The sequence below is a fragment of the Protopterus annectens genome, chromosome 4.part0 (assembly GCF_019279795.1).
Source record: "Protopterus annectens isolate FY-2018-M chromosome 4.part0, PAN1.0, whole genome shotgun sequence".
NCBI classification, from domain to species: domain Eukaryota; kingdom Metazoa; phylum Chordata; order Ceratodontiformes; family Protopteridae; genus Protopterus; species Protopterus annectens.
Genome location: NC_056733.1, coordinates 1,124,444,013 through 1,124,588,191, shown reverse-complemented (window position 1 = coordinate 1,124,588,191; position 144,179 = coordinate 1,124,444,013). Strand labels below are relative to the sequence as shown.

Here is a 144,179-nt window from a genome sequence, read left to right as displayed (position 1 = left end):
TCCCATCTTATTTTGACATGCTTCTGTTTTGTGCATGGGACTTTCTTGGGAAAAAATTACTGGAGTGGTTGGCCATTACCTTCTCCAGTCGACCATGTTTTGTCTGATTTCCCTGCTGTGACCTGTCTGCGGGTCTATATTAGAGCACCAAATATTCAAAATGTTGAGTGTTCTAATATCGAACCCTATCAATCGAAAATTAAAAACATCGAACATTCAGAACAGTGAATTTTTTCCCTGCGAAAAAATTTGCTGTTCCAAAACACATACACACAACACAAGCAAACCAAGAAAACAGCAATCCACACACATACACCTAAACTCTTACACCTAACTCTACACTAAACTATACATACACCACTAACTATCCTCTTACCTTAATCCAAACCCTAACCCTAAGTTCTGTCACTATCGCACAGTCACCTCACCTGCACCCTAACCCTAATTCACCTACCCCGCCCTAACCCTCATGTCCACACAATCGCACACTTACCTGACCCATGCCTTAACCCTAACTCACCTAACCCGCCCTAACCCTCACATCCACATAATCACACACTTACCTGAACCCAACCCATAACTTTCCACCACAGCACTGAAAATACCGAAGCAACAGAAACGGACAACCAAACTCTTTCCCTAGGAAAAAATTCAGTTTTCTGTTTTTTCGATATTTTCAGCGTTTGCTGAAAATGGGTCGATATTAGAACACTCGACATTTTGAATGTTCGGTGTTCTAATATAGACCCCCTGTCTGCTTGGGTGGCTGTAGATGTTATACTTCATGCCTTCACTGAGATACACTAGCTTGTTCACCATGACAAGGCAATAGTCCAGAAAAGTGAGCATATGTGCACACATATATCTATATACACAGAGGGAGACATATATACGCATACTAAATAAAACACTGATCAAGCCTATTTCACTTTGATGATTTTGAAAGAAAGTGAAATAGAGAGAATAACATGTTCTTACCACTACTAGAGAAATGGCTTGTTTAATATAACATATTTCATCATTATTTATTTCCTATGCCCATATTATGGATAACTTTTTGTAATGGATTGCGTTAGAAGCTCAAAACTGACATATAATCAGAATGAATATGTATTAAGTTAAGCTGAAAAATTAATTTTGTGAATCAGTCTTTGGAGTACATTTTATAGCTATAAACATATACCTCCCAGATCCCGGAACTGTTCTCTTGTGGTACTTTCATTTGGAACCGGTATCAAATACTTTTGTCTGGCTTTTGCATTCAAAGACAATATGTCATGAGTTTGTCTGAATGGAAAACAAAGTTAATTCTATCTCCAGTTGTGACCCAGGGACTTGGGGACACACGTAGACAGTAATCTAGACTTTGACTATCGTGTGTCTACAGTAGTGAGGAAATCATCTATGTTGTGCAAGTTATAAACAAAGGTACAGCATCTAGGTCCAGGGAAATCATTGTTCCATTGTATTCAGCATTCATCAAGGCTATCATTGAGTGCAATGCCTCCTTTGGTATATACCTAACCAGGCATATCCAACAAATGGAAAATCCACACTAAAAGAATACAAGAAGTAAGTAACATGTTATATGCAGACTATCTCAAGGCCCTATCCCCATATTATGTCTCCTACATGCACTTGAGGGGAGATCTATGGCTGGCATACAGGACATTTTCAGACCCCACTTCGATGGACCTCCTGCATATCCACAAAAAAGCAGCACCATAATTACCCATTCTAAAGACTTAAACCATGCCTGTGATATAAACAGGACCTTCTGGAGAGACAGGTATGTATCACAGAGACTACCCTTCTTTGGAACAGGCTCCCACTCATCCATGTGAAGCAGAGTTCCTCTCTAACCCAGTTCAAGTGTAACTTGGTCAACTGGATGGGGAACAAGAAATTCATCCCTAGTTTGGCACCTATGTCTCTAATGGGCACAGGCAGCCTGGAAATGGTTCATCTCCCAAGCCCCTGCTTGTTTCACCTCCCAAGCCTCTGCTCACATTTATGAAGGGTACCAGTACTTGCCAGAGATTTGGCATGCATGGCTAGGCTTAAAAAGGGCCTTGTGGTCATTAGCCTAGTAAACATATGTGAGCCTGTGTGTGTGTGTGTGTTTGTGGGGGGTTGTATATCACTGGGTGTGCTGGGTCATACTTCCACACATACTTAGACTAACGTGCAGAGTATGTAACATTTGGTGGGGGAAACTCTATAGGTGTGCCTGAGCAGCACTTAAGCAATACAGGAGATTGGCAGAGTGGGGAAAACCACTAGCTACCATAAATAACTCTATGCTCATGCCTGAGTGGCACTTAAAAGGTATGGGGATCTGGGCGAGGGGAAACACTGGCCACCAGGGATAAATCAGTATTCATGCCTGAGCAGCATTTAAATAGTATGGGGATCAGGGGAAGAGGGAACCACTAGCCACCAGGGATAACTCCTTAAACGAGTGCCTGAGTGGCACATAAACAGAACAGGCATTTGAAAATTGGGGGAAACACTAGACACAAGGGATACTTAATAACAGTGGCTTGAGCAACTGCTGGAATGGCAAGGAGGAACTGGTGTGCCCATCCAGGATAGGAGGGAGTTCAATGATGCTGTGTTACAGGGAGGCATGTCCTCAGACATGATCGACAAATATAAAGGGAAGGCAGGGAGTGGGTAGGGCATATAATGAAAAAAGTCCTCCAGAACGTAAGAAGAGATGGTTGAGTCCCCAGGATGACCTTAGGATCCACAACCAGCCCCAACAATGCTGGAGTAAGTCTGAGGGTATGGAAATGAGCTGGGAGATCTGGCATGGACGGGGGACACTGAGAGATGGATGACTTGCATGACGCCCCAAACAGAACCAAAAAAATTTTAAGAATATGGCATGGCTATAGGATGCATATTTAAAACATATGTGGGGCACCACTAGTTGTCATGGATAAGTAGCATACAGGTAAAATGCACTAAAGAGACCTCAGACCCATACTGTCCCACTAAGGACATGAATCCTCTGTGCTGCCACTAGGTGTCAGTGATTAATTTTACAAAGAAATAAATAAAAAAGTACAGAGGGAGAAATGGGATTTGAACCATGCACCCTTGACACAACACACCCCTGCATTAGCCCACTGCAATAACTGGTAAAGTAGAGTAGCAGTATTTGTTTCAATATATGCTGAGGATCTTGGAAATTATTTAATCCCCGTAACATGTTGTGACATATGAGCGAGGGGCTGTATATGTATGTATATATGTATATATATATATATATATATATATATATATATATATATATATATATATATATATATAAAAATAAAATCTAAGAAATAAATAAAACAGAGGCTACGACACTCGAAGAACAACACTGTAGAAAATGAATATATATTCAAAAAACACCAGTGCAGTCACAACAGCTGTCAGCATAAAACAAATTTATTGTACAGATAAAAACAAAGCTGAGCAAAAAATAATAAAAATTATCGCTTTTAGCTAGCTTCCATTCTTCTTCAGATTCTTAAAGAAGGGTAGAAGCCACCCGAAAGCAATCATTTTTATTCTTTTTTACTCAGCTTTGTTTTTATCTGTACAATAAATTTGTTTTATGCTGACAGCTGTGGTAACCGCACTGGTTGCTTTTGGCCCCCTCAGATCTCATTGTTACTCATCTGTGCATCTGTTCGGAGTTTGTTTGTTTTTTACCTACTCTCTTCTCTTTCCCACCCACCATGCTCATTGTTTTTACATCTGTGGGCAACTCCTCTTTGCAGCATGACCCATTAGACAGAGTATCAATAAGCATCCCCCCCTCCTGGTATAGGCACATCCATTCACTTCCCTGCCAGAGCCACTAATCAAACCCAGGTCGTCTAGGCCATATGCAGGGTTTTATCTGTCTATGCAACCCAGAGTGGCAGGGACAAGAAATGTTAGGCAAACTTCTCAACTTCTTAGGATAATAACCGTTGCCCTAGCATGCATTTACTGAAAGAAATTAAATGTGAAACTCAAATGTCTGGCTATAAAGACAGCATGCCTGTGCTGACACAATGCTGCCACCATTGTGAACTTCCACAGGAAGTGCTGATCTGCATCATAGACATGCAAGCTAGTCATTAATTAAGTCTTTGCTCAACACTGATAATGTGTCTCTGAATTGCCAAATTCTGGAAATAAGGCCTTTTTGCAGTGACCTGTATGGCTCACTGTGGGGTTCTTTATGAATCTTTGGGAAGAAAATCAGTTAAATGTGTTTTGTGAACAATTGCTCACTATGGAGCAAAATTCCTTTAGTACAAGATGTTTATTATATTAATGTATTATTTAATTATATTATTTAGTTACATTTGTTTACCAGGAGTGTCCAGCTGGGCCAAAAAGGCCCATTTACAGTGGAGGCCCAGGGATAAAATGTATTTATTTAACATTTGTTTACCAGGAAAGTCCAACTTGGAACAAAGCCATTTTTCAGTGGAAGCCCCGAGGAGAAACAGTCCGGACACTTGTAACATGGGAGGAAACCCACATGAATGCAGGGAGGACATGCAGACTCTGCACAGAAGGCACCCCAGCTGAGAATTGAACCACAGAATCTATTGCTGTGAGGTGACAATGGTACCGCTGCACGACTCCGCCAAGAAGCTCCAAATAACGGAAGTACAAGTATACAAAAGTTTGCAAGAATATAACAAGAGAGAGACAATGTTAACAATAGTGTGATACAGATTGAGCAAATCTGAAATTTGACAAGAGAGATAATGTTAACAATAGTGTGCAACATTTGACCCAATTTTAAGATAACAAAAATAAGAATATTACATATAAGGGTTTGTGATGTTTGGTATATGTTTAAGAGTGCATGTAATGATTGTAGACAAACTAGTCAAATCCCCAGTTTAACTCATTGGCAGTGATGGTCAACCATTTGGCCTCAGTGTGTGAAAAACTTGGAAAATGCCTATCGTGTCTCTACTGGCGTGTCACCCCCCCCCCCCTGAACAAAAGACAAACAATTCTTTACATATTCATTTATTTAGAAAATACAGTCCAATCGTGTGCTGCTATGTATTATAACAGTAAAAGAAAAATATGACTTACAATAGGGAAAACCATATGCACACTGATAATTGGGCTTAAAATAGTGCACCAAAAAATTACCCTACTTTTAATAGTAATTTTGAATTGAACTAGGAAAAATATGGAACACATTGCATTTGATTTGATTACCATCAATTAATGGCTTTTTTGTTGCTGAGTTTTAATAGATAAGTGCAGGGTCATATATTTCTTGTATTTTTGTTCATTCAGTTTCTTTGGTAACTTGGGTGTTGGTGAACGCTGGTGTGTCACCCAAAACATCATGGCGTGTCACCCTTAACACGTGTCATAGGTTCACATCACTGCTCTATGGGTTTTGTTTGCATATTGTTTATCTGAGTGTGCATTTATGAGTTTATTGTACCATTTTTCTTTGCAACAAGCATTGTTGTAGACACTAAGTATTTTTTTATTTTGTCATAGTTTTATTATGTAGTATATATTTATGCTTTCTGTCTCTAAACATGCTGCAACCTGTAACTGCAAGTTTCAGAGAATAATTGTTAGGATATATTGCTGTAGAAAATACCCACAATTAATGGTAAAACTGTGAATGCTTTTGTATAATCGCAAAGCTGGTGAAGCATGAAATTCGACCGACAGATGACATTTAGGGCTGGATTCATATTTCAGCACACTAATGAAACACAAAGCTAGCACTGCATAGGCAGGCAAGACAACAGCGCAAAATAGCAACAAATACAAAAAATAGGTAGAAACAGTATGAGTCGGCAGATAGCTGTACTTTAAGGAGGTAGGCATGGAGAGAATGAACTTTCATAAATGAAGCAGAACAACATAGCCAAACGCATGTGAAGAAATTCCAATCTATGATTTCACTAAACTCATGAGAACACTATAGAGAGAGAGAGAGAGAGACAGCAGGAAGCATGAGCCATTGCTTGTACTGGGAAGGAGCTGGCATGCGTAGTGAAGGGGTTGCATAAATGGGGGAGGTCAGAAGCAGTGAAAGGCTGCTTAACAACTCAAACACCTTACTGGTTCATTAAAGGGGTTGAAAGCAGATTACAGGACAGTAAGAAAAATGGTATAGCAAACAGAGAAACACACAGCAAGAATAGCGTAAGATGTACATTTGCTCTTTACATTTTGTCATTTATCCCTTCATTATTTCACTCTCACCTCCTTCTTCGTCTTCCCTCCTTTCTCTAACCATCCCTTCCACTTTATTATTATTATTATTATTATTATTATTAATTCATTGCTATCTTCACACAACATTTTTGTATTCATAATACTTCATGTTAACTTGTCTGTCTCCTGTCATTTATATTTGTCGTGGCTGAGACTGAAATAGGTCCATTTGGATCAGCACTCTATCCTGATTACCAAACTGAATAAATAAATAAATAAATAATAAAGCAGATGTGGGAAGGTAAAGCATTTTTTGTGGGTAAAGGACTCTTTTTCATATATCTTTTTCATATATATGTAAATCTGTCTATCTAGATATAGATATATGGATCCCTAACAGATGATCAGTTTCAAAACTTGGTTGGGACCATATGATCGAAGTTTTGAAACTTCAAATGTTTTGAATGGCGATCGCGGAAGAGCATGGATTGGGAAATGTACCCTTTTCCTCACTGTAGTGTGATCTTGGAGTTGGTATAGTTAATTTGCATGAGATGTGGGTGGGGTGCAGGGCAGGCAAAAACATAAAAAAAGAAACTTTTTGTTTTTATTTTTTTTTAAATGTTCAAATTTCTGAAAATTCGATCATATGGTCAAATTTTCAGAACTTCAATCATCTGATAGGGATACAGATATAGATGTAGATAAAGATATAGAAAATATGACTGCGCTGAAACACTGATGTTTTTTGTTGCTGGTAGAGTTTGTCAAATTATGTAACAGTCGAAGTTCATTATATTGACTGTTACATAATTCAGGGGGTGTTGCCTTTTTCAAGTTTGTGTGATCCTGGAGTTAGTATATTTAATTTCCAGGGGTGTGAGGGTAGAGCCCTCAAGTCAAGAGGTGCTGGCAAAGCCTCCCACATAAAAAGTTGCCTTTTGTTTTACTTTCATAATTGCAAATGTAACCTATTTGTTTACATTTGTGATTACTTTTGAGTGATGCTTATACTGGTGATTAATGGTAATACCAGTGAGTGTTCGATATTTTGTGTTTTGATCAAGCTCGCCATTGATTATTCATTATGAACTCGTATAAATAAATATATAAGAAGGGAAGGGAAAGGGGAAGGGCTAATAGGAACAATAAGGGGGGAACTGAGGCAAAGGCAGGTAGTTGGGGAAACAGACACACATGCAAGCCATACAAACAAAATGGAGCAGATGTGGGCTCACAAAGAGGACTCATAGGATGCACCCAATAATTGCAAACAAATGGTAGACACATGACTAGGGATGTCATGGGGTACAGGCAGCCTGCCAACCACTAACCACCCCAAGAGGCTGTTACTAAGACTCAGTTGGTGATACTCCTGGATCCAAGTGTAAGGTGCCAGTGGCCATGCCCTACCTTGATGCACTGATCGCATTAGTCAGACAGTCCAGTGAATTGCAGGAGGAGATTCTTCATGGCATCCCAGCAGGTCATTTCCAGTCAACTGCAGCCTTGAGTTCCAACTCCACAGCAGCAAAGGCCAGAGACTGTGGTGGGCTGTCTGCCAGGGGGAATAGAACCCTCACCAGGCAGGCACACCCACCCCCCTCACAATCTCAGACACAGCCTTGTCTGTGACAGCAGATAGTAGCTGATGCACCTGCAGCTCTTTAGACCATGGAGATGTGTAGAACAGAGACAAAAAAGGAAAACCTAACATTAGTGACAAGAACCAGAGGTGATCTAGCAGGTAAAATGTAGGACAGTAGCAGAGATGTGACTGACTCACTCTACCCATAACCTGTGGACAGTAGCAGAGCTGTGACTGACCCTCTGTACTCATAGGCTGTGAACAGTAGCAGAGATGTGACTGACCCATTGTACCCATAGCATGTGGACAGTAGCAGAGCTGTGATTGACCCATTGTACCCACAGCCTGTGGACAGTAGCAGAGATGTGACTGACCCACTGTACCCATAGTCTGCGCTCCTCCTACAGAAGCTGGCAGTACTTTCTGTACACTCTGTCTGAGCTGAAAGACACAATGGACAGGCAGGACATCATGTGATACATATTACTGTGGGGAAATGCAAATTACAGTAAAAATACAGCCTGACGCACACATGCGCAAAGCAAGAAGAAGCAAAGAGCATTGCATAAGCAGGACCACGATGTACAATGGCACAGCTCTTAGCAAATGAGCAAAAGCTGCTACAAACCAGTTAGCTACAGGAAAGTAGCCACAGCTACACAAACACACCTATGTGCAATGCAGCAGTAGCATTAAAGGTGGCCACTCCAGTCTACATTCACATCCCTATTCCTAGTACTAAATACATTTATTTATTTTATTTCATTTTATTTTGTTACTCTGGCAAGTGAACTGGTCTGAAGTCCCTTTACAGCAAAGACCTGGCCCATTTAGGCAAATGCAATGAATAAAAGTGACCCCAGACTATAGATATAACTACAAGTATTGGAATGCAACTGACATCAGACTATAAGCATCAAAACAGACACCACATTGTGAATATTGTTACAAATATAAATAAAACAGCAAATAGCAAAATGTAAATATGGCTAATGCACAGTAACAATAATACAGCAATTCTCTATAGTCTGTATGTACAGTATATTAACATCATCTGCAAGGAGGTGACCTGATGGGGGACATTTACATCCATAAAGTCTAATGTGGAAAAGGGTACAGCAATGGCAATTCTCATAGCTTGTAGTAAGGTACACTGCACATAGTCAAGAAGTCCATAACTAAGAGGCACAATGGAACAGCTGCCACTAACAGCATACTTAAAGATCATGTTTAAAGTGAAGAAACAAACTTTATTTTTACATAAAAAGTATTTGCATGCAACCATGTGCATCCGAACACTACTTTATGCAACTAGCTTTTTAAACACTTAAGTTTTAAAAATGCTTCTAAACATGGAAGTGTAAGCTCTTCATACTGTATTTATGGCATTAATATTAATTTGCTGACAGGTGGTGTGTACATCACTATACAGCCCAGGTCTGCTATAACAGATTAGCAAGATTAAGTGTCTATGAAAAAGTATTTATTTTTCCAACCTGTTAAATTAACAGTTTCACAAAAAATATTACTTTAAATTTGTATGCCAAACTGTTAATTTTACAGGTTGGCAAATAAATAAATGTTTCACAGACATTTAGTCTTGTTAATCAATTGAAATAGGCCTGACCCCAATAGTGACCTACACACTGCCTATCTTAATACTAATACTGATGCCGTAATTACGGCATGAAGACCGTACACTTCCTTTGTTTGGAAGCTTTTTTAAAAGTTAAATTTCTGAAAAACTAGATTGAAATGGACTTTTATATTAGTGTTCACATGCACAAGGATGCGTGCAAATACTTTTTAGGTAAAATATAAGTACATTTCATCAGTTTAAACATGATCTTTAAAAGGCAATCAGCCAGAGAACCAGTCTGAACAATCCCGGGATCTGACAAATTAAATCAAAACAGAGATTCACCTGTTATAAATAGAAAAAAATGGATTCATAGCAGAACTTTACACAGATGACAGTACTTATTGCACATTTTGGAACATCCTTGCCTAACTCTGTTTCACATCTCCAGAGATCCCCATGGCAGTGTCAATACACGTCATGTATTTTGCCCTGGACACCAAAGATCCTAGGTCATGCCAGCCGTCAACCTCCTTAATAGAGCTGGGTGAGGCTCTAACAGCTGTTCGCTGAACAGAGCTGTCTGGGGTTCTAACAGCTGTTCCTTGAACAAGACTGTGTGGGGATCTAACAGCTGTTACCTGAAAAGACCTGTGTAGAGCTCTAACAACTGTTCCCTGAACAGAATTGTGTGGGTTCTAACTGCTGTTCCTTGAACAGAGCAGTGTAGGGCTCTAATAGCTGTCCCGGAACAGAACTCGGGGAGGAGGGGTATTAACAGCTGTTCCATGAACTGAGCTGTGCAGGAATCTAACAGCTTTTCCCTGAAAAGAGCAATGTAGGCTGTAATAGCTATTCTCTGAACAGAGCACTGTAGGACTGTAACACCTGTTCCTTGAACAGGGCTGTATAGGGTGCTAACAGCTGTTCCATGAACAGAGTTGTGTGGGGCTCTAACACATGTTCTCTTAATAACCATGTGTGGGGCTCTGCCAGCTGTGCCCCGAATATTACAGTCTAGGACTGCAACAGCTGTTCCCTGAGCAGAGCTGTATGGGGCTCTAGCAACTGTTCCCTGAATAGAACTATGTGGGGCTCTCACAGTTGCTAATTAAACAGAGCTGTGTGGGGCTCTAATAGTTGTCCCTTGAAAAGAGCTGTGTAAGGTTCTAACCACTTTTCCTTCAACAGATTTGTAGGGCTCTAACAGATTTTCCCTGAATGGAGCTGTGTGGGGGTCTAACTGCTGTTCCTTGAAGAGAACTGTGTGGGGCTCTAACAGGTGTTCCCTTAACAGGGCTGTGTAGGGCTCTAACAGCTGTTCCATGAACAGAGATATGCGGTGCTCTAACAGCTGTTCATGGACAGAGTTGTGTGGGGCTCTAACAGCTATCACCTGAATAGAGTAGTATAGAGCTCTAACAAGTATTCCCTGAACACAGCCATAAATGGCATGTCTGTCTGCAGGCTGCAGTGCAATCCTGAGTGTTCTAAGTCCATGAGAGAGCCTGTCTGTTGGTCAAGCACTCAGTGTGTGCCAATGCCACAAATCAAATTTGTTAAAAGCCATTTTCAACACCAGTGGAATTTCCTATTACCTCACTCTTGTGTGACTGTAGAACAGGTATATATACAGTAAGTATGGGGTGATGGTGCCCCCATGTGAAAGTAGCTTTCAGTAAGTACTTTTCATGGTTTTGACACTTGCTGTGAGTTTCTTTAGTAGAGCAACCTGATTTCTAAAAGATTTTAGATAATGCTGTTGTAGACAGCAAAGAAAAGTGCCATACTGAAGCCACAGATGTGGAGAATCCACATTAGGAAAAAACAAAATGGCATTTTCCTGATCTACAGCTTGCATTGCGTCCTGAGATATCATGCCACATTTTATGCTAAGTTGCATCAGAACGTTATACTTTTTGTTGATCATTTGCTTCCAAGCATATCCTGCATGAAAGGGATGAGTAAGAAAAAATGGAAGCAATGATACACTGGCAATGTCACATGACATAGGATGGTCATGTGACAGATATTCATTCTCAACCGCTTAGAGGTACATTCCATGAAAATTGCATTCTTCATCCATTCTAAAAATTCTTCATACATTAAAGGGTATAATATAAAATATCTTGTCTTAATCAAATGGCTTCAGTCACAGTGGGCATGATAACTTTGTACATAGAACAGGCAGAATTAAAATAAACTATAAGTAATTTGGACACAGGAATGACTGGTACCCTACATTAGATGTCTCCATTGAGGTGGGGTGCAAATCAGTCCCTGCTCTGCTTTGGTCACCATAGCCTCTGTTTAAGTTAAAAAATTCCCATTGGTCAAATGTAAACCTAATCAATACATAATAAGCTAAAGTATCAAGAATTCAAGTCCTTTCCTACAAAGATTTAGTAAGGTGATACACATGAAAAAAAATTGGGGCATTTTCTGGCACATTATTTGCCATAGGATTTGAACTGTTCTACAGTTTTCATATGCTGCCCCATTTTCAGAAGTCATTTTCTCAGCTTTAGTTGTGTCTACTAAGATCAGTTCCATCTCTGTCATATTTATATCATAAGGAGTAAAGTAATTGTGCAAAGCAAGCCAGTGTATACAGTTTTTGAGGCACCAACTTTTTTGGCTTCCATATCTCCACAAATATCCTCTAATTCTAATAAATTTTGCCATGCTCCTTTTTGCAAGAAGACAGTGCAGTCTAGCTAACCAAAGAGAATTTCTGAACTATTACTTACACTGAGGTGAACTGTCTCCCAAAACATCGTGCAGGAGGCTTCCATTGTACCCCTTTTATTGTAACTAGCTCTCAACTTTCCAAACCTCGGAGAAAGATATAAAATAAATGTTTAAAAGGCTGCATTCATTCAGCTAGTCCAAATGAACTAATTTAAGTAAATGAAGTGTTGAAATTATAAGAAAAATCCATGCAGATTAACTGGGTCCCTATCAGATTATCAAAGTTTCATAACTTCAAAAGTTATATGATTGGGATCATATGATCGATTTTTTGAAACTTCAAATGTTTTGAATGGAGATCGTGGTGCAGCACAGAATGGGAAATGTACCCTTTTCCACAATGTAGTATGATCTCGGAGTGGGTATATTTAATTAGCAGGGGGTGTGGGGGTGGCAGCCACCCATGTGGATGCAGGGGTCTTTGCCCCCCTGCAAAAATATTAAAAATAGAATTTTTTTGTTTTTTATTTTTTTAAATGTTTAAAGTCATGAAATTTCAATCATATGGTCTCGACCATATGAATTTCAAATTTTTGGAATTTCTATAATTTGGCATACATCCCAGATTATTATATATGTTTAACTACTACAGGACAGTAATAGCACACTAGTTCTCTAAAGCACATTTGAACTCAGTTTTTATTCAATCGTTATTTTATCTAGAGGTATTTAAGAGGACTTGTATTACTGTATTTGGACTAACCCTACACAATACATTACTAAAACCCCTTTCCCAAACTGTACCACTACTCGAGACAACAGGACATACAACGCATACAACTCCAAACCTGAACAACACTAAATCTTAGCTCTTACCTATCCCTTAATCTAAGCCTAACCCATGAACATTTGCATATTCATTTTCCTACACATTCCAATTTACCCACACTATATAAGACTTCATTTCAACATTGTTAGATTCTCACAAATGTGCATTCTGTCATTTATACATTCTATATTTTGAGCACTAATAAACACCTTGGTATATTTTGAGCATTCTATATTATGAGTTATAACTATATATATTTACATATATAGTTACAGCTCAAAAATATTGAAAGTGCATTTCAGTGAAAAGTTTCTTTTTGGGAGGATGCTGAAAGCATAAAATATTGAAAGCACATTTAAGGGAATGCTTATTTTGATACTATTTGAATGTAGGAGTGTGCAGGAAAATAAAAGTTTGACTGAAAAGATTATAGTGGTTGGTGTGTATATTAGGGTAGGGTTAGAGTTAGGGGTCAGGGTTAGTACACACGATTAAGGTGGTGCAGGCAGGCAAAACCTCTATTATACTGTTAGTTTCACTTTCTAACTTGCAGGACCTCCTTTCCTATTTCCTATTGCACTAACCCCTAACTCTTCTATATAGCCTACCAGTGAATTCTGTCCTCTCGCACTTTGTCACAGTTCGAAACACAAGACCAGACTAAAATATAATTGAATATATCAGTATATAATTAAAACATCTATATGCATACATTCAGTGCACATTTCATACCCCTTACCAGTATGCAATAAGACATTTATTTATTTATTTATTTATTTATTTATTTATTTATTTATTTATTCATATTTGTATAAGTTCCTTAGGCCTAACCTACAACTATTTTCTTATCAATACAAACTAAAACATATACAAAATAGCAAAATGAATATTTTTCCCTCTGGTGGATTATATAGAACCAGAAATAATTATGAAATCCAACATTTATTTTATTTTTTATTTATTTTACATTTGTGTACCGGGAAAGTCCGACTGGACACATGCGCTTTTTCAGTGGAGGCCTGGGGAGAAAAGCTCCCCATTGAACATACAGAAATACAATATGTCAATAGTACACATAGGACAAAGACATTAGAAAACTAGCTAAGAATAATTTGGCCAATCAGCCATAGAAACGCTAATTAATGGATTACTAAGTGTAGATAATACACAATTACTTTATACCAAATCAGCAAGAAACAAAATATTAAACATAAGTAGACAGACATTACATCATACATTTCTGTGTAAATCATATAGCGGGACCAATATGATATCACAGTTTCTGAATATAGTTTACAAAGAAATTGAAATGTCTGATTTTTATTTTAAATGAAAATTGAAAGAAATGAACATGTGTGATGAGTAGCACACTGGAGCAGTCATTAATGTTGCTGCCTATAAGTGGTTGGTTAGCCAGTTTGGTTCCAAGAGACAGTGCCTTTTGGGTGATATTTGCATATCCTGATTATGTCCATGTCAGATTTCACCAGGTTTTCTCATTTTCTTCCACATTCCAAAGACATGAAAATTCATCCTAACAGAGTAGTGAAGCCCTGACTGCAGCCCAGATAACCTGGACTTGATTAGTGGCCTTGGTACTGGTGGAACTGGAAGGAAAGGGTGGGAGTGAATGGTTGATCCTTGCTCAGCCTTACTGGGAAGGCAACCTAACTTATGTCATGAATTACTACATATGAGACAGGAGACACAGCATACACAGGAACAACTAGTCACCTCTCCCACTAGGGGAGATAATATACTAGACCTGATCATCACAAACATGGGGACAAAATGCTCCACACCGGAAGTATACCCCTCACTAGTGAGATCTGACCACAAACTAATCACCCTGGATATACATATCCCACCTCCACCCCCAGCACAAAAGACCACAGTGAAAAACTTCTCAAAAGCAGACTTCACTCTTCTTAAGACTGAGATGGTATCCTTTAAGCCCACTGTGCCAGTGGATACCACATCCCACAATGCCGAATCCTTCACAAATGCTTTCTATGGACATCTCCAAGAATGCATGGATCATGCAATCCCAAACAAATCCAAGTCCCTCTCCACCAAATGTAAGCGTCCTGTCTGGTGGACCTCAGCCATAAACAAATTGTATAACAAAGAAGGAAGCTACTGCACGTCAGAGCGAAATCCCATGAAGGGAAGACATCTCTGATCAACATTAGCAGAAAACTACATTCTCTCATAAAACATCCAAGGCAAACTTTGAGAGAAAAATCGCTAAGGACACTAAAGATAACCACAAAGCCTTCTTCAGCTATGTTAGAAACCTGGGCGGAAACCCTCAGATATGCTCAGAGTTGGTTCACAACAACAAAAATACACTGAACCCACAGATATTGCTAACATTCTGGCTGACAGGTTCAGTGCAAATTTCTCCCCTCCTTCACCCCCAAAAGAAGAAATACTTATCCCAGCTGAATGTAATCTCCCTGTCATCTCAGATGTCCAAGTGAGAACCGCCCTAAACAAAGCAAAAAACACAGCATCAATGGGACCTGACGGTATCCCAGGGTGCGTGTTACGTGAACTCCAAGAGGAGCTAAACCCACACATAAAAATGCTATTTAACCTTAGCCTTACTTCGAGATATGTACCTGAACACTGGCGTACAGCAACAGTGGTCCCACTCCACAAGGGGGGTGCCTCTACAGACCTTGGAAACTACCGCCCATAAGCTTAACTAGCCTGGTCTGCAAAGCTATGGAAAGAATCATTATGGAACTTATAAACAGAGACATAGGGGACCTACAGACACTTGACCCCACCCAGTTCGGCTTTGTAAAGGGCAGATCCTGCCTTTTAAACCTGGTTGACTTTTTCAAAACAGTCACTAGAGCCATTGATGAGGGCAAAGCAGTCCATACAGCATACCTGGACTTGGCTAAAGCCTTCGACACAATACCCCACTCAGGCATCATAGATAAGCTAAACAGCTTAAAAGTAAACCCTTATGTCACCAGATGGGTTGCAAACTGGCTAAAGGACAGAACCCATAAAGTTAAAATCGCTGGAGCAATGTCAGACTCAAAGCCAGTCACAAGTGGTGTCCCACAGGGATCTGTCCTGGGACCCCTCTTGTTCGGCATTTATTTCTCAGATGTTAAAGCAAACATGGGAGGGCTGTGGCTGACAAAGTTCACAGATGACTGCAAACTAGGGACCATAGTCGATACACCAGCAGACACACACATCCTACAAAAAGGCCTCACTGAAACGGGCAACTGGTGCCGTAGTCATGGCCTTAAACTAAATGCCAAAAAATGTATAGTCATCCCTTTAGGAAAAAACAAAGTACCCACAAATTATCACATAGACAGCAGCCCACTGAGTATGGAAAAAGTAATCAGAGACCTAGGGACCCAAGTAGACAGCGACCTCTCATTTGACACCCACGTTGCCAAAGTGGTTAGAAAAACATTCTACCTTGCACACCTCATCATGAAGGGATTCACATCCAGATCCAAGGATGTCATTGTACCCCTATATTCCTCCCTCATTAGACCCATGATTGAGTACAATGCCCCATTTGGTATGTACCTAACCCGGCATTTGCAACAGCTGGAGAGACCACAAAAGTACCTCACCAAAAGGATCAAGGGTCTCATATGTCTTATTCTGCCAGACTAAAGAAACTTCAGCTCTATTGAGTAGCATACCGCCTGCTCAGAGGTGATCTCTGCCTGACGTACAAGGCCATGTCCAATCAGGATCTGATGGACATGCTCCACCTCAAAAAATCCAAATCCATCAGGACCACAAGAGCTAAAGACTTAAACCTCGGCACAAGTATGAATAGGACATGCTGGAGGGATAGATTCATAACCCAGAGGCTTCCCATGCTTTGGAACAGGATCCCAGTTCGTATTAGGCAGACCCCCTCACTGACTCTCTTCAAGAGAAATCTTGATGAGTGGATGGGAGATCGTAAGTTTACCCCAGGGGTCACATCTGTGTCACTGCTAGACAGGGGCACAGTAAACTAATTCTATTATACAAGGGGACCTTCATTGTGTCACTACTAGACAGAGGCACAGTATTCTAGATTTTTTTCTGTACATTTTTGTACCATTTCATGGGGTGGCAAAAGCCACATCACTATGGCTAGGCTTACAAGTGCCCCAGGGCAGATAGCCTAGTACTATACTATGAAACTATGAAACTATGAAACACCATGTGGGGCCAATGCCCTCTGCACCCAGCAAGCTTTGCATCACACATTAACCACGTTCTGGGCTGAACGCACATGGGAGCTTGCACCTAGCATCTGAGTGGTATTGTGGGAGTCACATGGTTATCAAGGTTGTCACACAGAGGGGTTCAGATAATAGAAAATTAATTTTCATCTTCTACACAGAATAGAAGTATGTACTTACATGCTTTGAAGCCATTCCGTAGTGCCTCAGCCTAGGGGCAATTATAATCCACTCTTTAAAGCAGGCAGCACTAGGCTGGGGAATTAAGGGGTAAATAAAGCCAGACCTTCAGGGCCATTGGGTTGAGGATAGACCCAGTGCAGTAAAGACTGAGAAAGAACAGGTATCAGGACTGAAGCATCATGAATAGGTAAATGCTCAGAGTTTCACTGATAGATGTATCATGAGTGGGTATATAGTCAGTGTCACTGATGAAAATATCAAGTAAGGGTATTTGTTTGGGGTATCAATCACAGAAGTATTATGAGTGGATAAACATTCAGATTACCACTGATGGAAGTATCATTAGTGGGTATATGTTCACAGTATCACCAACCTCAAGTGGTTATATGTTCAAAGTACTATTAATTGAAGTATCAGGAGAGGATATACATTTGGACTACATTGGATTATCATGAGTCAGATAGATTCATAGTATCCCTGACTGTAATATCATAAGTGGGTGTGTGTTCAGAGTAGAACCGACTGAAGGATCATGAGTAGGTATATCTTTAGGATATCACTGATGAAGGTACCATGAGTGGGTATTGTTCAAGGTATCACTGACTGCTGGATCACACCTGGGCATATGTTCTGAGTTTTCCTGAATAATGTATCATGAGTGGGTATGTGTTTAGAGTATCTCTGGCTGATGTAAGTCGAGCGGATAAATATTCAAAGTACTACTGACTGGATATCAAAGTATCATGAGTTGCATAGGTTCAGAGTATCATTAACTGTAGTATCATAAATGATTGTATGTTCAGAGTAAAACAAACTGAAGTATCATGAGTGGATATATGTTTAGAGTATAACTGACTGATGTTAGTTGAGTGGATATATATTCAAAGTATATTGACTGGAGTATCGCAAGCAGATTTACAATCATAGCACAAGTGAGTATCATTAGTTGAGAAAATTCTGAGTATCATTAACTGTAATATCATAAGTGGGTCTGTGTTCAGAGTAGAACCAACTGAAGGATCATGAGTGGGTATATATTCAGTGTATCATTAACGAAAGTCCCATGAGTGGGTATTGTTCAGGGTATCACTGACTGGTGGATCACACCTGGACATACATTCAGAGCTTTACTGAATGAAATGTCATGAGGGGTATATGCTTAGAGTATCACTGGCTGGTGTGTCACAAACAGGTATATGTTCCAAGCATAACTGAATAACGTGTCATAAGTGAGTATATGTTGTAAAGCAAACATGTTCTGTTTTATAAAGCAGTGTCTTACTCAGATCAGCTCTCCATTCTTTGGAATCCTGATTTATGGGTTTAGACAGATTATAATCTCATACTTCAAACTCATCTGTGTCTCCTAAGACAAACATCTTCCTCTCTGTCACATTTTTATATGCCTGAAATCCATCTAAAGCTGTGCTTTATTTTCTAGAGACATGATAAAATACACTAAGAAAGAGATCAAAATCTGTCTAATTTGTCTGGTCCTAGCTGCTGTTATCTTTTTGTCTGCCATTTTTGCCAGCTTTGCTCCATACAGATGCCTTAAGATCCCATCTAACTAGGAATGTCGAGGTTGGCCGTTAGCATCACATGTAGCTCCCAATTTTGTCATATCCTGGGCCACTAATACAGACTTGGATTCCTCTCTCAGAGCTGCATTTGATTTGTTTCCATGCTTTAAATATGGTTCTTTGAGCAGACACAAACCATCATCAAATACTCTTTAATTTGGCTTCCTTGGTTCTCCCCTGTGCAGCTTTACACATTATCTTTTATTTCAAGGATGGCTGTAGAAACTCCAAGCTTAATATTAAAGTGCTTGCACAAGAGTATCACACTGAAAACAAAAGACATCTAAAGAAAGGCACCATGCAGTCTGTGCTAAATGAAAAAACTCTAGGACATAAGGCAGTTTGGGAGGTTGTCACAATCATGTAAAAATTACACCATAAAGATTAGTTAGTAAAACAGAATGTCGGTAAAAGTTTGTGCATTTCATTCTAATTAAAGTAAAAAATAAATTGTCAGTATATCATCCTGATGAGGCAAAAAGTAAACTGAAAAATACACCAGAATGTTTTCCATATGCTTTATTAAAACAGAATCCGCACCAACTTGCCTTATTGCCTTCTGTAAGGACTTTGAACCTCTCAATCGTTAGGTTTTTAAATCATGACAAGTATCAGTTGGGTCATGTGGCCAAACGGGTTCCCTTTAAATCATCGAATGTTCAGAACATCAAAGTTCTGATCATCGAGACTAGAACATCAATGTTCAGAACATCGAAGGTTTAAAGTGGAAGTGCCAGGTAAGTTATTTTATGGAATGTTGGGTGTGTATGCAGGGCAGCAAGGTTCACTGCATGTTGCGTGTGTATGCCATCTCAGTGTTAGCATTGCAGGTAGGCTACAGGAAATCTCCCATTTAGCGCTACCACATATAGCAGTAAACAGGAGATTTCCCTTACCCCACTGTAGTGCGATCTCGGAGTTGGAATATTAAAGTAGGGGGGTGTGGGTGGTGCAGCGGGGCAAAGTCCCCCTGCATAACATAGTGTTTGCGATTTATTTATTTTTTTATGATTCATTTTGAACATCCGATGTTCTGAACATCGATGTTCTGGTCTCGATGATCAGAACGTCGACGTTCTGAACATTCGATGATTCAAAGTGAATCTGGCCAAACATGTTGTTGATGATATCAAGCTATTCTTTAACACAGTCCAAAGTATACAAATGCCTTCATGATGCCAGTCATGCAAATGCTTTATAATAAGTACATTTCATTAAAGTTTAAGTATATTTAAGAGGAAATAGTAAAATTAAGTGTTCTGCTTGGTTTGCTTTTTTTTTTAGACTGTGGACTAAGAGAAAGGACCCAGCCTAGTCACCTAACAAAGCACAGTTTGCTGACAGTGCTCACCGGACCTTCTCTGCAGAACTAACTCCATGAAATGTATCGGTCAGCAGCTTTCAAATGTGCAAAGGAGTGAGGTTTATTTTACTTTAAAACACAGCCATTGATTTTTTTTGACATCATTATGTGTTCATCCTGCCTTAAAAACCAAAGGAAGCAGACGTTATGCTGCTGTTTTATTACAGGATTCTCTGTACAAATTAAATAAATCTGCCTGGCAATAATAACCCTGCCCTAAATACTGATGAAAAACATATGATGTATTTTTGTGACTTTCTGTTATGCTGCTGCCTAGGAAGTAGAGCAAAGTGATATTATAATTGTACACTTCTTTGTTTTAAATTATATTTTTATAAATACACTATACATGTTTACATTATTTATGCATTAGTTTTATTGGCAGATAAAGAAAGAAATGGGGAACTTCCAGCTCAGTACACACAATGCATTTTCTTTTGTCCATTCAGAAATAAGCATCTAACTTACCTTCTCCTACTCTAGCTTTCTTTCAGGGTGAGGGGGCTTTCTGTAGCCCCTCAGTATAGAAATATATACTACTCTACGTTATTTCAAAATCTTTTTAAGAAGTCATTGTTTGAAGATGAAAAAGCATAGAATGTTTGCCGAATGCATAATTTTACTTTGCAAGGTTTCCTCGATAGAGGTATTTATGCCTTCTCATACCTTTTAGAGTCAAAGGACCTAAGATCATCGGTATATTTGTACCATACCTCTCAACTGTACAGATTTTTGCAGAATGTCCATATTTTTGCCACCTAGTTTTGGTCAGTTTTTAATAAAATTGTAGTTTTCTGGCAAATTAGTAGCAAATTATTGAAGACTGAAGTTAGAAAATAATGACAGACATTTGAGTTTCAGAGTAAATGCCCTTTAGAAAATCCATACTAATGCAAAACCTGTTATTATATCAACTTTCTAAGTTTGTAAGAGCAATATTTAAAAATTGCACCTATTTTTATGAACCTTTGTTCCACTTTCATTTATGGCTTTGTCCAGAATTTTTCCTCTAAGAAGTTGAAAGTTATGATCTTGTACTTCCTGTATTATCAGTTTTAGCCATTTTCACTGATCACATCCCTTCACTTTCTTTAACCACATGAACATTTTTGGACATAGTATAAGCTTTATTTTTACATTTGTTCCAGTTAGCTTTCTAAAGTTTTCCCAAAGTATAGTTATATTTCTGCGCAATAATATTATTTAGCCCCCATTCTGACTACATTGTCAATATTTTGATAGTTCATAAGTCTACAAGTAAATTATTTTGGTGGTCTTTAAAATCTATAGACTTTTTCTTGTACTTCAGATCTCTTTCCAAACTCTTTTAGTTCTTTCTTCTGCACCCCTCCTTTCTTCTTACATTTCTTTTACCTATTTTTTTCTGCTGATGCTGATATTAGAGCAAAATCATCCTTAAGAGCTTAATATATATGCTTTACTTTCCAGCCCTGCCTTATGCTTCTTCTACATAAAATTCAGAGAATATTCTTCAATTAAGATTTTTTTCCGCTATTATATATAGCAAGTAGATACGATGGAAACAAGCCTAACTACTTTCCTTCTGAAGATATGCCTTCACTGCATTTACCCTCTGCATGTGTCCCTAGTGTTCCCTTTTCATTACCGCACATTTATCCCAATGCTGCTGAAAAAGTAATATTGTACATTCATATATATCCATAATACTGTTTATTTATAAGACACTGTCCTGTCTTGAGCTGTGTCTTATCCTATTATGCAACAATATGTTTAGGAGATCTTGCTAGGTCTTTTTACTCCACAGTACGTTTAGGAGATTGTGCTTTGTCCTTTACTCCACAATATGTTTAGAAGATTGTGCTTGGTCCTATTACTCACAATATATTTAAGAGATCATGCTTGGTCCTATTACTCCACAATATGTTTACGAGATCATGCTTGGTCCTATTACTCCACAATATGTTTAGGAGATCCTGTTTGGTCCTATTACTCCACAATTAGTTTAGGAGATCGTGCATCGTCCTTTTATGTCACAATATGTTCAGGAGATTGTGCTTGGTCCAATTACTCCACAATATGTTTAGGAGATCATGCTTGGTCCTATTACTCCACAATGTGTTTAAGAGCTCATGCTTGGTCCTATTACTCCACAATATGTTTAGGAGATTGTGCTTGGTCCTATTAGTCCACAATATGTTTACGAGATCATGCTTGGTCCTATTATTCCACAATATGTTTAGGAGATCATGTTTGGCCCTATTATTCCACAATATGTTTAGGTGATCATGCTTGGTCTTATTACTCCACAATGTGTTTAGGATATTGTGCTTGGTCCTATAACTCACAATATGTTTAAGAGAGCATGCTTAGTCCTATTACTCCACAACATGTTTAGGAGATGTTGTTTGGTCCTATTACTCCACAATATGTTTAGGAGATCATGCTTGGCCCTATTATTCCACAATGTATTTAGGAGATAGTGCTTGGTCCTATTACTCCACAATATGCTTAGGAGATCGTGCTTGATCCTATTACTCCACAATATGTTTAGGAGATTGTGCTTGGTCCTATTACTCCACAATAAGTTTAGGAGATCATGCTTGGTCCTATTACTCCATAACATGTTTGGGAGATCATGTTTGGTCCTATTACTCCACAATATGTTTAGGAGATCATACTTGGCTCTATTATTCCACAATGTGTTTAGGAGATTGTGCTTGGTCCTATTACTCACAATATGTTTAAGAGATCATGCTTGGTCCTATTACTCCACAACATGTTTAGGAAATCATGCCTTGTCCTATTACTCACAATATGTTTAAGAGATCATGCTTGGTCCTAATACTCCACAACATGTTTAGGAGATCATGCTTGGTCCTTTTACTCCACAATAAGTTTAGAAGATTATGCTTGGTCCTATTACTCCATAGCATGTTTAGTTGATCAGTGTTGGTCGTATTACTGCACAATATATTTAGGAGATCATGCTTGCCCCTATTACTTCAAAATATGTTTAGGAGATCATGCTTAGTCCTATTACTCCACAATGTGTTTAGGAGATTGTGTTTGGTCCTATTATTCACAATATGTTTAAGAGATCATGCTTAGTGCTATTACTCCACAACATGTTTAGGAGATTGTGCCTGGTCCTATTACTCACAATATGTTTAAGAGATCATGCTTGGTCCTATTACTCCACAACATGCTTAGGAGATCGTGTTTGGTCCTATTACTCCACAATATGTTTAGGAGATCATGCTTGGTCCTATTACTGCACAACATGTTTAGGAGATCGTGTTTGGTCCTATTACTCCACAATATGTTTAGGAGATTTTGCCTGGTCCTATTACTCCACAGTATGTTTAGGAGATTGTGCTTGGTCCTATTACTCCAGAATGAGTTTAGGAGATTGTGCTTGGTCCTATTACTGCACAATGTTTTAGGAGATCGTGCTTGGTCCTATTACTCACAATGTGTTTAAGAGATCAGGCTTGGTCCTATTACTCCACAACATGTTTAGGAGATTGTACTTGATACTATTACTCCACAATATGTTTAGGAGATCATGCCTGGGCCTATTACTCCACAATATGTTTAGGAGATCATGCTTGGTCTTTACTCCACAATATGTTTAGGAAATCGTGCTTGGTCCTATTACTCCACAATATGTTTAGGAGATTGTGCTTTATCCTATAATGCACAATGTATTTAGGAGATCGTGCTTGGTCCTATTACAATATGTTTAGGAGATCGTGCTTGGTCCTATTACTCCACAATGAGTTTAGGAGATTGTGCTTGGTCCTATTACTGCACAATGTTTTAGGAGATCGTGCTTGGTCCTATTACTCACAATGTGTTTAAGAGATCATGCTTGGTCCTATTACTCCACAATATGTTTAGGAGATCATGCCTGGGCCTATTACTCCACAATATGTTTAGGAGATCATGCTTGGTCTTTACTCCACAATATGTTTAGGAGATTGTGCTTTGTCCTATAATGCACAATGTATTTAGGAGATCGTGCTTGGTCCTATTACAATATGTTTAGGAGATCGTGCTTGGTCCTATTACTCCACAATATGTTTAGGAGATTGTGCTTGGTACTATTATTCCACTTACCTTGGTCGGACTGGCAATCTTAAGCAATCATAATTAGGTGGACACTGCATAAAACAGCCTGGGCATTAAAGGCACTTCTACTAAAGACCAAGTTTTCTCGGCCTAATTGACCTAGAGCTTTTGGACTGCTATGCAGTTGACCAGGGTCCTCTGTAGCATATATGGAATATGTGTCACACAGACATGACTTCTACTGAACAATGAGGATTTATCTGTGTGACGCTTATGCACCATGTCACACAACATGGCTAAAACATAGATTGCCCATCCCACTCAGTATAACAGTGACAACATCAGCCATCATTCCAGCAGCCTACCTGTAATACTGGATGAATCTCCTGGTGACGTCTGTCCTGGATACAGTCCTCATCTGAAGCTGCAACACATAAGCAGGTACATATTGTTCAACGAAATCCTTAGAGAATTGGGACTACCATACAGACATTACAAAGAATAGTAGGTCTCTGATGATATCAGGTACTCTACACTGCACCCAAACCACCATTTAGACCTCAGTGGGTTTGCACAGGATGCCATATATAAGCAGAAAAGGGTGTCATTCCATAAACTGTGATCTCGTGTAACCTAGGTGGTATCAGCACACATATATCTGTGCTGGACATTGTAGCAACACACATAAACTGCCCAAATCTGACAAATTAGTAACTTATATCAGGTATTTACTTAAGGGACACATCACACAGTCATTCTATTTGTAAGTACATATACAGATAATAAAATATTGTTACCTGATGTAAGTGGACTAAGACAGAGGACCATGCAATAAAGATTCTAGAGATGTATATGTCAGATTAGAGGTTAGAAATCATACTATATTCATGATCATAACATAAATGTATTTCTGTAGCATGTACCTTACATGTCATTCATTACCTACTACAGCCATGAACAATGACTGCAATCTGCCAGCCCTAGATGTCTAGTGAGGAATGATACGACTTGACTCTAAGCCAAACATGGTTAGTGTTCAAGACAATGCAATTCTTCTGGAATGGTTGGTTCACATGCCTGGATACCTCTGGAGGAGTCCCAAAGTAAAGCCAAGATAAGGTTAGCAGGATACTCCTAGCTTAAACCATGCTGCATAATATAATGATATGTAGACACATGGCAGGAAGGTACCTCTAGATACTCACTGAAATAGGCAATGACATCATAGCCAGATTGAGACAAAAGACACAGTTAAGGATGCTCCTTTCATGGTATATTTCATCCAAAAGGATTTTGTATGTACAAGCTGTGGTATTTATACACTTGTTGGAAATAACATGTAACAGCAAATGTAAGTGACTGTTATGGGAGTTAATGTTTACCAGATGCACCCCCACAAATTGAGCAAGAGTAAAGAAATATAGTGGAATGCATTCCTCATGACATTAAAAGTTCATACGATGCACTAATCATTGTGTATATGAGGCATGCTGTACAGCAATTAAAGGCTCTTACCATATAATAATCAGTGTGTATACAGGCATGCTATGCAGCAATTACGAGGCTCATACCATATACTAATCAGTGTGTATATGAGGCATGCTGTGCAGCAATTAGAGGCTCATAAGTGTGTATACGAGGCATGCTGTGCAGCAATTAGAGGCTCATACTGTATACTAATCAGTGTGTATACCAGGCATGTTGTGCAGCAAACAGGCCGTCCACTCATACAATTGTCACATGATGTCATAATTTGTATAACGCAAATAAAAGAACAGATATGCACACACAGAACATGTCCACAACAGGGTCACTTTCATGTGCAGACCATGTGCACTTAAAACATGTCCCCCGGGCTTAGCATTTGCCATGAAATGTGTTCATGTACATGATGCCTGTCCCTAGGAAGTGTGGCACTACTGTGAGTAGCACACCCATGCACTATGTCACACATCATGATGTGTCTCCTGACATGCACTGTACAAGGTATCAGCAGGGCATCTTCCATGAAATGTATTCATGTGCATGCTGCCTGTCCCAAGGAAGTGTGGCATCACTGTGAGTAGCAAACCCACAGACTATGTCACACATCATGATGTGTCTCATGACATGCACCATACAAGGCATTGACAGGGCATCTTCCATGAAATGTATTCATATGCATGCTGCGTGTCCCAAGGAAGTGTGGCACCACTGTGATGCTCCATGTCACAATCAACATGGCTGAACTGTAGATAAACCACAATGAGTTTATAGTGTATGACTGCAAAACATTTTATAAGGCTATAAGCGAGAGAAGACCAGCAGATGTAGTTACATTTCATTCACAGCTGGTGCAGCAGCCTCCAAGAGAAGTGCCGTCTTTTGCTGTTTGTAGTGCTATGCATAGGACTATCACTATGCAATGCTTGGACCTCAGCCCTGAAAAGGCATTAAAACTACAAATGGTGTTCTGTCATGGTTCGCGGAATGGTATACTATCATGGTCTGCGGAATGGTATTCTGTCATGGTTCGCAGAATGGTATTCTGTCTCTGTCATGGTTCGTGGAATGGTATACTGTCATGGTCTGCAGAATGGTATTCTATCATGGTTCGCAGAATGGTATTCTGTCATGGTTCGTGGAATGGTATACTGTCATGGTCTGCGGAATGGTATTCAGTCATGGTTCGCAGACCACTTCATAAAGGAAACTCATCCTCTTCTGTGACTTCAATATTCCATGGAAAAATAGAGAAAGGCAGGACAGACCAAACATCTGCAAGGCACTAATTCATTCTCCTATAAGTCTTAATACTGTTACAGGTGCTTAGGATATACCTGACTGAGTATTATTTAAGAACACTAACAATATTAAATTTAATGAGCACATTAGAAAACTAACCATTTGTATATATATATATATATATATATATATATATATATATATATATATATATATATATATTGTCTGTAAAACCAGCCAAGCAGACTCTTCATGTATTTAAGCTACATGGTGATGATAATAGTATATAACTTAATCTCTTAAACAAGTGCACTCTTCATTTAATTTCTCTAAATACTTACGTTTGGTACATTCCTTGACGGCAACTGTCCCCACTCTTAAGTCAGGGTATAATCATAAAATTGATGGATTCAGTATTGCTTCAGTCTTTGATATTCACCAAGTGTGCTCTTGGCAGCAGCTGCCCCAGAAAGGCCTCCCTCTGCAGTTCATACAAGGTTGCATGTACTGATAGCACATTTAAGTATAATTGTAAATTTTCTTTTGTAATTAGCCCTGTTGCTTCTACTGCTACTGAAACTGTTTGGGTATTTTTGTTCCACGTTCTTCTCATTTCTGCTTGCAAATCCTGGCAGTTTAAGACTTTGTTTCTCTTTGTATAAAGATGTTACTATCATTCACATTGTTCTCATTTCTGCTTGCAACTCCTGGCAGTTTAAGACTTTGTTTCTCTTTGTATAAAGATGTTACTATCATTCACATTGTTCTCATTTCTGCTTGCAACTCCTGGCAGTTTAAGACTTTGTTTCTCTTTGTATATAAGATGTTACTATCATTCAAGTTGTTCTCATTTCTGCTTGCAACTCCTGGCAGTTTAAGACTTTGTTTCTCTTTGTATATAGGATGTTACTATCATTCACGTTGTTCTCATTTCTGCTTGCAACTCCTGGCAGTTTAAGACTTTGTTTCTCTTTGTATATAAGATGTTACTATTATTCACGTTGTTCTCATTTCTGCTTGCAACTCCTGGCAGTTTAAGACTTTGTTTCTCTTTGTATATAAGATGTTACTATCATTGCATGTATCAATTTCAGTGATCGTTGCTCTTTTTGTCCTTTTTTCTTGGACTACTATATCTGGTCTTCTTGCATTTATTTTTTTGAACTGTTGGTAATGGGTGATTCCAAGTAATATAAACTTCTTCACTGTTGATAATGCTTTGTGGTTGACATTTCCAATGTTTCTCAGCTACTAGTATATTCTAGTGTTTGCACAATTCCGAATGCAACAGTCCTGACACATTATTATGTCTTTCAGTGTACAGACCCTCAGTCATGACCATATCAAACCCAGCAACAAGATGTGTAACTGTTTCCAGTTTTGTTTTACAGAACTTGTATTTGTCTGTTTCTCCCACTTTTTCAATGGACTTTGTAAACCATGTGTATGCAGCCCACTATCTCAGGCCATCATTATTAGCCTTTCATCTTTTGGTTTCATTTCACTTCTCCTTAACAATTCCTGCATCAAATCTTGGTCAGCATGAAGCTGTTCCAGAAGTTTTCTGTACCTGCTGCTACAATTGTGGACTTCCCAGTTTTCTTACCTTCTCATTTTCTTTCAATCCTGTTATGGTGGTTAGATGCCTAGATAGCCGGATCTCTTAATGTTACCAGAAAGGCTCATCCAGACTCTGCTACACTTTGCTGTGAAGGAAAGGTTAGTTTGCTGTTATTTTTTGTATTTCTGTATTGCCTTTCTATATTTTGAATACTGTAGTTTGTTTTCTTTACCTTGTGTTTTGCTTGCATTCTGTTTTAACAGCATATTAAAACTTCAAAAGAGACCACAGCTCTCTCTGTTCTGAGTCAGGCAGAATTTTTCCTCTCCCTCCCACCCATTTAAGTTGTCTTGTTAAATACCACTGTCTTTCTAGTTGCCCGCCTCTTATGTTAATCTGACCATATATCTCATTTCTCTCTACTTTCACTGGCTTATGTGAGTAATCACAAAACCATCACTTTTGAAATCCCACCCTTCAATTATTTAAATTTATTGGCCATCCTACAGTATTTCATAGTACCAAAATACAAAAGTAACCACCCCTTTCAGTCCATCTTGCTGTTTTAAAAATAGTAACTCTCCACTAAACCTTAACTTTTAAACAGGTAAAACTCAAGTTACCTACTTTCATATCTAACTTTTCTAGTGCACACTGCAGAGTGCATTCTTTTCAATCTTACCTTTAAGCATCCCTGTTACTAGCACTTTCTCTAATACCTAAAAGATCATCTCTACTTGACTCCAAGTAGACTTTTCTCTATCTGTTAAACCTAGCACTTGCTCCTACAGTACTTATTACCTTGATACGGCACTCTTATAGATAGCACCCCAAAAAGGCAAACCCCATTTCTCGGTCACCCACGTCCCCGGAATCTTTTGACTAGTCCTTCTAGCATGTCGAGGATCAGTTGCTAGTGTCCTCTCCTGCTCAGCTGGTGAACCTGGGAATATTGAGGCAATGTTACAATTGCCTCATGTACACAGACAACCCTCTCCTCCTCCCACAAAACACAAATACATGCGAGAGATGCAACTATACGGCCAAACTGGAGGCTGAGCTCTCTCAACATAGGACTGGCAAGACCAGTCAGGAGGAGAAGGTTACCACACACACTATAGACCCAGTCTCACATAGTACCATCACAACCTCAAATCATACACATAAACACACAAAGACATACTCGGCTCTGATCAAAAATCTAACAAAACAGCAGAGGCCACCAAAGCAGACACCCAAACAACCACCACCTCAGAACACAACACCTGCAACACATAGACCTCACAGTCAGTGTCTCAAACAGTCACAGCCCTTAAGGCCAAACACAATGCCAGACACACTAGTCATTGGTGACTCCATAGTCAGACACACTGACGTCCCGCTCACCAGACTGAGTAAGGAGAAGGTCACAGTAAGCTGCCTGTCGGGGGCTAGAATCTGCCACATAACGCAAGCACTCAGGTCTCTCAACAGCAGGTACAAATACGACTCAGTCATTGTCCACGCTGGTGTAAACGACCTGAGACGTACCTCCTTGAACTACATGAAAAGAGACATTGAGGAGCTCTCTGATTATGTAGCCCAGGCAGGTATGACCCTGACCTTGAGCAGTATCCTACCTTCACCAAGAATGATGCCACAATACAGAGATAAGATGATCAGCTTTAACAATTGGCTTAAACTCTGGTGTCATTCAAAGGGGATCCAATGTCTGTCTGCCTGGGATGACATGCTGGACAAGCCACGCTGCTTCGAGGGACGGCTTGCACCTGTCACCCTGGGATTCCGGATATTGGCAAAGGCTCTTGCCACCCCCATAGTGCCTTTTTTAGACAAGGCTCAAATTCTAAACCTACCACCCTAGAACACAAAAAAGGAAAAAAACTAAGGGTAATGCTGCTCAATGCCAGAAGTCTAAATCTCAAAATGCACGCACTCGAGGCCCTTCTCAGAATGGAGAACATCGATGTCTGTGCAGTGACAGAAACCTGGTTCAAGGCTCCTGAGAGCACCCCAGCACTATCAGGTTTTACCTCTTATCATGCGTTCCGGCCCCAAAATCCGGACAATACCAAGAAAGGAGGGGGGGTATCCATATTCATCAAGGACACCCACACCTCAAGACTGGTGGCAACGCACGATGCATCAGAGACCATCCAGGTGCAATTAACCATAGGCAAGACTGCTCTGCAAATTGTAGCATGTTACAGGCCACCCTCACAAACTCAGGAACCTCACATGGCCTTCCTGAAAACACTAGAGGGATAAATGTATCACCAAACACCATCATACTAGGTGACTTCAATTACCCTAATATAAACTGGGAACACTACTCAAGCCCAAACACCCTAGCCCAAAAGTTCCTGGAATTCATAAACTCAAATGCCATGGAACAACTAGTCACCATCCCACAAGAGGAGAAAACATACTTGATCTCATCATCACGAACATGGGAGCACAATGTTCAACACCGAAGTATACCCCTCACTGGTGAGATCAGATCACAAACTAATCTCGCTGGAGGTCCTCATCCCACCCCACCTGAAATAAAAAGACCACAGTAAAGAACTTCTCGAAGCCGACTTCACACTTCTAAAGACTAGTGTGGTCTCCTTTAAGGCCCCGAGCGGCGGAAAACAGTACTCAAGCCGCTGAATCACTTACAAATGCCTTCTACCAGCACCTGCAGGACTGCATGGATAAGGCAATCCCAAGCAAAACGAAGACTCTTTGTACCAAAGGCAAGCGTCCAGTCTGGTGGACCCCAGCCATAAACAAACTCTACAACAAAAGGAGGAAGCTACTACAAGATAGAGCAAAATCCTTAAAAGGTAAGACACCCTTGATCACTATAAGTAAAAACTAAGAGCTCTCATAAAATCATCCAAAGCAAATTTTGAGAGAAAAATAGCTAAAGACTCAAAAGACAATCATAAGGCCTTCTTTAGCTATGTTAGAAACCTGGGAGGAAACTCCCAGATATGCTCAGAACTAGTTCAAAATGATGTGAAGATTACTGATCCTACAGACATTGCCAACATACTCGCTGACAGGTTCAGTGCAAACTTCTCTCCCTCCCCAAAAGGAGAGATATCTATACCAAGCGATTGCAGCCCCCAAACATCTCCAACGCCCAAGTGAGAACTGGTCTCTGCAAAGCAAAAAACACAGCATCCATGGGACCTGATGGTGTCCCCGGCTGTGTGCTCCACGAACTCAATGAGGAATTAAACCCACAGCTAGGACAGCTGTTTAATCATAGTCTTACCTCTGGATACGTACCCAGGAGTGGCACACTGCAACTGTGGTCCCACTTCACAAAGGCGGTGCCTCCACCGACCCTGGAAATTACCGCCCATTAGCTTGACAAGCCTTATCTGCAAAGCCATGGAGAGGATCATAATGGACCTCATAAATAAAGACATAGGGAATTTGCAGACTTTGGATCCATCCCAGTTTGGCTTTGTCAAAGGCAGATCATGCCTTCTAAACTTGGTTGACTTTTTCAAACAGTCACCAAAGCCATTGATGAGGAAAGGCAGTCCATACAGCCTACCTCGATCTGGCGAAGGCCTTCGATACAATACCCCACTCGGGTATCATTGAAAAACTCATCAGCTTAAATGTTAACCCATACATCACAAGATGGGTTGCAAACTGGCTGAGTGACAGAACCCACAGGGTCAGAGTTGCTGGCGCCATGTCAGACTCAAAGCCTGTCACAAGTGGTGTACCACAGGGCTCAGTCCTGGGCCCACTCTTGTTTGGCATCTACTTTTCCAAGTACAAGCAAACACAGGAGGGTTATGGCTGACAAAGTTTGCAGATGACTGCAAACTGGGCCATAGTAGAAAACACATCTGACACAGATATCCTTCAGAAGGGTCTCACAGAAATGGATAACTGGTGCCAGAGCCATGGCCTAAAGTTAAATGCCAAAAATGCATAGTCATACCCTTCGGGAAAAACAAGGTTACCCCTAGCTACCAAATAGGTGGCAATCCACTGAGCACAGAAGTAGTTATCAGGGACCTGGGGACCCAGGTTGATAGTAGTCTGTCATTCGACACCCATGTAGCTAAAGTAGTTAGGAAGACCTTCTACATTGCCCACCTTATCATGAATGGATTCTCATCTAGATCAAGGGAGGTCATAGTCTCCCTATACTCATCACTCATCAGACCAATGATTGAGTACAATGCCCCATTCGGAATGTATCTGACCCGACACTTGCAGCAGCTGGAGAGGCCACAAAGTTCCTCACCAAAAGGATAAAGGGTCTCAAACATCTGTCCTATGCTGCCCGACTGAAAGAACTCCAGCTCTATTCAGTCGCCACCGCTTGCTCAGAGGTGACCTTTGCCTAACATACAAGGCCATGTCAAACCCAGATTTGATGAATATGCTTCACCTCAAACTATCTAGATCTGTCAGAGCCACAAGGGCGGGAGACTTAAACCTCGACACGGCTATTAATAGAACGTGCTGGAGGGATAGATTCATCACCCAAAGACTCCCTATGCTGTGGAATAAAATCCCGGTATATGTGAGGCAGAGCACCTCGCTGGCCTTATTCAAGAGAAATCTTGACCAATGGATGGGAGATCGCAGATATACCCCAGGGATTACCTCAGTGTCACTGCTCGACAGAGGCACAGCAAAATAATGGGTATAGTTCCCCATACTAAAGGGGTGGCGTAAGCCACAAAACTATGGGCTAGGCTTGTAAATGCCCTCGGGCAGATAGCCTAGTATGAACCTATGAACCTATGAACCTATAATAAAATCTAGAGGCATTCATTAATGAAAGAGAAAGGGTGTGGAGAAAATACAGTTCCTCTTGGCAAGTAAAGCGTTAAGACTCTCAATCGATGCGATTGTCTATAATAAGCTAGAACAGTATAATCTAGCCTTAATAAGTTACATTTGTTTTACTTGGCTGCGTCCTGCTTCTTCACCTAGCCGTTTACTTCAGTTTTTTTATTGGCTGATTGTTATATTTATACATGCTACTTGCTCTAACAAATTAGGTGTTTAGATTCTCATTAACATTAGAAAATCCATTTCATCTGACTCCAAAACTTGTTTAATTTACTAAATATGCATTCTGTTTTAAACAATCGTGTTTATATTCATTGTTATAAACAACATTCAAACTATAATAAAACAGATACATGTAATCCAGTCCAACAACATATTTACTAATATCAGCTAAAGAATATGGACTTGGACTGTACACCCTACTTATGATTATTAATGCAATGTCTTGTAGTCTAAACTACATATAAAATTATCTTTACGTCATATGTTGCTTTTAGCCTTCATATTTCACTCACAACTAAAACACAATCATTCTATTTTTCAAGTGGATTAAACAAGGTATAATCATCCACTGTCAAAATATTATTAAATAAAAATGTTGAATATTAGTGCAACATATTTTGTATCATAGAAACACTTCAGGTGGGTTACCGCAAGGTGCACATGAAGTGTATACCTCATGATAGCCTTTTGCTATTCAGAGACAGCCCTAAAGCAGGTATTTTTCATGAAAATGTGCACCAGCATGTCGGTCTGTCTCCATGGCCAAGCTACATGCTAATGACAGATTCATAACCCAGAGGCTCCCTTCACTCTGGAATAAAATCCCAGTCCAGGTTAGGCAGAGTCCCTTATTGACTCTCTTCAAGAGGAATCTTGATGAGTGGATGGGAGATCGTAGGTTTACCCCGGGTATCACTTCTGTGTCACTGTTAGACAGAGGCACAGTATACTAACCTCGAAAAAGGGCATAGCAAAATAAATTTAAAATGGGTGGCGAAAGCCAAACACATTCTGGCTAGGCTTATAAATGCCCTAGGGCAGATAGCCTAGTATGAACCTATGAACCTATGAACCTATAATGAGGCAATCTGGGGGAGAGGCATTTGCTAATTAGCCATACACTTTCCCCTAGAACTGCCTCCCTGAAGTCATCTAAGCACCAGCTGGTTAGGTCAGCATAGTCACTCCTTACACATCACAGGTTTTTGCTGTGTTCATCTATTTTATTTTATTTTATTTATATTTGTTTACTGGGAATAGTGCACCAATCAATACTGACCGATTTCAGGCTCATATCAGCTAAAATACAAAACATTTTACCAACAAAAATACAGAAATGTAAGCAATAACAGAATGGTTCAGACTAATTCTATAGAAAAATAATTGTGTGTATACATTCTAGTGAACAAGCAGTGGAATGTACAGTCAATCAGAGTGCAATGTACAATATATGCATTAGTTTCTAAAGTGGGGCAATCTTCAGCAAACTTTGACAGAGAAGAAGAGACTCGGAAAGGAAATAGGTTAGGTGATACGTCCTGTGTTGAGGCAAGAGCATTTGGCTTGGATGAAGAAGTGCTTTTTGAGTTGCATTCTGAATTTGGAATAAGAGTTGATTTCCTTAATGTTGATGGGAAGAGCCTGCCAAAGAGTAGGTTCCTAAGGAGAAAAAACATGTGCAGTGCTGTGGAGTTTGGTTCTTGGGGTAATGAGAGTTGGTGTGACGGAGCATGTGCAGTGTTGTAGAGATTGGTTCTAGGGGTAATCAGAGTTGGTGTGACAGAGCATGTGCAGTGCTATGGAGTTTGGTTCTAGGGATAATGAGTGTTGGTGTGACAGATCATGTGCAGTGCTGTGGAGTTTGATTCTAGAGGTAATGGCAGTTGGTGTGATGGAGCATGTGCATTGTTATAGAGTTTGGTTCTAGGGGTAATCAGAGTTGGTGTGACAGAGCATGTGCAGTGCTATGGAGTTTAGTTCTAGGGGTAATGAGTTTTGGTGTGACAGATCACATGCAGTGCTGTGGAGTTTGATTCTAGGGGTAATGACAGTTGGTGTGACGGAGCATGTGCATTGCTATAGAGTTTGGTTCTAAGGGTAATCAGAGTTGGTGTGACAGAGCATGTGCAGTGCTATGGAGTTTGGTTCTAGGGATAATGAGTGTTGGTGTGACAGATCATGTGCAGTGCTGTGGAGTTTGATTCTAGGGGTAATGACAGTTGGTGTGACGGAGCATGTGCATTGTTATAGAGTTTGGTTCTAGGGGTAATCAGAGTTGGTGTGACAGAGCATGTGCAGTGCTATGGAGTTTGGTTCTAGGGATAATGAGTGTTGGTGTGACAGATCACGTGCAGTGCTGTGGAGTTTGATTCTAGGGGTAATGACAGTTGGTGTGACGGAGCATGTGCATTGTTATGGAGTTTGGTTCTAGGGGTAATCAGAGTTGGTGTGACAGAGCATGTGCAGTGCTATGGAGTTTAGTTCTAGGGGTAATGAGTTTTGGTGTGACAGATCACATGCAGTGCTGTGGAGTTTGATTCTAGGGGTAATGACAGTTGGTGTGACGGAGCATGTGCATTGTTATAGAGTTTGGTTCTAAGGGTAATCAGAGTTGGTGTGACAGAGCATGTGCAGTGCTATGGAGTTTAGTTCTAGGGGTAATGAGTTTTGGTGTGACAGATCACATGCAGTGCTGTGGAGTTTGATTCTAGGGGTAATGACAGTTGGTGTAACAGAGCATGTGCAGTGCTATGGAGTTTAGTTCTAGGGGTAATGAGTGTTGGTGTGACAGATCACGTGCAGTGCTGTGGAGTTTGATTCTAGGGTTAATGACAGTTGGTGTGATGGAGCATGTGCAGTGCTGTGGAGTTTGGTTCTAGGGGTAATTAGAGTTGGTCTGGCTTGTGAGTAGTGCCTCAGGTTCTATGAGGTGTTTTTTCTCATGAAGTCTAACTGAAGAGCAGTAAATGTGTAGAGTCGGAATAATATGTAGAGTTGGGATCCCAAAAGTAGGTTAGATCTTTGTTATATGGGTAGCGACTTGGCTTTTTTTAGGGTGATACAGTGATGCTCACAGACAGGTGAGTTTGTAATGAATTAGCAGATGCTGTTAGAGATAGTCTGGAGTGTGACAATGTTTTTCTTGGAAGGCAAAAGCAAACATTGGGGGATCATATTCAAGATGAGAAAGGAGAACTCATTTGCCAATGGCTGCTCTGACTGGTTGGGGCAGAAAGGTGGAGATCTTTTTGGCCCAGAAGAGGAGGGAGTTTATTTTGTCTCTCAGCTAGTCTATGTGGAAATGGAAGTTTAGTCATCGAACAAGCCATAGTCCATCATGGTAGAGGTAAGCACTGAGATGTTTAGTGGTAAGACAGGGTTTGGAGGTGTATGAATGAGTGTATACAATGTGCTGCATTTGTGAGTATATGTGTGAGTGTGTGCCTTCCTGAGAAGCATACCTCTCAACCTATAAGCACAAGAAATCTAGACAATGCCAAAAATAGTTGGGAGGGGGGACAAAGGCTCAAAAGCAGGGACAACATTGTTCTTATAAGCTTATAGAATTGCTAGAATAACAGGTTTTAATTTAGCATGAATTTTCTGAATATGAAGTATGTCATCATTTAGTAACTTCAGTCCTTAATGATTTGTCATAAAACCACATATTTTATAAGGTGAAGGATAAAAATATGAGGCTAAAATCTAGACATTCTGAGAAAATCTGGACAGTTGATTGGTATGCTGCAGGGTAACAGTGGGGGGTATTGAGGAATAACAATAGGCGTGTGTGTGTGTTTCATGTGTGTGTGTGTGTGTGTGTGTGTGTGTGTGTGTGTGTGTGTGTGTGTGTGTGTGTGTGTGTGTATGTGTGTGTGTGTGTGTGTGTGTGTGTGTGTGTGTGTGTGTGTGTGTGTGTGTGTGTGTGTGTGCATGTGTGTGCATGTGTGTGTGTGTGTTTCATGTGTGTGTGTGTGTGTGTGTGTGTGTGTGTGTGTGTGTGTGTGTGTGTGTGTGTGTGTGTGTGTGTGTGTGTGTGTGTATGCGCACGCACACAGGGTGTGTGTATGCATTTGAGAAATGTGTATATGTGCGTGTGTGTGTGTGTGTGTGTGTGTGTGTGTATGTGTGTGTGTGCGTGTGCGCGCATGTGTGTGTGTGTGTGTGTATGGCTGAATGGGTGACTGTGAGTGTGAATACCATCAGGTAGGGAGAAGGATGTTTTATGTGTGGGATGGGGTTGTTATGACTGTCATACTTCAACACACCCCTAGACTAATGTGTAGAGCCTACAACATTGGGTGGGGAGAAACCACTAGTCACCATGGATAACCCTTAAAAGCACTGCCTGAGAAGCACTTAGACAGAGCAGGGATCGGAGGTGGGGAGATCCACTAGACACCCAGGATAATTCTCTCATGCCTTAATAGCACTTTAACAGTACAAGAATTTAGGGGTTCCACTAGACAGCAGGAATAATTATTATATCTTATGCCTCAATGACACTTTAACAGTATGTGGATCAAAAGGAACCCCTAGACTTCAGAAAAGTTTTTTTTTTATCTTGTCTTAATGGCACTTTAACAGCACAGGCATTGGAGAAAACATTAAACACCAGGGAGCACTTAGCAGAAAATGATGTGAGAAACTCTAACGTCTGGCATTAATGTGTATCTGCAGTCTTCTGTGGTTTATAAGGGTAGAAAAAAGGAGGCATCAGGGATCTTATGTATGTTAGTGTGTGTGTGTGTGTGTGTGTGTGTGTGTGTGTGTGTGTGTGTGTGTGTGTGTGTGTGTGTGTGTGTGTGTGTGTGTGTGTGTGTGTGTTTGTGTCTGTCTGAATGTGTGTATTGTCACTGTGATTCAAAGACATGCAAATTAGCACATAATAAGGTCTTTCTTCATTGTGACTTTCTGAATCACAAAATACAGCATCAGGAATGCAAACCATCTTTACTGAGGAGCATGCAGCCTACAGTGGGGTTCATACTGAATTCTTGGGTTAATTTCTCAGTCTGCAGGCAATACCTATGCCTGGTTGTAATCTACTGATAATAACTCCAATGCTGGGTACTTCTCTTGCCATCTCAGTAACCCCAAATGAAAGGCTATTAAAATCCCTACCTCATTTTCTCTATAAACTGATGCTTTTACTCTAGCACTTATTAACTTTAGTAAATGAAACATCCCAGCCCAATCCAGTTAAAAAAGAAACCTCTCATAATCTAGTGGTACAAGTCTTTCTCTACTTCCCATGCATATTTATCATAAAATGCACATACAAAAGAAGATGCAGAGTTGATAATAAATGTCCGTAAAAGAAAAAGTAAAAATTACAAGTGAAAGGTAGGAATACTGTCAGTACATGCAGTGACATCATTAACATACTGCAAAATCCTCTCCCCAGAATCTACTTTTCATCTCAGAACTACAACTCCTGTCTAGTATTAAAATCTCCATTAAATCCTCTTGCAGTGTAAGTCTTTAGAAACATTAACTGTATGGATTTCTAGTTAATATCCCTATATTACTTATACCATCCAGACAATCTCATTACCATAATCCTATGTATTCCTCTTTATAGTTATCTACGCATTTGGGAGAAGTCAGAAAAGAGGAAAATTCCCCATATAGATCAACAATAGTAAATAGTCCCCATATAGATCAACAATAGTAAATAGTCCCCATATAGATCAGCAATAGTAAATAGTCCCCATATAGATCAACAATAGTAAATAGTCCCCATATAGATCAACAATAGTAAACTGTGGAAGGACATGTTTGCAAATTGGTTCCTTATTAATACATAATACAACTAGAAGGAAGACATATAAAAAAACAGAACAAGTCAAGCCACTTCCCTTTGATTGGATTTGCACTGTCTGTTAATTCCTATAAGCACTAAACAAAGTTGCTACCCACATTTTGACAAACTATCATTGAATAACAGCAAGTAGAGTGTGCTATAATTTATTACCATAGTCCATGAGAAGTCCATAAGTATACTAGGGTGACATTAAACCCACCATAATAATTCAAGAAATCATTAAACAAGTAACAACAGAGCTCATTTTTGTATGATTTCCAATGCCTTCTCTGCATAAATCTAGCAGAACCACGGCCAATATGGAGGCTTGCGACCATTCTGCTAACACCACACCTTATGTGTAGACTAATCATTAACAACTCCCTTCTCTCAGTGATTCTGCCAAACTGAAAACCAAATCATCACACATACTCTTACATGCTTAGAAATAATAATTCAAAAAGATGGCTTCTTTTCTTCCTTCCACTTCTCATCACAGTCAACCAACTTAAAAATTAACACGCGCTCTCATTTCTCTTGCATTCAAAATTAATTCATCTAAACTCTTTAACTTAATACTCACCTACCAAGCTGACATGGCTCAAAATATTTTTGACATCTAGTTCCATAATATGCAGCTCACATTGTTCTTTTCAAAATAATGATATTAAATGCAATCAAAATTATAATTCAGCACTGTCAAAATGCAACTCTGAACAGAACATTGCTAAATATAGCCAGTTATAAATGACATGCACAGTGGTGCAGCATTTAGTATTTTCAACTCAAAGCAAGAGGTTCACTGCTTCGATTCTCATAGGTTCATAGGTGTTTACTAGGCTAATGACCACATGAGCCTTTTTAAGCCTAGCCATGCATCCCAAATCTCTGACAAGTTCTGATACCCTTGATAAGTGTAAACATGGGCCTTGGAGATGAGCAGGGCTCCTTTCTCTGTGGAGTCTGTATGTCCTCCTTGTGTTCATGTGGGTTTTCTCTGGGTGCTCTGGTTTCCTCCCATATTTCAAAGACATGAAGCAGATGGATTGTACACTCTAAATTTTCTGTAGGTGGGAGTCTGTATGTGTATGTGTGGTACTGAACAGTGAGTGACAGGGTTAGCCACCCAGAGGTTTAACACTGGCTCTACATGACTGTCACTGTTAAAGTAACACTGACCCCCTGTGTAAAAATGGGAAAAGGGGGTTGTGGATGAATGGACTGATGACATGTAAGTCATCAAAAACATCTTTTAAGAACATATTGGTGACTATAACTGTTATTCTATAAAACAACAAAAAAACTGAATAATTAAAATATAGTGTTTACAAAATCAGCATTTAATATCACATTAAAGACCGAAATATAAAATAAGTGATACCATACATCTCCTAGCAATAATGACACTTCAAAATAAAATGATCGTGGCTATATAAAACAATAGTCTGGATCTGTTACATACAATATTTTCAAGGAAGTTACTGAAAAGTCCTGAAAGTCCAAGTCTAGATTCACGATCATAAGAATATGAGAACATTAAAATATTTCCTGGATTAGCACACACACTAGATGAATCCTACCATAATCATCATCATCAGCAGCAGGAGCAGCATCAGCCCCCTTTATCTCATTTTTTATACATGTAGTCAGGGTATGTTGACAACTCTCTCAAGTCAGTGCCCTACTCCTGCCTTCTTCAACACTCATGCCTGACTGTCGCAGATTTTCTTTCACACAATCCATCCACCTCTTTGCTGGACATCCTCTCTTCCTCTTACCATTTTCCTGTCTGTCCCAAATCTTCCTCATCACATTGTCTTCTGCTTTTCTGAACACATGTCCAAACTACTGTAATCTGTTCTCTTTGATCTTTCCTGCAAGTGAAGCTACTTTAGCGTCTGCTCTTATATCCTCATTTTTTCGTCTGTCCCACAGTGTGCATCATATCACCCTTCTCAGGTACTTCATTTCCATGACCTCTAGCTTCTTCAACTGTTCTGCCTTTATTGTCCAGGTTTCTGTACCATAGAGTAGTACGGGTCACACCACTGTCTTGTACACCTTATTTTCAGCTTCTTTGGCGTTCCTCTGTCATAGACTACACCTGACACTCTATGCCAGTTGGCTGCACCTCCTCTGATTCTAGCTTTGACCTCTTCATTCAGACTTCCCTTCTCCTCAACCACCCCTACAAGATCCTTGAAGCTGTTTACCTGTTCTACTATCTTCCCTTCTATCTCTATTCTCAGCTTCTTCTGATTTCCCCAATTTGCTGCCATTATCACCATTTTATCTGTGCTTAGTTTCATCCTATGTGCCTTCAGGTTTGCATTCCATCTCCCTATCCTTTGCTGAAGTTCTAGTTCAGAGTCTGCCTATAATGTCACATCATCTGCATACACTAACTTTGTTGATCTGTCCCCTCTGACCTGTTTGCTAATGTAGTCCATCACCAGTATGAACTGCTTTGAATTCAGAGCTGAACCCTGGTGTATACCCACTCCCACTGGGAACTCCTCTATGCCAACCACTGTTCATACTTGAGTCATTGGGTCCTTGTACATAGCCTGCACTAATTCTACCAATGTTTCTGGTACTTCAAACCACCACAGTACTGCCCAGATCAGCTTTCTTTCTCCAAGTCTAGGAATGCCCAGTTGGACTCTCTCATCTCTAGGTTCTTCTCAAGTATCTTTATCAGTGCAAACATCGGGTCAATTGTGCTACATCCTGATGTAAATCTGAACTGCTCATCTCCCATCTTACATTCTACTGCTCTGCATATCCATTTATCAATCACCCTCTCCAGAACTTTCATACAGTATGATAGGAGTTTGATGCCACTGTACTGCCCACAGTTGTGGATGTCCCCTTTGTTCTTGTACACTGGCATGAGTATGCTTATTCTTCAGTCAGGTAGGACACACCTTTCTCTCCAAACTGCTATGATTATCCTCAGGGGCCATTTCTCCCCTATCTCACTCAGCAGCTTTATCATATCTGCTGTGACCTCATCTGAGCCTGCTGCTTTACCTGACTTCATTTTCCTTAGTGCTGTTCTTACTTCTTTTAGGATGGGCTCTTCTTCTTTGCTCATCATAGGCTATTTCTCAGGTACTACAGCTTCTGTGGGGTTTTCTTCATTCAGAAACTGCTGGAAATATTCCTTCCATCTGCCTTCAATGTCCTCTGGGCTGGTGAGCAGGTTGTTGCTGGCATCCCTTATGAAGGGTGTCTGACTATCTTCTTTATCTTTCTGTCTTTGCCTTGCAACCTGCTATAGTTTCTTTGTGCCCCTTACTGAGTCACTTTCCAGAAGTTGGTAGAGTGCCTTCAATGCCCTATTCTTTGCTATTGCAACTTCTTTCTTAGCTTCTTTGTTAGCCAATCAGTAGTCCTTCCTAGTCTGGTCAGTCTTGTCTATCTCCCACTTATTCCTGCACTCCTTCTTTCTTTTGATGACTTCCTGGACTTCTGCATTCCACCACCAGCTTTCCTTATGTACATTATTTCCACACCTGGCTCAGCCACATATCTTTTCTGTAGTCCTAACGTGCGGTTTTTAGGCGCTGCCATTCTTGTTCAGCTCCACCTATTTCATCCTCTTCTTCGGGTGCTAGAGCCCTGAGAAATTCCTTGAACTGTTATACTTTCTCTCCAGTCAACTTCCGGGTCTTCAGCCTGGTCTCTGTTGAATCCCACTATAACTTCAAAGTAAGTAGTTTTATTCATTCCACATATATCTCTGTTTCCTCTACATATGCCCAAAATTAACATAAAATATATAGTGCTTATATCACCACTTCTCAAAGATTACAATAGGAGAATGTACTAAATGAGTTTTAATACTAGTTGAAATATTTTGGATATATTCAGCTCGCATCCCATCTGATAACCACAAACAGTGTCCACTGCCATCTGCGAGTTAATGAACATTTTCACCTGCTTGAGAAAAAAAAACATTAAAACGGGTTGGAAAAAAAATATATACTTATGTTTCTGCCAATGATACTCCTTAATAAACTCAGAAATGTGCAATCACTGTTTTGAAAAAAACATTTTTACTAGACTTACAAATTTGCTAAAGTACCCTGCTCATACAAAGTACACAAATTGGACCAATATAACCCAAGGCTTTCCTAGTACCCTTTTAGATGCCATTAGCAGTAGAAAAAATGCTTTCTTAACTTTCAATGACGTTATGGAAAAAGGCAATTGCAGATACCAGTTTATATTCCATAATGCTTAAACAGCTGGAGCCTTCTCCTTCAGGCACTACAATTACCCTTAGATTTTATCACTGTGCTTTATCTCCAAAATCATTAACTGTTGTTCAAAATGCCACAGCATTATTCACTAGTGGCTACAATCAGCTAAAAGCAGAGGTAAAAGAAGGCTTTAATGTCAACCAAGGCCAGGCCAAAGACCTGGAAGTTGACTGGAATGAAAGCAGAAGCATTCCATGAAATACTTAGGGCTGTATAATCTTGAGAAGAAGAAATATGTAGATTTCAAGAAGAGTAACAGCATCTCAAACCACAAACATAACCAGTGAAGGCAGAGCAGTTCAGGAAGATACAGGTGATGGAGACAGAGTACATGAGATTGGTGGGAGGATGCACTCAGTGGGACAGATAAAGAAATTATGACATCAGCGCCAAAAACAACTGGAGAGAAAGTCAAAGATCATGGTGGTTTATGTATATGCACAGGGAAACAGAAGACGGTTTGGTGAAGAATATTTGAGAGAGACAAGAAAAAGGTAAAGGAAAAGAGGCAGTCCAGCAAAGACATTTATGGATTGTGTAAGAAAAGACCTGTGACAGTGAAGCTTGACTCGAAGAAGGTAGGACAGTGACACTGAGTCAAGAGAGGGAGTGTCAGTTTACACGACAACCCATTCCCATGTAGAAAAGTGGGGAAAAGGGGGCTTAACGATGATGGTGATGATGTCGAAATACACCATTAGCTCAAAGGTTTCAACTAATTTCCCTTGTATTTTTTTACTCAGCTGTAACTTTCAACATTATCTTTCCCCAGGTATCTCTCATAATTTGACAACTTGCCTGAAAGCTGATGTAACTCATTGAAAATAACTTCAAAACATGTTTTGGTATCTAGCAATCAGTTTTTCATAACACTGCTTTTCTTCTCACCTTCCTGTTCAGGCAAACCAGCAACAAGCAGTCAACGTTGCTCTCAACCTCTTCCTCCAAAAATGCATCTGTTGTGATCATTATCCAAAGTTTTCATAAGAAATTCACATTGTATTGAATGACTGACATATATTAATAATAATAATAATTAATGTATTCATTTTAGTGTCTTACAAAGTAGAGAATAATAACAGAAAAATAGCCAAATAATAAACACAGCGACCAAAGATAACAACTTATTCATAGAAGCACAAAAATCTCACTGTACATATTCTTGTGTTAAGATATTTTTTTATTTTTATTTTTATTTTATTTTACATTTGTTTACCGGGACAGTCCGACTGGACACAGGTCCATTTTCAGCAGAGACCCAGGGAGAAAAGCTCCAAGTATCTTTTACAACACAGTTCATGCAAGAAAGTACAATACAGGGTCTTGGGCCTCCTGTGAAGGAAAGCTCCAAGTATTATTTACAAAATAGTTCAAGCAAAAAATACAGTACAGTGGCTTTGGTGCACCTTTACATCTCTGTAACAATCATTTCAAAATATCATGTGAGTCTAAAGTCATAACACAGAGGAATTGGAAAAGCAATGATTTTACATTCAGACAGTAATTAAAGTTGTCCATGTAAATAAGATAAGTTAGCATTGGGATTGTTGGTATATTAGAGAGGTTGTAGATGTTAATACTATAGTGAAGTTTATAGAGATTAGATGGTTTGTTCCTTTAGAGGGTGGTAGATGATAGTTTTGATGGAGAAGTTTGAATATTTTAGTCGAGGTAGTAGAAGTTATGTGGCCTGGAAGTGCATTCCAAGTTTGAGCAATTGAACAGGCAAACAGAGATTTGCCTGCTTCATTTTTGTGTCTAATAACTTTTATTAGGTTCTGGTTACTGGATCTTAGCTCTCTGGAGGTGGTGTATGGCTGAATAAGATGTTGGAGTGAATTGATTGAATAGTAAAGCATGTGGCAGTTCCAGCCACTTGAGTTGCTTTAGGGATAAACAGTGATGGGACCTATGTGTGGATTCTGTGGCAAACTTGGCAATCTTGTTATAACATGATTCCATTGTATTTAGATCTTTTTGGTTCAGGTTGGTTAATAGGGGTGAGGCATAGAGCAGATTAGACAGGAGTTGGGTTCTAGCGATAGTAGCTTTGGTTTGTTTAGTCATGAATTGTTTGTTTCTATAGAGAAGTTCAAGTTTTTTGTTGACTTTCTTGATAATCTGGGCTATATGGATGTTGAATTTTAGCTGGCTGTCAATTTCTACACCTAGTAGTTTTGTGTGTGATGCAGGTTTTATTTGGATATCACTTTTGGCTATTAAATTAAAGTTATCATTTAAAGGTTGGGGTCTTCCAGGTTTAAACAGGATCAGTTTTGTTTTGTTGGGATTGAGTATAAGTTTGATGTTGGTAAACCAGGTTTCGGCTTGAGAGAAGTTAGTGTGGGTAAGGGAGTGTAGTTCGCTTATCATGGAGGCGGCATATATAATGGTGGTATCATCAGCATACTGCATAACTGAGGCTGTGGGTAGGGTTGAGGAGATGTTGTTGGAGAAGAGAGAGAACAAAAGTGGGCCTAAGATGGATTCCTGGGGAACTCCTATAGAGACAGGCAGTAAGGGGGATAGTCTATCTTGCCATAGAACTGCTTGTTGCCTATCTAATAAGTAGTTGGTGAACCATTGTATAGTAGATGGGCATATGTTTAGGTTAAACATGGTTTGAAGAAGCATGCTGTGATTCACCATGTCAAAAGCCTTAGATAAATCTAACAAAATGGAGGATACAAATAGTCCTTTGTTCCTGTGTTGGTTGATTATGCTGGTATAAGAGAGAAGTGTGGTGGTGGTGCTGTGTGATGGTCTAGATCCATGTTGTGTATTGGAGAGGAGATTATATTGTAGAATGAACTGTATTAGCTGAGTATGCACAACCCTTTCCAGTATTTTTGATAAGGAGGATAGGATTGCAATTGGGCAATAGTTGGTCAGTTCTAGAGAGGTACCTCCTTTGTGAAATGGAATGATGTGTGCGATTTTACACAAGGTGGGTACTTTGTGTTCAGATAATCATCTACTGATGAGAATGGAGATAGGGTAGGATATAGTTTCTGCTGCCATTTGAAGGAAATCAGCAGGCAGCTTGTCTGCAGCTAAAGGGGGTTGGTTTTAGTTTCTTAAGCAATTTTAAAATTGTCTTGGCACGGACTGGCTGAAGGGAGAAGGCAGTAGGGGTGTTTTGGTCATTTTGCTGTGTTAGGGTAGTTAATTGTGTTGGTGAGTTTGTGCTGGTTTGGGCATTAGTGAGGTTTAGTACTGTTTCAGTGAAGAAATTGTTGAATTGGGTGGGGATATTGGTTTCGTTATTTGGTAGAACAGGGGTAGGGGTGAAGGCTTTTCCTGGGTACAGTATTCCTGATATGGTAGTCCAGAATTTTTGGGGGTTGTGGACAAATTTTTCTTGACGTTTCTTATAATAGTTGGTCTTGTCTGCTTTAATTTTTCTTTTGGCTTTGTTTCTAAGTTCTAAATAGTTTTGCCTTAGGTTCAGGGTTTTGTTTTTTTGATAAATTGCCAAGCTTTTATCCCTATCTTTCATGGCAGTTTTAGTATCCTTTGTGAGCTATGGGACATAGTTGTTTTTGATCCTGATGGTTCTGGGGGGGTGCGTGGAAATTCAAGATATCTATGAAGGTGGAATTAAAGTATTGCATGGCCTCATCTAGTGGTAGGTGTTTAAGGGGCGTCCAATTGCAAGATTTTAGTGATTTGTTAAAATCAGCTGCTATGAAGTTTCTTTTGTTACGTATAACCCTGAGGCTGGGTTGTTTGATTTGTTGGTTGGATCTGTTCCTGATTAGATAGGTTGGTTGGTGGTCACTTAGACTGTCTAGGAGAGACCCTGACTGTTGTACAAGAGTGGGGTTGGATAATAGAATCCAGTTTAGGATGGACTGGAGTTTGGTTGTTTTGTTGGTTCTGGTGGGGGTCTGTATTATTTGGGTGAACCCATGAAGGTTGATGTGGTTAGAGGGGTTGTGGTTAGCGCAATTGAGCCAGTCTTTGTTAAAGTCTCCTAGTAGTATAGTTTCATGAGGAAGGGAGTTAGAGATACAGTTTAAGTTTTCTGTTGAATTAATGTTATTACCTGGAGGTAGGTAGTCTGCTGCTATGATAATTTGTTTGTGGGAGTTTAGTTTGAATTTGGCTAGGATAATTTCTATGTCTTTTACATCCAGTGTTATCACAGTCAAACTGCTCTATGGTTAGATGGTCTTGGAATAATATTGCTACTCCTCCACCTTTTTTATTTAATCTATCTTTCCTAATAATATTGTATCCAGGGGCTATGATCTCATTGTTGTGATGATTTGGTTTAAGCAAGGTTTCAGTCAGTATGACTATCTCAGGTTTATGTAAGGCTAATAGGGCATGAAGATCCTGCACTTTGTTAAGTATGCCTCATATATTTATGTTTAGGCAGAGGAGAGATGAGGTGGGCAGGTTATTTAGAGGGATTGCTATGTTAGGGATAGTTCTAGTAGTTGGTGTAGGTCCTGGATTGGGGTGTATGTCACCACAACAAGTATGTGTTAGGAGTAGGTTATGATATAGTTTGGTTAACTTATGCAGTATTTTGTATTGCTTTTGATAGGAGAAAGGGTTGTTTTTTAGTTTTGGGTGGCAGTAGATGTGTGTGTGTGTGTGTGTGTGTGTGTGTGTGTGTGTGTGTGTGTGTGTGTGTGTGTGTGTGTGTGTGTGTGTGGTTGAGAGGAGGTAAGGTCACTGGGAATAATTATGGAGCTTTTTAGCTGACTGGGATTAGTTATGGGTTCAGTTTGCCATGGTGGTGGGTTACTGAAATGGAGTTTGGTGTGGTAGGAGGAGAGAAAGGAGAGTAGGAGTAAAGTAAGTGTAGTGGATGGATAGATTAATGTTTGCAGTAAAAGAGTTGTATGTGCTCTGAGCATCATATTTATTAAGTTGTAAGTTATCTTAAAGTGGAGGTTTATTTGGTTTCTGTTTGTTGGGTGGGGTAGGTGTGTGATTAGGGGTAAGGTGGGAGGAGGGGTTTGTGATTGATAGTTAAGAAGTGATAAGATAATTGGGGTGTGTGAGAATTGCTAGTGGGTGTGGTGTTTAGCTATAAATTACAGGAGCTCAGGGGTGTGTGGGAATGGGGGCAGGGTAAGGGAGCAAAGTGAGCCCAAACAGTAGCGAGGGTGAATGGAAAAGGTATGCACCATCCCGAGAGCAGCCCTGTTGTTCAAAAAACAATCAGAGAGAGCTAGCTAAGAAAGGAAAAACCTAACTGAATTGCTCTAGGGTTATGCTTTTGATTTAATTTATTTTAGCACAAACTTTTAAAGGTAATGTGGACAGTTACATAGACTGGAAGCAGGGTGAGGGATGAGTGTATGTTCAAGGCTGTGAGGATGAATCTACAGCCCTAACACTGGAAGCAGAGATAGGTATGGATGTAGCAGCACTTAGCAGAAAGTAAGGCAAGGGAGGTGAGAGGGGAGGTGGTGGATGGGGGGTAGTAGAGTGTCAGGATTTAGAGAGAGCAAGCCTAAATTGGTTGCAGTACTCAGTGTGGAGGTAAAAGGTATGTGGCGAGATAGGGATTAGGCCAGTGGGAGCAGGACAGGGGAAGATAGGGAGATAGTAAAGTAACATTTGTCTCTGCAATACCTCTCAACCTCTGAGAGCAAGAAATCTGACCAAAGCCATAAATTACAGGAGAACAAAGGCCCAAAAATATGGACATGTTTTAAATATTGTTTTTACAAACTTAGAAAGTTGATTGAATAACAGGCGTTGCATTAACATGCATTTTCTGAAGGCTATGAAGTCTGAAATTCAGATGTGTGCCATTCTTTTATGACTACATTTCTCAATGATTTCCCATTGGTTTTCTAAAAAAAACTACAATTTTGTGAGAAACAGACCAAAAGTATGAGTAAACAATCTGGACATTCTGGGAAAAACTGTATAGTGGAGAGGTATTTTGGCTTGGATTATGGTTAAAATGCATAATGTAAGAGCTCATTTGCATGGTTAACAACTAAAATAAGATCACAAATAAATAAGATGCGTTACAGAACTAGTGTTTTCCACATTTGTCCTTCAGGATCTGCTTCCGTGAAAAGAATGCTCCCTAAAATCAAAAGCCACAGCACTGCTTCTGTTAATGGATTACCACCAGCCTTTATCAGAATGTTAGATCTGTTCATAACTTACCCTGTCACTATAATCCTAAACACAAGTTTATAAGAAGTCATCATACAAGTCTGAAAACAGGAAAATCACTCCCAATACCTAAGGAAAGTAGTACATAACAAAGCAGACAGTTATAGGCCAGTCACTGTGCTCAGTCCAGGCTCATATTAAACATTATCTTGAAGGAAAACATTTTTTCACATATTCACTATGGATTTAGAAAAAGTCACAGAACTAATAATGTCATAGTCAAGCTGGTTGATATATGTTTACCTCCCCACCCTTCTGCATTAGATTTCTCCCTCCAAAGGCTTTCAGAGTGCAGATTTTTTGTTAAAGCAGGATTCAATGGCACTTGCTTAAATGAAACTAATAACCCACTAAAAGCTGTCTTCTCAAAAGACAACTTTCAAAAAGCAATAGAAAATATTTTCTGTAGAAGGAGGCTTGCTCACACCCCCTCCTAAACTATATCTGCAATTTCACAGTGAAAAGAACAATACACAGATGCACACACAACCACACAAGCACAGACAGATTCACAGGCAAAAACACACACACAAATACAGTCATACACAAGTAACCTGTTTTCCATCATGTTGTATAGTTCAAAACACTGCATTGTACTCCAAAATGAAAGTCTACATCTGACAAAGCAAATGTCATTAAATCCATTCTGTCAAAATCAGGTTTAGTCGTGTAACTCAGTTTGACAAGCTGACCAACTAACAACCTTTCCTGATTAAATGCAAATTTAAGAATTTAATTTGTGGTATTTTAAGCCTGACTTGCTTAAAAAGTCTGCCAGGATTGCCTGTATTTTTACAAGTCTTTTTTCTGTGTCCACATTATGTACACCCAAGTCTTCAATCCTCAACTTTCAACTTTTTCTTTTGCTGCAGTAATTATCAATAGTTGCTAATAATGGCCTGAATGTCAAAGTAAACAAAAGAGGCGAAAGATAACCATAAAGCCTTTTTATGTTAGAAATCTCAGGTACAACACCCAGCACTGTGCAGAGATAATAGTAAATGACATTGCCTACTCAGACTAACAGGACACAGCCAATCTGCTAGCCAATCAATTGAGATCAAACTTGCCTCCCCTCTTCCCTCTACTATTCTCATATCAAATACTCACATGTACCTTCTTAGATCTCCTTAGAACAAATATAACATACCAGGCTGCCTAAAACTGGAATTGTTATATCCCCTCAGAAGCTATTCAATAGGTTTTGTGCTGGAGGAAATGGAGGACAACAACAGTCATGCTTTTCACCAAAGGTGAGGCTACAGCAGATCCAGATAATCACAGACCTACAAGCAAGACAAGCTTCCTCTGTAAGGCTATGGAAAGGACTCTTATGGACCTAATAAATATGGATATAAATGACATAAAGACTCAGTCCGACCTAGTCTGTCCTATCTACTTACTATCTTCCATAAGATATATATATATATATATATATATATATATATATATATATATATATATATATGTGTGTATAGGTTTACTACTGGCATTCCAAATCCACTTCGGTTGACTGTTTAGAATGTCGACCCGAAATGCTAAATCCAGAATGCCGAAAAGTAAACCAAGGCGAAAATGAATACATTGACAACCATAGTTCGATGTATTCAACATAACAGGAGGTGATATCAGTCACCCACGCTATGCACATTAACGTGCCATTACACTCTATAGTCAGTGGTATGTTAATGCTACTATTTTGTGGCTACGCCCCCCACACCCCCTTCACATTAAATATATCAACTCCAAGATCACGCTACAGTGAAGAAATTGGATAATTTCCTGTTCCTCCCTAAACTGTGATTTCCCAGCATGTCAAATCAGGAATTTTCGAGTGTAACATGTCACTCGATCATTCAAAAGCGACCACTTTTGGTTTGATTCATTGCAGTTTTGAAAACAGTGATTTGACTATGTGTTACTCGATACCCTGCACTTCATAAATGTCATTGTAAGCCATATATATATATATATATATATATATATATATATATATATATAGTGTGTGCGTGCATAATATATGTGCATGTGTGTGAAAAAACTACTGTGCAAAACTGGCAATGGGCAGTTAAACACACACACACACACACACACACACACACACACACACACACACACACACACACACACACACACTCAAAACACACCATACAAAATTAACTGCAGAACTTTCAAATGCATTTCATTAAGTCCTGCATATTTTTTTAGTAACATTTCCCCTGCCGGTAACATAATCTTGATTAAGAAATTATTGTCCTTGGTAAATCTTTAGAAGAACATTCATGTTCAGAGTTACTAGCAGTAGGGTTTTCTCTTCACTTACTCTTTACTTGCCTGATGTACTTATGTTGTCATCTTGCCTCTGTGTATGTAGAAACTTCACGGCCACATCATACATAAATTGCTTGAGCACAATTATAAGTAAAGTAAACTATAGAAGTAAAAACATAAACCGCTGAATCTTTCAAAGGACAAGCTGAACACCTACCACAAGTGTAAGTACCTATGCACCACCGAGTGACCTGTTAAAGATTTCTTCTGATTTCACAACTCTGATGTATCTTCTATAGTTCTAGCACAGCTGAATGAAACCATAGAGGCATTATGCAAGTTATCTCTTAACAATGTATCGACATATAGTAGCTTCCAATATTTCATCATTTTTGCCACCAGTTGTATGGTCATCATCATCATCAGTGTTGTGAACCTCCTTTCTCCCAGTTTTTCTACATGGGATGAGGGTGTTGTGTCAACTGTCACTTCCACTTGCTTCAGTGCTACACCCCATCTTCTTTGACTGTCATGTCTAGCTGCTTCAGGACTTCTGTCACACAATTCATCCATCTCCTGGCTGGACATCCTCATGTCCTCTTTTGCCCTCATCTTCTCTCTCCCGAATCTTTTCATCAAATAATCTTCTGCCCCTATTTTTTTTTTTTTTTTTTTTTGAGACTCTTGATGGCTGGGAAAAAAAAGTCTGCAGACAATTGTCTAATTGTCCAAATATGGGAAAATGTGTATGCCTCGGGTCTGTAATGAGCTATCACTAAAGCTTGGCATTTAGTGAATACCTTTGTTAAAGAGGCAAGTTCAAACAGTGAAACAGAGAGCTGCTAATATAAGCTAGAGACTACAAAACTAATGAAATGCTTTAACTACTTGGCAATAGAAATGCGGTAACAGGCTACCTTTACGTTTACCATGAAAGCTAGGGTTGAGTTCAAATGTACAAGATTCTGAAGTTATACCATCTTGAATTTGGATATCTTGACATGGAGGTTTAAAGCTGAAAAATCCTCTAAATCAGATACAGCAGGAGGAATAGGAGCTGCTTTAAGCATCTGTAATTATATGACATCATAATACATTTTCACAGAGGCTTCATTCAGTTCCCATTGTAAAAGCTCACTCATATTAAATAGTTTTCTGAAAATAAGATTTCTTCATTAAGGGTGTCTGTAGGAATGCTTTCTTCAGAATCTGAAATCTCAGACTGAGTAGAATCCCCAGAAGTACACTCCTCTCCTCGTAAAGCTTCACTTTCTGACTGGAACATCCTGGCAAATTGAGAAGTAATTATTTTTCTCTTCTCACCTGAAGACTAACCAGTTGTTGGAAAGGCAGGCATCAGTTCCTTAGTAAAAACAAAAGATTGGCTCTATCCATGTGACAGAGATGACAGTTTTTCTCACAAAGAACAGTGTCCCCCATCCAGCAGCCCCCCTTAGGCACATTGGTCCCAGCTTCCACATTCCTCTTCTGACCAAGTGGAAGCCCTTCACCTGCTCCTTTCCCAGTCAGAGATAAAGGTGGATCTTCATGGCCTACTCTGTGCTTTCTTACAGCCACAGAGGAAGTGACTTATCCCTCGGACTTTGGTGGCTGCAAATGTTACACCAAGAGAATCAGAGAAGAGGATGGATGGTCTGAGGTACCACAGTCAGTCAGCAGTGGAGGCAATGAAAGGAGCTGGAAACATCCTATAAGACTTCTTAATGATTCTCTTCTTTTTCTGCACTGGCTAAGGTAATGCAGAGGAGACTGTTTACAGCACCACAGATAAACTGATAAGGATGAACTGAAAGCAAGTAATGTAGCTTTGAAGCATCAGTAAGTATGTGAGAGAAGGAACTGGCAGTTCTGAGGTAAAAATTACAATGATAGCATCCCATAACACAAGCATAATATCCTTTCCACAACATTCTAAACAGCAAAACTGATATAGTTTTAGTCACAAACTGATTTTTTATTTACTAGGAAAGTGTTGCCGTGGTGGTACGGCGGTAGCGTTGTTACCTCACAGCAAGAGGTTCTCCTGTTTGATTCTTGCCTTGGCTTGGGAGTGCCTTCTGTGTGGAGTCTGCATGTCCTCCCCGTGGTTGGGTAGCATTCGAAAGACATGCTTGCATAAATGGGCGTGCCTTCATTGAAGGTTGGGCATCAAGCTGGCACCTTGGCATTTCGTAAAAAAATCTACTGCCAATCATTAGCGGACCGGAGTTCCACTGTGGTGACCCCTTACTGGGAAAAAGCCGAAAGACAAACAACAACAACATTGGTTTACTAGGAAAGTCAAACTGGGAACGAACCCATTTTCAGTGGAGGCCTGGGGAGAAATGCTTCAGATACGTCTTTGGAATTTGGGAGGAAACCAGAGCACCCAGAGGAAACCCACATGAACGCAGTGGGGACATGCAGACTCTGCAGAGAAGGCACCCAGGCCAAGAATCAAACTGGAGAACCTCTTGCTGTGAGTTGACAACATTAACCGCCACACTACTGTGCCACCCTTTTACAAAAGCGTTCGGAACAACATAAAGAAAAATATGTCTGCCCCTTTCACTTTGTTTTCTAGTATGCATGTTCTCACACACAGAATTATTATAAAAAAAATACAATATTCTAGATAAATTTTAATTTAGAAGAAAGGTTTTCCTCAAAAGGAAATCATCTGCTCAGTTTGGATATTGTAGCCAACTAACATAGCCAGAGAAGCACTTACTTTGGTAGCAAAAAAGATCTGAAGCTTTTGGTGCTCCTCCCGCTTTTTATAGGAGCAGCCCACATGTTACTTGCAGGAGGAGCACCTGGAATGTACCCTATGAATCTGGAAGCTGGCCAGTGCAGGCGGGGTAAATCCCAAATAATCTAGTTTACAGCAATGGGGGATTATTTTGAACATTACTGAGTACCCATGAATCATATAACTTTTCAATCAGGTGAGAAGAAGAAGCTGTGATGTAATCGTCTTCTCGATATGCTGTCATTATGAATGAAATTAAAACTGCATCATAACTTTGCAATCTCAGGTTGTTGTTCTATTACTGAATATTGAAGAATGATGGCATGACATCAGGTATCAGGTAAACTAATAATGTCATTATAGTGGGAGGTTGGCGTAATGGTTAAGGTGCTTACCTTTGAAACACAAGGTGCAGGGTTTGATTCTGTCATGGGGTAATTGGCTAGGCTTAAAATGGCCCACAAGGGAAGTTAGCCTAGTACTAACCTATGAACCTATGAACCTATGAACCTATGAAGTTATCTAGGAGTACAAGGAAAGGTTTCCCAATTTGATAACATCTCTTTGTTCTATACTACGAACCACTTGCATGGGAATCATGGCACGCCTAAGCAGATGCACAAGTAAATGTTGGTTATTTACAAATAAACTTTCAGTTTATTTAACAATTTTTTATTACTCTTTCTCCATAACTTCCAGAGATTTGAAAATAATATGGCAGTCTTATGCGGCTTAACAATAAATACCTACTAAATAATCTAAATTATCATTAACAAGTCTCCATCATGTCAAACAAGCAAGAAAGATCCATTTAGTGTAATCAGAATTGTTTAAATTTGTAATTGTCTTCATTTTTTCCTAACAATCAGATAACTTCAGTAATATTTTTTGAAATAATAGCAGCGCTAATTAAAATGGAATAGTCATTCTAAGCATGTCACAGAGAACGCAAGCTATATAAATTGTCATAGTGGCACAAAATATGCATCCATCTTGAGCTATTCCCTCACCTTTACCCATCAATTGCTCAAAAATTAATTACTTGGAGTGGAAAGATTGTGATACTGCCCAAAAATAGACTGGCGTGCACAAAGCCATTTTGAGGGCTTTCTCTCCCAGTATGTAGTATCAGCGATTTTGGACTGTTTTTACAGTTGATAAATCCTAACTATACATCATATTGAAACAGTCTGAACTTGAGTACTCTGAATTTTATAGTTCTTACAGGAGCACAATTGTTAATGCCGAATACCTGCTCTGTTTGAAACTTACCTTCCCTCAGCAAAAGATTCTTGAAGCAAACCTCTCAACTGTCCATATTTAAATGTCTCTATTTCTAGGCCTGATTATCCCTGCACATGATGCCTCTGTTTTTGTAGATATGTTCCTAGTTTCAATCATGATTTACCTCTTCACAAGACTTTTTGAATCTCCCTCATCAGATATGATTTTTGAAGCTATTTGGTAGACTGAAAACCACACTACATGACCGACATACTAGTGGCAACAATAATTTAAAAATTACACATTTTACATTGTCCTTTCTCTGAAGCAAAAATGAATGACCTTGTGTGTTAGACATTTGGAATAAAGTTCATTAACATTTACAGAGTTTGCACTGTGTCTGTGTCTCTTTCATAACGTTCTTCTATTTTTCCATCATTTTGTCACTATCTGCTTTTAAATCTGTTTCTGAGCAATAGCCCACATTCCTACTGGAAGAGACGAGTTTATGTGTTATCTGGTACTCACAATTTATGCTAATGAGATCTCCAGATTTGGGCTGGATGTACCTACATTTCAAGGGCCTTTGTTCTTGTTTTCAATGTTTGCAGCTTGAGAGGTATGTCTCAAAGTAACATTAACACAGTATTCAAGAAAGTGTTTCCCACTGAAACACTGAAATAAATTATTTCACTCTTCTTCTGATTGCAGGTGCCTTCATGCTTTTCTTCACTGATGGTAACTATAACCCATAGCACAACAACGGCCCTACTATCCTTCACAGACACTATAAATCACCTCAGAAACAACTCCCAGATCATCTCAGCAATATTCCTGGCCTTGTCAAAAGCATTCGACATGGTCAACTACCTCAAACTCATAAACATTCTCTACTCCCACAACCTCGGTAACACTGCTATAGCACGGTTCCAAAGCTATTTAACAAATCAACAAAAGGCTGTCCTCTGGCAAGAATCCCTCTCACCCCTCCTACCAGTTAACTTAGGGGTCCCCCAAGGCTCTATCCTTGGTCCCCTTCTCTTCTCCCTATTTACCAATTACCTGCACTCTGCAACCCCCCAAGCCAGAATCATTCAATATGCTGACTCCACTTTGATTTGCTCTGCCTCATCCCTTAACGACCTTCAAGCTATCACCCAAGACACCTTCCAATCTATTGAGAAATGTCTAACCAATTCCCAACTCTTACTAAATCCCCAAAAAAACTAAACATATTATTTTCTACCCTACCAGAAACCCTCCTCCCACAGCAAACTTTCACATCTTCTCTATGAACTAAACCTCAATTACTCCTACCCCCCATACCAAACTTCTAGGTGTTATTATCAACAATAACCTAAAATTTGATCTCCACATAGATCAAACCATTAAAAAAGTACACAAAAAATTAGGTCTCCTTTACAGGAATAGACGATACCTAACTTGTTGTTGTTGGTTTTTCAGCTTTTCCCGGTTAGGGGTCGCCACAGCGGAACTCCGGTCTGCTAATGATTGGCAGTAGATTTTCATGAACGCCGAGGTGCCAGCTCAACGTTCAACCTTCAACGAAGGCACGCCCATTTATGCATGTCTTTCGAATGCCCACCCAACCACAGGGAGGACATACAGACTCCACACAGAAGGCACTCCTTGCACTCCAGCCGAGAATCGAACGGGAGAACCTCTTGCTGTGAGGCAACAATGCTACCGCTGCAGCACCGCTGATGACTAGACGATACCTAACTAAAAATACAAAAAGTACAGTTGCTAGAATACACCTACTATCGACACTTTTATACGCATCCCCTATCCTAACAAACCTCCATAAAAACAACCTCACCAAGCTTGAAACTTGCTATAACAAAATCTTCAAATCTGCCACAGGTTCCCACTACAAATCCAAGCACTGTCAATCCCCCCAAGCAATTGGACTGGCTACAGCTCCCACTCTTACTTCAGTTTAATCAACTAACCTTAGCCCACAAAATCCTCCACCATCCAGAAAAAATCTCAGCCCTTAAAAACCTAATTCAACCATACATAGATCCCTTCGCTCAAACAGCAATCTACTCCTCCAAGTCACCAAAGTAAAAAACTTAGCAGGCGAAGCTCTATTCTCCTACTATATCTCCAAACTCGGGAACTCTCTACCTACCCAAGTCATGAATGCTTCCTCACCTACACAGTTTAAAAGACTCATAAAAACCCACCTTACAAACTCCTGGCTATGCACCTGCCATACCCCGGGTTAGACTCCTGCCACCCACTTACATCCCTCACTTCTACTCTAGAACTTTTCCTAAAGCATTAATGCCTGTATCCTAACTCCATCCAGTCTATTACTTATAGCTCATCTTCTCTATTCTCTCTTACTTAAAAAAACATTCAAAAAATTATAGCCAGCACACCGAGAGTAAACTAAACCAATGTGATCTTTTATTAAATAAATAAAAGCAAGACAGCCCAGTTTTGGCAGCTAAACCAAAGCCTTCTTCAGTGTCAATGAAATAGTCACCAATTCCACTATAAATACTAATTACAATTAACAACAAGGCATCCCATAGGTTGATCATAATAATCCATTAAGTCCAGGTGGGAATAATCCCCCCAGTCTAACTAGCCACTTCTTCTCTTTGTTATCCAATATAGTGTGCCAACCAATAGGGTTATTCCTCTTGCCTGAGATAATATCTATAATAGTGAATCTTTAAATAGCAGACAAATGTATTACAGAATGTTTATATAAGGCATTTGTAATCCTTTTATGTTTAATATCACTTAAGTGTTGTCTGACCTGAAATTTAAATGACTTAGGGGTTTGACCCACATAAAAATCCCCCACAGGAACACGTAGCAAGATATACTACCCAGTCTGAGGAGCAATTAGCAAAAAAAATAATGTCATAAACCTTGCTTGTATTCCGAGTACTAAAACTCTTGATTTTGGTAATACTGTTGCAATGAACACAGTGACCACATGGAAAACATCTAATAACGGCCTCGCCTGTCAGTGTAAGCTGTGTCAAGCACCTAGCCTTATTCAATCTCTGTTTATAATGATTTAAATGTGACCCCACTGTCTTGCCTCTTCTGAAACCAAAATGGCATCTATTCTGAATGACCCTTCCCAGTTTGTGGTCTGCCTGTAATATGTTCCAATTCTGATGAATGACCTGACAAAACATGTCAGTATTCCAACCATATGTAGTAACAAAACTGGGTTGAGAAGGGATAGGTTTTGTTTTATCCTGATATGTCATAAGATCAGATTTGTCTCTACATGATACCTGATGACAAGCCATGGTGATAACCCCTGGTTTATAACCCCTACATTTAAATCTCTGGACCATATCCTGCCTGGGGTTCTCATACTGTTGGGCATCAGAACAAATCCATTTGAGTCTAATAAATTATGACTTGGGAATGTTACGGGTGACATGTAGCGGATGAAAACTGCTGGCATGTAATATTGAGTTGTATTGAGGGAACTTGCAAAAAACTTGAGTGTTCAATGTACCATCGACATTCTTAGTCACTAAAACATCTAAGAAAGTTATCTGATGTTGATCATGGTGACAAGTAAATTGTAAACCCTATTTATTGTCATTAATGTATTGAACAAATTCCTCAAGATATTCCGCATCTCCCTTTCATATGAGCCAACAGTCATCTAGATAATGATGCCAAATGTCAAGTTCAGTTATATAAATGTTATGTAGGGCATCATAAATCAATTGCTTCTCTGCATACGCCATAAATAAATCTGCGTATATAGGGGCAAATGATACCCCCATGGCAGTGCCACGTGTTTGCCAGAAACATTCCTCTTGATAATAAAAGATGTTAATAGTAAGAATGTTTTTTGTAAGCCCAATCAAAAAGATATTGAACCCAGGAGGATATAGCTTGGAGATCTGTAACCAATATTCAACTGCCATAAGACCGGCCCAATGCGGGATATTGGTATAAAGGGCTGTTACATCCAATGTACATAGAAGCCATTCTTGCTCCATTTGGACATCAGATAAAATCTGTAAAAATTCTGTGGTATCTTTTATTCTTGATTGAACATGTTTCAAGAAAGGTTTTAAATATTTTGTAAGAAAAACAGATATGGGCTCTGTAAGGGATCCCCTCCCTGAAACAATTGGTCTGCCTGGCGGATCAGTTAGTGATTTATGAATCTTTGGTAACAAATAAAAATATTGTCTGCTGGGGTCATGTACAGTCAGTTGTTCAGAGGTGGTAATGGAAATAATGCCCTCCTCAACCGCCAATTTGATAAAAGCATCAATTTGTTTTTTGAAAAAAAGTGTGGGGTCGAATGGCATAGGCATATAATATCGTCAATCCCCTAGTTGTCTCTGGGCTTCTATATTATATTTATCAAAATCCATTACCACCACTGCATCCCCCTTGTCAGCAGACAATACCACAATGTTGGTGTTATTCTTAAGATCCTGCAAGGCCTCACATTCTTCATTAGAAAGATTGTGTGTTTTTGGAATCCCCTTACCATATTGATCATGTAGAGCTTTGAGAACCTGATTGATGAACAATTGTACTGTAGGGTTCATTGGTGGCATAAAAGCCGATTTCTTAAATCTGAATACATCATCATGTACCTTATTCAAGTCTTCCTGAAAAAATAACTTTAGGTTTAATAACTGTGTAAAAGAGTAAACATCATTAACAAAATCTTCCGCTTGTATAAAAAAAGCAGGGACAAAAATTCAACCCTTTATTAAGCAATCCAATCTGACTGTTTGTCAAAACCTGTGAAGATATAGTCAATACATTCTGATCAATCACTTCTTGCTCATCATGTGTAATAAAGTTTTCATATTCAGAATATCTGTACCACTTTTTATGTTTCCTCCCTGCCCGGCGTGTTCTAATCCTAAAGGGGCATCACTGTTAGTCCGTTTGGGTGTGGGTGAGACCTGTGTGTGTGCTGCCTCAGTATTTGTAAAGGAGGACGAGTCCTCTCCAGATGTACTCCCAAAGGAAGAGGTGGATTTTCTTAAAATAGATCTTGGCCGTTTTCTTTTCCCAAATTTAGGCAGTGAATTTGCAAATTTAACATTTTTGTATAGGCCGAAGGGCCTACCCCTCTCATAATCACCTAGATCCCTGTTGAATTTGTTGACTTTCCTTTCTTTCAACTGACGTTCCAAAACTAATAAATCTTGGCCAAGTATTAGATTGAACTTCAACGGTTGTATTTGAGATCCATTGGGGCCTGATAATTTCCTGTGGATTCACATTTTGGTTGCTGAGGGTCATCAGTTTGAACACTATCATTTGATGTTATTTGCGACAACAATATTTTTATACCTTGTGATTTTTTTGGTAGTGTAATGGTCTAATCTTGCCCATGGGACTTAATGATTGCACATTTTTTTATGGTTAGGATATTGTAGAAACATAGGCTTACAGTCTTGGTGTATATTTAAAAATATTATGTCATTCGGATTAGCTCAATAATTTGGGTTGGGATCAGTGTTGTATGTATAATGTAAATTGAAGTAACTTTAAATGCTTCAATTGTTTATTTGTTTGCATGATATGATACATATGACACATATTGTATAGCTATCACAATTTTTGCACTCAAGGGGTTAGGATCATCTTTGAATATATGTATATATTTTTCAAGGATTATATTCATTTAATTAGATAGGTTTTTCATCTATGTTGGTTGAATGCTACATATATACCAAGGTTCAATGTGGATCCAAGGGTACTTATAACAGCTTTTGTTTTTTGAATATTGTCGGACTAAATACTGGACATGGAGTTATGATTAGTTGTAATCAGTTGGTTGGTTGTTGATTGAAACATTATTATATTTTGATCAGGTATCTGAATTATAGAATGATGGTATAAAAATTTAGTTTTTTTTATATATAATCTTTGGGCTCACAGATCATTGTTTCAATGTGCATTTATACAGACCGGGGGGACACGTAGCACTCATAGTTTTCATGTGGGCACATACATCATTAAGGCTGTTATTGGATTCCTGTTAGACAATGGTCTATATTTAATTCTAACATATGATCAGGAGCCACAGCATTACTGATTTTAGTGAGATGTAAGTATTTCTTATTATTTGAATTGCTATTATTGCGCTCTCAGGTCTGTTTAATATTCCCTCATTTGGCATATAATAATCTTCAGGTCGTTGTTGGAGCATGGAGGGACTTTGAACAGCTTGGTCTGGTGAGCCCTTTTATATTATATTGTTGGATTCTTACTTTGAAAAGTTTTATCATTGTTGGATCAGATCCTGATCATTATATACCCAACCTATTTAAAGTATCTTTAGATACTCAACATCTCCAGTGTTTGTGTCCTATTTTCCTTTTCTTTTTTAGTACCCAATATAAAAATGGATTTAAACCAGCTGTTACACGGTTTATCCTCGGATCGCAATGACCTAGGGATTTTTGGGTTAAATACTAACAATAGCATTTCCACCACTTCAGATCAAACCACACATACACCTGATTGTACGGACATATTTTCTAAACTGTATAAATGTATGAAGTCCTTACGATCCAATGTTTGGCATTTAAGGCTTTTTAAAGCCTACATGGCCAAAAATATTAGTCCCAGGGGATTAGGAGTAAGGACACAGTCCTTGGTGCATATGATTGACCAGGAATTGGAAGAACATTGGGCTAGGGTACAACAGCAAGCCTCAATGGGCTTTGTGGAAGTGTTGGCTTCCTATTATGACAGATGTATTGACCAGGGGTTGAATGAGATTATCTTACTCAGTGAACAGACTAAACAATTCGAGGGACAGACCATTTACCATACATGTCTTCAGCAACTCGGCCAAGATTTATTAGTTTTGAAACGTCAGTTGAAAGAAAGGAAAGTCAACAAATTCAACAGGGATCTAGGTGATTACGAGAGGGGTAGGCCCTTCGGGCCATACAAAAATGTTAAATTTTCAAATTCACTGCCCAAATTCGGGAAAAGAAAACTGCCAAGATCTATTTTATGAAAATCCACCTCTTCCTTTGGGGGTACATCTGGGGAGGACTCATCCTCCTTTACAGATACTGAAGCAGCACACACATAGGTATCACCCACACCCAAATGGACTAACAGTGATGCCCCTTTAGGGTTAGAACATGCCGGGCAGGGAGGAAACATAAAAAGCGGCACAGATATTCCGAATATGAAAACTTTATTACACATGATGAGCAAGAAGTGATTGATCAGAATGTATTGAATATATCCTCACAGGTTTTGACAAACAGTCAGATTGGATTGCTTAATAAAGGGTTGAATTTTTGTCCCTGCTCTTTTTATACAAGAGGAAGATTTTGTTAATGATGTTTACTCTTTTGCACGGTTATTAAACCTAAAGTTATTTTTTCAGGAAGACTTGAATAAGGTACATGATGATGTATTTAGATTTAAGAAATCGGCTTTTATGCCACCAATGAACCCTACAGTACAGTGAGTTCATCAGTCAGGTTCTCAAAGATCTACATGATCAATATGGTAAGGGGATTCCAAAAACACACAATCTTTCTAATGAAGAATGTGAGGCCTTGCAGGATCTTAAAAATAACACCAACATTGTGGCATTGTCTGCTGACAAGGGGGTTGCAGTGGTGGTAATGGATTTTGATAAATATAATATAGAAGCCCAGAGACAACTAGGGGATTGACACTATTATATGCCTATGCCATTCGACCCCACACTTTTTTTCAAAAAACAAATTGATGCTTTTATCAACAATATTTCCATTACCACCTCTGAACAACTGACTGTACATGACCCCAGCAGACAATATTTTTATTTGTTACCAAAGATTCATAAATCACTAACTGATCCGCCAGGCAGACCAATTGTTTCAGGGAGGGGATCCCTTACATAGCCCATATCTGTTTGTCTTCAAAATATTTGAAACATTTGTTGAAACATGTTCGATCAAGAATAAAAGATACCACAGAATTTTTACAGATTTTATCTGATGCCCAAACAGAACCAGAATGGCTTCTATGTGCAGTGGATGTAACAGCCCTTTATACTAATATCCCACATTGGCCCGGTCTTATGGCAGTTGAATATTGGTTACAGATCTCCGAGCTATATCCTCCTGGGTTCAATACTTTTTTGATTGGGCTTACAGAAAAAGGTCTTACTATGAACATCTTTTATTATCAAGAGGAATGTTTCTGGCGAACAAGTGGCACTGCCACGGGGACATCATTTGCCCCTATATACACAGATTTATTTATGGCATATGTAGAGAAGCAATTGATTTATGATGACCTACATAACATTTATATAACTGAACTTGGCATTTGGCGTCATTATCTAGATGACTGCTGGCTCACATGGAAGGGAGATGCAGAATATTTTGAGGAATTTGTTCAATACATTAACGGCAATAAATGGGGTTTACAGTTTACTTGTCACCAAGATCAACATCAGATAACTTTCTTAGCTGTTTTAGTGACTAAGAATGTCGATGGTACATTGAACACCCAAGTTTTTCGCAAGTTCCCTCAATACAACTCCATATTACATGCCAGCAGTTTTCATCCGCTACATGTCACCCGTAACATTCCCAAGTCACAATTTATTAGACTCAAACGGATTTGTTCTGATGCCCAACAGTATGAGAACTCCAGGTAGGATATGGTCCAGAGATTTAAACATAGGGGTTATAAACCAAGGGTTATCACCATATCTTGTCATCAGGTATCATGTAGGGACAGGTCTGATCTTATGACATCAGGATAAAACAAAACCTATCCCTTCTCAACCCAGTTTTGTTACTACATATGGTTGGAATACTGACATGTTTTGTCAGGTCATTCATCAGAATTGGAACATATTACAGGCAGACCACAAACTGGGACGGGTCATTCAGAATAGATGCCATTTTGGCTTCAGAAGAGGCAAGACAGTGGGGTCACATTTAAATCATTATAAACAGAGATTGAATAAGGCAAGGTGCTTGGCACAGCTTACACTAACAGGCGAGGCCATTATTGGATGTTTTCCATGCAGTCACTGTGTTCATTGCAACAGTATTAACAAAATCAAGGGTTTTAGTACTCGGAATACAAGCAGGGTTTATGACATTAATTTTTTTGCTAATTGCCCCTCAGACTGGGTAGTATATTTTGCTACATGTTCCTGTGGGGCTTTTTATTTGGGTCAAACCTCTAAGTCATTTAAATTTCAGGTCAGCCAATACTTAAGTGATATTAAACATAAAAGGATTACAAATGCCTTATATAAACATTCTGTAATACATTCATCTGCTATTTACAGATTCACTATTATAGATATTATCTCAGGCAAGAGGAATAACCCTATTGGTTGGCACACTATATTGGATAACAAAGAGAAGAAGTGGCTAGTTAGACTGGGGAGATTATTCCCACCTGGACTTAATGGATTACTATGATCAACCTATGGGATGCCTTGTTGTTAATTGTAATTAATATTTGTAGTGGAATTGGTGACTATTTCAGTGATACTGAAGAAGGCTTTGGTTTAGCAGCCGAAACCAGTTTGTCTTGCTTTAATTTATTTAATAAAAGATCACGTTGGTTTATCTTACCCTCGATGTGCTGGCTACAATTTTTTGAATGGTTTATGCTTTTGCCTTGCACTGCCGTACCTGCAGGTTCTGCTATTTGGTTTACTTAAAAAACCCTACAATGAACTAAGTATAACCCCTCAGAAAGCATTTCATTTATATGATCTTCTTTGTTGCATATAGGTATAGAAAAATTTCTTGCTCGATCCCTTGCTTACCTAATTATTAACTAAAACTAATTCTTTGTTTATATTAGAATAGAATCAACTCAATTTTTTTTCTAATATGCTATGATGTAACTATACAATGTACTGTCTATGCTGTATTGTATTGTATGATTTTGAGGAGCTTTTCTCCCCAGACCTCCACTGAAAAAGGACACATGTCCAGATGGACTTACCCTGTTAAGAAATGTTAAATAAATAAATAAATAAATAAATAAAATTGGTTGAAAAAACAGCTGAAATTTGGGGGAAAAATCTAACCCTAAATAGACGTTTGACTTTACCTATTGAAAACTAAATAGGAGACTCTATAACTATCATTTACTTGATTTTCTGTAAACATAGAATTTCTCTCTCCCTTAACATACTTTGCCACAACTTTACGAGAAAGGCCAAGACTTTCACAACTTATTTCAGGTTTTAGATTTTGTCATCTTTCTTATACTATAGGCAGACAAAATAATAATAAATGTCTACCTTAAGCTTGCATAGAACCTTGTATCTACCATTATTGGTCATATGTAAATATAAAGCATACAGAAAAAGTAATGAAATATTCCATCAAATTATTGTTACTTCTGTGTAATTACTATTTGTATGTCATATATTTATGTCTACTTTATAACTACTTGTCTTACATTGTTGTATTTCCTCGGCAGTTGGTGAAATTAGTTGTTTTGGGAATAGTTCACAACCCCACTTAACAAACAAACAAACAAATAAACAATACTACCTTCAACTCCACCAATATCAGACTGAACTATTAAAACTCATTTAAATAAAACACCAGATTTAGGTGAATGAAATCCCTGACTACAGTTCTTAGACTATATTGCTGCCTTTATGTTTGAATGCCTATTGATTTGCTATCCGGTCGTGTCACTGGGATGCTCTGTATAGCTAAAGACAGTGCACTTCATTTTGGCAATTGTTGTTCTTAACGGTTTATTACTTCCTAAAATAGCTTACAGAACATTAATATATGCATCATTTTAGGTACCCTGTGATTATACTCTGGACTACTTGTACATGTCTTTCCTTTCACCTATCTACCCTCCCCTTCTTATGCTAAATAATAAAGCTCATAAAATGTTATAGAGTCAGATTTCTGACCACAGGACTTCATGATTGCTAACAATGAAAATCTAATACATTATACTAAAGTTTTTTTAAATAAGTATATGTACTCTCTGACCAAGGAGCATATTAAATATTGGTGTTAAGACATATGTCTCAGGACAGCATGTTGTCCATGTATTTAATATTCCTGCAGTGCTTGGACCTCTAGTCAAGTCTTGATTGTGGGTTCTTTCTTTGTAATGTAATTTGTTTGTTTTTTCTTGTGGGGTTTGCTGAAGTATCTGCTTTCTCCTCATACTTCAAAGATATGTTGGCAGGATGACAGATGATGCTTGTGTGGGCATGAATCTGTACACCCTGGACTGGCCAACAAAAGATAGTTCCTGGTCCGAATTTCTTCTTTAGTGGAATATGCTCTCACCACAGTGACAATGAAATGAGGAAACAGAGTATAGTAAATAGACAGATGGATAGAGTGCTTCCTAAAATGCACCCTAAATGTTAACAAACCCATTCCATACTCTAGTAGTCTAGTGGACTGATGAAACAACTCCCATCGAAAATTCCAGCTCACACTGCAGGTAACCAGTATAGTTCCACATTTATGTCCATGGCCTACGAGTAGCCAAATGAGTGCTTGACCATCCAGTAGTGGACAAATTAATTCTTATTTAACAGCTTCACTTCAATCAGCACGTCCCTAATTTAAGATTCTGAATAAAGGACTGGAGAGTTTAGGACACTGGATCTCAAACACGCTAGCACTGCTTGTGGAAAAAAACAACAGTGTGAAAAAAGGGGCTCCTGGCCTATGAGAAGCTCCATAAATTTAGAACTAATTCTGTTTTGTGTAGTTTGCATATCCCTGTAATCTTCTGAAAACAAAAAGTGAAGGAGATAGGGCTACAGAATCTATAAGACTACCAAACTAAGCTTCTGTCTCCATTGTCTTTTTAGCTACTGTCTTCAGTCCTTCTCTGAGGCCAGTAAATGGTTATGTACTTCATGATCCAATCAGACTACGAATACACAGCTTGGTCATTATCATCATAGGTGGCACCAAAATCTGACGTCCAAAATCACTATTAGAGGCCTGGCTCATTGCTGTGCCACTGGGTCTGATTTCTGCCCGTGTCTTAACTGTGTCTGATTGTGCATCTCTATACCCTGAGCATCTGGAAACCATCATTGACTGGTTTGTTTATTCTTGCTTCTTTTGTTTTCCCCACTATATCCATTATTTCAAGGCTGCCTGCAGAACTCCCAGGGTTAAGTTTTCTGCAATTTAGTGGTATTGCCAGAAAAACAGTTTAAGTATTTGAATTGCAGCCTATTTGATACAAATGGTTGTCTGAGGAAGGTACAGTTCATGCCTTGTATCAAAAGTACAAACTCTAGCAAATACAGTGAAACAGACTTCCTTATCCATCATATGAGTAAAACTCTAACGCTATAACTAAACTTACATTTATAGATGGAATTTAAATGTGAAATCCTTTGCAAATTAAATCTGTAGCTACAAGGGGAAATTAGAGCTCTGAAAATATTACTTTACTGATACAAACAGAGCACCAGTAAAAGTTAAAAGAGAAATGTGTGATTTGTCTCAATGATCCGTGCAAATCACTGTTTGCAGCATTTTGAGCAAAACAGCGGCATTTGGGTGTGGTTATTGTGTGAGGATTTATTCTTAGCAGGTGCAGTAACACCAAAATTGCACCTAATACACAGGTGCAACCATCTGTGTCTTCTTTTCCTGTTATTGGTCACCACAGCAGTCCACAGAACAATTGGCTGTGGAGTTTTACAGTGTTGAGTTGCCAGCCCAACCTTCCGCAGAAGGTGCACACACACCTAGGGACAACTTAGAGTGTCCAATCCACTTGAAACATGTCTTTGGGATGTGGGAGGAAACTGGAGCACCTGGAGGAAACACACACGACCGCAGGGAGGACATACAGACTCCACACAGAAGGCACCCCAGCCAAGAATAAAACGAGAGAACATCTTCCTGGGAGGTGGCAGTGCTAACCGCTGCACCACCAAAGCCACCCTAAGTGCAGCCCTCAGTGTGAGGTGTATTAATTGAAAGTGTATTCATTCAAATGATTTTTGATCTAAAGCACTAGAGCCATTAAAGCATAATTCTAGTGTCACTGTTAAGCGCATTGCTCCTGTGATTAAAAAAAAGCGTAGGAGTAAGAACTGAAACACATTGGTTTACTTCACATTTGAAATGTATTTCAACTTTGTGAGAACAAAAAGAATAATAAAAACTTCATTTAACATCTATACAGCATGAACTGCCAGACAAAAGCCAAAAGATACAACAAGAACAACAGCATGAACTGCCAGACATATAATGCACGGTCTTGTGACCCAGAGTCAGTGTTTCTTTGCAAAGAGTTTCACTTTAGCATGTAACAGTAAAAACATTCTTAGGTTTGCTGGTTATGCATATAATTCACATGAGAAGCTATTACTTTATAATTTAAGCATTTATTTTAGACTTAGGTTAGAACTGTATGTATTTCTGCTTTTGTCAATTTATTATGAAATAATGTATAACTCTTAAATTTCTTTTTCTTGTAGGACTGAGCTCAGAATACCTAAATAGTATTCCTCTAATGGTAACTGATTTTGTGTTTTTCTGCTTGAAAGAGTGCAAATGTTGGAGGTGGCATTGCCTTTCATATATCAGCAAAACAAACCATTACTGTGTTGCAGAAATGCAGGGGAAAATGGACCAGCTTAGAGGAAATGGAGGAAGTGTTCTGTTTGTATTGGTCAGCATTACTGTTATATAAAACGTTAAGTAAAAAAATGTCCCCATATGCAACAGAAGTTACAGCTGCAGGGTGGTGATATTAATCCTAACCACATTTCTTTCTTTTCTGATCTGAAATTTAATTTCTTACTCTATACCGTAACCCTGATTTGCTTTATTATGGCTATGGCTGAGATTCAGAAACATGGTGCTTGCAGTCACTCCAGGTCATCTGCAATTTAACTTCGGAGTGTGACACGGCCCAAAGATCATAAAGGATATACATCGGGAAATACCAGTATAAACAGAGCAACTCATTACAAATCTGGTTTATGCACATGCTCCCTCTATTCCCTTTTATACTGAGTTTTAGACATTATCATCAGCATCTTCATAAACCCCTGTCTTCCCCGTTTTCTACAAGGGATTAGGGTGCCATGTCACCTGTCACCATCTCTCTTGATTCAACGCCACTCTTCTACTTTCTTCGATGGTTAGGCCTGACTGTCACATATATTCTCTCACACAATCCATCCCTCTCTTTGCTGGATACCCTCGTTTTCTCTTGCCTTCTTCCTCTCTGTCCCAAATCGTCTTCACCAGATTGTCTACTGCTTTTTTGCACATGTGCTGATACCACTGTAATCTGTTCTCTTTGACCTTTTCTGCAATGGGAGCTACTTTGGCTTCTGCTCTGACATTCTTATTTCTTTCTCTGTCCCACAGTGTGCATCCTCCCACCCTTCTCAGCCACTTCATTTCCATTATCTCAAGCTTTCTTAAGTCTTCTGCCTTTACTGTCCAGGTTTCCATGCCATATAGTAATACTGCTTGCACCATTGTTTTCTATACCTTACTTTTCACCTTCTCTGGCATTTTTTTTCTGTCATACACTACCCTGACACTGTGCCAGTTGGCTGCATCCCCTCCGATTCTAGCTTTGCCCTCCTCTTTCAAACTTCCCTTCACTTCCACCACCCTCTCCCAGACACTTGAAGCAGTCACCTGTTCCACTATTTTCCCTTCTATCTCAGTTCTCAGATTTTTTTTTATTTCTTCCATTTGCTGCCACTTCAACTGTCTTAACCTGTATTCAGTTTCACCCTATGTGTCTTCAGTTTTGCATTAAATTCTCCTATCCTTTGCTGAAGTTCTTCTTGTCCAGAGTATGCCTGTAATGCCACATCATCTGGATACAGCAACTTTGTGTTGATCTGTCCTCTCCAACCTGTTTGCTAATGTAGTCCATCACCAGTATAAACAGCAGTGGGCTCAGAGCTGAACCCTAATGCACACCCACTCTCACTGAGAACCCTCTGTGAGACCAAACACTGTTCATACTTGAGTCATTTGGTCATTGTACATAGCCTACACTAATTCTACCAGTGCTTCTGGGACTTCAAACCACCACAGTACTGCCCAGATCAGCTTTCTTGGGACCTTGTCATATGCTTTCTCCAAGTCTAGGAATGCCCAGTTGCACTTTTTCCTCGTCTCTAGTTTCTTCTCAACTATCTATCTCACTGCAAATATCTTAATCAGTTGTGATGCATCCTGATCTGAATCTGAAATGCTCATCTCCCATCTTAATTTCTACTACTCTGCATATCCGTTTATCAATCACCATCTCCAGAACTTTCATGCACTGATAGGAGTTTGATACCTCTGTACTGCACACCATTGTGAATGTCCCCTTTGTTCTTGTACACTGACACTAGTATGCTTATTCTCCAGTCATCTGGGATACGCCTTTCTCTCCTTACTGCAATGAATACCCTTCAGTAGCCATTTCTCCCCTATTTCACCTAACAACTTTATCATATCTGCTGTGACCTCATCTGAAACTGCTGCTTTCCCTGACTTTATTTTCCTTAGTGCTGTTCTTACTTCATCTAAGGTGGGCTCCTCCACTTTTTTCATCATAGGTTGTGCCTGAGGCAGTACAGCTTCTGTTAGGTATTTTCATTTAGAAGCTGCTGGACGTACTCCTTCTATTTGCCTCTAATTTGTTATGGGCTTGTGAGCAGGTTGTTGCTGACATCCCTTATGAATGGTGTTTGAATAACTTCTTTATCTTTCTATCTTTGCTTTGCAACCAGATAGAGTTTCTTTATGCCATCTACCAAGTCACTTTCCAGAAGCTAGGAGAGTGCCATTGATGCCTTGTTATTTGCTGTTGCCTCTTTGTTAGCCAACCAGGATTCCTTCCCAGCCTGTTCTGCCTTTTCAATCTCCCACTTTTTCCTGCACTCCTTTCTTTTGATGACTCCTGGATTTCTGTATTCCACCATCATCTCTCCTTATGTACTTTATTTCCATACCAGGCTCGACTGCACCTCTGTTCTGTAGCCCTTACACATGCTGTTTTGAGGCACTGCCTATTTCCTCTTCCTCTTGAGGTGTGAGAGCATTGAGTAAATCCTTTAACTCTTGTGCTTTCACTCCAGTCAGCTTCCAGGTCTTCAGCCTAATCTCTGTTGACCTCAGGACCTTCTCTGACCACTGCTTGTAAGTGACTGTAGCAACCAATGGTTTATAGAGAGTGTCATCTGTTTCACTTGGGACGTCTTTGCAATTGCTGATTCTACCCCAGTGCCCTTTCCTTACTAGGAGGAAGTCTACCTGAGTTGCATGTTAGCTAGTCTTGTATGTGATCTTGTGGTAAGCCATGTGTTGGCCACCATTAAGTCATTTGCCAGACAGAAGGCTGGAATGGTCTTGCCTTTTATATTCTTGTTTTCCTACCCACGTGGACTTGGGCAATCATCATATCCTTTTCTGTCTGTCCCGATACGTGCATTAAGGTCACCCATTATCAACATCAATTGGTGTTATCCTGCTTTATCTTGTAGGTCCTGCAACTGTTGTCTGACTGCATGCTTTTCTTCACTGTCACAAACCTGCTGTGGGGCACAGGCTGACATTATGAATAGTGCCTATCCCTATACTGTACTCTGATTGACATGAGTCTGCCACAAATTCTGATCATATCAGAACTCTGATGTCTTCTGAAGCCTCCTCACCACAACTCCCTCACCATTTCTAGTGTATCCTCCTCCTGAGTGGTAGACTCTGGATCAAGCCAAGTTGTTTTTTTTTGCACTGCCCTTCCATCTTGTCTCCTGGATATAACATCATGCTATCCACTTCAAAGTTGCATCTTATCAGTGAACCTACACTGAGTGTAGCAATTCTTAGTTCATGTTTATAGGTGTGCACTAGGCTAAGGGCCCTAGAGCCTTTACAAGCCTAGCCCATAGAAGTGCCCTGGCATCGTGCCACCCGATATTAGTTCCCAGTGTGTCTATCAAGTAGATCCACTGGAGTGATTCCCAGGTGAACCTTCTATTACCCATCCACTCATCAAGATCTCTCTTGAAGAGGGACAGCAAGGTGCTCTACTTGACATGATTATATCACCCCAGATGGGACTCAAACCCACAATCCCTGGTCTAGGAGGCCAATGCCTTATCCATTACGCCACTGGCAGGTTGATTGGTTTTACGTCCACCTTTTGCTTAACAGAGCTATTCAAGGTAACCCAGGTTGGACAACTGGACATCAGCCATCTAGTATTGACCAACATTATGGTGGGTACACACTGGCCATTAGGGCATATATACCCTCCCACCATTAGTTAGCATGGACACCTGGCATAGCTGGGTCCTCAACCTACTTAGTAACAGCAAATACCCATTTGGCAACATTACCAAATCACCCAGAGCCAATTTGTTACACTACTGAGTGGCTAGCCCTGACCCAGCATGCAGTCTGTGATCAATGTTCTGTCTTGAGGATACTGTGCACCACAGTTGATGCAGTTGGTCTGTACAACACTTCTCCATATAGGGAACTGTCTAGAGTCTGTGTTGCTCCCTACAGCTCCATTCCTGGGCAAGCCTGGGCTGGAAGCATTCAACATGTTTTTGAGGTGTGAAAGGAATCCACAGAGACACAGGAAAAACACGAAAACTCCACACAGGCATTGGCCGGAGGTCAGAATTAAACTTTGAGCCTTGTGTATAGGAGGCAAAGACCTTAATCATTATCAGCAGACAATATCCAACAAAATAGATTGAAGGAATGTTCAAACTCCAATGACAAACTACAAATAGTTATTGAACAAATCCACCACGACTGAGATATAAAAAACATTTAATGTAAATCGTAAATGCTTTCACACTCATAGGTGCTTCATCAGACAAATTCATATATCAAACCAATAAAACAGATGTATTTAAAAACAAATCAATAGAAAAGTATGTTAGAAGAATAGCAATGTTGATAGATGCAGTATGCATCCAGTGTTTGTCTTTAAAAATGTTTTAAAAAGTCAGTTTTAAGAGTGTCGAAACTCACAAGTGATAATAATGATGTAATACAGATTTCTGAGCAAATGGAAACTGATTTCATCAATAGAGGTTATAGAAAAATAATACATAATCCGTGGTGACTAAAATATTCAGATTAATAAGATCTGTAGCAGCAGTGTAGGCAGTTCGCTCCAATGAGGTGAATTTAAAAGGCAATTAAGAGTTACTTTAACATACACTACAAATATTGGCTATATGCGCAATATTATTAATTATAATGGCTGACTTTATTGGCTGATGAACTCGTGTAGTTATTCATAGGTCCTTCTGCTTCCTTCAACGTTAAGAACTCTCGATCACTAAAGAAGTAGATACATAATAAAAAATGAGTGTATTATGTCTAGGATTGAGTTGAAGAGCATTTGGTACATTTCCGTATCTGAACTCTAATTATTGTATGTTTATTTTTAAGACTCATCCTTTTTATATCATGCATCTAAAAATGTATATAATATTAAATGTTATGCTGATTTTAACACAGCTAATGTGATCTATCTAGCTCAGAGTCAAGCATCTGATTTTTTTATAATAGGTAAAACTAACAGGAAACTTAAAGAGGGGGTGTATGAACATGTTCTTGATATATAAGGAGCGCAAAAAACAACAGATGCTCTAGTTAAACAGGCATAAAGTGCAGGGATGAATCACATGTTTAAATTTGTAGTGATATAAGTAATTAATATACCCCCAAGAGGTGGCAATGTGCTGCATTATACCGAGAGAATTGAATTGGAATTGGAATGGCATTTTAAACTACAAGCTTTAATGAATCCAGATTGAAATGTATTTGTTTCTTTCAGGCCTATTTTATATCAACAAGCTTCATGTCATTAATTTATATTTAAATATATCTGTTTTTTAGTTTGATGTATGACTTAGTCTGCTACTCTGAGATGATAAGCACTTACAATTTACATTAAATATTTTTTTAAATCTCAGTCATGGTAGACTTGTTTATTAACTATTTGAATTTGTACCTGAACCATTATGCCAAATGGGCTTTCTCATTAATAACCCTTCTCTTAGAAATGTTTAGGCAATAAGGCACCTTCTTTTCCAACTGTAAATTTCTAAATATGTATGTGTGTGTGTGTGTGTGTGTGTGTGTGTGTGTGTGTGTGTGTGTGTGTGTGTGTGTGTGTGTGTGTGTATGTGTGTGTGTGTCTCCATGTGCATGAATATATCTGTAGTTATATCTATATCTGAAGTTGGTCGACTCTACCTTTGGCCAACATCTGTTTAGCTAACAAAATTTGATCATCTAAACAAATGATTGACAAGTATGTGAGACTGCAGAATTCTTGGGGAAGGGAAATATGCTATTTACCCAAGATCGTGCGATCTCGGAGTTAGTATATATAATTAGCAGGGTGTGGAGGGGGTGCAGGGGGCTTGCACCCTTACAAAAAAACACTCTATCTAATACAGTTTTTTGTGTAAAGTTTTTTGCATGCATCAAGATTGTTACTTGGCACATGCATAGTAGCATGTCTGCATTTGCAAAGACAACCTTTTGTTGTTGAGTTTCTAAATATTGACATTTTGGGTCTTTGGATCAATATCCGTACACCCATATATATGGCTGAAAATACAAAAGAAAGCCTGAAATGAGAGGAAAAAGAGAGAATGCAAAAACAATGAAATACTACTAAGAGCAAAGCACAAAATATTGAATATTTGTCTCCCACTAAAACAAGTCCTACTTTCTAACTTTATAAGAACAATATTTAAAAATGTTGCCATATTTGGGCCTCTGTCCCACCATTACTTTTACTTTGCCCAGATTTCTTGCACTGACAGGATAACAGGTATGCCTATATCAGTAAACAACAGCTACAAAATCCAGTTCAAGCATTGTCTGAACAGCAGTCCCATTATGGAATGGGTTTTTCATAATGTATTTTGCAGGACTAGTGTTAGAGACAGGGGTAGGGGATAGGATTAGCACTCATGATTATGGTCGTGCGGGGACTTATGAAAGCTGATTTAACTTTACTATCAGTAATATCAGTGTAGTGAGTACTTTCCTAGACTTTAATCGATGCACTACAACTCGTGTATAGGTCCCCATTCATTAAAGTATCTGGACATAACCAATGTTATTCCTCGACTGCTGTTAAGTGAGAGATTTGAAAAATAATTTTGTGGAAATATTACTAATAAAATGTTTATAAAGCTTTTTATTAAGAAACTGCCCACATAATTTCGGTAAGATGTGCTGCAAAATACATTGTGGCACTTTTATTACAAAGTGTCATGATGTATACTAAAATTGAGCGTAAGTCTTTAAATTGTTGTTTCAAGAAAATGATCCTGATAATAATCCTGATAGTAATGCGTTGCAACTCAAAGGAGGAACGTTATCTTAAACTCTTTGAACACATAAATATTGCTTCGATCAGTAGGATTTTCATCTTCACAATTGATGGGAAAGAAAATGAGGCAAAGTTGCTAAAATCTTCTATTTTACTTCAACCAGAACAAATGCTGAATATCTTGTCTGCATGGCATGATGAACAGCAGAAGCAGAAATTCTAGTATGACGGTTTGGGTAAAACATCACTTATACTGATACCTGGCCAGTCTGAATAAAAAAAGTCCAGTGAACAGACACTTGGAATGATGTGAAACTGCTGTTATCGGGCATGACACTACACCAATGACTTACATTGCCAAAAGAGGAAAAGGTCTAACCCCAAGTTGAAATAAAAAGCACCTTTATTGGACTGGACTTTTTCATCACAATTTAATGAAGTGACTGATAAAGTGCTATTAGGGGGCAGTTCAAACCAGGAAGCCTTGCAAGTATTCCAACTTGAGACTGTTCCACAAAGTGATTCATACATATACCTTGATAGCGACTTGTACTAAGCATATTCTGAGTTATCAGATCTAATATTGACTAACTATATTCCTAATGATTACCCTCTTTTGGTTGGGACATTAGAACCAGCCCTGACTACAATGTAATTTGCTAATGACTATAAATTATTTAGATTTAGAATAGTTATTCAAAAACAGACAGAATGATAATGCAGTTCATGGAACACAGTAGTTACTCTACAAAAATGGGAAAATGAATAGCTTGTCAAGCACCCCTAAGCACTGTTAAGATCAAGTCTCACAGTAGTTACTAACAGCAGACAGTGCCAGCCTGTGAACAATTTTGCCAGAGGAGAAACAGCTGTAGAAGCTTTTAGATTATATTAATGCTGCTATTAAAACACAAACTGCATGTTTCGTGAGCATTCATACTGTTTTGTATTTTTTGTGCAGGTATCATCAAAAGAAATTGTTTGGGCATGTTACCATTTGTCATCCATAGTACATAGTATAGTCAAGTATAGTCTATATAAATACCCATTGTTACTTACTGGAAGTATTAAGGGCAGGGGTGCAATGCATAGTGCAGTATGCCTTTAAGAATCCCATAATGCTACTACATGCAAGATGTCACATGACTCTCATGTACTTATGTAGTCACTGCCATTACACTGAAAGGTACAGTTACTTTCCTGCTAATTTCTGTGTCAGTTTTATTATTCATCAGCTCTAGGTGTCTGTGAAGAAATACTTTACCTAACTGCAAGTAAACAGCAATAGGCTACTCAGGTAGCTAGGACTGTTTTTGAGCTTCCTTGTATCTGTTTTTATTTATTTATTTAATTATTCATTTTTTGTATATATTATGAAATGAAACTATCATAATGGAATCAGTGGTCTTTCATAGATACTTACTAGGCATGCCATCCAGGATACCTTTAAGGAGCCTAGCCCAAACTCACAAGTGCCCCAAAGCACTATCTGGTTAAGTGACTAGCTCAAGCTCACACAGTACACAAATGAAGGTGGAAAGAGTCAAACCTTGTACTCTTGTCACAGGAAGCAGCTCATTAACAAATCAGAACTTCAGACCTCTGTGTTAATTAACAGACTGTATCTGTAGCATTGCATTCAACTACTTTGCTTCACACTGTAGGTCAACAAGGAAAAGAAATTCAAGCAAGCCATTTAATAAGGGCATAAATTACACAGTAGAGTAACAAGGTAAGTCAAAGGCAGGAGAATACCTCCACTGAACAACTTATCTACTTGTCCTTCTTGCATCAGTTCATCACCTTGTTAACCCTTTTCATGTCCCATTTCCCTTCTATACTTAAGTGAGTCCATATTCCGCTTCTCCTCCATGTCCTGTACTCCAAGAAGTACGTATCTAGCAACTCGTGTTTATCCGTATATTTTCCTTTCCACCCCTTTAACTACCATAGAAACCTTCATTTGAACCTTATCTGTATCTTTGTTTTCTTCTGTGCATGACCTTCAGAACCTTGCACACAGAATTCAGTTATGGCATTACCAGTATCCTGGAAGTTATATCTCACTGTCCTTGGTGAGGTGGCCTGGGATCACTGCATTATACTACATCTGACCGAAGGCAAAACAGGATAATCTTATCTAGAGTGCCCTTTTAAGTTCCTCAGCCTACTGCCTCCTCTCCACCCCCACCTTATCTCTTACCCTTTTCTCTCTGTCCCACACCTTCTTGAATGTACCTTAGTAGTCCATGCAATGGTTCCACAACTTTCACTGTGATAAATGATTTGTGAGATCCAGGGAGTGGTTTGTTCCTAAGCTTTGCATGACACATGTGCCCCCTTCTTCCCTATTTATTCTATCTGTTCAGAATGGCCCTTTTATATTTCTCTGTCATGATTTTGGCCACTAGCCATGTGCCCCCTTGTCTCATATAATCTCAGATGAGAAGAGTTATTGCTTGTCAACCCTCTATCCTTACTCCTTCCCCTACATCCTATGGCTCTTTCAGATAGCTTTCCTCAGAACTAAATTCTAGAAACTGGTGTCCTTTTCCTAATTCGGTCACCAGAAGGGCATTCATTACTCAAGATACTGTCTGACCACAGGCCCTATAGAGCAGAATCATTACCTTTTTGCTTTTGGACTGTGCCTCCTGAGAATACACCCCAGCATTCTGACTGTTGCTGTCACTTCACTCTCAGTTTGCTTCCAGTAGACCAACCCAGGTGTGCTCTATCTACACCTGCCCCCCCATTCCCAGGTGTGATCTGCACCTGCCCCCCATTCCCCACCACTGTGCCTATCATTGTGTCATCAGCAGATAGGCTGTACAGTCTCTATTCTTGCAGACATGCCTATGAAGAGCACATTAAGAATTACTTAGATCAAGACAGACCTCTGTGGTACTTCACTAGTACTTCCCTAACTCCTGCTATTTTCCCTTTTAACACGAGTATAGGTTCATAGGTTCATAGGTAGGTACTAGGCTATTGGTCCTAGGGCCTATATAAGCCTAGCCAAATGTACCCTGGCTTTCACCACCCAAGAAAATTATTTTCCTGTGCCACTATCGAGCAGAGCCACAGAAGTTATCCCTGGGGAGAATTTCCCATCTCCCATCCAATCATCAAGATTTTTCTTGAAGAGTGCTAATGAGGAGCTTTGTTTGATATAGATAGGTAGCATGTTCTGTTTATTGTGGTGACGAGGTTTAGGTCCCTAGAACGTGTAGCTCATAGGGATTGGGATTTCTTTAGGTGTAGCATGTCTAAAAGCTCTGGGTTTGACATAGCTTTGTGTGTTAGGCAGAGATCGCCTCTGAGTAGGCGATATGCATTGGAGTAAAGCTGCAGTTTTTTTAGACGGTCTGCATAGGGCATCTCTTTGAGGCCAGTAATCCTTTTTGTGAGGTATTTCTGTGGCCTTTCCAGTTGTTGTAGATGTCTTCTGAGGTACATACCAAAAGGGGCATTGTACTCTATAATGGGTCTAATGAGTGATGAGTAGAGGGGAACAATGACCTCTTTTTTCCTGGATGAGAAACCTTTTGTGATGAGGTGTGCCACATAGAAGGATTTCCTGAATACTGTGGTGATGTGATTATCAAAGGAGAGACTACTGGCCACCTGTGTCCCAAGGTCTCTTATCACACTTTTGGTGTTAAGTAGACTACCACCTATGTGGTAGTTCATGGGTACTGAGTTTTAACCAAAAGGGATGACAATGCACTTATTGGCATTGAGCTTGAGGCCATGACTTTGACATCAGGCGTCTGTCTCAGCGAGGCCCTTTTGTAGGATGCCTACATCTTTTGGAGTTTTGATTATGGCTCTTAGTTTGCAGTCATCTGCGAACTTCATTAGCCAAAGACCTTCTGTGTTGGCCTGTACTTCAGAGAAGTAGATACCAAACAGGAGAGGACCCAGGATTGAATCCTGTGGTACTCCACTTGTCACTGGTCTGAAGTTGGATTTGGAGTCTGCTACTTTCACAGTGTGGGCTCTGTCAGTGAGCCAGTTGGCAACCCATCTTGTGACATAGGGATTTATACCTAGTTTAGTGAGTTTATCTATAATTCCAGAGTGGGGGATGGTGTCAAAAGCCTTGGCGAGATCTAGATAGGCTGTGTGCACCACCTTACCCTCATCAACGGCTTTGGTGACTGCTTCAAAGAAGTCTATCAAGTTTAGGAGACATGATCTGCCTTTTACAAACCCGAACTGGATGGGGTCCTGAGTTTGGAGATTACCAATGTCATTGTTTATAAGTTCCATGATGATATGCTCCATAGCCTTGCAGACCAGGCTCGTTAGACTAATGTGGTGGTAGTTTCCGGGGTCTGTGGTGGCTCCCCCTTTGTGGAGTGGGATAACTGTTGCTGTGCACCATTCAGTGGGCACATAGCCTGAGGTGAGGCTATGATTGAACATGGTACTTAGGTGGGGTGCCAGTTCATTCTGTAGTTCATGTAGAACACAGCCTGGGATGTCGTCAGGTCCCATGGATGCTGTGTTCTTGGCTTTGGATAGTGTGTTTTTTTACCTGTGCAGCCATGATTACAGGAACTTTGTATTCTTCTGATATAGAGATGGGCCCTTTAGGGGATGACAGAGGGGTAAAGTTAGCACTGAACCTATCTGCCAGGATGTTGGCAATATCAGTTGGTTCTGTATATTTAGTGTCATTGTGCTGTAACTCAGAGCAGATCTGAGTGTTGCCATTGAGATTCTTGACATATATATAGAATGCTTTGTGGTTGTCTTTAGAGTCAGTGGCGATTTTGTTTTCATAACTAGCTTTGGAGGATTTTATAAGGGATCTCAGCTTCTTACTGAGGCTGACCAGGGAGTTTCTCCAATCATGGGATTTTACTCTTTTTGCAACAGTTTCTTTCTTCTGTTGTAGAGTTTGTTTATGGCAGGGGACCACCAGATTGGCTTTTTTTGGAGGATAGCATCTTGGTTCTGTTAGGGATTGCACGATCCATGCACTCGTGTAAGTGCTTATAAAGTGCATTTGTGTAGGATTCAGCAGTCATACCTCTATTGTCTGTCAGCATGGGTGTCGTGAAGTTTGCCACTTCTGTCTTAAGAAGCGTGAAGTTGGCTTTGGAGAAATTTTTTACTGTGGTTTCCCTAATGGGGGGTGGGGGAGGGATGTGGATGTTTAGGGTGATTAGCTTGTGGTCAGATCTGACCAACGAGGAATTGACCTCTGGTGTGGAGCACCGGTTGCCCATGTTGGTAATAACCAGGTCTAGGATATTGCTGCCCCTGGTGGGGGTGTGAATAAGTTGATCCATGGCATTGGAATTTATGAATTCCAGAAAATGTTGAGCACAAGAGTTGGTACATGAGTAGTTCTCCCAGTTAATGGTAGGGTAGTTGAAATCGCCCATTATTAGGGTGTTAGGTTGTACTCTAATATTTTCCAGTGTATTAAGAAATGAGGAGTGGGAATCCTGGGGCATGGTGGAGGATCTGTAGCATGCTACAATTTGGATTGCGGTCTTGCCCAGAGTTAGTTGCACTTGGATAATCTCGGATGCATTATGCTGAGCAACTAGCCTGGAGGTGTGGATATTCTTAATGAATATGGACACGTCTCCACCTTTAGTGTTTCAGTCCAGGTTAGGTGGCTGAAAGGTGTGGTATGAATTATAGCCTGGTAATGCAGGGGTACTCTCTGGAGCCTTGAACCAGGTCTCTGTCACTGCACAGATGTTGATGTTCTCCATTTTGGTTAGGGTTTGAGATTTGCCATTGAAAGTTGCCAGGAAAGGCAGGGCCTGTAAGAATGAGCCTGAATCTTGCAAATAAATCCCAGCAGACGACAATTCAAAACAGCGGCAGGGGGATACTGGTGGCTTGTCAGGCATGACATCCCAGGCAGACAGCAGGATCCCACCACAAATGCATCCAGAAGTTGTCTCAATTCATCAAGGGTGGCTTAGACAGATCAATCATCCTTAGGGTTATGGCTGGATGCTAGACAGGACTCAGGGAATGATGTCATATTGTACTGGGCTACAGGTCCTAGACTGTCCCATACATGTTTTACATGCTCATGTAGGAGGTGCGTTCAGCTTCATTCACACACCAACATGGACAATGACAGAGTCACATATGTACTTGTTGGAGTGACCTGACAGCAGTGCTGTGTATGGCAGATCCTGTGACATGACAGACTGTGGTTGAGCTTGTCTCTCAAGTGATAGCATGGTGCCTGGAGGCAGCTAGAGGTGCCGGACTGCTTGTTTTAACTAGTGAGGTTGAGTCAGTGTGTTGTTATGTGGAGTATGTTGTTGGAGAAGGAAGTGGAGTTTGCAGACTATTGCGGGTTGTGGGTTGCTTTGGGGCTGTACTTTTGCTTGGAGAGTTGCTTTTGAGTTTGTCATTGTTGTGTTATTTTTTTACTGGGTTTGTTTGTGTTTGCTTGTGTGGTTTATGTTGTTATGTGTGTGTTTTGGGTTGTTTTGGTTGAGTGTGTGTGTTTGTGTATGTTTTGAGTGTGTGTGTTTAGTGGTGTGTTTTTGTGTCTATGTTTCTTTGGGTGAAGAGGGTTGCTTCAGGTTTTTTTATAAGGTGCTCTCTGCTCCAGTTGTCTGTGTACATGTTGGAGGTTGTCGTGTTGCAGTAGGAGGGTAGCATTGGTCTGTGTGCCCCAATGAATCAGGGGCACAGGTGCCCAATGACAGGAGGAATCAGGAAGACAACAGAAAATAGCCCCTTATTGTTTGCCCTAAGAAACTGTTTTTGTTACTAGTTAGTTAGGAAAGTTGAGTTTCGTGTCAACAGTGTACCTTGTTGAGTGCTTTAGTACAATACACTTCTGAAAGTGGAAGTGCTAACAGTAACAATTTGGATTCTAAAAAAAAACAAAATAGCTTAGAAAAAATACAAAAGCTAAAAGAAGTAGTGCCAAGACAGAAAACTAAGCTTAGTCACGAACACAACAAATCTAAATCTACTTTAGACTTTTAACAGAGTAGCAGGAGAAAACAACCTCAGATTTTTTTTTTTTTTTGGCCATTGGAGAGAAAGGAAAAGCAGTAGAAGAGGCCTATCATTGTCTCAACTGAGGATCCTGTGAATGGTAGAATGACACCTGGGGGGGAGGAGGGTCCCAGAGTCAAATTTGGGTGGGGATTGGCACTGTGTCCAACACTCAAAAGAAAAAACAAAAAAGAAAAAAACAAAAACCAAAATAGTGTGCTTTGTAAGTCAGATAAGCCCTACGAATGCAGTTATGGCTGACCCAACCCTAAGATCCTGAAATGCCTGATGCCTGATGGCTTTGGCTAAACGAGAATATCCTGAATATGCACTTAGCCTCCACAAACCAACAGGCCAGAGCTAGAGCCTGAATGGAATAGGCACAAATGCATATCCCCCCACTACTTGAAACAAACTGACAGCAGAAGCAGGTCTCAGAAAGTGAGCCTTTAAATTAAGCCTTTTAATTAAAGTTTAGTACAAAGAAAGGGAGCTCTAGAAAAGAGTTTAACTGCAACAAACATTAAAAAACAAACATTTGGTTTAACAAACAACAAATTCCAGCTAATAGTCTGCAATAAGAGCTCGCTAGTGAAACTAGCTAGAAAACAATAAATAAAAGGTAGTAAAATAAAAAAAATAATAAAAAAAAACAAAAACAAAAATGGGATATATTATAGTTCCAAGTTTGCTTCTTAGTAAGCTCAGTGTTCAGTCAGTTAGCTCAGGCAGAAATGGCAAACACTCACAACTTGTAAACTTAGGAAACAAGAAACCAGAGAGGAGCTTTTCAAAAAGAACAAAAGAACCAATTAGTTTCCAAGAAGGTTAGTCTAGTCAGGTGTAGTCCAATGACCTCTGACAGCCAAATCTAATAACCAAGATGACTGAACTCACTTAAACCAAGATGTAAACCAACATACCACCATTAGACTCCAGACACCCTCAGACACACAGCCTCCATAAACACATAAAGCTGAATAAAGGAAATCAAACAAACTACCCAAAAGTCTAGAAAAAAACTGGTAGAAAGCATTTAAAAGCAAAAAAGCAGCAAAAGCCTTTTAGATTTGAAGTTCTAAAGTTTCTAGAGCCCCTAGAAAAGAAAAAACAACACAACAAGTAAACAAAAAAAAAAACACAAACATAAACAACATAATAAAGTGGACTTACAATTCACTTAATACTAAACACACAAAAAAACTAGCTAGAAAAATATAATAATTAACAAAATAAATAAAAAACAAAAAAAAAACATAAACTTAAAACAGGATACTTATAAAAGATTATAGTTCGAGTTTGCCTAGTGTCGCTTGTTGCAAAATAGAAGCAGAAACAACTTACAAACACTCACAACACAGAAAGTTGAAAAAGAAAGACAAAACCTAAGAACAAAGAAAAACAACAAACAAAACCACCTAGGCTGTGGTTGGTCAGTGTACAGTCAGTCACCCTGACCTCACAAAAATCTTAAAACAATTCTCTCAATAAAATGGCTATGGCTTTTGGCATTCCCTGAATATGTGGATGCTCAGACAGCCTCCCAAACACACACACTAGGCTTGTATACACTTATATACAAAATGCTAAAAATATCCCCACTACTTAGAAACAAACTGAAACAAAGCTGCAATCACAGCAGAGCAGCAGCAGCAGTGAGCCTGAAAAATTAAGTTTTAAACAGCTAAAGGGGGAGGAAAAAGAAAAGAAACTGCTGCTACAACATATCAGAAACAAACAAACAGATGCTAATAAAAAAGTGACAATTCAGTCAGCTAATACCTCACACAGAGTGAAAGCTAGAAAAAAATATACAGTACACAAAGTGCTATAATTAACAAAGAAATAAAGAACAAAATAAGCAAAAAACAGGATACTTAATGTTATATATTATAGTTCCGAGTTTGCTCAGTGTCCTTCTTTTGATTAGCTCAGTGTGAAATGGCAGAAACACTCACAACTTAACTTCTTAGGTAACAGAAAGTTGAAACCTGAGACAACTTTTAAGAAAAAAGCTCAAAAGAACCAATGAGGTGCTTTGTCTAAGCTGTAGTCCAGGTGACCTCAGTCAGCCAATGACCTTAAACAATTCTCTCTCACTGAAATGCCTGATGGCTTTGGCTAAACCAAGATGTCCCTGAATATGTGCTCAGACACACAGCCTCCACAAACACTAGGCCCAAATACAAGCCTGAATATGGAAATGTTACAAATATCCCCACTACTTAGAAACAAACTGCAGAAATGTTTCTCAGCAGAAAAGCAGCAGTGAGCCTTTAAATGAAAGTTTTAAACAGATAAAGGAGCTAAAGGAGCTAAAGGAGTATCTTTGTCTTTTCACTCAACCATGCAGCTATGTAATTCTTCAGAACTGGTCCTTTCCCAAATCTCTCTAGTTTTCCTATGAGTTTCTTGTTTGAAACAAAATAAATGGCCTTGCTGAAATCCAGGTGTACCATATCCCCTGTTGAGCTTTGCTGTAACCCAGTCATATAACTGTATCAGGCTTGGTTTGCACCTTCTTCTGGCCATGAATCCGTATCAACTGCTGCATTATAAAAATGCTACAAACTTCTACTCACAGGATTTTATCCATGACTTCCCTTACTGCTGTTGTTAATCTAACAGTATATGGGTACTGTAATTGCCTTCTAGTCATCTGTTATTTCTACAATAGCCAGTAATTCATTGAAAATCTTCCAGGACTATGGCCAGATTTCTGAAGAAGCTGAGATGCTGCCCATTAGGTCATTTTTTATCCCCCCAAGAGTCACTTGTTCCCTTTGAGCCTCCTCCCTTGGTATTGTCCCCTTTCTATACCGGTGCCTAGGTATTGGCCCCTCTCTATCCCAGTGCCTAGGTATTGCTCCCTCTATCCTGGTGCCTAGGTATTGTTCCCTCTCTATCCCAGTGCCTAGGTATTGCTCCCTCTCTATCCTGGTACCTAGGTATTGTTCCCTCTCTATCCCAGTGCCTAGGTATTGCTCCCTCTATTCCAGTGCCTAGGTATTGCTCCATCTCTATCCAGATGCCTAGGTATTGTTCCCTCTCTATCCCAGAGCCTAGATATTGCTCCCTCTCTATCCTGGTACCTAGGTATTGTTCCCTCTGTATCCCAGAGCCCAGATATTGCTCCATCTCTATCCCAGTGCCTAGGTATTGTTCCCTCTCTGTCCAGATGCCTAGATATTGTTCCCTCTCTATCTTGGTGCCTATGTATTGTGCCCTCTCTATCCTGGTGCCTAGGCATTGCTCCCTCTCTGTCCCAGTGCCTAGATATTTTTCTCTCTCTATCCTGGTTCCCAATTATTGTTCCCTGTCTATCCAGGTGCCTAGGTATTGCTCCCTCTCTATTCTGGTGATTACATATTGCTCCCTATCTGTCCAAGTGCCTAGATATTGTTCCCTCTCTATCCAGGTGCCTATATATTGTTCCCTCTCTATCCTGGTGCCTATGTATTGTTGCTTCTCTATCCTGGTGGCTAGGTATTTCCCTGTGTATTCTGGTGCCTAGGTATTGCCCCCTCTCTATCCCAGTGCCTAGGTATTGTTTCCTCTCTATCCAGGTGCCTAGATATTGCTCACTCTCTATCCCAGTGCCTAGATATTGTTCCCTCTCTATCCCATTGCCTAGGTATTGCTCCCTCTCTATCCTAGTGCCTAAGTATTGTTACTTCTCTATCCCAGTGCCTAGGTATTGTTCCCTCTCTATCCCGGTGCCTAGGTATTGTTCCCTCTCTATCCCGGTGCCTAGGTATTGTTCCCTCTCTATCCCAGTGCCTAGATTTTGTTCCCTCTCTATCTAGGTGCCTAGATATTATCCCCTCTCTATCCAGGTGCCTAGGTATTGCCCCCCCCCCTGTCCCAGTACCTAGATATTGTTCCCTCTTTAGCCAGGTGCTTAGGTATTGCTCCATCTCTATCTTGGTGCCTAGATATTGCTCCCTATCTGTCCAGGTGCCTAGATATTATTCCCTATTTGTCCTGGAGCCTACATATTGCTCCCTGTCTGTCCAGGTGCCTAGCTATTGCTTCATCTCTATCCTGTTGCCTAGGTATTCCTCCCTGTCTATCCAGGTGCCTAGGTATCGATCCCTCTCTGTCCTGTTACCTACGTATTGCTCCCTCTCTATCCTGGTACCTAGGTATTGTTCCCCTCTCTATCCAGGTGCCTAGGTATTGTACCATCTCTATTCTGGTGCCTATGTATTTCTCCCTGTGTATCCAGGTGCATAGGTATTGTTCCCTCTTCATCCAAGTGCCTAGGTATTGTTCCATCTCTATCCTGGTGCCTAGGCATTGCTCCCTCTCTGTCCCAGTGCCTAGATATTGTTTGCTCTCTATCCTGGTGCCTGAGTATTGTTCCCTGTCTATCCAGGTGCCTAGGTATTTCTCCCTCTCTATTCTGGTGCCTACATATTGCTCCCTATCTGTCCAAGTGCCTAGATATTGTTCCCTCTCTATCCAGGTGCCTAGATATTGTTCCCTCTCTATCCTGGTGCCTAGCTATTGCTCCCTCTCTGTTCTAATGCCTAGATATTGTTCCCTCTCTATCCCAGTGTCTAGGTATTGCTCCCTCTCTATCCTGGTGCCTAGATATTGTTACTTCTCTATCCTGGTGCCTAGGTATTGTTCCCTGTCTATCCAGGTGCCTAGATATTGCTCCCTCTCTATCCCAGTGCCTAGATATTGTTCCTTCTCTATCCAGGTGCCTAGATATTATTCCCTCTCTATCCCAGTGCCTAGGTATTGCTCCCTCTCTATCCTGGTGCCTAGGTATTGTTACTGCTCTATCCCAGTGCCTAGGTTCATAAGTTCATAGGTTCATAGATAGGTACTAGGCTATTGACCCTAGGGCCTATATAAGCCTAGCCAAAGGTACCCTGGCTTTCGCCACCCAAGAAAATTATTTTCCTGTGCCACTGTCGAGCAGAGCCACAGAAGTGATCCCCGGGGTGAATTTTCTACCTCCCATCCAATCATCAAGATTTTTCTTGAACAGTGCTAATGAGGAGCTTTGTTTGATATAGATAGGTAGTTTGTTCCAGAGTATGGGAAGTCTATGGGACAGGAATCTATCCCTCCATCATTTTCTGTTTATTGTGGTGACGAGGTTTATGTCCCTAGAGCGTGTAGCTCATAGGGATTGGGATTTCTTTAAGTGGAGCATGTCTAAAAGCTCTGGGTTTGACATAGCTTTGTGTGTTAGGCAAAGATTGCCTCTGAGTAGGCGATATGCAACGGAGTAAAGCTGCAGTTTTTTGAGACGGTCTCTGCATAGGGCATCTCTTTGAGGCTGATAATCCTCTTTGTGAGATATTTCTGTGGCCTTTCCAGTTGTTGTAGATGTCTTGTGAGGTACATACCAAAAGGGGCATTAAACTCTATAATGGGTCTAATGAGTGACGAGTAGAGGGGAACAATGACCTCTTTTTTCCTGGATGAGAAATCTTTTGTGATGAGGTGTGCCACATATAAGGATTTCCTGACTACTGTGGCAATATGATTATCAAAGGAGAGACTACTGTCCACCTGTGTCCCAAGGTCTCTTATCACACTTTTGGTGTTAAGTAGACTACCACCTATGTGGTAGTTCATGGGTACTGAGTTTTTAACAAAAGGAATGACAATGCACTTTTTGGCATTGAGCTTGAGGCCATGGCTTTGACACCAGGCATCTGTCTCAGCAAGGCCCTTTTGTAGGATGTCCACATCTTTTGGAGTTTTGATTATGGCTCCTAGTTTGCAGTCATCTGTGAACTTCATTAGCCAAAGACCTTCTGTGTTGGCCTGTGCTTCAGAAAAGTAGATATCAAACAGGAGAGGACCCAGGACTGAACCCTGTGGTACTCCACTTGTCACTGGTCTGAAGCTGGATTTGGAGTCTGCTACTTTCACAGTGTGGGTTCTGTCAGTGAGCCAGTTGGCAACCCATCTTGTGACATAGGGATTTATACCTAGTTTAGTGAGTTTATCTATAATTCCAGAGTGGGGGATGGTGTCAAAAGCCTTGGCGAGATCTAGATAGGCTGTGTAAACCACCTTACCCTCATCTACAGCTTTGGTGACTGCTTCAAAGAAGTCTATCAGGTTTAGGAGACATGATCTGCCTTTTACAAACCTGAACTGGGTGGGGTCCTGAGTTTGGAGATTACCAATGTCATTGTTTATAAGTTCCATGATGATACGCTCCATAGCCTTACAGACCAGGTTCGTTAGGCTAATGGGGCGGTAGTTTCCGGGGTCTGTGGTGGCTCCCCCATTGTGGAGTGGGATAACTGTCACTTTTGCCATTCAGTGGGCACATAGCCTGAGGTGAGGCTATGATTGAACATGGTACTTAGGTGGTGTGCCAGTTTGTTCTGTAGTTAATGTAGAACACAGCCTGGGATGTCGTCAGGTCCCATGGATGCTGTGTTCCTGGCTTTGGATAGTGTGTTTTTTACCTGTGCAGCCATGATTACAGGAACTTTGCATTCTTCTGGTATAGAGATGGGTCCTTTAGGGGATGACAGAGGGGTAAAGTTAGCACTGAACCTATCTGCCAGGATGTTGGCAATATCCGTTGGTTCTGTATATTTAGTGCCATTGTGCTGTAACTCAGAGCAGATCTGAGTGTTGCCATTGAGATTCTTGACATAGCTATAGAATGCTTTGTGGTTGTCTTTAGAGTCAGTGGCGATTTTGTTTTCATAACTAGCTTTGGAGGATTTTATGAGGGATCTCAGCTTCTTACTGAAGCTGACAGGGAGTTTCTACAATCATGGGATTTTACTCTTTTTTGAAACAGTTTCTTTCTTCTGTTGTAGAGTTTGTTTATGGCAGAGGACCACCAGATTGGCTTCCTTTTTTTGGAGGATAGCATCTTGGTTCTGTTAGGGATTGCATGATCCATGCACTCATGTAAGTGCTTATAAAGTGCATTTGTGTAGGATTCAGCAGTCATACCTCTATTGTCCATCAGCATGGGTGTCGTGAAGTTTGCCACTTCTGTCTTAAGAAGCGTGAAGTTGGCTTTGGGGAAATTTTTTACTGTGGTTTCCCTAATGGGGGGTGGGGGAGGGATGTGGATGTCTAGGGTGATTAGCTTATGGTTGGATCTGACGAACAAGGAATTGACCTCGGATGTGGAGCACTGGTTGCCCATGTTGGTAATAACCAGGTCTAGGATATTGCTGCCCCTGGTGGGGGTGTGGATAAGTTGATCCATGGCATTGGAATTTATGAATTCCAGAAAACATTGAGCACAAGAGTTGGTACATGAGTAGTTTTCCCAGTTAATGGTAGGGTAGTTGAAATTGCCCATTATTAGGGTGTTAGGTTGTACCCTAATATTTTCCAGTGTATTAAGAAATGAGGAGTGGGAATCCTGGGGCATGGTGGGGGATCTGTAGCAAGCTACAATTTGGATTGTGGTCTTGCCCAGAGTTAGTTGCACTTGGATAATCTCGGATGCATTATGCTGAGCAACTAGCCTGGAGGTGTGGATATCCTTAATGAATATGGACACGCCTTTAGTGTTTCAGTCCAGGTTAGGTGGCTGAAAGGTGTGGTATGAATTATAGCCTGGTAATGCAGGGGTACTCTCTGGAGCCTTGAACCAGGTCTCTGTCACTGCACAGATGTTGATGTTCTCCATTTTCAGGAGTGCCGAGAGAGAGTGCATTTTGAGGTTTAGACTTCTAGCATTGAGTAGCAATACCCTGAGATTCTTCTTGCCTGTACCTGTTAGGGTGGTGAATTTGTCATTTGAACCATGCCTAAAAAGGCACTATAGGGGTGGCTAGAGCCTTAGCCAGTATCCGGAATCCCAGGGGTGATAGGTGCAGGCCATCTCTGGCAAAGCATCGTGGCTTGTCAATCATGTCATCCCAGGTATTGTTCCCTCTTTATCCTGGTGCCTAGGTATTGTTCCCTCTCTATCCCAGTGCCTAGATATTGTTCTCTCTCTAGCCAGGTGCTTAGGTATTGTTTCCTCTCTATCCTGGTGCCTAGGTATTGTTCCCTCTCTATCCTGGTGCCTAGGTATTGTTCCCTCTCTATCCTGGTGCCTAGGTATTGTTCCCTCTCTATCCTGGTGCCTAGGTATTGTTCCCTCTCTATCCCAGTGCCTAGATATTGTTCCCTCTCTATCCAGGTGCCTAGGTATTGCTCCATCTCTATCTTGGTGCCTAGATATTGCTCCCTATCTATCCAGGTGCCTAGATATTATTCCCTATTTGTCCTGGAGCCTATGTATTGCTCCCTGTCTGTCCAGGTGCCTAGCTATTGTTTTATGTCTATCCTGTTGCCTAGGTATTCCTCCCTGTCTATCCAGGTGCCTAGGTATTGTTCCCTCTTTATCCAAGTGCCTAGATATTGTTCCCTCTCTATCCCAGTGCCTAGGTATTGTTCCCTCTCTATCCTGGTACCTAGGTATCATTCCCTCTCTATCACAGTGCCTAGATATTGTTCCCTCTCTATCTAGGTGCCTAGATATTGTCCCCTCTCTATCCAGAGGCCTAGGTATTGCTCCATCTCTATCTTGGTGCCTAGATATTGCTCCCTATCTATCCAGGTGCCTAGATATTATTCCCTATTTGTCCTGGAGCCTACGTATTGCTCCCTGTCTGTCCAGGTGCCTAGCTATTGCTTCATCTCTATCCTGTTGCCTAGGTATTCCTCCCTGTCTATCCAGGTGCCTAGGTATTGTTCCCTCTCTGTCTATCCAGGTGCCTAGGTATTGTTCCCTCTTTATCCAAGTGCCTAGGTATTGTTCCCTCTCTATCCTTGTGCCTTGGTATTGTTCTCTCTCTATCCCAGTGCCTAGGTATTGTTCTCTCTCTATCCCGGTGCCTAGGTATTGTACACTCTCTATCCTGGTACCTAGGTATTGTTTCCTCTCCATTCAGGTGCCTAGGAATTGTTCCCTCTCTATCCTAGTGTCTAGGTATTGTTCCCTCTCTATCCAGGTGCCTAGGTATTATTTCCTCTCTATCCCGGTGCCTAGGTATTGTTCCCTCTCTATCCAGGTGCCTAGGTATTGTTCTATCCCGGTGCCTAGGTATTGTTCCTTCTCTATCCAGGTGCCTAGGTATTGTTCTATCCAGGTGCCTAGGTATTGTTTCCTCTCTCTCTAGGTGCCTAGGTATTGTTCTATCCCGGTGCCTAGGTATCGTTCCTTCTCTATCCAGGTGCCTAGGTATTGTTCTATCCCGGTGCCTAGGTATTGTTCCTTCTCTATCCAGGTGCCTAGGTATTGTTCTATCCTGGTGCCTAGGTATTGTTCCTTCTCTATCGTGGTGCCTAGGTATTGTTCCTTCTATATCCTGGTGCCTAGGTATTCTGCCCTGTTACCCTTCCAGCACAATACTCTCCTAGCATTCAGCACTCCCCCCCCCCCCCAATCTACTGTGATTTCTTTGCTATCTTTGCTCAGTCTGGACAGTTCTATCCCTCCTATCCTTCTTTATCTTATGTAACTAAAAAACATTTACTTTTGTTCTTGATCCCTTCTGCTAAGTCCCTCTCAGATTTAGCATTGCCGCCCTCACCATTTTTTCCTAACTTCCTATTATGCTTGTACTTTGTCTCACCCACCTTCTCATCTTAACTTTTCCAACTCTTCTGGGCCCTAACATTTGCCCTAATCGCTCGTCTCACATTCCTATGTAGCCACATTGAGCTGTGTCTGTTTTTGCCTCTTCATATTTTCCTTTCACTCATATCCTGTTGACCTTGGCTATAGGCCTTGCACTCTGCTGCTGATAGTTAATTCCTATAGTTGTAATCATCCTAAATCCATCAGCTACCTTGCATCTAACCCTTTTGAGTCAGTACTTTCCTCCAGGATTGTTATTTCTCTGTACAGTACATTTCTCCACACTGAATTTTGGGTACCACGTTTCAGCCCATGCTGTGAGCCTTTTTAAGCATGTTCTTAAGCTGTATCCATGTGTATAATATTGCAGTTTCCTTTCACTCAGCACACACACTCTTATTCCACAGGATATAATTCCATAGTCATTTCAGGGTCCTCTGGCTTCTTCTCCCTCTTTTCCCAAAGGCCTGGTCTTCCTTACCTTTTCTTACATGTATATACAACTCAGTAAAAATCCACTGACACGCAAGTATGGTCAAGGTGCATGGCCCAAACTCAGAAATCCAAGAAAAAGAAAAAAAGCCAGCACACAATCTCCAGTGTAACTCATTTATTTCACATACCGGTTTCGTCTATGCAAGCCAGCCTTCACCAGTGCAACAGCTCAATAGCTCATTTGTGCCAAAGAACTATAATGCTGTGACTTCAGCAAAGTAAAATATGTTTCTGCATTTCCAGCCACATACTAATTTCTGAGATCCTGCTTTCTCATATTCCTCACATTACTGTGGTTCAGTATTCCTATTATTACCAAACCTGCCATGGTTTCCTTTCTTTTCATAACCCAGATATCACTAAATTTTATTAGTGTTGACACTAGTAATTTCAAAGTGCCTCAGCCTTTAAGTTCTCATATTTATAAGCTGATCTCTTTCTTAGCATTCATAGTTCAGTGATCCTCTGATTCATCCTGTTTCATAAAGTTTCCATCCTGAATTTCTTCCTGGTCACAGGTCACATATCTACACATTTCTTCCCCTCCTCCTTCATTCTTTTTTTTTTTTTCTTTTTTGCATCCATAATTTAATCATATAACGTTGTGGCTTTGTTCCTTCACAATATGTGCATCTCTCTTTAACTATATTTTTCTTACAAATTTCACAGCCCCATGGTTCCCTGCTGAACACTTCCCAGAGGTCTTTACCTCCCCCCTTAGTTCTTGTTAGTGACAAACAAGCCTTCCTCTAAGCTTCAGTTCCTTTTGATTTTTTCCCCCTTTTTCTTTAAAGCTTTATGGTTCTCGATTCTCTCTATTACCTTGTCAAATATGATGATTAAACCCCACCTTTTTGGGCAGTAGTCACACAGGAAATAAACAAATGAAGCCATTCACATGGTAGAAATGCTCCTTGAATCCAGATGTGCTGGAAAAGTAAGTTTCTCATGGTGTTTCATTTCTGTCTCTGTTTCACTGCAATAATGTTAGGACAATTTATTTATTTTGACTTCTTGGCTCTCAGTGTTAAAATAATACTTAATGAAGAAAAGTGTGTTTATTTATACTTTCAGTAATTCTTCAGACCTGGCCTGATATTAAACCCCATAGGACCACTTCTAACGGCTGACTCAGTATATACAGAAATAATGTTTTGACTGTTTTTTCTCTACAAATATCTGCTGTATGAACTACCATACTGAAAATATTTTTCTAAAGCAACATATTTCAAAAATCAACATATTGCTAACAGAAGAGCGATATGAGAGTTTACCAACATTATTTTCTATGTTTAAAGTCTCAATATTTTCATTTAAAAAGAAAACTAATAAGAAAAAGCTTGCTAAGCTGTACCACTAACAGTAACTGTGTACATACATTGTTGCATTTATCTGGGGCTTGTATTGCATACCTTTGTTAAGCTACTCATGTAGTATAACTGCAGATGAAAAACTTTGGACTCACACTTAGGGTTCTGCTATTAGTAAATCCCAATCCCAGTGAACATAACACAGAAAATAAAACATAAAGATGCAAGTCGATGTAAACTGAAACTCAGTACAAGTTAATGCCTAGCCATTTAACAATGCAGTACTTCACAGTTTCACATTCTTAACACTCACTCACCCATTGCTCACCATCCCTATAGTTCTGTCTGCCCACAGTCTGACTCGGTTGTATTTATTTTTCACTTTTCTCCCACTGATTCAATTGCACTCCCTGTCTCACATACATTTACTCTTAGTTTTCACTTACTCACAATTACTCCCATTCGTACAATTAATGATGGTCTGTTACTTTTACCCACTCACATTCTTTAATGTGTGCTGATTTTTTCACATTTTCTCCTGAGTTCACTCTTATTAACTGAGACAAATCTCATCCACTCACATACTTTAGTACTTACCTTCTTATATTCAAAGTTCATTTTTTAGTTACTCGGTCATATTTTATCTTGATCTGTCATCTTTCCCTTTTCCTCCCTTCACATTCCTTCATTACATTGACACTTACGTGTTCTCATCCCTCTCTATCGTTTTCTTTTTTTTTTCAATATTCAGAAGCACTGAAGCAACTTGTTTCCTAAGTTTAACTCATATCCAAGGCAATGAGAGGGTGTTGATTTCCTTGTCCAATGAGGTGGGCACCTCCATTAAGTAAAACATTCCTGGCTAGAATTGACAGCATATTCAGGATTCAACAAGATGGTGATTGGAGGGTGACCACCCTTTCAGAAAGCCACAGAAATGAGATAAATGGATGTTATTCTTCCTAATCTTTGGAAAACTCAGGGAATTGCCTTTTCTGAAGTATGTATGTTAAGAAGGAGAGTCAAAAAAGGAAGATCCCAAGGAGAAAATATCCAAAAAATTCCCTGGCAAATTATTGCCTTGGGAATACATAAGCACACTGCCTATTGATACCCAAAGGAAATATTTTGTTTAGCCATATGATGTGAAAGGAGGGCAGGTAAGAGTAATTGACCTGGGGTCTCACTACTTATGTGTATGAATAAAATAACAGACCTGGAAGAACAAATTAAAGTTTTGAAGAATGCTTGGAATATAAAATGAAGAACAAAGCCAGAAAGGAAAATGTGTGTGATTGGTATTCCTGACAATGTCAGAAATGCAGCTCAGAAGCAACATTTAGTGAGCAAAATCACATTACCCCTAGATAATTGTGGAGACATGAATGCACAAATGGATAGCATACTAGATAGATTCCTAGTTTTGCCATTTGGACTGTATATTGAAGTTTGACCATATGGGTCCAGGGTTCAAGTGATATGGAAAATATATTCTTGCTTTATAAAGGAGTGGATCTGCTAATGCTACAGAAATGTGACTGCCTAATAGTAATGGGCCCAATAGTAATGGATCCATCCATGCATCCACAACCCCTTTTCACATTTTTGCACATGGGGTCAAGGGTGTCACTTCAACAATGACAATCATCTAGAGCCAAGGTTGCCTGACTGTGTATTCTTCCACACCACACACTCACATGCACACTTGCAGCTATGGTCCATTTAGAGTGTACAGTCCACCTACTGTATGCCTTTAGAATGTGAGAGAAAACCAGGGCACTCAGATGAAACCCACACAAACACAAAAAGTATATGCAGACTCTACACAGAAGGCACCCCAGCCAAGAATCAAACCAGGGAACCTCTTGCTGTGAGATGACAGCACCATCTTCTGCACCACTGTGCTGCCCACCTAATGTTATTAGACAATTCCTGAAAACTTCACCTAACTGTTCAACTGCATTGCTAGCAGAAAAAGTCATTGATGCAGTCAGGGATGAACTATGCAGAAAAAAAAATCCTTGTACCCTTGCCTTTCTAATTACTGCTTCTTGTACGTGGTGAAGACAGCATTTATAGTTTGCAGATCCAGAGGAGGCCTCACACTTTATTGCACAGGATTTAGAAGATGATGTCAGAGTGAGAAAAATCAGGCCCATCCCCACCACTGGTCTTAAGAAGATGGTGTGGAAGAATGAGAGTTAGTGTACCCAGCCAGTCAAGTGTTGTGACCGTCCAAGAAGCAGCAAATCCAGGAAGCATGCCCTCTGCTAATGTAACAATCCAGACAAAGGCAAGGCCTATGGATGGTCTGGCAGTTAGTGCAGAGGATTAAGTGTATGAGCTGTTAACAAGCTACTTTCTGTAGTACAGCCTTTGACTCCCACAGCCTTCATTTGCTTACTGTGAGACCTTGACCAAGTCACCTAACCAGATGGTGCTTTGCAGCAACTGAGAAACTGGGCTAAGCTCTTCAATGGTCTCCTGAACCACATGGCTAGTAATTAGCTATGAACCTATGAAGGTGCAATCAGTAATTCATTTTGCTACATATTAAGTCTTGCCTTTTTTTGTTGTGAGATGATTCAGTGAATGGAGAGTATGTTGAGAACAACAAGCAACCTGATTATGTATATGCATACAGGAGGTGCACATATAGAAAGGGGTTTTCAGAGTGAGAAAGGGCGGAGGTAACACCTATGGATAAAAGATAAGGAGGGACTCATAACAGGGGAACACAAAATGGGTGGAAAACACAATGAGGAACTTTAAATCAACAAGGAAAAGGACAGGTAAGAAGAGGGCAAATCCTTTATCCTTTTTTGTTGGCCGGGTTAACCCCACTAGTCTAGAAGCCTCTTTTTAAGGGACACCCAAGGTGGTATTTATACTACTAGGGGAAATTGGGCCAGGGCATCAGGAAACTTACTCTGTTCTTTTTGATAGGTGCAGTGGGATCTTTTACAGCCACCACAGCTACCACTAACTTGTGTAGATGGGGCCTTGGTTTAACATCTCATCCAAAAGATGAGACACCCAGGAGTGCACCCTCCCCTTTGCTGTACTGCAGTACAAACTTCTGCATTGAAGGCAAGTGTGCTACCTGTTGCACCAGTGACAAGGCAAAACCATTGATGTTTAATGAAACAACAGGCATAAAACTACGAGTGGGGAATAATGTGAGACCAATGGCCATGGTTCATCTTTAGACAATTCCTTACAAGCGGAGCTTAGTAGTAGCCAGGAGGGTCACCTGAGATAAGGAGGAAGCCTATGAACGGGGCCACTTGAAAACTGCATCTACAATTTTCATATTGCTCTCCTTACAAAATTCCCAACTGTATTTATGATTTATGACACTATATTTTGAATTAAAATATTAAAACTGTTTACTTATTCTAGTAAATATAACAAAGAACAGCAACACTTTAATAAACTGTTACAGTATATAGTAAGAACAGCCAGAATCAGTCATTTTTCGAGAGATTTATTCTTTGCCTATTCTCATCACTTAGATTGTACTGGAGCTTAAACACATAAATCAAGTTTCAAGTGACAAAGACAATTAAGCTATAATTGTCAGAAGAGGTGAATATGTCCCCATTCACATAGGTAAGGCTTAGGCAACAACTCATTATTCTGCATGATTGAATTCCCTGCTATTAAGGGTTCATCTTACATTTTAATTTAAATATGCAAGATTAGATCATTGTTGATTATTTACAATGTTGAATATGTTCAAGGGAGTTGAATTCAGTAATTCCATGAAAGTTTAAGTGACCTAATTGTATGCTTATAATATATATAAAGAAACACATCAATGCCTCTGCTTGTGCTGTTTTTCACAAAGACTGTGCCATTATCACAGTTTTGGGCAATTTATGTTCTTTGCATTTAAGGGGTGTTGGAATTTAAATGTACTATTAAATGTGTTGTGGGGGAAGGGAGATAAACAGGTGCAGATGGTTAAGTTCCCAATACAGTCTCTTCAAAATGGACTACCTGGATGAATGCCTAATGTGTATGTGATGCACTGCTTGTGATGTTTAGCAGCCTTGAAGAGAAAAGCCTAGTTTGTGCTGCATTTAAGAAAAACTCAGAATGAATGCACTTATACATGGCAACACAACTGCCTAGTAATCTATGTCATTAATGTAAGCTGTGCCATATAGGATAACAAACTATTAGAAAGTAGTGGGGTTGAGTACTGAAGCTCACAATATTCTACATATGTTATTGAGTAAGGTCAGTGGACACATGTGCTTTCTCGTGTGTATCCAGGGTGCTGTCCCTGGTTAAGTGAATTGCTCAGAGTTGCACAGCAGACAAATAGAGATAAAAGGAATCAAACCCTGTACTCTTTGGCTACAGAAAACACCACTACCAGACCACTTCCACAATTTTCTACTGGCCCCGCCTATGACAGATGAGTAAGTAAGCTGACACACAAAAGGGAAGGGGAGTAAGCCATCATATAATAAAAGGATATTATAATTATTGCTTAAAACAGTAGGGAAGGAAAAGTGGGACTCTTAACAAACAATAGTGCAAGGGGACAAGCTGATGTAGACAGGTGTCCTAAAATTTTTAAAACAAACAGAAGCCATAGAAACTGCAGGTAGGAAGGAAGGAATTACTAAACAAACAGCATACTGGAGTTGCCTAAATACAAATGTCACACTCCGTGGATAAAGAGATACTGAAACAGCCTATTGCAGGATGAACTACAGATGGCAGCACAGTACGCCTTCTGAAAGCTGCACGTAGAATAGAAACTACTGAAAGCTAGCTAGGAAAACTAGCCTGTAAATTAGACTGCATACAAGGTTTGTGCTTCTAAACAACAATGGATTTAAATAAGGAGAGGGGTGACTTCTGCATTCCACAGACGTAGCTAGACTGCAAACATTGCCTGCCAGTTAGTTTATAGTATTAAGAAGTTGTTAGCAAGCTGTTTCCTCTGGTCCAGTGGTGCAAGGTTTGATTCTTTTAACCTCCTCTTGAGTAAATCACTTAACCAGACACAGCTCCTGTGCTGAGACAGGAACAAAAGTCTATGGAGAGCTGTGCTCTACCCTGGTAAACAAATAAAGTAAAATTAAAATACAGCACAAAGCTCCTACCTCAGGACTTGCAAGTTACTTTTTGGAGTATTCTTCTGACTTGATTACATTAAGAACATTAACACTACAGTTTTAACACATTACGTGATATATGTAAATACGCAGAAATAAATGCCAGTGAGCAGAGATGTTTGAAATGTCAGTATGACACCGAGGAAGGGTACTTTGTGTTTAGAATACATAGAGAAACATGTAAAACTATGAAGGGGCTTGTGCAATGATAGAGGGTCATGCTGTGCTATAACAGGGAAAAGTGTAGGACTAGAAGAAATACATCAAGGGGGCACTGGGGGAACACAAATGGAGAGGTAATATAGAAGGAGTGATACAGGAGAGAAATGGGGGAGCAAGTGAGATTACAGAAGGTGGCTGGGAATCCAGTGCAATCAGTCTATCTACCTATTGTCTGTTTGCTTCTTTGTTTATTTGTTTGTTTGTTTACTCTTGTGGACCAGGACAGTGAACTGAACCATGTAGATCCCAAGTTGCCAAGGTATATAAAACCAAATAATAAAACCCAGCCTGTACAGATTAAGGGCATACTAATGAATGCGTGCTACACAAACATATTGCAGCCCACAGTATAATTCAATAATCTGCCTTAAAAACACTACTAAAGCAAGTTTAGAATAGCAGCATTCTAATTATAGCTAGTACAGGTTACAAATGAAATTGTATTTAACAAGATAAGGTACACAGGTACAAAATACTGTGTATGCCTGCATCCATAGATATGACCTCAACGGGTCATCGATTATAGCGGCATTACAACAGTGAGAGCAGCAAAAGTGTAAGACAATGCAAGGTTGGCCTTAACGAAAATTAATGTCATCTATTGGTTCATCGATTTTGTCTCCAGAAATGGACCATTTCATTAAAATCTGAAAACTTCCACCAAGGTTTTGTGACTTTGAAGGCTGTTACATAAAGGAGATACAAGGGGAAAGCAACTTGCCTCTGCATCAAGTATGTGTAGAGGCTTGCCATCTTATTTCACTCAGGGCCAACAATTTAATTTTGGGGAGCTCAGGTTTCAACAAAATGGTCTATCACTAGAGACAGACAGTGAATGATACCATAAGCAAAATTAGGATTGAAGTGGACAGAAAAAAAAAGTGCAGTGATGGAAATGTTTACATACACTGTCCTTAAAATGAGTGCCCAACAGTGATCTAAAGTGCATGAGATCAGAACATTATGTGAGAGGCAGTTTATTCTAGATCTTGAGACTATGACCCAAAAATAAATGCTGAGTGGTTTATAATTTAATAGGTGTTCATAGCACCATGGCCCTATTTGTCTCTGACCTGAGTGAGTACAGCCTTCATCATAAGTGAAGTGGATATTTGACATGATGATTCAGTTTGAATCATTACCAACATGGGAAATTGATGCTCCACAGCTATAGTCTACCCCTCGTTGCTCAGGTCTGACCATAAGCTAATCACCCTTGACATCCACATCCCTCCCCCACCCCAACCCCAGTAAGGAAACCTCCGTAAAAAACTTCTCCAAAGCCAACTTCATGCTACCCAAGTCAGAAGTGACAAATTTCATGATACCCATGCAGACAGAAACTGAAAGTTCGACTGCTGAATCCTACACTAAGGCACTGTATGAGCACATCTACTTGTGCATGAATCGTGCCATCCCAAATAGAACCAAGATGCTCTCCTCCAAAAAAAGGAAGCCAATCTGGTGGTCCCCTGCCATAAACAAACTTTAAAACAAAAGGAAGAAACTGTTACAGAAAATAGGAAAATCCCAGGATGCAAAAAACTCCCTTACCAGCCTCAGTAAGAAGATGAGATCCCTCATAAAATCCTCCAAAGCTAGTTACGAAAATAAAATTGCCAAAGATTCCAAAGACAACCACAAGGCATTCTATAGTTATGTCAAGAATCTAAATGGCAATGCTCAGATCTGCTCTGAGCTACAACAGAATGGCATTAAATATACTGATCCCAAGGATATTGCCAATATCCTGGCAGATTGATTCAGTGCCAACTTCACCACCCTCTCACCCCCTAAAGGGCCCATCTCAATAATGAAAGATTGCCAAATTCCGGTAATAATGGCCACACAGGTAAAAAATGCACTCTCCAAAGCTAAGAATACAGCATTATCCATGGAACCAGATGGCATCCCGGGCTGTGTACTACATGAACTACAAAATGAACTGGCGCTGCACCTAAGTGTCATATTTAATCATAGCCTCACCTCAGGCTTTGTACCCACTGAGTAGCGCACAGATACAGCTATCCCACTTCACAAGGGGGGATCCACCTTGGACCCTGGGAACTACCGTTCCATCAGTCTGACGAGCCTGATCTGCAAGGCCATAAAACATATTATCATGGAACTTATAAACAAAGACATTGGCAACCTTCAAATACTGGACCCACCCAGTTTGGGTTCGTGAAGGGGCAATCTTGTCTCCTGAACCTGATTGACTTTGAATCAGTCTCCAGAGCTGTGGATGAGGGTAAGACAGTCCACACAGCCTATCTGGACCTCGCCAAGGCCTTCAACACCATCCCCCACGCTGGAATCATAGATAAACTTACTAAGCTGGGCATTAATTCCTATGTAACTCGATGGGTTGCCAACTGGCTTACTGACAGAACCCACACTGTAAAAGTAGCTGACTCCAAATCCAGCTCCAGACAAGTGACAAGTGGAGTACCTCAGGGTTCAGTCCTGGGGGTTTATATTAGATTATCAAAAGTTTTATTCAGCGAACGCTCACATGAGTGAAAACACTGGAAATTGAAAGGATGTTTGTGGGGTCGTGGTACAGTGAGGAGTGGGATATTTGCCCTTTCCTCACTGTAGTGTGATCTCAGAGTTGGGATATATAGTTAGCGGGGAGTGTGGGGGGCACAGCCCCCCACAATAAGAATTTTGTTTCCAGGGTTTTCGCTCATATGAGCATTTGCTGAATAAAACTTTCGATAATCTAATATAGACACAGTCCTGGGACCGCACTTGTTTGGCATCTACTTCTCTGAAGTACAGGGCAACACTAAGGGACTCTGGCTAACAAAGTTCGCAGATGACTGCAAACTGGGAGCCATTACTGACTCCCCAAATAATGTGGATATTCTACAAAAGGGCCTTACAGAAACAGATGCTTGGTGCCAGAGCCATTGGCTCAAGCTCAATGGCGAGAAATGTATAGTTATCCCCTTTGGGAAAAAACATGTACCCATGAATTACAGGTCTATATTATATTATCGCACGCTTAGAAAAGCGAAGATAAATAATTAACCCCATGTAAGAGAAAGCTTACAAAGTTGAAACCTCAGAACAGTGATTTTTTTTCCAAGGGGAAAAAAAATCGCTGTTCCAAAATAAAAAAAAAAAACTTTAAAGCATTACATAATGTGGGGGGGGGGCTGTGCCCCCCACACCTACCCTACTTAAATATACCAACCCCGAGATCACACTACAGTCCCGAAAAAGGCAAAATAATGAAAACGGCCAAGCAAATTCTTTCCCAGGGAAAGAATTCGCTGAAAAGCCACTTTGTTATTTTGCCTTTTTGCTCTTGTCAGTTTGATCAAGATGCATTCGACAAACTGTGTCTGCGATCTGGTAATAGGAACCCTGAATTACCACATAGGTGGCAGTACACTAAACACCGAAAGTATGATAAGAGACTTAGGGACACAGGTGGACAGTGGTCTCACCTTCGATAACCACATCGCCACAACAGTCAGGAAATCCTTCTATGTGGCACACCTTATCACTAAGGGCTTTTCATCCAGAAAAAAGGAGGTCATTGTCCCACTGTACTCATCCCTCATTAGACCCGTTATAGAATACAACGCCCCATTTGGTATGTACCTCTCAAGACATCTGCAACAACTGGAAAGGCCTCAGAAATACCTCACTAAAAAAATCACAGACCTAAAGCAGATGCCCTATGCTGACCATCTAAAAAAACTTCAGCTATACTCTGTTGCATATCATCTACTCAGAGGCAATCTCTGCTTAACATACAAGGCCATGTCAAATCCAGAGCTGCTGGACATGCTACACTTAAAGAAATCCCAATCCCTCAGACCCACACGCTCAAGAGATCTAAACCTTGCCATCACAATGAACAAAAAATGCTGGAGGGATAGGTTCCTCACCCAGTGACTCCCCAGATTCTGGAATAGACTGCCCATACATGTCAAGCACGCCTCTTTGGCCCTCTTCAAAAAGAACCTTGATGACTGGATGGGAGATAGAAAATTCACTCCGGGGATCACATCAGTCACCCTGCTAGACTGGGGTCCAGGGAAGTAAATCTTGTGGGAAGAAATAGGCAGGGAATTGTTATGGCTAGGCTTGTATAGGCCCTAGGGCCGATAGCCTAGTACTAACCTATGAATCTATGAGCCTATGAATAGCAAGATGGAAAGAAGTAGGTCTGTCCTGTTTTTAAATGGACATGCAGTTTTCTCTCTTGAGAGTTTCAAAACAATGGCCCAGTTTTTGGTATACTAACATGAATCTACAGATTATGTTTGAGAGTACTTGAACGGCATGTGGATTTTTGGAGGATGGAGTGGGTGGAGAAGAGTGTCAGGAGTGATTTGTGACAGACGAGTACCAGTAAGAGTGAAAGGGAAGGTCTACAAGAGGGTAGTGAGACCAGATATGTTATATGGGTTGGAGACAGTGGCATTGACAAAAAGGCAGGAGTCAGAGCTGGATGTGGCAGAGTTGAAGATGTTAAGATTTGCACTGGGTGTGACGAGGATGGACAGGATTAGGAATAAGTATATTAGAGGGTCAGCCCAGGTTGGAAGGTTTGGAGACAAAGCCAGAGAGGCAAGATTACGTTGGTTTGGACATGTGCTGAGGAGGGATGCAGAGTATATTGGGAAAAAGATGCTAAGGATGAAGCTGCCAGGTAACAGGAAAAGAGGAAGGCCTAAGATAAGGTTTATGGATGTGGTGAGAGAGGACATGCAGGTGGTTGGTGTGACAGAGCAAGATGCAGAAGACAGGAAGAAATGGAAGCAGTTGATCTGCTGTGGCGAACCCTAATGGGAGCAGCCGAAAGAAGAAGAAGAAGACTGACTGTGAGACTTAACACATTCACTCCAATGGAGCTCCGGAAGTTTGCACTGTTACTTCCAATGGATGGAGCCTAAGCCTTTTCACAGATTTAAACGATGTCCTCAGATTTTAAACAAATGTTCATATCTCTGAAACCATACGGATTATGAAAGAAGTATAAATTGCAAACTCTTCAGCACAAGCTATTTTTGTAGCAGTAGTATTCTTTAGGTTCTAGGTCTTAAAATTAATTTTACAAGACACAGTAAACACAGTAACTATTACATTTGTAATTTTGTATAATCAATTTACAATTTGCAAGCAACCACTCGAGTTACACACACATACTGTCAGAAGCATTTTATTCATCTAGCTGATAGCTTTCATATGAGGCTAAGGAGTTCTGTCTGCGTTACTTTGTTGTTGAGATATTTAGAAAAATGTGAAAATTATGACTATATAAATTAGCATAATAAAAGCAACTGTTAATATCTACTTACCAGCAATAGACAGGTCAAATATTAACGTGGTTGAGTTTGCTATTGTGTAAGCTTTAAGATAAAATATTTTAAAACCTTGTACATAGGATGGTTTTGGAATTATTGATGCAAATATGAACAAGCAATATTTGACGCCTAGGGGGGTCAGTAGGAATTAACTGCAGATGCACCTGGAAGAGTCACTCAAATGTAATGAGTTAAGGCACAGTCTAGCTGTAAAAACAGAACCGTCTTTGCCTACAGTAGGTCATGCTTTAGGAATTAGGAGTCTGGACATTTTTCAACAGCACTGCAGCATCTTGTCAGCTTTGGCCTTCAGATGTCTGACATGGGACCCTTGTAATAAGTATGTGGTGTCTGTGGATTTGTAATTATGATTAGTGAATAGCAACAGATAACGATGTGGTCTATACTCCATGCAGTGTTTTCCCTGCACTCTATAAAAAGAAAGCATGCCGCATGACATCCAACTTCCAGTAGCTAGCTCATTTCTATTTAAATATTTATGTATCTGTGTGTGCCTGTGTGTATGGTACGTACAAACACAAGGGTTCCCATCACTAGATCAAACACAACGTTGCAAAAGGAGCAATTCCAAGCACATAATCTCACTAGTAAGATTTGTGAATGTGTCAGAATACCAAAATGCTTGGAAATACTGCGTTGTTGTGTGTGTGTGTGTGTCTGTATGTGTGTTTGTGTGTAGTAGTACTAATTTTGGAATTAGAGTTAGGGATTACTTGTGTGTGTGTGTGTGTGTGTTTGTGTGTGTGTGTGTGTGTGTGTGTGTGTGTGTGTGTGTGTGTGTGTGTGTGTGTGTGTGTGTGTGTGTGCGCGTGTGTGTCTGTGTGTATGTAGTAGTACTAGGTTTGGAGTCAGAGTTAGGAATTACTTGTGTGTATGTGTGTGTGTTTCTTGTTTAGTGTTGGGGTTAGGGATAGGGCTAGTGTAGGGAGTGTGTATGTCAAGTTGTGTTTTAGTTAGGGACAGGATTCCAGTGTTATAACTCAGGTTAGGGTTAGTGTTAGGGCTAGGGTTAGGGTTGGAACATAAGTGTAAAGTACTGCGAGAGTGAAGAGGAAGGATAATATAAGGTAGGGACTCATTTAAGGAGTATAACGCAGATCAGATAGCAGGGTGAACTGACAGAAAAGGGTGGAAGCATAGAGGAGAGTGGAAAACAGCACAAATACATAGTCAGATTATACCCCAGTTTGACCATACATGACTATTTTGAAAGAGTCAGTTATAAATTATGAGGTAATGCATACTATCTGAAGTAAGGGTATTGCTTGATTGTTAGATATTCTTGGATACTCCATTTGGAATTGAATAAATTTGTAGCCCTTATGAAGCTGTTTCAAGTCTTTTAATTAACAAAACTATAATACAAAACTACTGTGTTGTGGGACAGACACATGCCCACAGAGTTAGATTGTGCGTGTGTGTGTGTGTGTGTGTGTGTGTGTGTGTGTGTGTGTGTGTGTGTGTGTGTGTGTGTGTGTGTGTGTATGTGTGTGTGTGTTGCTGTATGAAACTGGTGAATTTATGGATGCAGCATAAGGACAGTTCTGCAGAGAAATGAACTTCAAAGATATGTAAAGAGGGCACCCTGGAGTCCACTGGTCCATGAAGTGGAATTGTGTACATGTGATTTTCACTGGGAGAAAGGGAGACGCTTACACCTGGTGTGTGTGTGTGTGTGTGTGTGTGTGTGTGTGTGTGTGTGTGTGTGTGTGTGTGTGTGTGTGTGTGTGTGTGTGTGTGTGTGTGTTGCTGTATGAAACTGGTGAATTTGTGGATGCAACATAAGGACAGTTGTGCAGAGAAATAAACTCCACAGATATGTAGAGATGGTGCCCTGGAGTCCACTGGTCCATGAAGTGGAATTGTGCACATGTGATTTTCACTGGGGGAGAGGGAAGTGCTTACATGTGTGTGTGTGTGTGTGTGTGTGTGTGTGTGTGTGTGTGTGTGTGTGTGTGTGTGTGTGTGTGTGTGTGTGTGTGTGTGTGTTACTGTATGAAACTGGTGTGTGTGTTGCTGTATGAAACTGGTGAATTTCTGGATGTAACATAAGACTGTTGCGCAGAGAAATAAACTCCACAGATATGTAGAGAGGGTACCCTGGAGTCCACTGGTCCATGAAGTGGAATTGGGTACATGTGATTTTCACTGGGGGAGGGGGAAGTGCTTACTCCTGGTGTGTGTGTGTGTGTGTGTGTGTGTGTGTGTGTGTGTGTGTGTGTGTGTGTGTGTGTGTGTGTGTGTGTGTGTGTGTGTGTGTGTGTGTGTGTGTGTGTGTGTGTGTGTGTGTGTGTGTGTGTGTGTGTGTGTGTGTGTGTGTGTGTGTGTGTGTGTGTGTGTGTGTGTGTGTGCATGAATGTGCAAACTTTTTAATTACAAAATGCATTTGATCGAACACATATCGTTAAAAAGTTTGCTTAGATGAACTGGGCACAATACTATTGTTTGCTTCTAGTTTATATTGTACACAATATTTATATATAGGTTATAGAACATTAAATGTTTGTTCCTTTATAGCAGGATGTTGGGACCAGGTCCCAAAGCATTTTATGCCTTTTAGTATTGTAATTTCAGGTAAAATATTGGGTAGAGTGGCTGTTAGATTTATATTTATATTATATCTTATATATTCCATATACTATTTTAGTCTAATTAGATATAGTTATTTAATGTACATGTTAAATCTTTAGGTCGTGTAGTTAATAGTAGTTATTATGTATTGTTATATTCACATTACACCTTTAAGAGGTGAAGTGAAGAGGTAATGGTTTCGTAGCCTGATGGTGTTTGAGTGATTTGATTGGTCAATTTTCTTTCCATATGACTGTGCTGAGCTTTTAAATGAGCTTTGTAATGTTACTCTTTTATGTATCTGAAGAAGTTTGTATTTGTTCAAACGAGAATTGCTTTATGCACTTTTAATAAATAACTTGGTCTTCTCATTTGACACTCCAGTGTTGTGACTTATTGTACCTAGTTTGTTTTGTTTGTTTTCGTGACCGAATATTGTCATATACCCAGTATACCCTAGAACACCCAGTACACCCCAGTGTACATTTGTACCCATTCATAACCTCATACTCAGTGAAAGACGTCACTGTCCTGCTACTTTACTTTGCCTTTTTAATTTCTGCAAGTCTTTTGGGTTTATAATACCATGACAGAAATGGACACCATTCCTAAATCAAAGTATGATTGAAGTTCATGAAATTAGTGTTGTTTCAATCTTTGATGTTAGCCAGAAGTGCTGTTTGCAGCACCTGCAATGTGCCCAGTAATGACTCCTTCTGCAATTCATATGGAGTTACATGTATCGGTAATATATCTAAGACCTGTTATTTCTACTACTATTGGAACTGTCTGGGTGTCCTTCTTTCACGTTGTCCTTGTTTCTGCCTGCAAATCCTGGAACTGTATGACTTTGTGTCTCTCTGTATGTAAGACACTGTAATCACTGGGTGTAACAATTTCAATGATCAATGTCTTCTTTTCATGTACTACTATAGCTGGTTTTCTTGCATCTGTTTTTTGAACTGTTATATAAAGTTCATCATTTTCTGTGATGCTTTGTGACTCATGTTTCCAGTGCTTTTCAACTACTACAATATTATAATGTTTGCACAATTCCCCAGTGCAACAGTCTTGCCACATTATTATGCCTTTCACTACACAGTCCTTCTGTCATTAGTATATCACAACCAGCAACAAGATGTGTGATTGTTTCCAATTCTGTTTAACAAAACTTATATTTGCCTATTCCTCTCACATGTTCAATGGAATTTGTAAATCAACATGTTTGTAGCCCACTATCTTGGGCCGCCAATATTAACCTTTGGTCTTTTGGTTTAAATTCACCTTTCCCTAACCATTCCTGCATTTGATCCTGATCAACATGAGGTTGTTTCAAAAGTTTTCTATACTTGCAACTACATTTATGCATTTTCCACATTTCTTGCCTTCTCATCTGGTCCTTCACCTTATATTCCATCTTTCGTTTTATGGCACATTCATTTGCTGCCTGATCTTTATCTACTTTTGATTTGATTTCCATTCCTGATTGACACTGATGTGCTTCTGCTAAACTAAGCAGGGAAGTCATCTTAGACTTACTCTCCTCATGTTTTAAAACTTTCACTACGTTTGGGTCTTGTGAGGTCAGCAAATCTGTATGCAGTCCTAGGATTGCAAATTTATACGTGTAATTAATTCGATGAGGCCCATACCTCCTGCAGAATGGGGAATATATTATGCACTGGTTTTCATTTAATAAGCTTCTTGTTTTCCTGTCCAACCGATCTAACAACTTTTGGAACCAGTCAATCACTCCAAAACTGTAAGTTAGGACATGAAGAGCAAACTGGTTTATAGCTTGGAGTTTGTTCGTAGATGTCAGTGCTGTTTTCAGTATTAATTTTAGTCTTCTAAAATATTCTTTACTAAGTTTTATTCGCATTTGTTCATGTTTTATTTTGATCCTTCATCAATTCCCAAATATTTAGACAGTCCCTCTTGCTCAAGTTCTTTTATAGCACATTCCTGTCCCAGACTGACATTTTCTCACTGCTGCAGTTTTCCTGCTTTAAAATTTGCTTTTGACATTTATTAAGAACAAATTACATTATCATATCATCTGAAAAAGATTTGTCCACTTGCAGTTGTGCTTTCAGTTCCTCATCTGATGAACTATGCAGTTTTAAATCATCCACAAAAAGAAGATGAGAGGTCTTTACACTTCATTATTTTGTAACCATGACCTAATCTGTTAAGTAGACAGATTAATGAGTTAAAGGCAAGACAAAAGAGTAGTGGTGACAGAGTGTCATCCTGAAATATACTCCTCTGAACTTTTATCCCTGGAATAATAATTTGTCCTTTATCATGGCTTAACTGCAAAGTGGTCTGCCACTGTTTCATGGTCACTGTAATGTAACTGATCAGCATAGGGTGTAACTTATACATTTTTAAGCACTCTTTTATCCGTGAATGTGGCATGCTGTCAAATACTTTGTTGTAGTCTATCCATGCCATACTTAGATTTTCCCTCCTTTTACAATTCTCCATTATGACCTTATTTAACAACAAATGATCCTTTGTTGCCTACGACCTTCTTTTGTTACCCTTTTATTCTATTGCCATGAATGAGTTTTCTTCTAAATGACTATAAACTCTGTCAGCATCAGTTCCAGTGTATAGTTTATACATGCAACAGACAACTAAGTTCCTATGATTTACCCCTAAGTATTCTGCTGAGAATATTGAGTTTTTAGATGTTAAAATCACTAAGAAACTGAATGATTTATACACTCAAGTTTACAAAACATCTTGTAAAAAATGTAGTATTTTACACAGGCAGAGTATGCACCCACAATATATTCCTAGGAACGTTTGGAAGGACAGTTCCTTAGGTATGCAAGGCTCAGTCCAGATGATGAATGTATGGTATCTGCTTTTGATGAGCTGGCACATGATTTTAGTAATAGAGGCTACCAACAGCATGAAACAGATGTAGCATGACAAGGAGTCCTATCTAATAGGAAAGTGAAATCTATAGGAATATATATCTATAGGATAGGAAATCTAAACCATATTCCTCTCATCAAGACCCAGAGGCCAAGAGTTCTAGGGTGTCACAAGGAGGCACTCTGGGAATGAGCATTACATTCTCAAATGATGTTAGCTCAGTCTGTGAAATTATTAAAAAACACTGGCATGTCCTTACATGTGATGATAGAAACAAAACTATTTTAGGTGAGGCTCCTAAATTTTGTTTTAAGAATAATACTTCTTTGAAAAAAATGTTGTGCTATAAACCTGTTTAGAAGAAACCAAGGATTACTAATATAATAGGAACTCACCCTTGTAGAGACTGTAATGAGTTAGTTTATTGAAACTACTGATAGATTTGGGCATCCTGAGACTAAGCGGGTTTATAAATTCAATTTCTTTGAAAATTGTAAAAGCTGTAATATTGTTTATTTAGCTAGCTGCATTGTTTGTAAAAGTTTTTATGTTGGTAAAACTAATAGAGCTTTGAAAGATCGTGTACGTGAATATATCTATGATGTCTCTATTAAAGATAAAACAAATGCACTGTCAAAACATATGTTAGTTGCTGGAAGTACTCATAAGTTTAAGTTTATTGTGCTACAACTTTTTAATGTTAGTATTAGAGGTGGTGATGTCAGCACTAAAACAGACTGTATTGAAACTAACTGGATTTTAGAATTACATATTGACAGAGGGATGGGTCTAAATGACTTTGTTCCTTTAAGACCACTGCTCTGGTCATGTGACCTTAAGAGGTAGACCTGAAACTGTGTGATTTTAAGCAGCATTTTATAGCTGTTTTATTAGATCTGAAGAACCACCTGGATAGGTGTGAAAGCGCTTGTCTTTCTCTTGGATGTTTTTAGCATTTTTATGCTGTTTTATTTAACATTTTTATGCTGTTTTATTAAACTTTGGAACTGCAGCTTTATTGGATTCAGCTGTGTTGACTGGTTATTCTTCTATTTGGATTGTTTGGCTTGTGTTTAACCAAATAACCAGTCTTCATCTGCCTGCCTTGGTTTGCCCTTCTTATAGTTTATATATCATCGGAAGGCAAATTATTGGTCCATAGTTTTTAGGATAGCTTGCAGGTTCGCTGTTAAGTAGGAGTATTGTTTTTCCTGCTGTTAACCAGGTTGGTGTATGTTTGGGGTGCATATATAAATAGTTCTTACTCATGGCTAAACCTTCATATATATTAATACTTTTAGCCAGACGTTAGATACTGCATCTGGGCATGGGGTTTTCCAATTAGGAGTTTTTCTTAACTTTGTTTCAGTCTCTCTGGCTGTTACCTCATCCCATTTCATATCCTGTACATTTGAACTTCTTATTCTTTCTTTTACTTTTTCTAGCCATTCAGCATCTTTGTTATGTTCCACAGGATCTTCATAAATACTTCTCCAAAATATATTTATTTCTTCTTTTTGGTGGTGTTTCAATTTCTTTTGCATCGTTTCCCAGTTATCTATAAATCTTTTTTGGGTCATCAATAAATTGCTTATTTTGTACTTTTCCTTTATATTTACCTGCATATCTTCTCAGTTGTTCTGCCTGTGCTGATATTTTTAGTTTATTATTTGCAATAGTGCATGATAGATCTTGATCTGTTCTGAATATTTTTGTTGATCTGTTCCCTCTTCTATACTCTTCTAACAGTGGCACTTCTTCTTAATTGCTTTATAGTTTTCTGTATCCGATACTTCCATAACGGCATTTGATTTTTCCCCATACTTTCCTTTACTGCCCTGTGTTTTTGTGGTAAGACTTTATCTGTTATCAATTTAGCTGCACAGTAATATATTCTATTTACATCTGTTATATCACTTGAATATCAATGAACAGTCCTAATTACTGTGTTCATTTGTTTTATAAAACCTTTACCTTTTTGGGTTTCATTGACTTTCTCTAGTCCATCTCTATTAAATCAAGCAACTCTTCTCTTAGATCATTTTCTTCTAAACTGAGGGCACATTTTTCTTCTTCATTTCCTGTGGGCATTCTACATGAAGTTCCTGAGCATCTTCCTGTGCCACATTCTCTTCCGTTCCATCCTGTGTCATCCGTTGCTATTTCATATGCAAACACACTGGCCTATCATTCCACAACCTCGGCTGTGTCAGAGTTGCCACAGTTTCCTGATCCTCCCCTTGCTGTGCAACTCCAGCTGAACTTTTGTACTGATTTCCTATAGAAGGTTCCGAAGTATCTTCATATGGTAACTGATCAGATGTTTCCTGCTCCACTGGTTTCTCCTTAACTTGAGGATCCATTACTCTATCCTGCTGTGATGTTATCAGAGATGGATTTTCTACACTAAATCCTTCACTTCACAGTTAATTCATATCCTTAGAGTTTATTTATTTATCATCTCCGTTACTAATCCTCTTTTCTACTTTTCCTGTTTGTTTTCTTATTTTTTGTATTGTAAACTTTTCCATGTCTGGATGCCTTTGCCTTTATTTTTCTTCAAATATCTTTGGTGCTGCTCTTTTTGTATTAATTAGTTTTGCTTTCTCCTTTGCAATAAATATTGCACCATATTAAATCTATTCTTCTTTCCCATGTCCATATTTCTTCTTCAGATGTCTCTTGCTCCTCCTGTTTCTCCTTACTTGGGGGATTCATTCTTTCATCATGTGGTGATATAACCTGTGTTAGACTTTCTACACTAAATCCTTCACATCACAGATATTCCGTAACTTCAGCATCTATTTTTACGTTCTCCCTTTGTGATCTTGTTTTTTGTATTGTGACATTTTCCATATCTGGGTGCCTTTGCTGTATTTCTCGTTTAATATTTTTGGGGCTTCTTTTTGTATTAATTAATTTGGCCTTCTCCTTTGCATAAATATTGCACCATATCATATCTCTCTTTCTTTCCCATGTCCATATTTCTTTTTTATACCTTTCAAAAATCTCTAGATTTTGTTCTTTATATTTTCACATGTCCTCAGTTGTTTCTTTTTCCAAACAGCCTAAGGTTTCTTGGTCCATTTAATGTTCTTCATATATATGTTGTATTAATGAACACAAATTTTTGTGCAAGTATTTTTCTTTCCTCTAATTTCTCTCTTAATCTTTTTGTATATCTTCTGTCTGGAACTTCTGGGCTTCTTGCATAATAGTAACAATACATATTTTCTTTCTTATCATCAGTACTCCACTCTATCATCTTTATGGCTCTTTTTTGGCCTATCAGTTTTTATGATTTTTTGTGGACTACTACTGCCTTCTGCAACAGGGGAGCCATCCTCCCCCAGGCCTAGCCCCACTGTAGGAATGTCTTTGTGTCTTGAGCATTCCACACTGTCATTTTGTTCCAGTCCTGGCATCAGTGTGCTTAGCAGGATTAGGCACTTTTTTTATCCTGGGACTTGTTCACCCAGCTGCCTTTTTTATTTTTTTACCCTGTTTCTGTCCATGATGTATGCTGTATAAAATACAGTCTGTATTCAGTGTCGACTTGGTGAGATTTTGTGAAAAAACAGGGTCCACCTCATGAATGTACTCACCAGCGCACTGCTTGAGGATGAATTCAGTTCCAGCAATACTTCTCTCCTTTGCTTGCTAATTTATCATCTCGCTATTCGTACCCCAGCCCACTGATTCATGTTGGGGTAACCTCAGAGCAGCTCTGCTTCATCAGATGGGGTCTATATTACATCGTCGAACTCACAATAGTTCGAACGATGTAATATCGAACCAGGAAGTTTGAAACCCAAATAGTACGAAAACAGAACAGCAATTTTTTTTTCCCAGGGAAAAAAAATTGCTGTTCCAGTACAAAAAAAAAAAAAAAACATGTACACTTTAAACTTAAACTAATGTGGGGGGGGGGTCTTCACCCCCACCACAACATATACCAACTCTGAGATTGCACCACAGTGGAGGAAATAGCAAAGCCGCAAAAACGGCGCATCAATTATTTTCCCTGGGAAAAAAAAAATCAGTGTTCCATGGCTTCACTATTTTCACATTTCGAACATATGGGTTCGATATTACAACATTCAAACTCCTGTGAGTTTGATATTGTAATATAGATCCATCAGATGCACTAGTGGGATGCAGCACTCGATCTGCGTGCTATGCAGCTGTTCTCAACCTGTTTAAATGTATATTTTATATGAGTGTAGATTTGCATGTATCCAACTATAATCAGTTACTGCACACATATGTACTGCTACTTATGTGACGCTTTATCTGGGTGTCCATATCGGCTTTTATGCTTAATGTAGTCATACCATAACTCCGAAACCTGTGTTACTTTGAGTGATTTGGGCACTGGAATACTTCTGTCCAGTAGAATAGCCACTGAGATAACACTGCAGCCATTTCACAGACTTACTACTCAGCACTGCTATCTTTCAAATATGTTGTTGCTGATAGTTCTGTTGTGTTGCACTTCTGCATATTTTATGCACTCCATCTACAGTATTGTGGTATAGTAACATATCCCATCATGTACCTAACAAAGCACATCCAACAACTGGAACTTCTGCAGAGGCTCATCACTAAGAACATAAGTATCATGTCCTATGCAGACCACCTCAAGGCCCTATCTCTGTATTCTGTCTCTTACAGGCTTTTGAGGAGAGATCTATGCCTGGCATGCAGGGCATTGTCAGACCTCACTTTGATGGACTTACTGCACATCCACAAAAAAAAAACAGCACCAGAATTGCCCATTCTAAAGACTTAAACCTTGCCTGTGATATAAATAGGACCTGCTGGAGAGGCAGGTATGTATCCCAGAGACTACCCCATCCATGGTACAGGGTCCTCATCCATGTGAAGCAGAGTTCCTCCATAACCTAATTCAAGTGTAACTTGGACAACTGGATGGGGAACAGGAAATTCATCCCTGGTTTGGCACCTTTGTCTCTAATGAACACAGACAGTCTGTAAACTGGTTCAACTCCCAGGCCCTAGCTTGTAAATGTTTCAGCTTCCAAGCCCCTGCTTATACTTATCAAGGGTACGAGAACTTTTCAGAGATTTGGGATGCATAACTAGACTTAAAAAGGTCCTTGTGATCATTAGCCTAGTAAACATTTATGAATCTATGAACCAAAAATGTGCATTGTTGTTTCTGAATCATATATATCTACAGACCATGACAATCCTAGCCAATAAATCATATTCATAAGTTCCCAACAGCCTCAAGGGGGGTAACACAAGATATATCAGGGGAGAATTTGTGGATGCCCATCCAGTTTTCTATGTTTACCCTGAAGCTGGCAAGGGTGCTACCAGAGCTAGATCCAGTACTAGGCAACCTGGGCTACTACCTAGGGCCTGGTGATGGCTTGGGGGGGGCCTACCTGGCTATACAATATTAATTTTAACTAACTTTTAAAAACAAAAAAAATTACTTGTCCAATCCTATTTGGTATGGATGCTATGTCCAATTTGATCTTTCTGTCTGTTCTGTCTGTGCGAGTATAGAAAGAGATTTTAGTTAAGTGATGTGCCCTCACTCAAACCCTTTGCCATGGCTACACAAGAGAAGAGACTTAATCCTCACTCTAACTGACAGACCTAGTTCTTTCTCCTTTTACAGACCATCTCTGATTTTGCCTTATATTTATGCCCTTTCCGTGAACAAGTCACTTAACCAGACAGTGCTTGGGGCATCTGGAAATTTGGGCTAGACTCCTTCAATGGTCCCCAGGAAGGAAATTGCAAATGGAACCATCATCAAATCAGCCATGTTCTTTGGATGTTTTGTTTCCTTAATGTGGACAGTGTGTTTACTATTTAGCTGCAAATAAATAGGATAGCATGACATTTATAATTTCATTGTTAATGTTTTACCTATGGATACATTTTTAATTTAGCATTTTTGCAGACACATGGGTGTGAAATGCACTGCGTTTTGGTAATGTCAGTTTGTCTAGTGCACACAGTGCAGATGGGTAAGAATATGAGTTGTTAAGGAGCTGCTTTCTGTTCTACATGGTCTGATTCCCTCGGCCTTAATTTGTCCTCTGTTTCACCCTGCCAAGCTACTTCACCAGCCAGTGCTTTGTTGCTCCTGAAAAGGGACAATTGTGTCCTGTGGGTTTCCCCAGATGGTTTACAGTGTTTGAGTGGCTATATTATACATTTGTCTTTTGCATTCCTGCACCCCCATTCTATGCAACTTCAGTATGAATTCCAGCACTTCTCTTGTGGTTTAATGGATTGCATTAAATGTGAGTTTCAAGGGAAGAGAAGTTTATCATTTCTCATGCTAAGTCTGTTTTTAACATGAAAGTGTTTTGTTTTGTTTAAAAAAATGTTGGCCTGTAAAATTTGAAATAAGTTTTAAATGAAATACAAATCTCTGCAATAATTAAGTGTATAATGAGATGTGTTTATGGTAAATGGGGAGACACAACAAAGTACTGGGATATTGGTATTGCTTGCAGGGGTCTGATTTATTACCTTGCATTGGGACCCATTTGTCCACAATCAGAGCTGTTGACTCTGGAGGTGTATGCTGCAACACTACAACATTATTAGCAACTCAGGTAGGTCAGACCTGCACTGAGCGATATTAGAAGGGATGGCTATTCTTGATGATTACCCGCACCCCCACACACACACATACACAAAAAAGGTATGCAATATGCCGTAATGCTGAATTGTGTATGACTTGTGGGTTGTTGAACAAAAGCTGCAGTAGCCTTTATATTGTTTGTAATTGTTTTTTTTATTCCACCTTCATTAACTATTGAGCAAGTCACTTAACCAGCCAGTGCTTTGGAGCAACTGGGAATTTGGGCTCAGCGCCTTAATGGCCTCCAGAAATGCATGCCTAGTTATTCTAAACCTGTTGTAGCTGTTTGCTAGCCATCCCCTATTGTATGGCTGATCTAGTTCAGGAAATGGTATCCCATCAAGACGGGGTGTGAGCTCACCTTATATGCCAGACAGAGGTCACCTCTGAGGAGTCTGTATGAAACTGAGTAGAGGGACAGGGATTTTAGCCTATCTGTGTAGGGCAGATGTTTGAGGCCCTGGATTCCCCTGGTGAGGAACCTCTGTAGTCTCTCCAGCTGCTGCATGCACTCTCCTTATCATCTTTTAGATTTCACTGAAATTCATCATGAATTTGATTAACTTCTTTGAAGGGTAGCATAGTCTACTGATAGCAGTCACTGTCCACACTCCATATGGTGTGCCTTGACTTGGCCAAGGCAAATGATACCATCCCCCATGCAAGCATAGTCAGTAAGCTTAATTCATCACAAATATTTATGAATTTTATTTATTCTTTGTTGAACGAGTTAATCCCGCTAAGCTAGTAGCTTCTTTTCAGGCGAGACGAAAGATGGTATTTATACTTCCAGGGAAATTTAGCCAGGGCATCACAGAACTTCCCCTACTCTTTTCAATAGGTGCCATGAGATATTTTACATCATCCTTAGCCACGAACAACCCATGCAGATGGGACTGCAGTTTAATGTCTCATCTGAAGGATGACACACTTCAGTTGCCTTTAATTTCCTCTGATTCTATGGTCCTGGTGTACTAAAAATTGTCTCATATTAAATACTAAAAGTGTAATATTATCACATTTAGTAAACTCCCCCTGCAGATCAAGCACTGTGATAAACTATCCTTCTTTAAAAAGAACTTGGATGATCAGATGGGTATTCACAAAATGTTCCCAACATTCAGTTGCCTTTAATTTCCTAAGATCCTATGAAGCCATATTTTTCAACCTTTCTCCACTAAAATGTATGACACAATGGATCATTAGAGGTTAGAATCTGTAGCGCATAATATAATATGAGATTGTAACTGTAAACCACAATAAAATCTGATGCACTAAAGTTTATATTATATGTTGACTGTAGAGTGTCATCAATTAATAATAATTGTTGCTTACAAATATCATAGGGCAGTGTGTACAATCACCTTATTTTTTTTTGAGAATCAGACAGTGTCATGCACCCTACAGGTCATAACACTTGAAAGGTATGCATCAAGAAGCTAAGTAGTTTGTTGGATTATGGTGACCAGAACCTTATGCCATACTCCAATGTTTGTCATACAGGAATAATGAAAAAGTGAAAAAAACAAAAAGTTCTCCTTATTGAATTGCTGACACTCATAATTCCAAGTGTTGATAAGCAGGAAAAAAACTGAAAATTCAGGAGGAGTAATATTGAACCTCACTCTTCTCATTTAAACTTATTTTTTGCAGGAGGGGCAAGCTCCCCTGCACCACCCCATGAGACCACCATACCTTGGAGAAAAGGGAATATGCTAAGAAATGGAAATCTCAGACTTATATTATATATAAATCCATTTTTTTTGGCCATTCAGTCTTAGCAGTATGGGACTCTCTAAAGTGGGTCCCAACATTTCAAATGATTACCAAACAAAAACAATTTATGATGGCGGAATCACAAAATCAATAGGCTGTATAACAGGAGGAAGAAAATTGTGTCAAAAATTAGGAGGTCCAGCACCCAGCAGAATATAAGCACTCTCATAAAACTAAACAAACAACTCAGAGGACAAATAAAGTCTACCAAAGCCAAATTTCAGGTAAGTTTGGCCTCCCAGACCAAGGACAACCACAAAGCATTCTTTAGCTATGTCTGCAATCACAAAGCAATGCACAATTGTATGCAGAGCTCATTGTAAATGAAGCCACCTATACTGAGCCAGAAGACGTAGTAAACCTCCTGGCTGATAAATTCAGCTCCAAATTTATCCCTCTCTTCCCCCTCAATCTTCCCTCAAGAAAAATTATCAAATATAAATTCTCCTACTATGACTAGAGAACAGGGCCTTAATGCTCTCTCTAAGACCAAGAACACTGCATCAGTGGGCCCAGATAATATCCCAGGATGCCTTCTAAATAGCATGAAATATGATTTATCAGGGCCACTGGAATTACTATTTAACTGTAGCCTCCAAACAGGTTTCATGCCTCATGAATGCAGAAAGGCAACAGTCATCTTTTTATACAAAGGTGGGCCATCTACAGACCCTGGAAACTACAGACCCATAAGTCTCACTAATCTTATATGCAAATCCATGGAAAGAATAATCATGGAGATGGACAACAGAGATATAGTAAGCCTCCAGACACTGGACCCAACCCAGTTTTGTTTTCGTCAAGGGAAGATCATGCCTACTCAATCTGGTGGACTTCTTTGAGAAGATCACCAAAGCAATGGATGAGGGCAAAATTGTTCACACTGCCTACCTTGACCTGGCAAAGGCATTGACACAATACCCCACTCGGACCTTGTTGACAAACTCAAGATTTTAGGTACAAACCTGTATGTCACCTGGAGACTCACGGACAGGACCCAGGAAGTTAGAATTGGGGAGTCCACCTCTACAAAGGGGCCAGTCACAAGTGGAGTCCCTCATGAATCAGTCCTTGGACCGCTCCTTTTTGGCACTTACTTCTCAGAAGTCAAGGCCAATGTCAGTGGCCTCTGGCAAACTAAATTTGCACATGATTGCAAATTAGGAGCTGTCATTGAATCTCAAAACTGACATAAATGTTCTCAAGGAGGGGCTGACACAGACAAACAACTGGTGTCAGAGCCATGGACTAAAACTAAATGCCAAGAAATGTATAATAGTATCCTTTGGGAAGTCATCCATCCCTGTTAACTATCATATTGACAACACACCCCTTAAAGTTGACCCAGTAGTCGGGGACTTAGGGACACAAACAGATAGTAATGTAGCCTTTGACAATCATGTGTCTACAGTGGTGAGGAAATCATTCTATATTGCACAACTTAAAAACAAAGGTATGGCATCTAAGTCCAAGGAAGTCATTGTTCCACTGTATTTACCTCAGACCTATCATTGAGTAAAATGCCCCCTTTGGTAGGTACCTAACCAGGCATATCCAATAATTGGAATGTCCACAGAGGTTCCTCACTAAAAGAATACAGGGTGTAAGTAAAATGTCATACGTAGACTCCCTCAAGGCCCTATCCCCGTATTCTGTCTCCTACAAACTTTTGAGGGGAGGTCTATGCCTGGCATACAGGGTATTGTGAGACGCCACTCTGATAGACTTCCTGCATATCCACAAAACAAATAGCACCAGAATTACTTGTTCTAAAGAGTTAAACCTTGCCTGTGATATAAATAGGTCCTGCTGGAGAAATAGGTATGTATCCCAGAGACTACCATGTCTATGGAACAGGTTCCCCATCCATGTGAAGCAGAGTTCCTCCCTAACCCAATTCAATGCAACTTGGACAATTGGATGAGAAACTGGAAATTCATCCCTGGTTTGGCACCTATGTCTTTAATGGACACAAGCAACCTGTAAATGGTTCATCTCCCAAACCCCTGCTTACATTTATCAAGAGTATCAGAAATTGTTAGATATTTGGGTTGTATGGCTAGGCTTAAAAAGGTCCTTGTAGTCTAGTAAATGCCTATGAACCTATGTGAGCCCACTCTCTTGCATGCAAATTCTAGCATTTGGCTAATATTTGCTGCAGTTGTATAACAAGCAGCAAAGACTAACTTTCCATGAAAATGAGTCTAATTTCCGTTCATTCTCTAAAATTATACATCTTATGTCCTCCATTGAAGAGATACCCAAAGTTGAGGAATTTTACACTTCCCAGAATTAAACCACAGATTTCAGTTTGCTGACCCAGTGACCAGCCCATCCATTCTTCTTGGAACTGACTTCCTAACTTTGACTGTATCTTTATATTACCTGCAAAGCGACTCATACCAAAAAAAAAACAATATTTATTTATGTATTGACATTTGATTACCTGGAAAGTCTAACTATTTAGAAACCCATTTTCAGCGGATGTCCAAGGAGAAAAACTCCAAATTATTACAAAACATTTTAAAAACAATAATTTTACAATCTTCAAAAATAAAACAAAAACATCTGCAGTTTAAATAATTATAATAAATTATTTATTATTATTATTTGACATTTGTTGACCGGGTTAGTCCAGCTGGGACAGAGCCCTTTTTCAGTGGAGACCCCGGGAGAAAAGCTCCACAGTAAATATATACAAAGTACGTTGGCTTAAAATAATATAAAAAAATACATCCCATAGACATAAAAAAATAACAAGTAAACATAGATTGCAAAATAGAATCAACAATTCAGCACGATGAAGTAAACAGGAGAGTAGCAGGAATAATGCAGAATAGTGTCATAACAATTTCAAGTTATATAACACAAATAAAGTAGACTGGCTGTGAAAAGAGGAAGGTATGGTTGGATATGGAAAGAAAAGAATTTTAAATGTGTAGATTAGAAGCAGAGAGATTAAAAAAAGCTGGATAGAAGTGTTTCAATAAAGAAAAATGTAGAGTAACACTGAAGTAGTAGCTAGAAAGAGAATAGGATACATTAGAGAGATGGATCAGTCAGGAGGGAGATAGCACAGACATAGTTTATTTTTCTTTAAGTATGTTTTTACTGCCTTACAGAATTTCGATTTGGATCTAATGAGTCGTATGTCTAGTGGTAGTTTATTCCAGTTCTCAGCAGGGTAACAAGAATAAAGGTTTTTACCTATGTTGATCTTGGGTTTAAGAATAGTGAGAAGATGTTGTTCAGAGCTCCAGAGTGATCTAGCATGGGTGTATGGGGGAGATGATAGATGTGATGCTCGGACAGGAAGGGGGCTGGTTTAGTATAGAGTGAATAATTAGGAGCTTCGAGAGTAGAAGGTTATGGGGGAATTCAGGCCAGTTCAGTTTTCTGAGTGCTAAGCAGTGATGAGTGGAGTATGGTAGATCAGCTGCAAATTTAGCTACCTTGTTGTAAGTGGACTCAAGTTTAGAAATAAGAGTAGCCTGTAAGTTGGTGAGAATTTGAGAGCCTTAGAGAAGGGTTGGTAATAGGGAGACATGTGATAGTGCTGTTTTAGCTGAACTAGAGAGAACGTTTTTATTTCTATAAAGCAGAGCAAGTTTTTGATTGGTTTTCTTAATGTTACTTAGAACATGCAGGCCAAATTTTAGTTGGTCATCAATAATCACTCCTAGTAGTTTGGTGTGACTTTCTACCAAGATGGGTGTAAAATTATGAGAAGAGATGGTGAAAGATGATTTCAGGTGGGAATTAGTTTTTAGTATGAAGAGTAAGAGTTTAGTTTTCTTTGGATTTAAGATTAGAAGGTTTAGGTTAAGCCAGTTTTCAACAGACAAAAAGGCATCCTGTGTTTTAGTATGGAGTTCAGGGAGGGTATCAGCAATGGTTATAACAGTGCAGTCATCCGCATACTGGAAAAGTGAAGAGAATGGGGTAGATGGAGATAACTGATTGGTAAAAATATTAAATAGCAGAGGTCCAAGAACTGACCCTTGGGGAACTCCCATTTGTATAGGGAGTTCAGGGGAGATAGCAGAGCACCATTTGACAGATTGGAAATGGTTACTGAGATAACTGGAGAACCAAGAGACAGTAGAGGTAGACAAGTTTAATAGAGAGAGAGTTTGTCTAACAGTAAGGGGTGAGAGACAGTGTCAAATGCTTTTGGGAGGTTAAGAAAGAGACAGGAGACTAGTTTATTCTGGTCTTTAGATGAAGAAATGGTGTGAGTGAAGGAGATGAGAGCAGTGGAGGTACTATCAGCAGGACAAAATCCATGTTGGGTAAGGATGATTAGGTTCTCTACAGTAAGGTGTTGCAGGGTTTGTTTGTGAACACATTTCTCCAAGATCTTAGAGAGGGATGAAAGAATATCAATGGGCCTATAGTTGGATAGTTCAGTGGAATTACCTCCTTTATGAATGGGAAGAATGTAGAACTTTTTCCATATGTCAGCTACTATGGCTTCAGTAATAGAACAACTGATAAGAATAGAGATGGGTAGGGTGAAAGAGTTGGCAGATAATTGGAGAATAAGTGGAGGAAGACCATCAATTGAGGGAGAACAAGGTTTAAGCTTAAGGAGTATAGATTTAATATAACTGATAGATACAGTTTTTAAGCAGAAAACAGAGGAGGTGTTAGAAGGAAAAGGAGGGAGGAGGGAGGTGGAGCTAGAATTAGAATGGTTGATAAGTTTAGTGATAGAGTCAATGAAGTAGGAGTCAAAGTTAGTAGCAGTTTGGAGGGGAGTGATAGAGGGACTTGGCTGAGGAGTAGAAGGGTTACCAGGATGAAGGTTTTGATTAATTGTATACCAGAATTTCTTAGGGTTATGTACATGTGTTTTAGGGGGATTGGAGTAATAGTTTCTCTTGTCATTGATTATAGCTTTCTTAGAATGATTACAAACGTGTCTATATTATTGTAGGTGACAGGGCAATTTAGTTTTGGTCCAGAGTTTCCAACTATTGTCCCTTTGAGCCATTAGGGAGCAAGTAGGGGGAGTTAGCCAAGGGGAAATGGTAGATTTTATTCTGATATAACAAATGGAGGCAAGGGAATTGAGTATGTTGTGAAATATGTTATTACATTCAGTGACAACTTCATTAAGTTGTAGGTATCTAAGAAAGGACCGATTTATAGCTGATAGTTGTCTGTTAAGTTCAATAGGGTCAAAGTTATTTAGATTTTGGCATGCATTGATAGAATGGGGTTTGAGTATGTCCGGGCTAAAATGAAGGACTTTGGTTGGGCAGTGATCATTGAGGGTGTCAGGAAGGGTTTCAGGGAAGTGATATTTATGTGGATGTGATACTAGGATCCAGTCCACTATACAGTGGGTAGATGATTTATTGGTATAAGTTGGTGCAGTTATGAGTTGAGTGAAACCATGTAAGTTGATGGAGGTGGAAGGGGATAATGTGGTAAGAGTTGACCAGTTGATGTTGACATCTCCCATGATTATAGTCTCATTATGGAGGTTAGATGAGAGAGCAGAATGAATATTTTCCAGTAATGTAATATTGTCACCAGGTGGAATGTATATTGCAGCAATGTTAAAAGAAGTGTAGGGATTAATTTTACAGTTAGATAAAAGAAGTTCTGCAAAGAAGGGGATACTAGAGGGGTTAATGTTAAGTTTTCAGTGTACATGATAGCTACACCACCTCCTTTTTTTTTGGTTTGATCTAATCTTAATATGTTATAGCCAGGAGGAAGGATGTCTTTATCTGGACTGTGGTGTTTAAGCCGAGTCTCATTGAGGACTATAATGTTAGGAGAGTCTTGAGAGATCCAAGAATGAAATTCAGTTGTTTTCTTTACTATGCATCTCAGGTTGATGGGAAAAAGGAGATGTGTTTTTATGGGAACGTGGTGAATTGTATGGCGCTACCACCAGAGGGTGAAGAAAACTAGGGCCATGGTTGGGGTGCATGTCACCTGCAAGTAGAAGGGATAGGAGGGTAGGGATAGGATGAGGCTTAGTAATACATAGTATAAAGTGTATGAGTTTACTTTTAGATTGGGTTGGTTTAAATGTCTTAAGTTGTGTGTTAAGAGGTAGTGTTTTGGATAGAGTGTTGAGTGATGATGCTAAGAAACAATGAGGGAATTGAGGTAAAACTGGTGGATAGGTAGAGGTGGGTGAAAAGATGTTAGGTTTAAGAGGAAAATTATAAGAGGAGAGGTTGTAAAAGATAGTGTGGAAGCAGTTAGAAGTGTTAGTAGGAGGGAGAGATGAGGCATGGTGAATAGTAAGAAAGTGAGGTAATAGTTGAGATAATGAAGTAAATTAAAGTAAGAAAGGAAGTAGAAATATAATATAGTAAAAGGAGAAGTAGATGTGAAAACTGGCATTTGATACAACTGTGTGTAGATCATTAATGAAAATCGAGAAAAGTAGTGGTCCTAAAATTGATCCTTGAGGGACTCCCAGAGTATTGGGAAGTAAGTTAGATAGTTTATTCTGCCATTGTACTGCTTGTTTTCTACCATTTAGATAGGAACTAAACCATTGAATAGAAGTAGTATCTAGACCAAATGAGTGTAGAGTATCAATTAGTAGTTTGTGGTCCACCATATCAAAGGCTTTGGATAGATCCAAGAATACAGCTGAGGAGATAATATTGTTATTGCGATGGGTGTTGATGGTATTGGAGAAGGCAAGAAGGGCAGAGGTGGTACTATGGAGAGGTCTGAAACCATGCTGAGTGTCGGCCAGTAGGTGATTGGCAAGTAGGTGTTCCATAACCTGTTTTTGCACACATTTTTCCATTATTTTAGATAGGGGGGAGAGTATAGAGATGGGCCTGTAATTGGAGAGGTCTGTGGAAGTGCCTCCTATAAGATCGTATATATAACCACATTTACGATATATGCAAGAACAAAGAAACTAATGCGTTGGCAAGACACATAGGAGAGAATCCAACTCATGTGTTCAAGTTTAGGGTATTGCAAACATTAGAAAAAAGTAACAGAATGGGTGATAACTTTAACCATCTAGCTAAATTAGAACTAAAGTGGATCTTTAAGACAGGGGCGCATAGAGATCCTGGCATTAATAATTTTATTTCACTGAAACCCATCTTAAGTGAAAGGAAAGCCGTATTATAGTTTGCATTGCGAATTCAAACTTCAGCCTCCATGTAGTATAGTCTCATTTTTAAAGATTACTTACTGACATACAATAGTCAAGCATTTAGCTTGTTATAAGGTAGTTACCATTCTTCAGGATATTTAGGGGTCTCTTATAGCTAGTTTTTGTTTGGGTTTACCAACTCTTGTCAGAGTAGACAGTCTCCATTTTGACAGGAGCTCGTAATTATAATATTATATACAGTTTAATTTTGACTTGAATGAGCCATCATTCTGAGCTGGAAGAGCATTTTACCTTTTAGGTTTACAAGAGAAGTGCTCAATGATAGGCACTCACTAAACACGTTTCAACATGTGTTTGGATAGTTTCTTTGATATAGATTTATAGTCACATTATAATGTATATTATCTAAGTTATTTTCAGCAATTTTTATGACAGCATATTTTTATATATCCTTAGACTTTGATGTCATCAGAAAACATAAAGTTTTATGAGCTAGTAATATGGACTTAAGATGTAGTTTTAAGATAATGAATACACAGGATGAAAAGGTTATCAACGACAAGCCAAGGCACTATACATGGTAGGGTAGGAAGTGTTGAACACCCTAAATGTAAGGAAAGAATATGAGAAAAGCAATAAACGTCAGTGACAACTTATAGAGTCATTTAGCTAACAAAGGGTTTATCCTTTTATGTATCTATAGGATTTTTGTTCTTACTTGATTTTTACTTACTTGATGTTGTCTTAGGCATAATGGTATTCCACTGTTAAGAATAGGTCTGTTACCAGCTCTATTCTGCTTATGTTTAGAAGCCCCTTATTTCTTATTTACTATTTCTGTATTGTGAATCCTTCCATTGTTTATTTTAGGTTATTATTTTTTAATTACAAGATAGGTTTTAACTGGGTTGTTTTCAACCCATTATTTAGTGAAAGCCATATATATACTGTTTTATGCTAGTTTTTTATACAAAGTTTGAACATCTGTGTTTTCAAAACAGCTGACAAAATCGAATATGTAAGAAGTTGGTTAAAACTTAGCAGTTTAACACTGTTTTATCTGCAGCATTACAGCGAGCCTTCACTTTTTACAAGTGCCTCGTGGTGTTTGAGCGCAGCTTGAGGGTGAATATGTTTGACAATACAGAACTACTTTACTCTATTGACTAGAAGAGTTGTTCCAATTCTTTAAAAAATTTTTTATAATTTCATTAGCAAATACACATTATATCCAAGTTTTGGATTTTTTCCAACTATATATTATGAGTTAGGAAAGGTAATAAATGTTAATTAACTACATGGTTTACTGCGGAGCTGTCTCCATCCAATAAGAATTCATTGGCCGCGCTTCTTCTCAAGAATGATTATTTAGGTAAGCTATCAGAGCCAGCTAGCCGTAAAAACTAGTTTATATGTTTCCATTATTATTTTTTAGATATTTTTTAGATTTTTAGCATTAGTACGAGATTATGTTTTTTGAAATATCATTATGAACATTAAGCATATTATTACTTTAAGTCTATGAAATGTTTAATTCGTTTAGTTTTAAATAGTTTTGTCTTTGTTAATAGAAAATGAATTCTGGTTTGCATTCATACTACTTCAAATGAGATGTTACGTTTTAGTGACTGATGAATAGGGCTTGTACTAATTGATAATTATCCTAAATTGAAAAAGAGCTTGTATTGGTCACTGCTTTATATAAGAATCAAGTAGTATTTGTCATTAAATGAGATCTGAAGAAGCGTGCATTTCCAGCACGCGAAAGCGCTTATCTTTTATTTTTCTTGTTGATTACAATAAAAGCAGATTTTATACTTCTCGTGGTGTGTCCTAAGGTATCTTACTCTGAGATTTTTGGTGTTAGACGTTGCCGAAGGACACTTTGGAGAACGGTGATATTATTTTTTACTTAGTTTAAATAATTATAATAAATTATTTATTATTATTATTTGACATTTGTTGACCGGGTTAGTCCAACTGGGACAGAGCCCTTTTTCAGTGGAGACCCCAGGAGAAAAGCTCCACAGTAAATATATGCAAAGTAAGTTGGCTTAAAATAATATAAAAAAATACACCCCATAGACATAAAAAAATAACAAGTAAACATAGATTGCAAAATAGAATCAACAATTCAGCACGATGAGGTAAACGGGAGAGTAGCAGGAATAATACAGAATAGTGTCATAACAATTTCAAGTTATATAACACAAATAAAGTAGACTGGCTGTGAAAAGAGGAAGGTATGGTCGGATATGGAAAGAAAAGAATTTTAAATGTGTAGATTAGAAGCAGAGAGATTAAAAAAAGCTGGATAGAAGTGTTTCAATAAAGAAAAATGTAGAGTAACACTGAAGTAGTAGCTAGAAAGAGAATAGGATACATTAGAGAGATGGATCAGTCAGGAGGGAGATAGCACAGACATAGTTTATTTTTCTTTAAGTATGTTTTTACTGCCTTACAGAATTTAGATTTGGATCTTATGAGTCGTATGTCTAGTGGTAGTTTATTCCAGTTCTCAGCAGGGTAACAAGAATAAAGGTTTTTACCTATGTTGATCTTGGGTTTAAGAATAGTGAGAAGATGTTGTTCAGAGCTCCAGAGTGATCTAGCATGGGTGTATGGGGGAGATGATAGATGTGATGCTCGGACAGGAAGGGGGCTGGTTTAGTATAGAGTGAATAATTAGGAGCTGAGAGAGTAGAAGGTTATGGGGGAATTCAGGCCAGTTCAGTTTTCTGAGTGCTAAGCAGTGATGAGTAGAGTATGGTAGATCAGCTGCAAATTTAGCTACCTTGTTGTAAGTGGACTCAAGTTTAGAAATAAGAGTAGCCTGTAAGTTGGTGAGAATTTGAGAGCCTTAGAGAAGGGTTGGTAATAGGGAGACATGTGATAGTGCTGTTTTAGCTGAACTAGAGAGAACGTTTTTATTTCTATAAAGCAGAGCAAGTTTTTGATTGGTTTTCTTAATGTTACTTAGAACATGCAGGCCAAATTTTAGTTGGTCATCAATAATCACTCCTAGTAGTTTGGTGTGACTTTCTACCAAGATGGGTGTAAAATTATGAGAAGAGATGGTGAAAGATGATTTCAGGTGAGAATTAGTTTTTAGTATGAAGAGTAAGAGTTTAGTTTTCTTTGGATTTAAGATTAGAAGGTTTAGGTTAAGCCAGTTTTCAACAGACAAAAAGGCATCCTGTGTTTTAGTATGGAGTTCAGGGAGGGTATCAGCAATGGTTATAACAGTGGAGTCATCCGCATACTGGAAAAGTGAAGAGAATGGGGTAGATGGAGATAACTGATTGGTAAAAATATTAAATAGCAGAGGTCCAAGAACTGACCCTTGGGGAACTCCCATTTGTATAGGGAGTTCGGGGGAGATAGCAGAGCACCATTTGACAGATTGTAAATGGTTACTGAGATAACTGGAGAACCAAGAGACAGTGGAGGTAGACAAGTTTAATAGAGAGAGTTTGTCTAACAGTAAGGGGTGAGAGACAGTGTCAAATGCTTTTGGGAGGTTAAGAAAGAGACAGGAGACTAGTTTATTCTGGTCTTTAGATGAAGAAATGGTGTGAGTGAAGGAGATGAGAGCAGTGGAGGTACTATCAGCAGGACAAAATCCATGTTGGGTAAGGATGATTAGGTTCTCTAGAGTAAGGTGTTGCAGGGTTTGTTTGTGAACACATTTCTCCAAGATCTTAGAGAGGGATGAAAGAATATCAATGGGCCTATAGTTGGATAGTTCAGTGGAATTACCTCCTTTATGAATGGGAAGAATGTAGAACTTTTTCCATATGTCAGCTACTATGGCTTCAGTAATAGAACAACTGATAAGAATAGAGATGGGTAGGGTGAAAGAGTTGGCAGCTAATTGGAGAATAAGTGGAGGAAGACCATCAATTGAGGGAGAACAAGGTTTAAGCTTAAGGAGTATAGATTTAATATAACTGATAGATACAGTTTTTAAGCAGAAAACAGAGGAGGTGTTAGAAGGAAAAGGAGGGGAGGAGGGAGGGGTGGAGCTAGAATTAGAATGGTTGATAAGTTTAGTGATAGAGTCAATGAAGTAGGAGTTAAAGTTACTAGCAGTTTGGAGGGGAGAGATAGACGGACTTGGCTGAGGAGTAGAAGGGTTACCAGGATGAAGGTTTTGATTAATTGTATGCCAGAATGTCTTAGGGTTATGTAGGTGTGTTTTAGGGGGATTAGAGTAATAGTTTCTCTTGTCATTGATTATTGCTTTCTTAGAAAGGTTATGAAGGTGTCTATATTGTTGTAGGTGACAGGGCAATTTAATTTTGATCCAGAGCTTCCAATTTTTGTCCCTTTGAGCCAGTAGGGAGCGAGTAGAGGGAGTTAGCCAAGGGGAAATGGTAGATTTTATTCTGATGTAACGAATGGGGGCAAGAGAATTGAGTATGTCATGAAATATATTATTAAATTCAGTGACAGCTTCATTAAGTTGTAGCTGTCTAAGAAAGGACCGATTTATAGCTGATAGTTGTCTGTTAAGTTCAATAGGGTCAAAGTTATTTAGATTTTGGCATGCATTGATAGAATGGGGTTTGAGTATGTCCGGGCTAAAATGAAGGACTTTGGTTGGGCAGTGATCATTGAGGGTGTCAGGAAGGGTTTCAGGGAAGTGATATTTATGTGGATGTGATACTAGGATCCAGTCCACTATACAGTGGGTAGATGATTTATTGGTATAAGTTGGTGCAGTTATGAGTTGAGTGAAACCATGTAAGTTGATGGAGGTGGAAGGGGATAATGTGGTAAGAGTTGACCAGTTGATGTTGACATCTCCCATGATTATAGTCTCATTATGGAGGTTAGATGAGAGAGCAGAATGAATATTTTCCAGTAATGTAATATTGTCACCAAGTGGAATGTATATAGCAGCAATGTTAAAAGAGGTGCAGGGATTAATTTTACAGTTAGCTAAAAGAAGGTTTGCAGGAGAGAGAGAAAAGAAGGGGGATACTAGAGGGGTTAGTGTTAGGTTTTCAGTGTGCATAATAGCTACGCCACCTCCTTTTTTGTGGTTCGATCTAATCTTAATATGTTATAACCAGGAAGAAGGATGTCTTTATCTGGAATGTGGGGGTTTAAGCCAAGTCTCACTAAGGGCTATAATGTTAGGAGAGTGCTGAGAGATCCAAGAATGGAATTCAGTAGTTTTGTTTACTATGTTTCTCAGGTTAATGGCATAAAGGGAGATGTGTTTTGATGGGTAAGTGGTGGATTATATGGCGCTACCACCAGAGGGTGAAGAAAAACTAGGGCCAGGGTTGGGGTGTATGTCACCTGCAAGTAGAAGGGATAGGAAAATAGGGATAGGATGAGGCTTAGTAATAAATAGTATAAAATGTATGAGTTTACTTTTAGGTTGGGTTGGTTTAAATGTCTTAAGTTGTGTGTTAAGAGGTAGTGTTTTGGATAGAGTGGTGAATGATGATGCTAAGAAACAATGAGGGAATTGAGGTAAAATTGGTGGATAGGTAGAGGTGGGTGAAAAGATGTTAGGTTTAAGAGGAAAATTATAAGAGGAGAGGTTGTAAAAGATAGTGTGGAAGCAGTTAGAAGTGTTAGTAGGAGGGAGAGATGAGGCATGGTGAATAGTAAGAAAGTGAGGTAATAGTTGAGATAATGAAGTAAATTAAAGTAAGAAAGGAAGTAGAAATATAATATAGTAAAAGGAGAAGTAGATGGTGCTAAAGTGTGCACTAGTAAGGGAGGAGTTAAAACAGTAGAGGTAATAGATGATGACAAGGGTGGAGGAGTGTTAAGAGCAGGAAGGAAGGAGCTAGGAGGAGGTGAAAAAGGATGCAACTTTTGGGGAAGTGGTGAGGTAACCAACAGGATAAAGGAAATTATGTCAAGGGTGGGTGGGAATGGGGGTAGGGTAGGGGAGCAGAATGAGCCCAACCATAGCGAGGGCAAACGCAGCGAGTAGAACCCAGCAGAGCATGGCTAATGGAAGGTACAAAAATACTACAAAAAACAATCAGTAAGGAAAACCCATGATTAAAATTCTTTCCTTTTTTTTATTTAGTGTCTTTGCTGTTTAGCAAGAAAATGTACTGTACAGGAGGTCGAGGGTTAGAGAGAGAGAATGAGTAAAGGGAGATTAGACTAAGGGAAGTTAAGGCACTTGAGATCTAAAAAAAACAGTAGTCAGAGCAAGCAGGGTAAAGGCATCACAGGATAGGTGTAGAAGAGAGCTACGAGTGAGTGCTGGAAATTAATAATATAAAAACATTGGCTATGAATCAATACAAGTTATATGATAATCATTTAATATTTAGAGACATTTTAGACAGTCTATAGAGAAATTAAAGATAAGTTAGTCTAATACAAACAGAAATTGCAATATGTGAAACAGACCACGTCTATGACACTGTTCAAGAGGAACCTGGATGTGTGGATGGGGCATCATAAATTCTTACTGGGGATAGCAGCCACAACCCTCCTGGACATGGGCAGTCATCACTAAATGCAATCTTGGGTATTGACTAGTACCTCTACGATATTACATTGGGTTGAAATGGCTAGGCTTAAAATGACCTCCAGATTGATAGCCTAGTAATCTCCTATGATCCTATGAAGTGAGGGGAAAAACAGGCTTAAAGTATATTTAGAGAGAAATTCAGGGAAGTGAATTTGATAGAAGTAAGGAAGTAAGTGAAAAGAGAAAAGGAATTACAAGGAATGAAAAGGTACTTGTTCACATTTAGGGATATAGTTTATCCTGGTTTTGAGCAAGAACAAAGACAGATTTTAGCTAGGAAGTCTTTCAGAGTGGTTTTGAAAGTTGGGAGAGAGGGAGGGTATTGACCTGATGGATACAGGTAAGAAGTTCCAGGTCATATCAACCTTGTATGAATACAGACAATGCCCAGCAGATTTGCTAGGTTTCCAAACAGGAGTTTTTGGCCATTATATCGCAATGACCGACTGGGAATATAATTGTGTAGAATGTTTTTTAGTGTTGAACAGGCAGATGGATGATGGATAATTTTATAGGTGGCAAGAGGTTGTGTACATGTTAGTTGATGAGGCAGTTCTAACCAATTTAGTCTTTTTAGTGCTACAAAGTGGTGGGTTCTTAAAGGGGTATTTGCTGCAAATTTAGCAACTTTATCATATCATTGTTCAAGTTTTAATTTTTGTGAAACTTGGAGATTAGTGAGGACGGGAGCACTATGAAGAAGTCAGGGGAGAAGATAAGTAGTGGTAAGTGTAGTTGCAGTTGTGTCGGTAAGAAAGCTTTTGGCTTTATAAAGCATTAGTGGATTGCTAAATATCCCCCTTTCAATCACAGAGCAGGCATGCATTTAACTGGTTAAGTTAATATACAGTAAGATTCTTCATGATAAATGTGCTTACATTATACAATGACAAAAGTCTCAGTAACCTTGTAGGTGTAGGGCTTTGAGGCAGAGCTCCTGCAGTATCGAAGTCAGATGTAGTGTTCGCAGGCTCTGAAATGAAAGAAAGAGAACAACTCTACTAAACTCTGTTATATTGAGGCATTAAAGTTAGGACTTATTATACAAAAAAGAGATGGAGGAAGGACCACAGCAAGATAGAGCAAGATAATATGGGGGAGGTATAAGAGAATTACTAGAGAACAACACCAATGCAGTGTACATATACAGTTGTATTGAGCAGATCATCAGAACATGGCACTACACTAATAAGCACAATATAAAACCATCACTTTGTAAACATTCATGGGATTAAACAGTGTCTTTTATCTATCTATCTGTCTATCTATCTATCTATGTATCTATCTATCTATCTATATGAGAATAGCAGCAACTGACTTTACATACATATGTGTTAAAAGGAAACATGCTCAGCATACATAAAGCTTATACCATCTGAATGAAATTGTTACAACTATAACACACTACCAAAGTCATTTCACTCTTCCACGCAGTCTTAGAACAAATAGAAATATAACAACATATGACACGTACCTGCTGTATGAAGGAAGACCATGACTGAGTGCAAGAGGAGACAACACCGAGGGGGTGTTTAGGGTGGGATGGTCACTGTAGTAGAATGTATTGCTAAAGTCAAATTATATCTGAGAATAATCAGTTTATAGCCAGTGCAAACAATTAATAAAGAGACTCCAAATTAAACAGTGTTTCTGTCATTTCCCGAGACTAAATAACCGGCATATGCAGAATGCTATACTGGTCAAGAAAAAGCAGAGAGTGGCCAACTTAGCAAGAGGTTGTTAGAGTGCATGGACTATTTCACAGAGACTTTCAGTCATGGAGCAGACATGTATTTTACTGGTTAAGTTTATACACAGTAAGGTTCTTCATGATAAATGTGCTGACATTATACAATGACAAAATTCTCAGTAAACTTGTAGGAGTGGGGTCTTGTGGCATAGCTACTGCAGTATTGAGGTCAGATGTAGTGACTGCAAGCTATTGTGCAATGACATAATTCTCAGTAAATTTGTATACTTGTTCTCTAGGTTGTAGCATTCTGCTAGTGAATAGCCTAGGTACTCATAAATTCCTATATCCTCCTTAATAGATACTTCCAGCCTAAAGTATAAAGTATATCCACTACTCAGGACTTTGAGCTGCCTCCTGTCAGGCGTTGTGCCTTAGGCCTTGCTGAAACTTGTGAAGAACAGAAACACTAGGTGCCTGCAGCAGAGACTGACACTCCACCACCTGCATTTGCATGGACCAGTGCTTCACTGCTACTTGCTCCTTGAGCAGTAGTTCCACCGCTGCCAACTACAGAAATGTATAAGGAACCAATACCAGCCTCCTGTCCTCCAGCAGCACCTGTTTTTTCTGGATCAAGGGCAAAAAGCAGCAGACCATTGTTATCCTGAGTGGTGTCGTCCATGTTTGCTACCACCTCTGGGGAACGAGGGGTGTGTAGAAGCATAGTGTTTAAGCTACCAATATTTTGAGTCCTTCCTCTCTTAAATACTGCTGACAGAACACATTTTTATACCACCAACAGGTTGTGGCACATTGGTTGTGCTAGAAGAGAATGAAGTTGGAATTCATTGCTTACGCAGCTTTGACTGGAATGAGGGTCTGTTTGATGTTACTTGGAGTGAGAACAATGAGCATGTGCTGATCACCCACAGTGGGGATGGATCATTACAAGTCTGGGACACAGCTAATCCTGTAAGACCACTACAGGTCTACAAAGGACATACCCAGGAGGTTCATAGTGTTGACTGGAACCAAACCATAGGAGAACAATTGGTGGTTTCAGGTTCATGGGATTACACTGCAAAAGTGTGGGATCCATCTGTCAGCCAGTTAGCAAGTACATTTCAAGGCCATGAAGGTGTCATTTATAGTACTGTGTGGTCCCCATTTATTTCAGGCTGCTTTGCATCTACCTCAGGTGACCATACTTTACGGGTTTGGGATATGAAATCATCTGGTACAAGACTTGTAATACCAGCTCATCAAGTTGTAATTTTGACCTGTGACTGATGCAAATACGATCAGAACTTGCTGGTAACAGGTGCAGTTGATTGTTTTTAAGAGGATGGGATTTGAAAAATATCTGGCTACCTGTGTTTAATATCTCTGGTCATACCTATGCCATAAGAAGAGTGAAGTTCTCCCCATTTCATGCAACAATATTTGCTTCTTGCTCATATGATTTTACTGTGAGATTCTGGGACTTTTCCAAGCCTGAGTCACTACTGGAAACAGTGGAACACCACACAGAGTTTGTGTATGGGCTGGACTTGAGTCTTCACATCCCTGGCCAGGTTACAGACTGTGCCTGGGATGAGACAGTGAAGATGTATACACCATCTTGCTTTGCATCAGTTCAATAGATTTCATCTGGAAAGAAAAAATTACATACAGATTACAAAACCTTAAGTCAAGCATTCTGTTCTTTTTAATATACAATTGAAACAAAATGTGCACTTTAGCCTCGTTGATACGCACATTGTATGTAATCTGTAGCCTGTATTTTGATCGTGTTATAATACAGTAGAATGTGGGTAACAAGTGAAAAGGAATGATATTTATGTTTCTGCTAATATTTCAGTACTTGCGCAATTGCTAATAGACCTGAAGGTTGCACTGCTAATTCTTAGTAACATAGCCTACAGCAAGAGGTTCCCTGGTTCAGTTCTCATCTGGGCTGCCTTCTGTGTGGAGTCCTCATGTCCTCACTGTTTTAGTGGGAGTTTCCTTCAGGTGCGTTAGTTTCTTCCCACATTCAAAGACATACAGTAGGTGAATTGGACACTGTAAACTGGCCATAGGAGTGAGTGTGCATGCAAGTGTGTGGTGTGGAAGAGGCACAGCTAGCCACCTGGTGGTGTAAACCTTGACTCTAGATGACTGTCACTGCTAAAGTGGCTTCCCTACTCCATGTGCAAACATGGGAAAAAGTGGTGATGGATGGCTGGATAAACATTTCTTTTAATTCTTACTGTAGTTTCAGGTTACTTCTGGAAAGGAGAGACTGATAAATAACACATTCAGTGCAATCTGCCTCTTTTCTTATAACCTAAAGTATGACTAGATTTTTGAAATAGGATATGTTGCAAATAAACAAGGAATTAAATGATTTGTATACATTCTACAAAACTCAGACAAAGGCAGCCTTAACAGGACACTCTTTCTATACCTCACTAAGGCCTTTGACTTAATTGACTACCTTTTCCTTCTCAACAAACTAACCAAAACTGGAATTAGTACAGGCTCCCTTTCATGATTTAAGTCTTTAACAAACAGACATTAATGAACTCATTTCTCTTCTCTGTGTACATACTTTTACCGGCTGAGCTTATTAGATAGAGTGGTCTCTGGATATCAGCACAATATCGTATGTGAGAAGAATATTGTATGGGAGAAGATATATTTCTGTGGGAAAACTAATTAGTTCGTTCACCTAGCCTGTTGTCAGGCCTTTATCGTATGTGAGAAGATATATTTCTGTGGGAAAACTAATTCATTCATTCACCTAGCCTGTAGTCAGGCCTTTATCCCTCTATGTCACAGTGAAGGCTGTTCTCAAGGCTGAAAGTTATTAACTGGTTATGATCACAGACATGTCCACCCACCTGAAGGAGTGGAAGAAGAAGCAAAAGGGCTGAGAATAGATTCTGAAGATCCACAAGAAAGAATAAACGCTCGCCAACTGTGAATTGCTGCCAGAGTGGAGGCCAAGAAAAGAGAAGCCCTAGAAGATCCAAATGCAAAAACAGACGTTGAGGAGGTGCTGAGTAAAAGTCGTAAGCAAACTGAGGAAAGCTATCAGTGTGGACACACTGAGGAGTTCTGATGTATTCGAGTGTCTTCATCGGGATTTGCAGCAGACAGTTCCCATGATGAATGCTACAGACTTTTAGCAACAATTTCAGAAACTGAGTTGTCAGTTTGGGTATTGCTTTTGCGTCATACTGTCGTCTGGGTGAATGATGTCAAAAACTAAGAACAGCAAGCCTCCTTTCTTGAAGTTTGTGAAATCTAATGAATGTACTGAATTCTTTACAAAAGCTTATGAGCCGAGCCGGCAGCTTTAAGTTGCATCACAGGCTAACTCAATAGTAAGACACTGAAGAAATCCAACCATCTTCAGGCCCAGAGTATGGAACATTAGCTGCATGCAACTTAAAGCATCTTCATCACAGTACTAGATGTGGGAAATCTCCAGATTGTTTTTTGCCTGGGTATATAATGGGCATAGCAGTTAGTTGCTGAGGCACATAAAGTACAGTCATCTTCACCATGTCAGCTAAACTTTATTCATGAACTGCTCTAATTATTTGAGAATGTTCAACGTATTTTTAGTTGAGGCAGACTGATTTAGTATGTTTGTTTTTCTACCTGGATCTGTGCACTGAGAAGAGAAGAGGAATTGTAATAACGATTCTGTGTGAGGAACACACAGTAAGAGTACACCTGAGCATAACAGTATACTGCTTGCTTTATTATGTGCAGTGCCATGTTTCTGGTCATGGAACAAGGAAATTGGCTTGACACCCTTACATTGTTGTGCTCAATATTAATACTAGTAGTACAGAAGATTTACAAAATGAATGTTCATCTTCTTGGTGCTAGAATGCTATAACAGGGATAAAGAATCTTAACTGCTTATTTGCTCGATGAAGAAAGCATTCATAAATCCCACTCAGGAACAGACATCTAGTTTAGCATCCGAACAAACAATTGCCATCCTGCAAGTCAAATTTTAATTCCACCTCCACACAGAGCAAGAGTAACAAATTATATGAAATGCAGTGGAAAAATAGTATAATCTGAAAGTAAAATAATAACCAGTAATTCATGGTTTCAATCCACTGCATTAACTGCCAGGCTTCATACTCTCAACACTCATTTTATTAATTTTCTTAAGACTCTTCCAAGTTCCATAAGTAAAACCATATGTTATCTGCTCTGACATCCTGAACTATTACCTACCCATGTTTATGTGAAGCCAAAGGTACTTATATAACAATATTTTAGTAACCTTATCTAATGCTTAAAGCATATACATTCTTGCTTTAATTGATATAAGAATCTTATTTGCTGGATGCTTTTTAACACTTGATCATTTATAACTACAGTGACCAGTCTTTGGTGTTATCCTAGTTGACTTTTATTTATCATATTTTTGGTGGGATCATATTGTTGAATAATAGCTGTGGGTTTTGGGGGTTATTGGTTGACACTAGGTATTTCACCCCTACACCATGATATCACCATCTCAACCTTCACACACTCATCTCCTACTATATACCATTTGCATCACTTCCCTCACTCTGCTAACCACCATTACCAGTTACCAAACACCACTTACCTACACACTATTCATTCCTTACAAAGGAACATCCCCCAATACTCCAAACCCCATACCATATTTACAACTATCCCCATACAACTATCACCCTACCATAATCTACCACCTCAGATACAAGCTATGCCCATCAAACAGCCAATCCCACACCACTCTTAATTACACAAAACTCATCAACAAACTAGTCAAACTTTATGTACACCTGAAAACAGCACTAGTATGCTGCGGTGACATACACCCCAACCCAGGCCCACTTAGTCCAGATAGACCAATCCCATACCTAAATACAACCCTACTCCAAAAGTTCACAAACTCACTCCTCATCATAAATCTAAATATTAGAAGCATCTTAAATAAGGTCCATGACCTCCATGCCTTAATCTCCTTTTACCATCCAGATATTGCCATTCTGACAGAGACCTGGCTTAAGCCCCTAATTCAACATAATGAAATCACAGCAACAGGCTACAGCATAATCAGAAATGACAGAGTAGGAAAAAGGGGTGGAGGAGTAGCAATACTATATAAAACTCACCTTATCTAAGAAAAACTAGACATAACATCCCCAGACTTAGATAACACTGAACTTATCCTCACTAAACTGAAACTTAACCCACATAAACACATCAACATTATAGGATGCTACATCCCCCCAGGGAACAATATTACCATCACAGAAAAACTACTAGAATGGATAACCAACACCCTTTCCCAAGAAAACATCCTATTAGGCGACCTTAATATTGACTGGGACAACTGCTCCAGTCTAAACCCTATCTCCCATATCAACCTACAAGGGCTAACCCAACTAATAACTTGCCCCCACCAGAACAGACAAAAGAACCAAACATCAATCTATACTAGACTGGATACTAGTATCTCATCCTTCCTATATATCTCACGCCGGCTGCCTGCCAGACACCCTCAGTGACCACCTACCTACATTTCTAATAAGAAGCAAAACTCCCCAATTGACCCAAGAAACTGTCAGGGAATGTACGAATAGAAAAAAAAAATCAAGCAACTCAACTTCAGTAATGACCTAAAACTATGTAACTGGACCCCCTAAAAACTTTGGACCTTGATGAAGCAGTACTATACTTCAATACTACCTTCATTAACATACTTAACCACCATGCCCCTCCTAGAACTACAAGAATCAGAACTAAACATGCACCTTGGCTAACTTTAAATACTAAACCATTACTCCGAGATAGGAACAAAGCGTGGACAAACTATCATAAATGCAAACCCCAAATAGACAAATAAACATACCGTCAGTTACATAACAAAGTCAAACAACTTATTAAAACAGACATCTCCTACTACTTAAATATGCAGAACAAATATATTAACAACCCAAAAAAGTTCTGGGCTGCTGTCAACACTGTACTACAACCAGGAAAAACAACCATCCCACCCCCAAAATAGTGAATAACCACGACAACATTCCCACTCAGCTCAATAAATTCTTTACAGAAACTATCCAAAACCTAGCCAACAACCCATCCCCAACTAAAACACACTCTTCACCCAAAACAAATCTCAGTTACCCCATCTTCACTTTCAACCCAGTGCCAGCCAAAAACTTAGGCCAGCCTCTACAGCCACCGATAATGTACCTTTCAAATATCTGCAACTAGCAGCTGAAGCAATAGCCTACCCTGTCTCCATATTAATAAACAGATCTATCTCAGAGTGCAAAGTACCCCATCTTTGGAAAATATTACATATTACACCACTGCACAAAGGGGGTACCTCTGTAGAACTTAGTAACTATCGACCCATAGCTATACTATCCCCCCATCAAAACTTCTAGAGAAGGTTCTCCACATGCAATTGATGAAGTACCTCTTAGAAAACAAATTACTATCCACTCAGCAACATGGTTTCAGACCCTTCCATAGCACCACCACTGCACTTACATCATTCACTAATACCGTCAATAACCACAGAAACAATGGATTGCTAGTATCTGCAACTCTCTTAGACTTATCTAAAGGCTTTGACATGGTCAACCATGAAAAACCGCTTCATACACTAACCATCCTAAATCTCAGCTTCTCTACTATTTCTTGGTTTAAGAGCTACCTAGATGGTAGGCAACAAGCTGTAAAATGACAAAATCAGCTCTCTCCCCTACTGCCTGTCTCCCTACAGGTACCCCAAGGCTCCATCCTGGGTCCTCTACTCTTCACCCTGTTTACTAATCAACTACCATCCACCATACCCAAAGCCTCAATAGTCCAATATGCAGATGATACCACCATTATCTGTGCAGCCAACTCCCTTGACCACCTCCTCTCCCTAACACAAGAATGCTTTTCCCTGGCATAAACATGGATCACTAACCAAAACCTCATTCTAAACCTAGCCAAAACTAAATTACTCCTCTTCAGCTCTCACAGATCTCCACACTCTTCAACTAACTTTTCAATCTCCTCTCATAACAACACCACCATCACACCCAGCAGTCACGCCAAACTGCTAGGCCTCGAAACTGACAATAGCCTTAAATTTGACATTCATATCTCCCAGACCATAAAAAGAGTCCACAGAAAAATGGGCCTACTCTATCGCAACAAACAGTTTCTCACCAGTCACTCTAAGGTCACCACAGCCAGGACTCACCTCCTATCGGCCCTAGTTTACGCCTCCCCCATGCTTACCAATCTCCGAAAAACTGAGCTCAACAAACTAGATAGCTGCTACAATAAAATAGCCAGATTCGCCACAGGATCACCTTCTAGAACCCACCATTGTGAAAGCCTAAAAAAAACTCAACTGACTAGAACTCCCCCTGACCCTTCAAGTCAACCAGCTAGCACTTGCTCACAAAGTACTACATCATCCAGGCAACACACCAGCCCTGCAGCAACGACTCCAGCCTTACACCACTACCAGATCCCTGAGATCAAGTACCCAACACCTCCTTAAGGTAACACACTTTAAAAATGAGGCAGGTAGATCCATTTATAGCCACTTCATCTCTAAAATGTGTAACTCCCTTCCAGCACTCATAATAAATAACAACTCCACCGCCCAATTCAAAAAACTACTCAAAACACACTTCACAGATTATGTACCTGTACTACCCCTGGATAGTAACTCGTATGTCTCTGTTTCTAGCAACTAGAGTAACAGCTTATCTACTACTTTTGTAATGTCTGCCTGGGGTAATAGTACCACTGAACACTGTAAAGAAACCTAAAGGACATAGTATGTCTCTCGTGTGTAGAAATTAGTTATGAAGTTATCTACTCTATCTTCCTGCTATACTTGCTGTTAAACACCTCTATAACATGTATCTATTAATGTAGCTTGGGAATGTTGGCAAATACACTCTTTGGTTAACTCACTATCTTATATGTACTATACTTTTATATGAAGTATAAAGATTGTGTACTCTATATATTGTTTAATGAACCTTTTGGTTAACATGTCTTTCTCTTGTTAATGATGTTACTGCTCTGGAGCTTTTCTCCCCGGGCCTCCACTGAAAATGGACATATATCCAGTTGGACTCTCCCGGTTAACAAATGTAAAATAAATAAATAAATAATTTCAACCAAAGGCTAAATTGCTCGCTCAGATTAAACATTCAGTGAAAACTGCATGAAAGACCCAGCCAAACTAGAGTCTTTACTGTATAATATCATGACCACCCACTAGTGGAGGCCCATGGGATATATATATATATATATATAGAGAGAGAGAGAGAGACAGATAAATGACCTCTTAAGGTTATACCAGTGTTTCATCTACATGTCTTCCGAATGCCCATGACTTATTACTTTTTAAGTCTTTACAGGTACATTCAGGCCAATAAAACCAAACCCAACTAGATGTGTAGACAAATGTCTCATCTTTGCTTTTTGACCTCTTCATTAAAGCATAAGATTATTTAACTATACTTTAGCTTAAAATCATGTCTGATGTCCATAAACATTAGGATGCCTGCAAAGTACACCAAATACTATCCAGATCAAAGGGTCTAAATGTCACACAATATCCCATGGGCCTGTACTACTGGAGATTTAAGGTATTACACAGTGAAGATTCTAGCTTATCTAGGTCTTTCTTGTAGTTTTCCTTGAATGGTTATAGCATTTGTAGCATGGCCAGGATGGCAATATTTACTTTGAGTTACCCCACCAACCTTTACTATAAGACTTGGAACAGTGCTATCAGCAGCTGGTTAAGACACTTGCCTGCTCTTTCACCAACATGGCCGTAAAACATGTGACACAGAAGTCTGGTCTTAGGTAAAGCTTTTCATCTCTCTAGTAATTCTCTCAAAGTGACCCTATTTAGCCACACATTCCCTTTCCTGACATTGCCTGAAGCAGCTAGATTGTTCTTCCACTTTATCTTGGGCAGATAAAGCCTTTACCCACACCTACGCCATCTCCAGTAGTCTCTGTACAGGTGGAATCTGTTGATATTTTTACATACTGGTAGCCCTTGTTCTAAATGTTTTACTAAATCTCATTTATTTATCTATTCCTAAGTCTGTCTTTCTGTTTTATCCTGTGAAGTTGCTGTCTGATTTCTGAGTTACAGTGAACAGGTGTGCTACCCACAAAGAAGTTTCACACCCACTGCACCCCACTGAGGCACTCCTTACCCGCAGCTACCCCCAATTGCATCAGCCTTAATGCCACCATCTTCTGCATCTAATTACACCCTCTCCAAGTCACCTGCCATCACCCTTTTCTCTGCAACAATACATCTAGTTCCTCACTGATCCAACCACACCGCTCACTGCCTAAACTTAAAACACCTCATGCTCCACATCATAGATCCTCCTTCTTTGCTGATATTTTATAGCATTTTAAGTTAAAGACAGATATGGAGAGTCTGTAATGGATACTGAAGGGCATGAAAGCTCTCTCTGGCTGTAGATTAAAAACTCTCAGCAACAACCATTGTTTTTTCTCTCCACCCACCCCCAGCCTACCATCGTAGAGTTATACACCATCATTGTACTTATCTCACCAAGGTATTCATAAAGGGTCTGTTTGACTTAGTCAAACCCCAAAATAATGTTGCATTAATAACTGTGTGT

General features: G+C 39.5%; 1 pseudogene; it reads left to right on the top strand.

The window, feature by feature from the left end:
• The first annotated feature begins 62,471 nt into the window (after window positions 1-62,471).
• On the top strand, window positions 62,472-136,148 carry LOC122800422 (annotated as a pseudogene).
• The last annotated feature ends 8,031 nt before the right edge of the window (window positions 136,149-144,179 follow it).